The sequence below is a fragment of the Leptodactylus fuscus genome, chromosome 7 (assembly GCF_031893055.1).
Source record: "Leptodactylus fuscus isolate aLepFus1 chromosome 7, aLepFus1.hap2, whole genome shotgun sequence".
Taxonomy (NCBI): Eukaryota; Metazoa; Chordata; class Amphibia; order Anura; family Leptodactylidae; genus Leptodactylus; species Leptodactylus fuscus.
In genome coordinates, this window is record NC_134271.1 from 65,834,245 (window position 1) to 65,944,505 (window position 110,261).

The 110,261-nt window shown below is 42.3% G+C and overlaps 2 protein-coding genes and 1 non-coding gene across 4 annotated transcripts; all 3 read right to left on the reverse strand.

Moving 5' to 3' along the window:
* Positions 1-20,072: 20,072 nt before the first annotated feature.
* TRNAT-AGU (transfer RNA threonine (anticodon AGU)) lies at positions 20,073-20,146 on the reverse strand. The gene has a single exon. It is a non-coding gene; the product is annotated as a tRNA-Thr (tRNA).
* Positions 20,147-23,007: 2,861 nt separating this feature from the next.
* WDR88 (WD repeat domain 88) lies at positions 23,008-37,754 on the reverse strand. Its single transcript, XM_075283404.1, has 12 exons — positions 37,673-37,754; positions 35,578-35,688; positions 33,761-33,849; positions 32,395-32,458; positions 32,153-32,291; positions 31,507-31,636; positions 31,244-31,428; positions 30,891-30,973; positions 29,794-29,862; positions 27,476-27,568; positions 27,141-27,275; positions 23,008-23,082 (listed from the first exon to the last, which is right to left on the reverse strand). The coding sequence occupies exons 1-12, from the start codon at positions 37,751-37,753 to the stop codon at positions 23,008-23,010; spliced, it is 1,254 nt and encodes a 417-aa protein (XP_075139505.1). The 5' UTR covers position 37,754.
* Positions 37,755-42,970: 5,216 nt separating this feature from the next.
* GPATCH1 (G-patch domain containing 1) lies at positions 42,971-87,006 on the reverse strand. Of its 2 annotated transcripts, none has more exons than XM_075282029.1 (20): positions 86,921-87,006; positions 85,767-85,901; positions 85,525-85,610; positions 82,825-82,985; positions 80,803-80,900; positions 78,587-78,645; positions 76,848-77,090; positions 76,331-76,475; positions 74,147-74,226; positions 73,137-73,350; positions 72,752-73,042; positions 68,925-69,103; positions 66,346-66,473; positions 64,702-64,841; positions 58,832-59,001; positions 54,835-55,039; positions 52,021-52,128; positions 49,851-49,972; positions 47,156-47,301; positions 42,971-43,145 (listed from the first exon to the last, which is right to left on the reverse strand). In XM_075282029.1, exons 1-20 carry the CDS (start codon positions 86,991-86,993, stop codon positions 43,112-43,114), a joined length of 2,817 nt encoding a protein of 938 aa, XP_075138130.1. In that variant the 5' UTR covers positions 86,994-87,006; the 3' UTR covers positions 42,971-43,111. The 2 variants fall into 2 exon arrangements, with proteins under 2 accessions (XP_075138130.1, XP_075138129.1); XM_075282028.1 differs by having other exon boundaries at positions 52,021-52,155.
* Positions 87,007-110,261: the final 23,255 nt, after the last annotated feature.

Here is a 110,261-nt window from a genome sequence, read left to right on the forward strand (position 1 = left end):
CTCACGCACAGAAATCTATAGAGGGGCCTCAGGGTGGCTCAGTGGTTAACACTGCAGCCTTGCAGTGCTGGAGTCCTGGTGTTCAAATCCCACCAAGGGCAAAAAAACATCTACAAGGAGTTTGTACGTTCTCCCCATGTTTGCATGGATTTCCATCCCATATTGCAAAAAAAGACATACTGATAGGGAAAAATGTACATTGTGAGCTCTATGTGGGGCTCACGATCTACATTAAAAAAAAAAAAAATCTATAGAGTGGGGAGGAGCTGTTAATGGAGTTATATTTTCAACCATAACATTTTCAGAAGACCTCACTAAGAGTACAGAACAGTATGTCTTTTCCAGCAGAGTCCTTCAGCATCCCCTCTCCATAGACTTCTATGTAAAAAGTAACTCAATCTGATAAATAGAGCTGGAAACCTATATCTTACCCTTGGTTCACATCTGTGTTTGTTAATCCATTTGTGGAGTCTGTCCCCATAGACTATAATGGGGTCCGTGTGCTTGCTACGAGATCTCCGCAGGGAACATGCGGACAGGAAAGTACTTCACAATCTGCTTTTATGTCCACATGACTCGTGCAGAGATGTCATGGCAAGCACATGGAACCGTTATAGTCTAGGGGGTCCGTGTGCTTTCACTGCACACCACTTGCAAATGCATTCGGTAGTCTGTTGGAGGGGGTCCCCATGCAGACTCCCCCCCCCCCCCCAAAGAGATTACCGACGTAGATGTGAACAAGGCCTTAAATAAGATAAACTAAAAAGTTTCCTATATTCATTTATGCTATTAATTTATGAAAATTTCTTTTAGAATTGGAAATATGCTTTACCGCAGTTCTCTGAATTTTAAAACTCATTATCAACAGGAAAGGATCAGTGTCGACGAATGAAATCATTTTCATAATTTTTCATTGTTAATGGAACCATCTATTAACTTTTAGCAGTTTTTTTTTTTCTTTCATTTTAACAATTATGTGAATTCATTTACCTTGCACATTATCTTTACTTTTTCAGTTCAGTAGGATTACTCATCTGGATTTTCCAGCAAATCACACCAGGATGAAAGTCACTTTATTCTGCCTTTTAAATTGATCTTATCTCTATTATTTATTATTTATAGACTATTTTTTTCATTCAGAGAATTTTGCATTAGCTTTAGAATTATTAATATCCATTCGGTGTTGGTTCTCCCCAGAGATTGCCCTCATTCTGTCATTATTTCCAGACTAGCAGTAATAGTATTTAGTGCTTTTACAATTTTCTAAAGTGTGTTGCCGTGAAATTGTAAACCCATAGAAACACACTGTCTGTGAGTAACTTGATGCATGTATACGTTTACTAGAGGTATATATCCCACACATTGATATACAGAAGTGCTTCTATAGAATCCAATATGTCATTTTCAGGGAGCCTTCACACAGAGTTTACGCACCGCCGATTCTGAACGTAAACTTGTTCAGAGTGAGCGGTGTAAAAAAGAGATCCCATTGACTTCAATGGGTGCCAGCATACGCGCGTATCACATTGAAAACAATAGGTAAAAAAAAAAAAAAAAAAGAAAAAAGCCTCCCATTGATTTCAATGGGGAGCGCGAGTATGCCGGCACCAACTGAAGTCAATGGAATCTGTTTTTTACGCCGCTCACTTTGAACGAGTTTACATTCGGAATGAGCGGAGCGTAAACTCCGTGTGAAGGCTCCCTTATGTTTCAAAAAACTTGCAAATATACTGATACATAATATTCATAAGTTTCCTTAAGCACCTGTGAGAACCTGCCACTTACAGTATTCCTCTACCTCCTATAAGCCAGTGTCTCAGAAGAAATCAAATGAGACACGACCCTGCAGTCTGACTGAAAATAAAGATGGAATTACATTGCAGTCATGTTTTCTAGTCATAGTTTTGCATGATGACAGGAGTGTGGGGCTAGGGTAAGACTGGTTCACCACAGGAACAAAACAATGGGTTATTAATACAACAGATCCTAAAGGTGTTATGTAGAGATAAAGGAATGACCCTCAAAACCATGCCACTTGGATGCCTAGGTCCTGGCCATTCACAAATGGGAAACCTTGACTTGTTAAAAAAAAAAATCACCTCAAACCCCAGTCTGATGCTGGGTAGGGCTTGTTTAATTCTGGACCATATATTATTATAAATGGAACTTCCTTGATATGATTTATTAATTATTGTTTGATGTTATTATTAGGGCCTGGCCATATGGCCTATACTCAAAATCTAAATTTATTTTTTCAAAGTTAAATAGGACCTTTCACCATCTCTACCAACTCTAGCTATTTGCATGCTTCAATAGGTGCTGCTCCACTACAGTTGCAATTTTTTCTCTTCACCTCACTGTTCCCAAGCCATTAGTGCAGTTAGTTCTGGTGCCTGATGTGCCAGTTAGGCTCTCTTCTGTCAGTTGGGCAGTCTCAGGCCAAAGCAGACAAGATACCAGAGACCCATAAGTCACATCCCCTTGTCTGCTTTGCCTCAAGAGCACTCACTTGAGAGTAGAAAATATTATTATCATATTGGGCACTGAAACTATGCCAATTTCTCAATAATGGTGGGGGCTAAAGAAAAAAAAATCCAACTGAGATGGAATCAGTAGTACAGCACCTATCTTTAATAGGCCCACACATGGAGTTAAACTTTGTGGACACAGATGGAGTTGTTGGAGGTGATGAAAGGTCCTCTTTAAGGCCCCACGTTGTGGAAATGCAGCTTTATTTGTTGCAGATTTTGCTGCATTTTTTTTTAGCAAAAAACCCAGGAGTGGCTACAAAAGGAATGGAGAATATATAGGAAGCTCTTAGGGAGCCTTCACACAGAGTTACGCTGCGCTCATTCTGAACGTAAAAACACGTTCAGAATAAGCGCGTAAAAAGCAGCTCCCATTGACCTGAATGGGAGCTGGCATACGTGCGCTCAAGGGGCTCATAGGAATAAATGGACGCATGCCGGCCGCTTCCTTTCATTCCTATGGGTGCGTGCTATTTGAAACGGGAGTTTCGAATAGTACTCGCTCATCTCTAGTTACGACCACTAATGCAGAGACTTTCTATGGTCTGGGCCTTGTCAGGAAGCCAGCTATGATTTTCTTATTATAGCTGGGTTATCAGACAGGGACACTACATGTATCAGAAGATATCCCGGCCACAATAAAGAAATCATTACTGATTTTCTTACCTTAGAAAGTTCCTGCATTCATGGTTGTATCCACTGGCAACTGACAGACTGTGACCACAAGATATTTAGAGAAAATCTTTAAAACTCTGCAAAATGTTTAATTACTTATATTTGCAAAAATGTTTAACTTTTAATTATCTACAAATTAAAAAATAATTATGTACATGGGAATACCCCTTTAAGCATCCCTATACTCAGAAATTCAAAAAAGTTACAGGCGTCAGAATATGGTAAGAATTTTATTTATTTTTTTAGCAAGGTTTTGGATTTTTTAGGGGTTAAAAAACCTACATGTATTTGATATTGCACCAACCAATAGAATGCAGGTGATATGTCATTTTGGCTGCACTGTGAATGCTCGCTGGTGAAACTTGCCACTCTCCTCCCCGTGGGGCCGCACTGTGGTCAGTCAGTCCTTTAGTGCTTTTCTGGGGCCCCTGGCCATTGTGCAGGCCGTTCACTTTAGTTACTGTAGGACCTGGAGCTCCCGATGGTCCGCTGGGCCTACCTCTGGTGTTAGGTTCTGACCCTCTGTTCCACTTTTTGTTGTTATTCCTTTTTTTCCCTCTTGTAGCTTCTCTGCTTGGGGGATGGGTAGGGACTAGTTATCGTTCTACTTCTCCCCCGTTAGAGGTTTTTGGCAGCTCTCTGGGTGTGTGCTGCGGCGTACCCCTGAGACCTGCTTTAGTGGGATTTTTCCCACTGATTGGTGTCACCTGCTCTGGGACTAGCTTAGATCGGGGTTACTTGTATTGTCTATTTTTACCCTCACCCCCCCCCCTTTTTTTTCCCTTCCCTCAGGGCCCCGGGTCCCACTCATGGACTCCATCGCATTTGCCTCCATTAGTGCCAACGATCTCAATACTTCAGGGGAACGAGCCTCCCTGCTCTGAGGTAGGAGAATCCAGGAGACGCATTTTTGGGAGGGTGCGGCCCCCGCCTTTTCGTTCCTTAAGTACCCGGTTGCACATCTTAGTTTTTATTCTGAGTCCGAGCCTAGGGGTTTGGCCCTTCGATTTCCACTTGCTCCTGGTCTCCCCTCCTCCGGATCATCGCCCCTTCTTCTTGATCTAGTGGGAGTCGGTCTTGGGCCTATCTTTCACTGTCTCGCAATGTATCAGGACCCTCTAATTTGCTCATAAACTGTATAGCCAGGAGGTGGGTTACCAGATCTTTATGCTGTGATATCGTGTGCCAGTGTCATAGCGTAGAATTTTCTCGTCATCCTCTCCTCTTTGCTGGTGCTGTGATCCGGAGCTGGGAATTCTTTTGCAGATTTTCTGTGTTCTGTGTGATTTTTTGTGTTAGGCTTCGTGACTTCGGGGAGAGTGTTCATGGGGTGGTTAGCCAAGCTTTCCAGATTTTTCTTCCATACTCACTGACTCTCTTCCTGCTCCGCCTTATGGACCTCCCTCTCCGCACCTACCGTGGGTCGTCTCTTGGACTCCGTGGCTTCTCTTTCAGGGTATCCAAACGTACGGAGATCTGTTTGGCTGTTGCATCTTTGCTGTCGGCGGGTCAGTGGATGGAGCTTGGAGTAAACACCCCCCCCCCCCCCCACACACACACACACACTTTTTTTTTTTCTTCTTTCTTTTTTCTCTTCTCTTTTATTTATTTTTTCCTTTTTCCTCCCGTCCCTTTTTACTCTAGGTGTGTTGTTTTAGATGTTTGCCTTTTATGGTCTTGTTTTGTTTTGTCCGTGTCTATGTGTATGATTTTGTTTTGTAGGTCCGGTTTCTCTGTTATGTTACGGTCTTGCTTTTTGTTTTGCATTATTGTAAATTGTTTATAAATAAAGAATTTATAAAAAAAAAAAAAATTGAACAAACACAGTTTTCTTCCAATCCCACCCCATTCTGAATTGTTTTCCATCTTCCCAGTACATTGCACAGAATATTAAATAATACAATTATGAAGTACAATTTGTCCTGCAAAAATTAAGCCTTCACATGGCTCTTTGAACGGAAACAAATGTAAAAAGTTATGATCTTTGGGAGACGGCGAGTGAATAAAGAAAAACGAAATGCTTGCGGCAGTAAGAAGTTAGTTTCCCCACCACTTCCACATAGTGTTATTTACTTTGTATTATTGATACCAGTTGGTCTGAGCATCCAGGATAGCACCTAAGGACACTGTTGAATAAGGACTTCTGATGCCTGTGAGGTCCTCATTTATTTTAGAACGTCTTGATTGTCACAGACTCTATGCAGTGTTGTAGTGTCACCATGTCAATTCTTATGAATCTTCTTTATAGCATTTCTAATCTGACATCCCTCCTCACCTCACACTTAGCACAGTAGCTGCTCCTATCACCTCTTCTCTTCCTACGTATAATGTATTGTTTACATACAAAGTGAAGCCTTCAGCAGACTCATATTGGGACACCTTTCATCAGTGCTTTTATCCTGTTGCCTAGCAACACCTGTTCGTTAAAAAACCCACGGTGCCTGGGAGACGCAGACGAGAGTAATCACTTATTTTCATGCTGCCTTCGTTAGTGCATTTTAACAATTAATTAACCCACTCTCATATCACAGCAGATGGCTGTACAATTATTATGACAGTAAATGTCAGGACATTGGGTCATATCTGATATACTGTATTTTGCGATTCCTGTTGAGAATTGTATTGTTGGAAACAAATATATTCATTTATAATAAAACAGAGAGTATGTGATATATGGGGTATTAGGTATCAATGTTAAATTCATGTTTTTCATTTTTTTCCTTGCTAAATTCTCAGAGATGCAACCAATACTAGGCGTTATTGCACAAATTAGTCTTTAGTCAAATTAGTTTTTTCGCACCAAAGAGTGTGATCCTAAAACAGAACCATGTTCAACTTTTTCTATTATCTCTGTGTAGTCTCCACTGCTGTCCCTCATACACATGCCCAGTGTCAGATTGGAGTGCTGGGAGCCCACCAGTAGAATTTATTTTGAGAGCCCATTATATGGCTAAATGTAAATATTATCTGCCTTCCCTTAGCAAATTCATTAGCTTCCTGACTGCCTATGCACAGTTCCTATAGAGAACCTATGTATGATGTTGTGCAATGCTATGTATTGCAGTACATTCAGGGCCGGCATCAGCACCCGGCAAACCTGGGCAAGTACCTGGGCCCCAAGTTCCTGAGGGGGCCCACTGGGCAGTCGGGTGCTGAGTACAGAGGTGGCGGCTGCCTTAGCCCACCATTAATACATTTTTTACTTTTAACTAGATCATTGTCTGCAGACACCGATCTAGATAAAATGTTTCCTGCAACTTACTAGTCTTGTAAACCACAAGCCACATGAGGCCTGCAGTTTACAAGACAAGGAGAACACAGAATGACGTCTGCGTCTCAGCAAAGGTGGCGCCAATGCTATGATGTCATCACACGCCTGTGCTGAGAAGCAGACATTGACATCCTGCGCGTGGACAGGGAGGAAGAGGTGACAACATCTCCGTTCATCAGGATCACAGGTAGGTGAGAAGAACTTTTTTTTTTACATTAGTTGTGGGTAGTTTAATACTATAAGGGGTCATTAGAAGGGGTAATTATAACTATAAGGGAGGGGGTATTATGAACATAGAGGGGGGTCATTTATATAAGGGCTATTAGAGGGCATTATAACTATAAGGGGTGGGGGTCATTTATATAAGAGTTATTAGGGGGCATTATGAATACAAGGGGAAAGTTATTCATATAAGGGGCCATTATGCGGCATCATTTATATTAGGAGGCATTATGAACATAAAGGGGTGGTCATTGATATAAAGGGTCATTAGCGGTTCAGTATTTATGTCAGGGGAAATCAGGGGCATGATATAAGGGGACAATTAATTTAATTAAGGTGACACTTGGGCTTTATTAAGACTAAGGCCCCATGTAGCGAGCTGCAACTAAATAGTGCAGCAGGAAAAAAACGCTGCGGTGATGCATTGTGTTTTTTTCCCAGTGCTTTTGATGGAAGGTCCACAGAGGTTTCCTATGCAAACTGTCTGCTTTCATTATACCTGTAGGGAAACCGCCGGTGTTTTCGTAGTTATAATTGACATGCTGCATTTTTTTTCCCCTGGCGTTTTCACCATTTGGGGCCCCATCCCCACTTTGTGGTAAAATAAAATACACGCTGTGATTTCCAAAACAGTGGCGGTCTTGGAAATCGCAGCATACCTACAGAAATGCCGGCGATTGAGATAAAATTGAAGCAGAAGTTATGCAGAGGAAGCCTCTGCAAACTTTCTGTGCAAAGGGCTGTATGAAGAAACGCGATGTGTCACCGCCGCAGGTTTTCCCACAGCGCTTTTTTGCTGCAGGACGCCACATGGGGCTTTAGGTTTACATCATACATTGTTTATCTATAGTGACCTTGTGATGTAATTACAGCCTTGTCACATACATGTATATAGGACGAGGCTGTAGTTACATTACATGGCTGCTATGAGATGAATGACACTGTGTAAGCAGAGTAGAGGTCATGGCGCTTACACAGGTACCACAGTTCATTTCAACAGCTGATTCTGGGGGTCCCGTGATTGGAACCCCGCTAATTTTTTTTTTTTTTTACCTTTTGTTTACCTTTTAATTTGGAAACACTTGGGACATTATTAATAAGGGGCACAAATTACACGGTGTATACAGGAAAGTTATTAATTTAAAGATGCACTTAGGGGTATTATTCATTATGGGGGTTATATCATATATTTTATAATTGGGGTAGCAACAGGATGGGTGGGCAAGTGAGGCCAATGTGGGTAAAGTGCCTGGAAATGTGAGTTGCCAAAGATGTCTGTGCTGGAAACTTTAGAGACTGGAAGAAATGGCCATGGAGGTACAGATGGAAGAGATGGGGAATGTGAACGATTAGTCAGAAACGTCACCTGTAAGTCACAAAATGTAACTGTAAAGTATTCACCTAAATCGTCTGCAGAGCCCTGTGCAGAGCCGATATATACCACTATATGGTCACCATATAATGATAATAATTGGTATACCTAAGTTGGGGGCCCACTTGGACATGTTCGCCCCCACTGTGCTGAACCACTAGCTACACCTCTGGCCAAGCAGTTTGGTTCAGGCCCCTATGAGACTTTATGCCTTGTGCATGGGCCACTATGGGACATTATATCTTGTGAAGGGGCTGCTGTGGGACATTATGTCGTGTGCAGGGGGCCACTATGGGACATTATACTGTTTGAAGGGGCCACTGTGGGACATTACAGTGTGTTTAAATGGGGCGTTAAACTGCTTGGTGGCCAGGAAAGGGGGTGTTATGCCATGGGGGGACCCAAGTCAAAAGTATGCTATGGGGCCAAGTCTTTGCTAGTTAAGTCCCTGTATATATTTAGTATAGCATGTCTGTGTATATATTTATCTGTGGGAGCCCACTCAGTCTCTGCATTGAACACTTCCATTCATACAGATAAAAGCCTTCATTGCACTGTTAACAGAATCAGGCTCTGTTCACACTGTAGAATCTGGCCATAAAAAGTGATCAAAAAGTCAAACATACCAAACATTGGTATCAATAAAAAGTACAACTAGTCCCACAAATAAAGAGCCCTGACATATCTCCATCAACAAATCAGTAATAAATTGTAATGACCCGTGGACAAAGCTGCCATGTAATTTTTAATGCAGGCCCCCAATGATCACACAATTACACAGGTAAACATAAATTTGGAATTCAGCCATACAGATATCTGACCAATTATTGTTCAGTCACAGCAACATTCAGATGAACTGGTGTGTGTAAATGGCCAATTGAGGTATCCGATATACTCTATGGACAAAAGTATTGGGACACACCTTAGTCAACATTTTTAGATGTTTCATTTCATTCCATGCCAGAGGTGTATAAAATCCTGCACCTAGTCATCTGTGCAGTCATTTGTGAAATAACAGGTCATTCTAAAAGAGCTCACTGAATTTTAGCGTGGAAATGTAATGGAACAAGTCAGTTCATGTAATTTCCCTCCTCCGAGATATAGATCTTCTGTGAGTGATATTATTAAAAGTGGAAGCATTTAGGGATCACAGCAACTCAGCCTCAGCCTCATGGCCAAGCAGCTGCATGCAAACCTTATATCACCAAACACAATGCCAGGCATTGAAATAGTGGTGTAAAGCGGTGTTTCTCAACCTTTTCAAGTGATAAAACCCTATTGAGAAAACGTCCCTACCGAGTACCGACAAAGTAGCGATCATGCTAATAAAATAAGGCTTTGTTTAGAGCCCTCAGTGCCCCCACATGTAGTATAATGGCCCCCTCAGTGTTCCCACATTCAGTCGAATTTTCTCGTCAGTGCCTCCACATGTATGATATAAGTATGACATGTATAATATAATGGCACTGCCAACATAGAACAAAGTGGCCCCCACATCGCCCCTCTCCACTTAAAGGGGTTGTCCAGGATAATTTGAAATCCCTACACAAGTCTAAACACCCTAGCCCCTCCTACCGTCTAAATGATATTCGTAATAAAAATGTGTAGTTACACATATCCCTGGGGCAGTCATGTGACCACTCTAGGGACATTTTATCCGGTGACGAATTGTCACTACTACCCCCCATCCACTCCATTATACTTAGCCTCTAGACTTCTTCTAGCAAGACGGATCCTCCTTCTGTACTGATTCTGCAGGCTGCACGATGTTCTCGTCTTCTCCAACCTCTACTGCGCATCCACAATAGAGGTGGATCGTTGCCAGAGGAGAAGAGCTCAGACACAGTACAGGAGGAGGAAGGGCCATTTCATAGGAAGATGCGTGGAGGGTAAGTATATACTATGGGTCAGGGGTTGAGTTGAGTAGGTAGGGAAGAGCGGGATAGCTAAAGAGACAGGGAAGGGGTGTATGGGAGGGGTGGCAAGTGAGGAAGGGGAGTAAGGTGAGAGGGGTTAGTAAGGAAGTTACATAGCAGGAAGAAGATAGTAAACAAAAGAAGGAGACAGCAGGAGCTCCCAGAGACACCCAGAAATCACTCAAAACACGCTAAAAGCCCCCCCCCCCAATTTATGTCAAAGATCCCTATGACAGAATAATATCCCATAGACACCCCCATGCACTATAATGTCCCATAGTGGCCCTCCACCCAATGTAATGTCCCATAGTGTCCCAAATAGTATAATGACCTATAGTGGCCCCCATCCAGTTTAATGTCAAAAATTTGGGGATTCCCCAACCATGAACTACTATTATAATCTGGGGTCTCTTCGGATCCTCAGAGTAGTGAATGCTCAGTGGAGGAAAGTAAACATAACAAACAGTGTTACTCACCTCCCCTGGGCCCCAACGTATGCCTCTGTTTTCTTCGGGCCTTCTGAGTGACGTCAGGGATGCTGTGGCCTGTGATTGGGCCTCAGCAGTCATATCAAACACATCAAAACCTTCAAGACCTCCAGCCACCTCCAACTAAAGAAAATCCATTGAATCCACTCCATCCTCACCCCTGAAACTACAAAAGTGGTAGTCCATGCCTTTATAATCTCCTGCTTAGGCTACTTTAACACCCTTCTCCACGGCATCCCAGCGAATTCTCTCGGTCACCTCCAGTCCACCTTAAACTGTGCCCCTCGCTTAATACACCTCCTTGCCTATTTTCCATTGGACGTGGATCCAGTAGGTGGAGGTGCCTCAACTCTGTGTGTGTTATCTGTGCGCTCAGCATTTGCAGAATGGTTCAAGTCATAGTCAGTATATATGTTTATCTTAAATGCAGCCCTAACCTAAATCCACCAGCTTGGACAATGACACACGGGGTGGTTACTAATACTAATAGTCACAGGAGGTTGCAATAACCCTGGTGGTGCCTAAATCTCTTAAGATCCCATACATTCTTACATGCATTCTCAGTACGTTCATGTAGCGGTCACAGAAAAATAGCCGTTCAAGAAATTCATGGTACGCATGTCTTGTCGGCCATTTTTCTGTGGCCTCTCAACACAGTCTCGCCAGAAGAAGACGACAGGAGGACGTGGCGGAGTGGCTTAGCTGTAGAAGAAGAAGTTGCTGGATAGTCTTCAGGCATCACAGGGGACGCCCCCAGATCTGTTTAAGCACATGGGGATGGCCCCCTTTGCTGCCTGGAGACTAATTTGCATATGGAGAAAACTGGGAATATCACCGGTACGGCAAAGGAGAGAAGAATGCTAAAGATAGGGGAAGAATAGCCTTTCTTAAGGTTTTTCCGACGTGGTAATACTTAAAAAAAGGGATGCTAATGATAGAATTTCTTCAAAAATTTTGGTAAGAAAATATATGCTTTTCTAATTCTGTACAACCTCTTTAATGAAGTGTGGCTCCCTGTTTGCCACATACAAGGGTGGCCATAAAATAACCTCAGGTGCTTGGAGTTGTGTACAGGCTGACCAAATGGACAGAATTGCCTGAAAATTTGTATGTGTGCTAATCAAGGCATGGGGAAACGGACGGAATGAAAAAAAAAATTTAATACCAAAACTCCCCACAGGGGATAATGTGGCGCTGTACAGTAAACGTCCCTTATTCTCTACTCAGTCTCACTCAGTCGTCACGATGCCTGTCTCTTTGCCAGATCATGCGCGTCTAGTGAGGTTGTTTTATGAGAATGCTGGGAACGCCACAGCTGTCCTGAGAGCTTTTCGTCGTTTGAAAGACCTGCATACAGGTGCCGGCCTAATGTCTGTAACGTTGCTGAGACAAATGATGAAACGTTTTGAGGCAACTGGGTTACTGAGTGTGCAACCAGGCCGCGGCCGATGACTTGTACGAACTGAGGTCATGGAAGATATTGCTGCAGCTGTTGAGGAACAGAGCACCAGTAGTCATAGCGGTAACTGCAGTGCACGCAATGTTTCCAGGCTATTGGGCCTCCCATACAGTACCGTGTGGAAAGTTCTGCGAAAAGTCTTGTGGGCATACCCATACAAAATTAGCCTTCATCACCAACTGCTTCCTCGTGACAATGACACCCGCATGACATTTGCATTAATGTTTCTGGCCAGAGTGGATGTGGATACCAATTGGCCATGGAATATCCTGTGGAGCGACGAAGCGCATTTTTACCTGAATGGAACGGTCAACACACAGAACTGTCGCATATGGGCCACTGAAAACCCACGTGCGCTCGAGGGGGTTCCGTTGCATTCACCCAAGGTGACCGTTTGGTGTGGGTTCACCTCATTGTTCATGATCAGACCGTTCTTTTTCGAAGATTTGGGCCCAAGTGGGGTTGCCACCTGTTCCGTCATAGCAGCGAGGTACCGGACAATGCTGGAAACAGTGGTCATTCCCCAACTCCAACAGCGGCAGTGTCTGCAGACGATCACCTTCATGCAGGATGCAGCCCCTCCTCACATTGCAAATCCTGTGAAGAACGCTCTCCGTGCACATTTTCCCGATGACAGGATTTTGAGCCGCTCATTCCCTACAACGTGGTTACTGCGCTCTCCGGATCTCACTCCTTGTGATTTCTGGTTGTGGGGACACTTGAAGGAGCAGGTTTATCGGGGGAATGTCGAAACCCTGCCTGACCTCACAGACATCATCACATTGGAAGTGCGCAGCATCTCATCAGAGATGTTACACGCAAGCGTTGAGCACGTTCTGCATAGGATGACCATGCTCACCATGCATGATGGCGGCCACATTGAACAGTCATGCTAGTTGGTCCAAATGGGACATCCCCAAGTATCGACAGACGGGTTTTGCGCCGCGCGCTCACTGTACAGCGCCACATTATCCCCTGGTGGGGAGTTTTGGTATTAAATTTTTTTTCATGCCGTCCGTTTCCCCACGCCTTGATTAGCACACATACAAATTTTCAGGCAATTCCGTCCATTGGGTCAGCCTGCACACAACTCCAAACACCTGAGGTTATTTTATGGCCACCCTGTATATGATATTTCTTGCAAAATATTACATGATTTTTGAATGTTCTCCTTTTGCGTATTCTTGTTTGGTAGTATGGCAGTTCACAGATGAAGCCTTGCTTGGTTTCTAACCAGAAACATGCTGAATAGAGAAAATCTGAACTATAAACCAGCTTTTATGTCTGCCCAAAGCAGCTGCAAGCAGTGCCTCTATAGTATGTTTGTCCTTATATTATATTGAAGACGAGATAACAATTTCCATATTCTTTAAAGGCTTAACATAATACAGTAAAAAGCAACTATTTTTAATCTGCTGTGCTTAAAACCATGGGAACCTTTTTCTGCAAACACCATGGGAACTGCTGCTGGAATTTTAAGGGAAATGTGGAATGTTTATGTTCTTAGGCCAAATGACACAGAATTCTAGGAAAAATAATCAGTTGCATTCTGGAGGACAGTTAAGAGTCCTCATATGCTTGAATTCTGAATGACTTAAGTAGGTTGTCACACAATATTAATATACTCTGATAGATCAGTTTTAAAATAAGGCTCTCTATATCTAAATATTACTTGTTACGGTTCCCCCTAGTGTTCTATTTATTCTATCTCATACCATCCATCTAATGTGCAGAATGATAGTGAGAAAAAAAAAAAAGAAAAGTGTGCTAGTGTGCACATTATTTTGCTGATCCGGACAGGAGTCACTCTAACATCCATGTGCTGTGCTACTGAGCATGTCTGACCACCAGCATTGGACATATCAAATGGACATCTGCAATAACAAGTATGTATCCTATATCTAAACATAGGAGTGTTTTTCTAATTATTCCAATTAAAAAATATGTTTTGTATGATCTAGCAATAATCAATAGTTATTTGTTGCATAGTTATTTGCTGTATAACACCTTTAAGCAGAATACTCATGAAAGTGCTCAAAATAAAGTGAGGTGTCAATAGTCTTCTCCAGTTAAGCACCATGACCAAGGACTTCCATGATTACCAGGATGAAGAGGACTTCATCAGAATTAATTTCACAATTTTGTCTTGCCCTATAACACTGGATTTTCGACTTTTAGTCTACAGGTCCCAATGGTGATATAGTTTTAGGCAGGTAAGACACCCAGCCACTAAGGGGAGATACTCTTTGCCTTACCTGTGCCTACTTCCAGACCCTTCTGTGTTAAAACAGCAGCTGGTCAACCATAGTTTATTTGAGCTTAAACTATGTGTGCCTGGATTAGCAAACTAGTATTTATGCTTCCAAATATTGAGTTTTATAAATCCAGTTAATGACTAAAAACACATAATTACTGTGGAAACAAATAACTGGTTGTGTAAATGGGAAACAAGCTCAAGTTGCAAAGTTCACGACAATTTGTTCCAAAGAGAGTACAGAGGAAATGTTTGGATTAGAAATGGTTTATGGAACACGTTCTAATATAACACTTGTATTAAATGCCTTCCTTTTGTTCCTTTTATCTAAGAACAGCTAATGTAAGAGTCTACAATATTCAGTATCAGGTCACTTGGGCATTGTATCTACCGTATGTATTATCCATTCTAGTGAAGCTTCTATGGGGGGTCCTGGAGCACAGTCAGACCTAGAAAGAAAACTGTAAATAGAGCAAACAAAGATAATTATCAATAGGAATTGAATGAAAACAGATTGCCCATATATTTTATATACGCATACTGTATATATAAATCTGGTATCACATTCCAATTTTAATATGTTGTACTTTCACATTGGAGCAGATTCAGCAAAAATATGCACCACAATTTTATTGAAAAAAGTCACTAAACCTGCATTTTGTGACTTTTTTAAATACCATTTGTAGCTATAATAGTAGCAAGTGGCATTTTTATGATGCCTTTACTAGTTTTTGAAAAGTGGACAGGCCTATCACCTGCGATGAAATCAATGTAATTTACAAAAAATTTTGACAACAGAAATCTGTGGCCGTTTATAGCAATGAGGTGCACAGTCCATTGGAGAATGCGTCTTATTCGTGACAAGACCTCACTTAAAGGGGTTGTGCTGTTATGGGCACTTATCCCCTACCCCAGAAAACAAGGTGATTTCCAAAACCACAATGGTTTTGGAAATGGCAGCATGACCGCTGAATGTATTTTCACACAATGTGGGAATAAGATTTGCTAAAATCTCATCCACTTTGCAGGAACTGTAAAACACTGTGTTTTTATCTCCGGTGTTTCCATCACAGTGTTTACATCACATGGGACCATGGTCTTGAGAATGCACAAGTATACATGTCTGTGCATATGGTGTATGTTTATTTGTGTGTGTATGTATGTGTGTATATATATAATGTGTGTGTGTGTGTGTGTGTGTGTGTGTGTGTGTGTGTATATATACAGTCCTATGAAAAAGTTTGGGCACCCCTATTAATCTTAATCATTTTTAGTTCTAAATATTTTGGTGTTTGCAACAGCCATTTCAGTTTGATATATCTAATAACTGATGGACACAGTAATATTTCAGGATTGAAATGAGGTTTATTGTACTAACAGAAAATGTGCAATATGCATTACACCAAAATTTGACCAGTGCAAAAGTATGGGCACCTCAACAGAAAAGTGACATTAATATTTAGTAGATCCTCCTTTTGCAAAGATAACAGCCTCTAGTGGCTTCCTGCAGCTTTTAATCAGTTCCTAGATCCTGGATGAAGGGATTTTGGACCATTCCTCTTTACAAAACAATTCAAGTTCAGTTAAGTTTGATGGTCGCCGAGCATGGACAGCCCGCTTCAAATCATCCCACAGATGTTCAATGATATTCAGGTCTGGGGACTGGGATGGCCATTCCAGAACATTGTAATTGTTCCTCTGCATGAATACCTGAGTCGATTTGGAGCGGTGTTTTGGATCATTGTCTTGCTGAAATATCCATCCCCGGCGTAACTTCAACTTCGTCACTGATTCTTGAACATTATTCTCAAGAATCTGCTGATACTGAGTGGAATCCATGCGACCCTTAACTTTAACAAGATTCCCGGTGCCGGCATTGGCCACACAGCCCCAAAGCATGATGGAACCTCCACCAAATTTTACAGTGGGTAGCAAGTGTTTTTCTTGGAATGCTGTTTTTTTTGGACACCATGCATAATGCCTTTTTGTATGACCAAACAACTCAATCTTTGTTTCATCAGTCCAAAGGACATCAGTCCAAGATGAAGCTGGCTTGTCCAAATGTGCTTTTGCATACCTCAGGCGACTCTGTTTGTGGCGTGCTTGCAGAAACAGCTTCTTACTCATCACTCTCCCATACAGCTTCTCCTTTTGCAAAGTGTGCTGTATTGTTGACCGATGCACAGTGACACCATCTGCAGCAAGATGATGCTGCAGCTCTTTGGAGGTGGTCTGTGGATTGTCCTTGACTGTTCTCACCATTCTTCTTCTCTGCCTTTCTGATATTTTTCTTGGCCTGCCACTTCTGGGCTTAACAAGAACTGTCCCTGTGGTCTTCTATTTCCTTACTATGTTCCTCACAGTGGAAACTGACAGGTTAAATCTCTGAGACAACTTTTTGTATCCTTCCCCTGAACAACTATGTTGAACGATCTTTGTTTTCAGATTATTTGAGAGCGGGCTGTCCATGCATGGTGACCATCAAACTGAACTGAACTTGAATTGTTTTGTATAAAGGAATGGTCCAAAATCCCTTCATCCAGGATCCAGGAACTGATTAAAAGCTACAGGAAGCGACTAGAGGCTGTTATTTTTGCAAAAGGAGGATCTACTAAATATTAATGTCACTTTTCTGTTGAGGTGCCCATACTTTTGCACTGGTCAAATTTTGGTTTAATGCATATTGCACATTTTCTGTCAGTACAATAAACCTAATTTCAATCCTGAAATATTACTGTGTCCATCAGTTATTAGATATATCAAACTGAAATGGCTGCTGCAAACACCAAAATATTTAGAACTAAAAATGATTAAGATTAATAGGGGTGCCCAAACTTTTTCATAGGACTGTATATATATATATATATATATATATATATATATATATATATGTACACAAACCATATTTTTCGGATTATAAAGCGGACTTTTTTCCCCTCAAATTTGGGAGGAAAATGGGGGGTATGTCTTATAGTCCGAATGTGGGTGTTGGGGGAAAGGAGGTGTGAGGACGCAGCATTGCCAGGCTCCTGCTGTTGCCGGATTCCCACAGTGACAGGAGTGGGGCAATGCTCCGGGCCCTGGGCTTGTAGGAGAGGGTGTCCCAGCAGTGGGAACCCATCCCAACATCCACTGTTGCTATTATGGCAGATCCCCGGTCTATAAAGATGATGGAGGGTACTCTACTGCAGAGCAATTGCAATTGCTACCAGGTCTCATCTCTAATGTACCCACTGTCCCTACTGCAATGTACCCACCAGTCCCCACATCTTTCTTTATGCAGGCCGGCTCCCGCGTGGCCTGCAAGGATGCAAGGCTTATCATGACCAGCCGCAATAGTAATAACAAAAATTAATGGGTTTTTAAACTGAACACCAGCAAGCCACCCCCAAGCAGTTTTTCCTGGGATTTAGGCGGAATCACGGTGGACAGGTATAAGGCACAAGTGTTAACGCCGCATCATATACTGTAGGTCAGATTCACCTGGATGTAATGCTTTAATTTGTGCCTCTGTTGCCAAGATATTCATTTCCCAATAAGTAAATGTGAATCTGGAGTACTGAGGGCGACCCCATTGCGCCAAACTGCTCCTTCCCTCTATTTTGACTGATAGGGCAAGGAGCTATGGTGAAAGCTCGCTTGGCCTTATATTCATGCCAGTGTAGTAGAGCAGTGTGGGGTGTAGCAGTTTTGTACTCTAGGTTGATCAAAGAATTGAATAAGAAGTGATTAAGACATCGACTATTCCCCTATAGTGGAATAAATCAAAACTACATCTTTTGCCACATAAAAAGACGCCTTAAATAGAACCATACACAGAAACATAAAACGGTTACAGGTGTCAGAAAAATAAAATTATTTTGGACATTTTTCAAAGATTTAGACTTTTGCAAAGGTATTAAAACAAGACAAAAATTGCCACGACCATCCCTAACCAAAGAATATAACACACAACACTACCAAGAATATACACAACACTACCTCACAATCCTACCACACACAACACTACCTCACAAATACTACCACACACAACACTACCTCACAATACTACCACACAAAACACTGCCTCACAAATACTACCACACACAACACTACCTCACAAATACTACCACACACAACACTACCTCACAATACTACCACACACAACACTACCTCACAAATACTACCACACACAACACTACCTCACAAATACTACCACACACAACACTACCTCACAAATACTACCACACACACTACCTCACAATACTATCACACACAACACTACCTCACAATACTACCACACACAACACTACCTCACAATACTACCACACACAACACTACCTCACAAATACTACCACACAACACTACCTCACAATACTACCACACACACTACCTCACAAATACTACCACACACAACACTACCTCACAAATACTACCACACACAACACTACCTCACAATACTACCACACACAACACTACCTCACAAATACTACCACACGCAACACTACCTCACAAATACTACCACACACACTACCTCACAATACTATCACACACAACACTACCTCACAATACTACCACACACAACACTACCTCACAATACCACACACAACACTACCTCACAAATACTACCACACACACTACCTCACAATACTACCACACACAACACTACCTCACAAATACTACCACACACAACACTACCTCACAAATAAAACCACACACACTACCTCACAATACTATCACACACAACACTACCTCACAATACTACCACACACAACACTACCTCACAATACTACCACACACAACACTACCTCACAAATACTACCACACACAACACTACCTCACAATACTACCACACACAACACTACCTCACAAATACTACCACACACAACACTACCTCACAATACTACCACACACAACACTACCTCACAAATACTACCACACGCAACACTACCTCACAAATACTACCACACACACTACCTCACAATACTATCACACACAACACTACCTCACAATACTACCACACACAACACTACCTCACAATACCACACACAACACTACCTCACAAATACTACCACACACACTACCTCACAATACTACCACACACAACACTACCTCACAAATACTACCACACACAACACTACCTCACAAATAAAACCACACACACTACCTCACAATACTATCACACACAACACTACCTCACAATACTACCACACACAACACTACCTCACAATACTACCACACACAACACTACCTCACAAATACTACCACACACAACACTACCTCACAACTCCCCTCCTCAGGGTCACTGCTCCCACCTCTTGTATTCAACACAGAGCAGTAATCCAGTACACCCCGCCCCTTCACGTGACGTCATACATACGCTAAAAAACTACAGGCTGTAACTTTTTACCTCAGAAACCCGGACCAGTGAAACGTCTCGGTCACTTTCAGAACGTCAGTCATATGACGAGTCCCAGAAATGAAATAAAAGTCTTCTGCACATCAGCCAAGAAAAGAGCATTGAATACGGAAGTGACTTTTCACGGCGTTAAAGACACACTCGGCAACAGATGACACACGAACCTCTGTTCTGACACTAGATGGCGCCTTCAGCCTGACACTGTCTCTTATGGCTCCTCTGCCATAATACGAGACCTCTGTATTATTTTAATAACGATAATAATTTAGAAGCAGCAAAGACTCGGCGTTATAAGATACATTGCAGAGAGATGGTAATCTCCAGCAAAGTACATTATACATGTGTGTCTACGGAGTTTTATGGGAAAACCTCGGATGTAGGTGAGAAAATACCTAACACTATCGGATCAATTTAAGTAATACAGATGATACATATAAGATAGTAAGAGCAGAATGCGGGATCGCGAGGGAGGATATAAAAAAATTTAAAAGGCACCGCTGGGATTCGAACCCAGGATCTCCTGTTTACTAGACAGGCGCTTTAACCAACTAAGCCACGGCGCCGCACAGTGGTTCTGCCTCAAAATAGGAGCCCTCAGTTACATATTTCCTGCAATGTACAGCAGAAAACAAAAATAGATATGCTATTATTTATTTTATGTTTGTCTTATTACCATTGCACTCTATTTTAGTAGGTTTTTATTATTATTTATTTCTGTTTATATTTTTATTAGTTATCAATTTCTGTTTATTATTATTGGTTTTACTATTTTATTATGATTAACAAATAATTTTATACTTTGACAAAAAGTACAGACATTTCCCTAAGGGTCAGCGCACACGGAATTTTTTGTCGCTGATTTTGAGTCGCTGAATCCACTTAATAATCAGCCTCCAAAAAAAGCCTCCTAATAGAACTTTGGAGGCTGATTTTGAGGCAGATTCAATGTCAAAATCAGCGACAAAAAACTCTGTGTGCACTGACCCTTAAAGGAGTATTCCCACGTCGCATACTCACCAGTCTTCGTTGCTGTAAAATCTTCTGTCTTCCTGCTTTGTTGCGTCATTGGTGGGCGGGGTTACATATGCAAAGCCAGCGGCGAGATGCCGCTGGCCCTGCGTGCACACTCATAGATGGTGAGACCAGTCTAGCCTTCACAATGCGAATACAGACACGGCATCCGCCTCTCTCTATTACAGCGGATTCTGGGTCTGTATTGGCATTGTGAAGGCTAGACTGGTCTCACCATCTATGAGCGTGCACGCAGGGCCAGCGGCATCTCGCCGCTGGCTTTGCATATGTGAATACAGACCCGGCATCCGCTGTAATAGAGAGGCGGATGCCAGGGACGGTTAGACGCCGGCACAGATGCCTGCAACATCGCTGTTGCTGTTATTCCGCTCCCCCCCCCAGGCATCTGTGCTGGCGTCTAACCGTCCCCGGCATCCGCCTCTCTATTACAGCGGATGCCGGGTCTGTATTGGCGGCCCCTTCCCCCCAAAGGGTAAACTACCCCACCCCCTCCCGTGTACTTAGCCCCTCCTCCCTCCCCCCTGAGCGCAGGCTGATACATCACTTGACTTATGACCAGATAAGTCAAGGGATGTGTAAAAAAAAATTAATAAAGTAAGATAGTGGAAAAACAAAGCAGTTTTGCTGAAGCAATGTATTTAGGAAAAGTCTTACATTCACATTAACAAGCAGTATAGCTAGGATCCTTGTGATGGGACAACGCCTTTAAAGGCGCGTTCACACGGAAGAAAATGGTGAGGAATTTGGTGTGGAATTTCAGAGCTGAAAAAAAGCCTCCTTTTTCCCTTTTCTGCATTGAAGTCAATGGGAGGCGCTTTTTTGCCCTTAGGGCCACACGTAGTTTTGTGGCGCTGTTTTTGCCACAAAACTTATGTAAAGAAGCAGCGCTGTAAAACTGAATCCCATTCAGTTCAATGGGTTCTGTCTTACGCACGCTACACATTGAACTCAATGAGATTCTGTTTTACAGCGCTGCTTCTTTACACAAGGTTTGTGGCAAAAACAGCGCCACAAATCTCAGTGTGATTGTTCCCTTAAGAGGGCATTCACACAGAGTAAAGTGGCGCTGATTCTGCCACGATAACTTGCGGCAGAATTAGCACTGATAAAAAGACTCCCATTGATTTTGATGTGTTCTGCGCGGAAGACAGAACCCATTGAACTCAATTGGAATCTTTTTATCAGCGCTGATTCTGCTGCAAGTTATCGTGGCAGAATCAGCGCCACTTTATTCCTTGTGAATGCCCCCTAAAAGGCTAGAGCTACACAACGACTTTGGCCATGACTTATGTTATCGCAGACACACCACCCTCAGGCGTCATGGTCAGAGTCACCGAGTGGAAACATATAGATGCAAAATTAAGACTTTCTGTTGTGATTTGTTATAAGTTACTTCAATTTAAAAAGAAAAAAAAAAACTTTTTGGTTTGGTCAGGCTTTTGTCTGATTAGAAGTAAAGGAGACGGATACATTATTTTTCCCACAAAAGCCAAAGAAACTAGACCAGCAGTTCTCAACCTGTGGGTCGCGACCCCAGCAGGGGTCGAACGACCAAAACACAGGGGTCGCCTAAAGCAGGGGTCCTCAAACTACGGCCTGCGGGCCACATGCAGCCCGCCGAGGACATTTATCCAGCCCTAGACAAAAGTTTGCACAGGACCACAAGACTTTAATTACGCCACTGCACACAAACATTGGAAAATGCAATTGATTCTGCAAAAACAAGCCTTAAAACACCTATGGTGCCGAATAAAGCTAAAACTTTTAGAATCTAGCAATAAAATAAAAAAGTAGCACATCTGAGGCCTTAATTGCTTTTGTACAGAAGTCAGTTAAAATCAGATGCCTGAAATAACACTGATTATCTTGTGATAGTTTTCTTGGAGAGGGATATATGAAGGAACAATATATTGAGGTGGGATATATTAAGAAATAAATGAGCAGAGCAGCTCAAAAAAAAAGCAGGCCCTGTAGTGTGTTCCTGGTATGTTGCGGTTAGTACTTACCAAATGTGGGTGAAGGAAAGATAACCACTGACATCACAACAGGGTCATGGCACATAAAAATAATTTATATGTGTGTGGAGTGAAAGCTAGCTGTCTGGTCAAATCCTACAGAAGAGCTACTTGGGTTAAAAGTTACCACTGACTGTGGATAGAAAGGTAGGAGTAAAGCTGATCCATGGCGCAGAGATACTCAGATGTAAGTGAACAATTTATTAATCACGTAAAAAACTGAAAAAGCACATAGACTTCATCCAGCATTATTTTACATATAGCTTATCCGCATTCAGATACATAAAAAACAACATTTAGGTCCATCCTGGACATTCTCAAGCCAAATCTGCTGTGGGCGGCTCATTGAATTGACAGAAAGATGTCAGACAGGGTGCTCAGCTTGCTTGGAGCTGTGTAGATCTAGACTGGTTGGCATATCCATGCTGACCTTTGTCAACCTCCAAAAGCACCTGAAATGGGCAAAGCAGCATCAAATTCAAGGGGCAATTGAATAAAGGGGCTTGGTCTGATGAATTTTCTTTTATGTCATGCAGATGACCAGATGCATGTAAGTTGCTGAAGAGGTAAAATACAGTGTTTAATGCAAGTATCACTGTTTTTAATGTTACATGGACATGGGGTTGAGTTAAAAGTCTCAGTCAAAACTGTGTCCTGCCTTCAGACAATTTGGGAACCACCACTCTAGTCAATATTGTGCTGAGAAACCATGGGCTTCACCACTCATATGGATGTTACTTTGAGATGTACCATCATCCAAAATCTTGTGGTACACAAGGGGAGCACAACCTTTTCACATTGTTAGATGGTACCATAAAAAAATTTAATGGGGTACTCCCATCAGACATATTGACAGTACATCCAATAAATATCTGAAAATACTTCTAGAGCTTACACTGATCCAGAGAATGGAGGTTGCCTGCTCCCCTATGTAGCACTCCAGAGAAAAGCATTTGAGGTGACAGTCATGGAAGCAGCTCAGCTTTTCACATCCCCACATTCCGTTTCTCTGAAAATAAGACCTCCCCTCAAAATAAGACCTAGTGCATATTTTTTTTTTTTTTTTCAAGTTTAGAAATATAAGGCCTCCACTGAAAATAAGACCTGGCAGCAGTCATTGCTACAGCTCCCCCCAAGCCATACATAAGCATTAGTAAATCATTTTAGGTAAGTCTTAACTTGTGTAGGAGGCATATGCTGGTGTCTTCGAGGTCAGCGCCGCATCCAATGTCCCTGCTTGTACAGGTTTGCTGGGAGAGGCCCGCCACCGCTGTCCCTGATGTACCGGTATGCACATACCTTCCATTAAGATAGCTCCTCTCCACTTGGTAAGGGACTGGAATCCATATCCAAGTTTTGAGTGTGTTTATAGACCTGGGCTCAAAGCTCTAGTCTGGGGTTTGGTGAGAGCCAAAGTTGGAGTCTTAGGACTCGTTCACATCTGCGTTCGGTATTCCGTTAGGGAAGTCCGCATGGGGACCCTCCGAACGGAATACTGAGCACAACTGCAAGCGCTGTGCAGTAAAAGCAAAGACCTCATAGACTATAATGGGGTTCGTGTGCTTGCTGTTCACAGCCTGCACAAATCATGCGGACAGGAAAGTAGATTGTGAACTACTTTCCTGGCCGCATGATCCCTGCAGAGATTTGGCGGCAAGTACATGGACCCCATTATAGTCTATGGGGTCTGTGTGCTTTCACTGGCACATTGCTTGCAGTTGTGTTTGGTATTCCGTTGGGGGGGTCCTTATACGGACTCCCCTGGACAGAATACGAACGCAGATGTGAATGAGGCCTTAACACTGTCCAGATAGGAGGGTGTATCTCACTCTCTTTCCTGCTTCTGATGGTGGAATCTGAGCTACAAACACTCTTGACTTTGTGGAAGCTAAAAGTGGAGACAAACTGCTAACCTGGTGAGCCTGTGGGACTGTTTTTGTCACAAAGATTGTTATGTTTCTGGACTCTTCTGCCACTTGGCTGAAGTAAGTCGTGTTGTTTTGAGTTGCCTTATGCTGCTGAAAGCTATTTGTGTTTGGACTTTGTGAACCCCTTCCAATAAAGCACCAACATGAACTTGCAGAAAGTCCTCCAAATTTATAGTTTATTTATTAATAATTATGTGATATAGGGAAAGGGGGGTGATATAAACTTTTAGGTTTTTTTAACCACTTTAGTACCGGGCCAATTTTTGGTCCAGGACCAGACACATTTTCGTTATTTTTTGTATCTGCGGTTTTGAGGGCTGTAACATTTTGCCCGTATGTCTTAGTCAACTAATTTTTGCGTCTTTTTTCGGGGACACATAGGGCTTTACTTTTATGTTGTTTTTATTTTCGAATGTGTTTTAATTTTTTTTATATCCGGGAAAATATAAACATAATAGGAGGGAAATTGTGTCTGGTTTTCAATTTGTTATTTTTTTTTAAATTTAATAACACAAAGCGTCACTGAAAAACTTTATAAAATAGTTTGTCCTGTCTGTTACGGTAATTTTTATTTTGTATGGTGTCGTCGGGGTGGGGCTATAACTTTTAATAACGTTGTTTTATTAGCGTTTTTTTTTGTTTTTTTTTTACTTGTTTTTTTTAAAATTTTTTATTATATTTTTATTTTATTTTTTTTCAGATTATGTACCCATAAGGTCATAAGAGACCTTTGGGGACATCTGATCACTTTTTTTTTTGTTACAGAGGCTGATTTCCCCTGCAACTGAGGCTGGTACATTTAGCCTCAGTTGCAGGAGGAATACAGCCTATTCGCAGTATACAGAGCTGATCTGGGTCCTGTAGGACCCAGCAGCTCTTGCAAGACGCTGCTACCGGCGGATCACGTGACCGCCGGGTCAGAGGGCAGCCGCATCGTGGCGGCGCCCATAGCTGTGTATACAGCGCTCATTGAGCACAGTATACACAGTGATCGAGATGGCAGGGAAGGGAATAAACCTTCCCTGTCATCTCTCTGGGAGCTCCGGCTAAAGTTACAGCCGGCTCCCAGCTTCAGTAGCTGCACGATCTCCGTGCAGCTACTGTGTTCTGACTGGACATACCGGATGTATAAAATCTATGGGTGGTCCGGAAGTCGTTAATAATTTTTAAAAACTTTAAAATTTTTTTTTTTTGCCTTCCCTCATAGGGGGCTTTAACATGTGATCTTTAGGGCAGTTTTCTCTATGTAACTGTTGAAGGCTTCGGTAGTTACTCTACTATGGAAGCAGTAAGAGCCTTCAGAAGGCTCCTGGCTGCCATGGTAACAGGAAGCCTTCTACGATCGTGCCACAGGGGGCCGTCCTATTACCGAAAAGCAAATAGAAAAAGAAAGTAACAATTCAGATCGCATTTGAATACAGCATCTGATCACAGGCAATGCTGCCGGTCCCTGCTGTATGAAACTGCACAGACACAACAGTTAGTACAGCCGTTCTGTTTCACAGCTACCATATTTAGTCACGTGCACCAGAACATATCTCTATGTCTTGGTGTATCTAAGGGTTAAAAGGAACCTGTTAGGGCAATTTGGGACCCTAAACCACCCACAGTTCCTTATGAACCAGGCCAAATTTCCCTGATGTAAAGCAATCCATTCCTGCACTAAAAACCTTTATACTCAGTTCACGGATGAACCCTCTGTGCCAGCACAGGCCTTCACTGTAGCAGAGGAGCACACCTTGGCTTCAGTGTGGAAACATCAGGCCTGAAGAGACTCCAGAGTATAGTAATAGCAGTTCCGTTTCCTTTTTGTTTGTTCCATGCAAAAAAGTTGGGCAAACCTCACTAGACGAATTTCACGAGGTTCGCCCAACAAATATTTTCAGTGTCCCCCATCAGGGACTCTGCAATCTGCTACCTCATGGCAGATGCAGCTCTAGGACTGTCCACTGTCTGAAGGGGTCACCCACATATATACCATTTGCCCTATGGATAAAGGGGTTGTCCAGGCTAAACTTTTAAAGTTTAAATCTGCTGGGGAGTGAAAAAAAATACATGCGTGTCCTAGCTGCTTCCTTGTTATCCCTCGCCTTCTGGTTCGCAACAACATGGACAGATGAGTTGGTTTTTTTGTTGTTGTTTTTTTTTTACTGCCTCCAGCTTATTTAAACTTTAAATGGGTTGTCCATTTTAGCCTGGACAACCTTTTTAAAGAACCCTGCTTTCAGTTTTTAGGAACAAATACAAAATGAAAGCTGAGCTGTGATTTCTAATAAATCTGCTTCAAAGAATCTTCTGTTAACATCTTCATCTTATATACCAAGATCATCTTCAGAGGTTTGATGGGGTCTATGCTTTGATGTGTCAAAATTGTTTTGGTAGCAAATAAGGCTAATTCTTCTTTTTAATGTTATGGTTGATCATTGTAAACTGATACACTGTCGCACACGTGCATCAACAGATACACATATATACACACTCACAAACATACCTACTCTGATACTCATACAGACAAACATTATTTCATATAACACTAGGACGGAAGTGTATATTACAAAACATCTTATAATATATTATATCACATGGCTGCTTTGGGGCACAGCAGGTATAGAAGGCATACTATTAGACGGGGTAGGGAGACGACAGAAGAAGCATTTCGTGATTAAGTTTGTATTATCCCAGTACATGACAGGAAATGACTTCCCACATTCTTCACACTGTAAAAAAAACCAAAATGTAGCTGTTAGTAGAGATATAAAACGTAACACAGCACCCCCCCTAAAAAAAAATAAAAATAAATCTGATTGCTGGTTCACCCCATGCTGAGATACACCTATACCTCTGTCACACTATCTTTAAAGGCCTGGATTCCTCTTAGTCACTCTTCTTTTGGTCAGTGACAATGTTAACTCTTTACCTGTGACAGCTGAGATCCAAATGCTTTCTTATTTTCAATGACAGCAGGTATTTCTTCATAATTTTCTATGTTCCACAATCGTAATGAAGAGTCCTATGTGGATGCAAAACTGAATGAATAAGCTACAGTCAAAGGAGCATTGCTTTTATCTTCAAAGCTCCTGAGAAATCTGTTCTCAATTCATGCATCAGGATGAAGAAATGGCCATGCATAGTACCAACATGTATTTTACAACCCAATTCTAAAAAAAATAATTAATAAATATTCACAGTAGAACATAGAACACATATCAGAAGTTGAAAGTTGGGAATACCGTATTTCCATTTTATTTAAAAAAAAAAATAAGAAATTTGGCAGCAGTAACAGATCTCACAACAGTTGGACAGAGACATGTCTACCATTATGGAGCATTTCCTCTTTTTAAAAAAAAAAAAATCTGAAAACATCTGGGAAATGAGGAGAAAGTCCTGGATCTTGACAGACTTTTCACTCTATTATGTGGCAAGTGTTTTATACTGGTGAAGGCAGACAGGCCAGTTCATCAAACGGACTCTTCTGAAAAGCCATGCCATTGTGATGGATATAGTATTTGTTTTTTTTTATATTGTCTTGCTGAGATATGCAAGGTTTTCTATGAGAGATACTTTGTATTACCTATATACTGCTCAGCATTGATCGTGTCCTTCCAGATGTGTAAGCTGCCCATGTCATAGGCACTATGCCCAGGCACTACCATAGCCCCTACCATTGGCTTTTGAACTGTGCATTTATAATAAGCTGAATGGTCCTTCTCTTGTTTCATTTGACCACATACCAGATTTCCATTTTGTCTCAGTCCATTTTATATGCGTTTTGGCACAGAGAAGATGCCAGTGTTTCTGGGCTATGTTGATATACAGTTTCTTCTTTGTATGATACAGCTTTAACTTGTATTTGTGGACTGCTTGAACTGTGTTTGCAGTCAACTATTCATGGAATCTGCAAATATTTCTGAGCTCACACAGTGAATCATGTCTGTGTTTAATGAAGTAACCTCTGAAAGCCTGTAGATCACCAACATTCAGTATTGAATGTCACCCTTGTCCCTTGTGCACATGGAGTCTCTGAATTATTTGATGATATTATGCACTCAAGATGGTGGGATATTAAAAGTCTTGCAATTTTACGGCAAAGCTTATTTTTCTAATTGTTCCACAATTTTTAGATGCACTTAGATGCACTTTTTGAGCTAGTTCACATGGGGGCAATGAGGCAGATTTTGAGGGCAGATTTTGCCTCAAAATCTGCCTCCATACAATGGTGGTCTATGGAGACTGCTGGCTTTTTTTTTCTGCTAACAGTTTTTTGCTGCTAGCAGTAAAAACAAGCAACATCACCTTTCTTCAAGTGGTTTCCGCCTGAGTAAAGCAATAGAAATGAATGGGAGGCGAAAAACGCGACCGAAAACGCCTAGTGTTTTTTTTTTTTTTTACAGTCCATTCACTTTAGGGGAGGGGAAAACACCTGGTGTTTTCTGAAGCAGTTCTTACGAAAAACTACTCCAGAAAACACTCCAAAAAATGCCTCAAGGTCAAAAAACGCTTCCTAATTAGGAAGCGTTTTTTTTCAGGACCAAAATAAGCCAGGCAGTTTTTACGTGTGAACTAGCCCTTTAAGTGCACCTCTAACCATTTTGCTTCTTAAAGTCCATTCACACAGAGGAAAATGGTGCTTTATTTGGTGCTGAATTTTCAGCACTAAAAAAAGCCTCCCATTGACTTCAATGGGTGCCACTAACTTTTTTTTTCCACTAGCGGACTTTTCTGCTAGCGGAAAATTCCGCTAGTGGAAAAAAAAAGCTAGCAGAACCCACTGAAATCAATGGGAGGCTTTTTTTTTTTTTCCAGCGCTGAAATTCCACAACAAATTCAGTGCCATTTTCCTCCATGTGAATGCACCCTATAATATTCTCTGCCTCTCTAACAGTCATGTGACTTGAAAATGAACCCTTCAGCGGTTTTCCATTAGTATCACTTACTTTTCTGGCCTTTTGTTAACCGTGACTCAACTCTTATGATATGTGGCTGTCGCCAAATTCTAAATTATTTAATTTTTTCATATGAAATGGAAAAATGTTGACCTTTCAACTTCTGATATGTATATGTTCTATTCTAAATAAAATACAGTTTTATGAGATGTCTAAATCATTGCATTCTTTTATTCTTCACATTTTACACAGCTTTCCAATGTTTTTGGAATTGGGGCCATAATATTAATGTACTTTAAAACTAATATTAGTATCTTATTCACTGTGATAAAGAAGAAACATATGTTTTTACCTTTGATGAAGAAAGAATCCACTTCTTATTTGTGCTCAGTGCAACATCCAGAACCCAATCATTATGACCCTATTGACATAATAATAATTAATTCCAGTATAATCAATTGATAATATCCATTACATTCAGTACAGAGAGCTACGGACAGTACTGTCAGGAGGGGCGTTCCTCACCGCCAGTTAGGCTTTCAGAAACACCCTCCTGACAGTGAAGAACTATCGGTAACTGCACTGATCGCTCTTGTCCCGGGGCACATAACTGAAAAGCCGACAGTGTGCTTTCTAGCAATATATAAAACCGCATGTGCCCGAGGACATGAAAGGTCCTCTTTAAGGTTGTTGTGTCCTACACACAACCTAACAAGGTAAGAATCCATCGATACCTCCCTAACCATTATCTGCGCATATCATAACAGAATTACACTATGCACTGCTCAGCGCTTCTCCATTTTTTTCATTTAAGCTACATCACAAACAGGTCAGAATAATGGTACCCTATAAGCTAATCCCGGCAGTGGTAAATTTTAAATAACAGGTGGGTGTGATACGGTTTGGCACACATGAACATTGGTGGTGGCTGGTGGTGGTCTCCTCAGTGGCCTGTACCTGAAGGAGTCATTTTGAATACAGTGTAAAGTTAACGGAATCCGCCTCAAAATCCGCTGCCAAAAACGGCTCCCATTGACTTCAATAGGAGCCACTTGCTTTGCGACGTGCCCCTTCTTCCCGTGGATGACTCAGCTATGGTGTCAGCGGCACGAGGCTCCCTCCTGATTAGGCCCATTCATTCGGGCCTAATCCGGAGCGGAATGCCGCGACAGGATGCCGATGCACTGCATCAGCATTCCGTCGCGGCTAGCTGTGCTCTATGTTCACACGCGGAATCCATTTTCCGCCCTGTGAACATACCCTAAAATTCCTTCACAGTTTTTTCGCATTATATTAAAGTGCTACCTACGTTTTTGCTGTTTATCAAGTGGGATGGAGCCAATTCCCAGAAGTGAGCATCCTGGTACAAATACTTGTGTGGGCTTGAATTTACTTTTTTCTTTTTTTTTTGATAGATAGATAAAATTACCAGTAATTAGTATAACATACCTTTAACACAAGTTTCTTGCACTTAGTGCGCACATCCCAGAGGATAATTGTTTTATCATATCCTCCAGATAGAAGGACAGAAGCTAAAAGGACAGAACAACATTAGATTAAGTGACTCACATGGAAATTGCTTATAATTTGCATTGATGTATTTCTGTTCATGCTACTTAGTACTACAAATACAGTAAACTTCTGTTTACACTGTCATCATGAACCTAAATATAAGACAGAACCATAAAACACAGTTATCCTTCATAATTTTTCCTAGTGATCTAAAATGTGTCAGATTGTCAAAAAGCAGCATAAACCTGAGGACAATACCTAAAATACTTCCAGTTTTCAATATAACTCACCGTCCTGAGAGAATACACAGGAGCTTACTGATCCAGTGTGGGCATTGAGAAGATTATATGGTCCATGTTGGCGGAATTCTCCAGTGTTAATATCCCATATTTTTAAACCTTTGTCCCAAGATGCTGTGCACAATGATCGACCATTGAAACTAAAGTTACAGTCTGAAATAACATTGTTGTGAGCTCTGCAATAAGAATAACAAAATAATAAGGTTGTCCTTTATGTTGCGCTGCACCAAAAAAGGCCTTGAACTATTCCTTACCGTTTTATTTGGATTGTTGTACGTTTTGCAGTTATATCCCACAATTGCAGAGATTTGTCAGAAGACACAGAACAAATTCTCTGATTTTCTGGATCAAAACAGCATCTTGTTATGGTGGACTTGTGATGGTCTAAAAGAATGAAGGAAACTGCGTTTTACATATGAAACATTGGACCTGATTTATAAAACCAAGAGTTGTTACCTATAGCAAATAATCAGATTTCTGCTGACAATTTCCTTTGCAAAGCAGAGACTTGATTGTTTGCAATGGCCATAGTCCCTGCTACATCAATAAGTTATGGGGTTAGATTGCAATGTAATGTCTGTTAAGAATTGGGAGAATTCTCTCCAGATTAGTACACCTAATGGGGAAGGTGTTCAAACCTCCCAAATTTGCATAACTTTGCAAAAACGTTGGTTTGATGTTTGTTTTTGGGTTTTTTAGTGCGTATTTTAAGATGTGTCTTCTCATTTGTTACCCACTCCCATCCACCACTAAATTCTGCTGGATTTACGTTAAGAGTGCCCAATTCATCATAACAGCTCAGATTTGATCTCAAGAGTCAAGAGATAAAGCTAAACTACTCTCTGTCTCTGACAGCAACCAGCAGAATTTTGAAAGTAGACCCTTTAATAAAAGGCTTACCTTTTATATACATTATTTTGGAAGCCGTTGCACAATCAATGATACAGATACCATTGTTCACATCCACAGCACATACTATCTGTTTTCCATCTCCTGAAATATTGCATGATGTAACAAGGCCATCCAGGCTCAATGACCACTGAAAACAGAAAATGAGATCTTGGAGTCTGTTATTTGGTATGTAAAATATACGCACAGATATAAAATTTCAAAGCATGTGTGTAATAGAAGTCAGTAAATACCAATATTTTTCCAGTCTGCATATCCCAGAGCTTCACAGTTTTGTCATAAGATGATGTCACAAATCTAGAAAACAAGAAGTTTGAAAAAATAATTCTCAGACTAGAGGCAGAAATATTACATAGGTATTTCCATCTGAAATACTTATACTAATAGATGCAGATCCCATCTCTGGGCCCTGCATCCATCTCATTAATGGTATTTCTCTGACCCCGTGGCATGGCAGATCAGAATGTAGAGATGGTTTTACATGCACAGGTTTCACCCTTCATGCCTAAAGCCCTATTCACATCTGCGTTTGAGTCATTCCATTTGCCATATGCGGAGAGAAAATGGCTGCTTGCAGGAACTTTCCGCATGTTTTGTGCGGAAACCCGAGCAGAAACCTCACGGACCCCATTATAGTCTAGGGGTCCGTGGGTTTCTTTAGGTAATCGCTATTTTATACAAATAGGTTTCCGTTTGGGGGGGTCTCCAAGCAGACTCCTCGAACACAGATGTGAATATGGCATAAGAGAGTCCCAAAACAAGCAGAATTTGCTTATTCATCTATTTTTGACTGCTCACTCTATAGACATGAATGGAGAGACCTGCACATACTTAGTCATCTCTCCATTTAGAAAGACCAGAGGTCGTGGGACAAGGAACCTGATGATATTTCATAAATGTGTCAGATGGGAATACCCTTTTAACCGCAATAAGCATAAAGATCATTGAATCCCATAGTGCAAAATACAATTAGTCTGTTATTTGAGATTAGGTCATAGACATAACAATTTTGGTGGTAACACTGATCAGTGAAACTTATGGGAAAAGGTACCAGTGAAAAGTACCCAAATTTCCAGTAGTCAAATTTGTTACTTTTAAACATAAAGAATACAGCATACTACTAATTCCATGTAACTGCTGGCATATTATACCAGTTGAAGAACTGCAGGTTTCCTAGCTCTGATCTAGACCCCTTATATGACATACACAACGTCTAACAAGAATGATGAAAATATTTGATGACCTCTACAATATACAATATATAGCATCTCCTTCTCTGTTGTGCACCATGAAGTCTATATCATGAGCCACATAAATGCTAAATTGCTTTGTATAGACATATGGCAAATGGACATTATATGGATGTCACACACTGGGAAAGAATACATGCATTACATTTGAATGGCCATTGTATCATGCTACATTACCTTTTACGTTTGCTTAGACTCAACTTATCAAGTTGTTAACAACTAATAGAGGAGGGGTGAGATAAATCAAAAAGAGTATTGATCGACAGAGTGACCATCATACTTGCTTTGTTTAAAAAAGTTTGATCTTTGAGTCAAAACCTTTACAAACTGTTTTGGAAAAAAGTGTTACCTTTTATTATCACCTGTTGGACTGCATTCAGAGATAGGACCAGTGTGTTCATCTTTAAACTCACAGATTGGGGAGCAGGTAAAGAAATCCTAAAAAAAAAACATAAGTTCATTAATTCAGTCAAAAGGAATCAGCTTTTTTTATGTTGGTCTTTCATATATGTTTATAAGACTAATGCTCAATATAGCGTGCCACAGCAAAAAAGCACTGCGGTAAAAAATATGTTGGCGATGCATTGAAGTTTGACCAGAACGCTTTTCATATAAAGTCTACGGAGTTCTTCTGCAAACTTTCTGATTCAATTATACCTATAGGGAAACCGCCAGTGTTTCCATAAGTATAATTGACATACTGAGATTTCCAAAAACGTGACAGTTTTGGAAATTGCAGCATTTCCACTGCACATATTTTTTAGTGATGTATGGATGGGATTCAACAGAATCTCATCCACTTTGCAGGGACTATAAAAAGCTGAGGTTTTTATGCCATGTGGGGCCTTGTCATCAGGTACTTGATAATCAGGGGTAAAAGTGGGAAGTGCCATTGAAATTTTGTATAAAATTTTATAATTGTTTTTTATTATTATTGTTTATTTATATAGCACCATTAATTCCATGATGCTTTACATTTGGAGGTTTACATACAGTACACAAAATATACAGATATAATACTAACAATGACCGACTGGCACAGTGAGATAGGGGGCCCTGCCCACGAGGGCTTACAATCTATGAGGGAAGACAGATAGAGACAGAATTTTAACATTGTCATCAACCATTCAACTGCTACTTATCACTAAGGATACCAGAGCATTATTGGCATCAGGATCACAGTGCACTTGAAGGGTTACATCCATCAATGTACCAATGCAACTTATCCCCTCTCCATAGATTGGTGAAGGTCTGACCGCTGACGGCCACTGATCACAAGAACATGTGTGTCTTGCATCCCTGTCTAAATGGAGCAGTGGTATTTCAGCATGTTGGTCGCTGATCTCTGTGTGCTCTCAATTTCGATACCTTCAAACTCTTCCCCACATCCTTTCTGAATAGGTATCATTACTAGGTGAACCACTGTTTCCTTTGGAAGAAATTAAATGTTACATGGTATGGTGACAACTAATATTCATAACCCTCCACTGATTTTGCTGGACAAGCAGGGCTGGGGAGTTGTAGTCACAGAGTCCAGGCCAGTTTTGATTGGAGTCAGAAAGTTACCAACTCTTATAATTAATTTAAATTATATTATGCAATATAGCATAACGAATTAGATGCATAGTTTGTGGCATAATAACTTTAATAGTAATTCAGTTACTGGCTTTTTGCAAATTAGAGTAGCTTTACTGCATCTGTCTGACAATGGCTGCCATTTTCGAAGGAGTCAGGCTGTGGAATATAGAATAGATGCTGGCTTGGCCTACTGACTCCACAGCTCTATGGATAACAGCTGTGCTACAGCACGAGAACTACTCTGTTCTGGCTAATAGAGAAGGCCTCAACTGGAGAATCCTTATAATAAACCTGTTAAGCGCTCATGTGCAGTGTTCTGAATGGCTTCCAAGGGAGAAGTAGCAGTAGCAAACACTAGAGAGCATAGCCCCATAGCAAGCTATGAGCATTGTATTACATACAACACCGATCTGTGTCATCCAACAGTCATAGACATGAGGTCATCACTGTTGTAATTTTTTTTTCTTCTTGATGCCCAAGCACCAACAGTCCAGTTTACTGGATTCTAGACTAAATACATGTTAGTATATTAGACCAATACATTTCAAATGAGGGTGTTATGCTCTCAACTAAAGTGTAGGAACTTACCCACAGTTTTGCAGTTCCATCATGGGAACTTGTTAAAATTCTTGTATCCTCGAAACAGAAATGGCAAGAACTTACAGCTCCCTTGTGTGCATTTAACAATCTAAAGGGAACCTGCAAAAAAAGAGAAAATAATTAATGACTAATTCAAAATAAGTAATAAAACATCCTAAATGTTACAATTTCTATGTGACTCATATAGGGCACTTATTTTAAAAGTTATGAAAATAATAAGCAACCATGGAATTTATAAAGTGGCGATAATATGGTATGCGCATGAATAGGAGTGTCACAACTGATAGTATTCATATTGCTGTGGTGTCATACACAGAGAGTCAATTGTAAAAAGAAACATAGTGGCGCTAACCTTATCACTGACACATCCTCTAACCTCACACACTTAGCTGTCATTTGCTACTTTTTGTGTGTACAAGTATGGTCTGTATATTTGTACATATATTGAGCATGTATGGATATGCTTTATACCTTTTTTTTATGGTATCCTGATTTATATTACAAAAAATCAAAGTTGAGGTACTGTGTGTACCATGCAATAATTTTAAAGTTGTTGACCGCTAACATAAAGTCATATAACACAAACAATAACACAGATGCTTCCGGATGCAAGTATTTATTGCCATTTGCTGGTATGCACCTGTACTTTCTCATTTGAAGCAATGAAAGAACATGTGCAGTCTGCAATATTGGTAAATACATGGATGCAGGAACACTCTGTGGCGGCATCATTAGCCACCACCGTAATCACTTTGGTGTAAGTGAAACACAAATTCCTTTCAGCTGCAGTTACTTACTGTTAAAACCAAGTGCGTAAGAGGAGGTATGACTTACCCCAAAAGTAAAACCACAGGTGACCAGGGACTGAATGCAGCTATAGCTGAATCCAGGTACCTTGTGTGTCACCACTCTAAAAGGAGCACTCACAATTTACTAACTCCATGCACCACATATTAGCAATATACCCCATCATGTACCTCAAATTAACCCTTGGTCTCACCAATATGTGAGAAACATGAAGGTCCTTTATTAGTACCGCCATATGCCTCACATATGAGTAAACTTTATGTGATGCACACAGGGCTTAATGTGAGGGAGCCTTCACACATGACATGACATTTTACAGGCGTATTTTTACATGTGTAAAAAATATAATTGAAGTCAATGGGAGTCTTATTTTTACATGTGTATTTTTACACGTGTATTTTGCAAAAAATACACACGCGTTTACTCCGTGTGAATGGGCCCTTAAGGTACATAATTAAGTTGGTTACTATTGATATGAGGCTCATTCCCCCCCCCCCCCCCCACTACCTTATTAATGACTGTGTACAGGGGTCTTGGGGATAAGGAGCTCTCCTTCAGACACAGTTTGCAGACATCATCCACAGGGTGGGAACACATCACTGTTGCAGACGCACATTCATACTCAGCCTCTTTTTCCCTTCTCATTTGTAGCCAAAAAATAATAATCATTTTAGAATTGTGGATCCCTGCTGACAGTGTGTGGGCTGCCGTAATAGGGAAACATGACTCACATACCAACCCCGGCTGTACAATTATGTATTGTATGACAGGAGTATGGCACAGTATTATGGTAGAGATTGGTCGCTGACCGGTGATATTATTTTGCCATGGTGACTATATATTATGCCAGTTGGTTGAGATTGTACCCACTTCACTTTAACCACGTTCTCTTTTGTTCTGCCATGTCAGGCTTACCACTATGGTGCCTCACCTGGCAAGGATTTAAGCAAAGCGTCATGAAAACATCTTCAACCAATCTTTTCACACCTGTGCTACACAATTGCAGAGGATGACCATGAGCCACATTGCTGTAAGCATCACTACGTCATTTCTGTGAGGTCACGGTAAATATGCCTAGACAGTTACACATACATATAAAGTTTAGCAAACAAAAAAAAAATCCCTCAAAATAAACCAGTCAGCTCCAGTATTTCCAAATCCCCAATGAAGTATGAAAGCTGCAATCGGATTGGTTGTTTAGGTCAGCAACTCTCCATAAGGTTCTAATAAGCCAAGCTCTATACAATGGCTGACCAGTGCTCTCACAGATGATGACCTTGGACAGTCTCTCACTCTGATACTCGTCCTCCCTTGGTATCGGATTATGAACGCCCCCCTTTCCGTGCAGCGCCATCATCCTACACAATTCAATCACACGTTCATCGCTTCCGGAGTTCTCGTCTCCATAGCAACCAGCTACAGCGGCCGCCCTAGTCCAAACTACTGTACGAATGCGCCATCTATAGGACACATAGTGATTGCACCTAAAGTACCTAAGCCTTGCCTTCTACTGAGCGTAAACTGAGCTGAAGGAGAGTGGTGGGCGGCAATACCTCAGAATGGGCTAGCCTAGACCTTGTATAAGAATAGGCCATAGAGTTATTATGGGGGGCTACACCAGTACCCCTACCACAGTCAACTTCCTTGGGATCACAAATGACAGGATTCTAACCCCCCCCCCCCCCTTCCCTCAACCTTGAGGCGAATCACAGTGAAAAAAAAACACTTTAGAAATAAATACAGTGAAGATATGCTGCGTTTTTCTCATCTTTTTTCCTCTCCTACACAATATATAGGGAAAAAACTGGCAATTCTGCAGTTAAAATTAAAGGGGTTTTCCAGGCAATTTTTTTAAATGTCTGTTAATGCTATTAAAGAGGACCTTTCACCACTTTTGCCCACAGGCAGTTCTATATACTGCCAGAAAGCTGACAGTGCGCTGAATTCAGCGCACTGTCGGCTTTCTCGATCTGTGCCCGGTGTGAAGAGCTTACGGCCCGGTACCGTAGCTCTTCTATGGTCAGAAGGGAGTTTCTGACCATTAGCCAGAGACGTCCTTCTGCCTCGCGGCGCCTATCGCGCTGTACTGTGGAGCGGGGAGGAACGCCCCCTCCCTCTGCTCACACAGCTTGTCCGTAGACGAGCATTATCAGGAGAGGGAGGGGGAGTTCCTCCCGGCTCCACAGCACAGCGCGATTGGCGCCGCGAGGCAGAAGGACGTCTCTGGCTAATGGTCAGAAACGCCCTTCTGACCATAGAAGAGCTACGGTACCGGGACCGATAGCGCTTTACACCGGGCACGGATCGGGAAAGCCGACAGTGCGCTGAATTCAGCTCACTGTCAGCTTTCTGGCAGTATATAACACTGCCTGTGCCCAGATATGGTGAAAGGTCCTCTTTAATGAGTTAAAAGTGTACCGCTATACTTTTAGCAGTGTTTTGAGCGATTTTAAGGTGTCTGTGGTATCTTCTGCATTCGTTTACTAGACTTTTCCTGCCTTGCAAAGAAAAAGCGGCAGATTCACTTATTCTAACTATTACATACCTCCCAACTTCCAAAGGACAGAAAGAGGGACAAAATAAGAGTCGCGCATATCGTGCTGTGGAAAATTTAGCTCCACTCACTTCTAAATTAACCCTGCCCAGTCGACCCATTTCTCGTTATGCTTCCCACACAAGAACCCCAATATTATATGCCCATTATTATAATGTTCTCCTCAAATTGACCCAACAGTATAAAGTCTCTCTCTTGGTGCACACAGAGATTAATGTTCCCCACCAACTGCCCCAGTTTAAACTGGGGGCAACTAGAGGAGGACATTAACCCCTTAAGGACAGAGCTCAAAAGTGCGTTAAGGACCAGGCCTCTTTTTAACACATTATACTTCATGTTAGTGGTAAACACTCATTAATATTTTTGTATTTACTTATTAAAAAAAAATAGGAAATTTGATGGAAATTCGGAAAAAAAAAATGCAATTTTCAAAATGTGAAATTCTCTGCTTTTCAGGCAGATAGTCATACCACCCAAATACATGAATAAATATTATCTAACATATCTCTGCTTTATATTGGCATCATCTAGGGTCAGTTCACACATGAACTGCCCGCGTGGGTTTTGACACCGAGCCGCGTCTCTCTCTTGTCAAAACCCGCCTGCCGCGACCATCGCAGTCGCGGCTTTCCCCTCCGCTGTCGGCTCAAATGAATGTGCTGACATAGCAGGGAGCTGCCGGGGGCAGAAGCCGCGCGGCTTCCGCCTGAAGATAGGGCAGGTCGTTTCTTTTTTCCGCTAGCGGCAGCCCGCCGCTAGTGGAAAAAAAAAGCCCGGCGGTCTACATAGACCACCATTGTAAAGGGGCGGATTTTGAAGCGAGATCCGCTGTCAAAATCCGCCCCTTTGCCCACGTGTGAACTAGCCCTTAGATTGTGTTTTAATTTATTTTGGACGTTACAAGGCTTACAAGTGTAACAACGATTTTCCAGATTTACAAGAAAATTCCCCAAACTAATTTTTTTAGGGACCACTTCAGTTCTGAAAGGAATTATAAAGGCCTACATAATAGAAACACCCCCAAATCACCCCATTTTCAAAACTACACCCCTCAAATTATTCAAAACAGCATTTGGGATGTATGTTATCCCTTTAAGCTTTTCATAAGAATAAAAATAATATGGAGGTGAAATTTAGACATTTCATTGTTTTTCACTAATACATTCATTTAGACCAGAGGTCGCAAACTCAATATACCTGGGGGCCGCTGGAGGTAGAGTCTAGGTGAGGGTGGGCCACATCAGTTTTTCCCAAATTTTTTTTTTCTTCTAAAAGTCGCCATATTCTGATACCCGCAAGTTTATTTTATACTTACGGAGATGTATAGGGCGTCTTTTTTTGCGGGGACGGGTGTACTTTTTAGTTATACCATTTTGGGGAATTGTTATTGCTTTGATAATTTTTTATTCAAATTTTTATCAGAAGCAAAACAGCGGTTTGGCACTTTTGACCTTTTTTCCCCACTACGGTGTTTACCGTACAGGAAAAATATTTTTATAGATTTGTGGAGCAGGTTTTTTTGGTCACAGGGATTCACAGTATTTAACTACTTTTATATGTGTTCTAAGGAATGGGGGGTAATTTGAATTTTTAATACTTTTTAATTTTTTTATATTTTTTTTTTCATTTATTAGACCCCCCTTGGGATCTTGAACCCCAGTGGGTCTGATCACTAATGCTAATGCATTGCAAAAAAATTGTCATTTCTTTTGCAGGCTGCATAGAGCACTGCAGATCGGCCAGGGAGCCTTTACAAGGCTCCCAGCTGTCATGCTAACGTGACGACGGCCCTGGAGCATGCTCCAGGCACCAGCGATCACCGGCAAAATGGCGGTGCTCAAGCGCCACCAGGAAAAATGACGCCTCGGTCAGCTTTGAGGCGTTGGAGGGGTTAATGCCCACGATCGGTGCTGGCGCCGACCGGAGGCATTAACACTGGGTGTCTGCTGTGTAAAACAGTAGACACCCGGGAGGTATGGCGGGCACCCGCCATAGCTAAACACCTGACGTCCGCAAACTATTGTCCCGAGGGCCGCAGGTGGCCCATGCGCCATGAGTTTGAGAACCCTGATTTAGACCTAAAATTAACACATTCACAAAAAGTTAAAGTAGAAAATGCATCTGGCAGTTTATCGTGCAATTTCTTCCAAGCACAGAAATATCCCACATGTGGGTGCAAACTGATTTTTGCGCAGACGGCTGCACATGCAAGGGAAGGAGCGACACTGGGCTTTTAAACAGTAGATTTTGCTGGAATCGCTTTAATGTGCCATGTCTCATTTGCAGAGCCCTTAGAGTACCAAAACAATGGAAACCCCATAAAATTTACCTCATTTTAGAAACTACACCCCTCACAGAATTCATCAAGGGGGATAGTGAGCATTTTGACCCGATGGCTGTTTCACAGAATTTACTAACATTGGGATGTGCAAATGAAAATTTACTAAAATGTCACTTTATCCCCAAAGTTTTCATTTTCACAAGGGGTTAAAGGAGTAAAAGCCCCCCACAGTTTGTTAAGCAATTTCTCCTGAAGATGGCAATAGCCCATATGCGGTCATAATCTGCTGTATGGGAACATGGCGGGGCTCAGAATGGACAGAGCGCTGTTTGGCTTTTAAAGGGCAGATTTTGCTGGAATAATTTTCAGGTGCCATGTCGCATTTGCAGAGCCCCTAGAGTACCAATACCATGGAAACCCCCTAAAAGTGACCCCATTTTGGAAACTACACCCCTAATAGAATTTATCTAGGAGTTTGGTGAGCATTTTGACCTCACAGCTATTTCACAGATTTTATTAACATTGGAACATAAAAATGAAAAACTACTTTTTTTTCCAATAAATTGTCCATTTAGCGCCATATTTTTAATTTTTGCAAGTAGTTAAAGAATTAAAAGCCCCCGACAGTTTGTTACACAATTGCTCATGAACACGGCAATACCCCATATGTGGTCATAATCTGCTGTATGGGTACATGGTGGGGCTCAGAATAGAAAGAGGGCTATTTGGATTTTGGAGGGCAGATGTGGCTGTGTCATGTCGCATTTGTTGAGCCCCTAAAGTATCAATACAATGGAAACTCCTCTAAGGTGACCCCATTTTAGAAACTACATCTGTCATGGAATGTATCAAGGGGTATTATCTTTTTGAGCCTAAAATGCTTCTCAAAAATTAATGTACAAAATGCATATTGAAATTTTTAAAGAAATATGCCATTTCAGCGCCCAATACGTTGCACCCACTTTGTGTTGTTAGAGACCTGCACTCCTAAAACTATTAAGTGGGCCATTACAAGGGGCAAAAAATTATATATGTGGGTATAAAATGCTGCTTGGGCACACAGCAGGGTTCAGAAGGGAAGGAGCCCTGCGCTTTTTAGCTTTTGGAGTACAGATTCAGATGTTTGGTATCTGGAAGCCATGTCATGTTTGTAGAGCCTGTAGGGTACCGGAAAAGTGGATTGCCCAAAGGAGCAACCTCATTTTGAAACTGCACCCCTCAAAGAATTTATCAGGGGGTGTAGTGAGTATTAGTATCCCAGACGTGACTGCACAGTGGATGGCGAAGAGGGAATATGTAAGCTGTGCAGAGGACATTGCAAAAAAACAAATTCCCTACTATGTCCCAGAAGCTCCTATGATTGGGGAAGTCACTCTGGGGTCACTGCCGGTATATTTTCCCTCATAAGCTGTAAATCTGGGGTGTCCCTTGATATTTGCTTGCACAGCTTATATATTCCCTACATGACGCAGCCAGTTGTGTTCTAATGATTTGGTGATTTTGGTTTTGTTTGGTGTTGTTTGCAAAATTGTTTAACTTTTTATTATACAAATAATGACATCTGTTTCTCAGTATTGGTCTGAAAGTGGCCAACCCCTTTAATGCACATGTGAAAACAACCCCATAAGTACCCTATTTATTTAAACTTTTTGGCCATGTCCAATTTTGTGGCAAATTGCAGATATAGACCAACCCAACATATAGAATACAAGCAGACAGGATAACCAAACAGAGTCTTTACTTTATTTAATAGAAATTAATTCCATAGACTATACAAATTTACATTATTGATCTTGTACACAGACATATTTACAGAAAGTTTTCTGTTGTAGCTGAGAAACGCGACGTGAAGACCCATTCACCGAATAAAATCCATGTTGTCACTTTGAATGAGGTATAGGTAGATTTTTTAACCTGAAAAATAAATATACTTATGTATTTTATACACATAATATAACGTATATAATATGAATGCAATAGCACAATTATTATTTAATATGCTGAGTCACAAAGATATGAGAAATTATATCATCATTATTTATATACCAAAACCTATTACATATAAATACATTTACTGTACTCAAATATTGAGATTCTTTTAGGTTAAGCGGGCACGGTGAAACTGACATTCTGTTTGTCCACTTGCCCTAGGAGAACCTAAATCTATTTTAATCACCTTAAAGGGGTTTTCCCATCACAAGGATCCTATCTATACTGCTTGTTAATGTGAATGTAAGACTTTTCCTAAATACATTGCTTCAGCAAAACTGCTTTGTTTGTCCACTATCTTACTTCATTTTTTTTTTTTTTTTACACATCCCTTGACTTATCTGGTCATAAGTCAAGTGATGTATCTGCTGCTCTGAGGGGGGAGGGAGGAGGGGCTAAGTGCACAGGAGCGAGTCTGGAGGGGGGTAGTTTACACTTTGGGGGGGGGGGGGGCGCACCAATACAGACCCGGCATCCACTGTAATAGAGAGGCAGATGCTGGGGAGTGTAGACGCCGGCACAGGTGAAGCCAGCAGCGGCAGGAGTGATGCTGATATTCCGGAGGGGAGGGAGGGGCGGAGGAGCGGAATAGCAGCATCGCTCCTGCCGCTGCTGGCTTCACCTGTGCCGGAGTCTACACTCCCCGGCATCCGCTTCTCTATTACAGCGGATGCCGGGTCTGTATTACATTGTGAAGGTTGTACGTCCGATGCCTAGTGCATCGACAGGGCACACGCAGGGCCAGCGGGATAGAAGCGACGACTTCTCGCCGCTGGCTTTGCATATGTAACCCCGCCCGCCAATGACATAACAAAGCCGGAAGACAGAAGAATTTACTGCAGCGAAGAGTGGTGAGTATGCGACGTGGGAATACCCCTTTAATGTACCTTTGATGAGTTTCCAGATGAAACTCATATTGGACTGAGACTATGGGATAAAGAGGGTTGGGTCTGCAGGACTTGGTTGCTCATTTTAAGGTAATAGCCAGAATCTACTTAGGGCAAGATGGGAATAGGGGAATGTAGCACAAGACCTTGCCAGTGCTTCTGATCTGCAGCACTATGGGTACAGTACACCTGGCCACTAGAACGCTGACATTAGGACCATCAAAAGAGGTCAGCTCTACCTCCAGGCTACCCTCTTAGTAAGTTTATTTAACAGCAGTAGCAGAGGCACAAATAAGAAAAAAAAAAAAAAAAAAAAAGAGCAAGGAACCAACATGTCCTTAACCCAGAAACTAAAAACAAATGTAGTATTCTTGCTTATTTCATTGGGGACACAACACCATGGTAAGTCCTAAAGCAATACCAAAGGGTGGGAATTACACAGCCATGCGAGCTTCCTAGCACACAGCAGCGGCAGAATCATGGCAGGATGGATCTGGTAGGACCTGGAGTAGGTGTGGATAGAGGCCCAGATTGCTGCTTTGCAGATTTGAGCAGCAAAAGCCTGATACTAAAATGCCCAGGAGTCGCCTAAAAATCTCGAGGAAGAGCCGTTACATAGAGAGGCGGCAGCCAATCCCTAATAGCAAACCAAAACCATCAGGAGATGGAAACCCTGGAGACAGGCAGACCCTTGAGAGGGACCTCAGAGAACATGACAAGGCGTTCGAACGACGGAAGGGGTCACGAGACAAATAGACCCAGTCTGCCCCCAAGAGATTGCTCAAGTTGTGCCTGGGGTCCTGGCAGAAAACCAGTAAAACAAAATTTTCGAGATGTGGAAGGAAGACACCACCTGAAGTAAAAGAAGGTGGCAGACAAAGGAGAACCCTGTCCTAGTGAAGAACCAGAAAGGGAGGCTTACAGGACAGGGAAGCCAGACCAGAGACCCTGTGGATGAAAGAGATGGCCAACAGGAAGCAAACCACCCAGGACTGAAAGCGAAGGAAAGTCTCACCAAAGATCAAAAGAGGAGTTGGAAGCAGCTCAAGGGCGATTAGGATCCCAAGGTTCCATAGCAGGGAGCCGTGTGTCACTCTCTGTAGCAAGGTCTTCACCTGAGGACGGAAGCCCAGGGACTTCTGAAAAGGAATGGAAAGTGCTGAAAAAATACCTTCCACTTAAGAGAATTAAAAATCAAAACCTTGGTCCAGACCAGACTGGGAAAAAGCCGGGATCCAGGCAGGAGAGAGTGATAGCGGATGGAAGTCATTATCCTCACCCCACTGTATATAGGCCTTCCACAAGTGATGAAATAGCGCAGTACGGGAGTTTCCGGCCATGAAAATGGGATGGACAACAGGCTTCAAAAAACTGCATTGCCTCAGGACCTAGTCTTAAACAGCCATGCCAGTAAATGCAGCTAGTGGTAAGGTGGAAAAATGGTCCTAAAGAAAGAGGGCGACTAGCAGAGGAAGAGACAAAGGAACGTCCTCCAGCAGGAACATGAGATTCGTGTACTAGGTCCAGCAGGACCAATCTGGCTGGAACCCCGTTGGTCTTGAGATTCTGAGAACTTGAGACGTAAGAGAAAGAGGTGGCAACCAGTACAAAATGTGGAAGTCCAACCAGGAAATCACGGAGGCAACAGTGCTATGTCCCGAAGGTTCTGGGACCTGGCCCTATATCGAGAGAGTTTGTTGTTCAGGCGGGAGGTGAAGAGGCGTATGCCGGGACTGCCTAACTGGGGGTACAACTGTAGGAGGATCTTCTTGAGCAGCAAGCACACACCCTAGATGAGCTCTCCTAGGCTTTGTTAGTCTGCCGCTTGGTCCATGCCTGAAATGAGGACCACCAACAGGGCTGGAACAAAGCGCTCCGCCCAGATAATAGAGCAGGAGGCTTGAGCAAGGCCACATGTCTCCTGGTTTTAATTCACTCCTGGTTTGTAAGTGGCCTAAGGGTCGGTTCACACTAGCATTCGGTTAAAATAGCAAGACTTTTTTTCTCAGACGATTTCAGGCAGAAACCCTTCGGACCCAAATATAGTCCATGAAGTCCTCTTGTAACTGCTTTTTAAACGGATAGGGTTTCCGTTTTTCTGGACCCCAAGCCGACATGAAGAACAGAAACCTGAATGCAAGACAACTAGCTGCAGAAGGAGCCTCCCTTCTCTTGTCTGTCAGTTAAAGGGGTTATTTGGGTAGAATTTTATATATATTTTTTTTTTTATAAAGGTCTGAAAGTGCTAGTAATGGGTTAAAGAAGCAAAGAAGTGCACCCATATACCCTTTCCAGGGTTTGTAGTGATTTCTGGGCGTCTATGGTTGCTTCTAGCATCTTCTGTTTGTTTACATGCTGTAGCTTCCTACTGTGCAGACTTCCTGTGAAGCTGCTGCACTAACTTCCTCTCACTCAGCCCCCCTCCTCCTCTCTCACTCCTACATTCCCCTCCCTGGCTCTCATTAGAATAGTGATCCTGACCATTACTAACTCCTCCCATATATCTCTTTAGAATAGCGATCCATCCTATTAATAGACCTGCTCACCCTCCTCTGTTTCCCACACTCCCTCCCCGTCTCCCTGGCTAAGATATTACGCCCTCTACTAGAAGACAGGGGGAGGACCCATTCCCCGGACACAGGACGGCTGGTAAGTATTGCAGGGGACAGGGGAGGGGGAAGAGTGTTGGTGACATTCCGTTACAGAAGCGGTGAAATGGAACATCACCGGGTTATCAGAAAGAGGGATATGGGTAATTATTAAAGATGAGCGAATACTATTCAACGAATAGTTTCGAATACCTCCACTCCCATAGGAATGCATGTAAGTGGCCGAACACCAAGAGGTTAAGCACCGGCCGGCGGCGCCAGCCGCTTACATGTATTCCTATGGTGCGAGGTATTCGAATCAACACTAGTAATTATACTTCTTTTTTTTTTAACTCAAGTAAATTAGAAGTTAGGTGGGAGAAGGGAGTTTAGTTTAGGGGTTAATTTTTAGTTTATCCTGGACAACACCTTTAAAGAAAAAGAAAATCTTGCCACTGACCTCTTTAGAAGCTCTCTGGGTGTTATATCCACTGTGGTCTCAGACTCGCTGACACTGTCGTTGCTGTCATCTGTGTCAGTACTTTTATCATCAGATCTCCTACTTTTTTGTTTACTTTTGTGCTTTTGCTTCTTGTGTTTTTTCTTCTATATTAAAAAAATCAAATCAATATACAATTAGCATTCATTATCTATTCCACAAAATTCTATCCCCAGAACAATAAAATTTTGATGACTAGAGCAGGGGTACTCAACTACTTTTAGTAAAGGTCCGTTGACTGGGTTCTGCTATCAAGTAAAGGTCAAAGATGAACATGTTCAGTATTTATGGTATTTTTCGGACAAAACGAGGTGTCTGACTATACGACGCACCCAAGGTTAAGACAAGACAAATCAGGAAAACTATTTCCTAACATGGCATTATACTGCGTGCGGGGGCACTAAGGAGCATTATACTGTGGGTGGGGGCACTAAGGAAAATTATACTGTGGGTGGGGGCACTAAGGAGCATTATACTGTGGGTGGGGGCACTAAGGAGCATTAACTTGTGAGTGGGGCATTAAGGAGCATTATACTGTGAGTGGTAGCATTACAGAGTATTTTTACTGTGGATGGGCACATTAAGGAGCAGTTGAGTATCCATGGCCTAGTGTGTTCTAATATTCTATTAAGCTCTTTCATAGTTTCTTTGTTTCCTACAAAGATACCATCTGTATTCTATGTTTTGGTACAATTCCGGGGACACCAAATTTATATGATTTGATTTACATTTTAACCCCTTAACAAAAATCCAAAACAGTATCACTGGGAAAATGGCGGCGTCCACATTGGTCAGTTTTTACCAAGGAGCAGTTAGGTTTAACTCTTTCCCGGCATCCGCCGTACTAGTACGGCAGATGTCGGGTGTTTAACTAGGTTTCATACAGCAAAAACCATGCGCTAATGCCCTGGTTGATGCCCGCATCGATCACAGGCATTCACCCTTCTGGTGCTTCGGTCAAAGCTGACCAAGGCGCTATTTTCCTGGCGGCGCATGGGCGCCGCCATTTTGCCAGTGTTCGCTGGCCCCTGGCGCTCCCCAGCCTGTCTGCAGTGACTTATAACTAATGACAGCCTGCAAAAGAAATGACGATTTATTGTAATGCATTGCATTAGTGATCAGACCCCTTGGGGGTTCAAGACCCCCAGGGGGTCTAATAAAAGTAAAAACCAAAAAAATAAATTAATTAAAAAGTATTAAAAATTCAAATCACCCCCCTTTCCTTAGAACACATATGAAAGTACTGAAACACTGTGAAACACATACACGTTAAGTATCCCTGTGTCCAAAAACGCCTGGTCTACAAATGTATAAAAATATTTTTCCTATATGGTAAACATCGAAGCGGGAAAGGAAGTCAAAAGTGCCAAACCGCTGTTTTTTCACTGTTTTGCCTCTGATAAAAGTTTGAATAAAAATTGATCAAAGCAATACCAATTCCCAAAATGATATAACTGAAAAGTACACCTGGCCCTGTAAAAAAAAAAAAAAAGATATCCTATACATCTCTGTACACAGAAGTACAAAAAGAAGTTACAGGTGTAAGAATATGGCGACTTTTAGGGAAAAAAAAAAAATTGCACAGTTTAGGATTTTTTTTTAAGGGGTTAAAATATTAATAAAACCATATAAATTTGGTTATTGCAGGAATTGTAACGAAACATAGAATACAGATGACATGTCATTTTGGCTGCACAATGAACGCTATAAAAACGAAACCCGTAAGAAAGTCGCACATTGCACTTTTTCTTCAACTCCACCCCATTCTGAATTTTTTTTCCAGCTTCCCAGTACATTGTACAGATCAATTAGCGGTAGTATCATGAAGAACAATTTGTCCTGCAAACATTAAGACCTCATATGGCTCTGAGAGCAGAGAAATAAAAAAAGTTATGTTGTTTGGAAGGAGGGGGTGTCAAAAACGAAAATTGAAAAATGTCATCAGCGGGAAGGGATTAATGTATAAAACAGCATTTATACCACCGGCATCAGCCATACTAGTACAGCAGATGTCGGGAAGGGGTTAATAGCAGAGAACAATATACATGAAAACATACACCTTTGACTGTAAACCAGGGGGTCACAGGATGATGGTTATCCCAACTGTCAGACATTTATAGTGGATTTGCCACAAAAGCCTTTGATTGGAATTTAACTTGAGGCTGGAGACACAATGGTTACAGGGTCACTGGGATAGCCACCACGTAGTCACCGGCAGCTAATCTCATGCAATATACAGTAGCAGCATGAGTGACCTGTGCTGTGACTTTCAATCCCACAGCAAGTAACATTATTACTGTACGTTTTGGCAATGCAAGGGCTGTGATAGGCCAGCAGAGATTTCTGAGAGATTCTGTGAGCTGTGAGTGTTTTGATGAACATCTACATGTCCAAGCTTTGTTAAGATTTTTGAGGCAGTTTTCAAAGCCAAAACAGGAGCAGATTTACAGATTTACCTTTATGCTACCATCTTTTACGATTCACAATTGATTTTGGCTTTAAAAAACCCTGAACCAAACCTCATCACAACCAATTGGTGGGAAAGCACCCTTACTACATTTCCATACAAAACATATCAGTTATGACTAACATTACATCTATTGTTATGGAGAAAGTGGATATTCTCACTGGATTTAGGAGATTAAACAAGTCTCACCTTTTCCTTCTTATGTTTATGTTCCTTTTTCGTCTTGTGTTTTTCTTTGTGTTTTTTGTGTTTCTGCTTCTTAGTGGGATCATTCAGACTCCCAGAGTAAGTGCTTAACATCGGAGTACCATCTGAAATTGAGCAGAAGAAAATATAACAATTGGAAGGGGAAGCAGTCACCAAGCGTCTCTACTAGACCAAACTAAGGGCTCGTTCTGCGCCCGGTCTCCGTTCATGCAGGTTTCTGTTTCCTGCACAAAACTGAGCAGGAGATGAAAACCTGCAGGACTCTTTCATAACCATTCATTTGAATGGGTTTGAAAGATGTCCAGCCGTGAGCGCCGGTGAGCGTTTTATGCTCTCTGCCACGAAACCGTTTTTTTAAAAAACAAGCAGTACTCTGTGTCCAGTTTAAAAAAAACCTGGTTTCACGGCGGAGAGCATAAACCGCTCACCAGCGCACACGGCTGGACCCGGTCTGCCAGCTTTCCGTCTTCTGCATGCAGAAGACGGATAGCTCAGAATGGACTCCGGGCGTTAGTGTGAACCTAGCGTCAGCCATGGTGGAACAATAACTGCCTAAAATCTGGGCACAGATATAAAACCATTACACAAATGAGGATTCCAAATCACTACTTCAAACAACCAACAAAACTCGCCCTTTGCAATTTTCTCCTCCTTGGACTGCATTAAAGCAACATGCAAATGCTAGAAAGAATATGCTCGAAAAACTGGACTTAATGGTCATATTCCTCTAAAATTACTGCCCCTGAGATATATTCGTATTCTTATACCGGATAGTGAAACAACTCACTGAGAAGACAATGGTTTAAAAAACATAAAATGGCTTTCTATTTTCTATAAAGAACTGTCCAAACCACCACATGATACAAAAACTAAGCACATATCAAATTGGGAGAAAGAATTCGGAAAACCCTACCCCTACGAAAAGTGGCTAAAGGCATTTAACTGGACTAGTACAATATCTAAAGGAATGCACCACCTTGAACTCTTGCAGAAAACTAATACTAAGATGGAATCTAACTCCCTAGAGAATTTCCTAAACAAATACCAATTACTCTGAAAGATGTTGAAGAGGACGTGGCCAAAAGGCCATATTTACAAATATGGTGGACATGCCATCTTACAAAAATCTTCTGGTCCAAAGTATTTATAGCATTAAACAAAACCTTATTACTAAATCTTTCCATATCTCCGGAACTTGCACTTTGCTTCTTACAGACTTATTCCTTAGTTGGAAGTTGTAAAACAGTAGGATCCCATATAATTCTAGCAGCAAGAAGTGTTGTGGCTACAAAATGGAAAAGTACAGAAGATCTGAGACTTTCAGAAGTAAAAGCTAAGGTCAAACAAGTCAAAGAAATGGAATTAAACTATACTGCATATTCTCCTACCTGGGGAAAAATATACAGAATAGATACCATGGAAACCAGAAATATTTAATTAAAATACTCTACTTAGTCCCACATTTTACTAGGTCTGAGAAACCTGTCGTCATTGTGGTATTTTATAATCTCTCAACAAGATTTCTCTTCATATACTTCCAACATCAATATTAAAACTATACATTACCCTGGAACTGTACCTCTCATCGCTTATATAAGAAACTGTTAATCTAATGATAATCCATAAAACAAGTTGATTTATTTTTTCCGATTAAGAGTATAAATATTGACTAATTCACAGTCATCTCCTTTACCTGATCACCTAACATCCTATTCCTCTTCCCACTTCTCCATCCCCTTTACATCCCTACCTAAAAGCCGACAGCTTTTCGTTTTCCTATTGTCAGCCTCCTAGTGGCCAGGTCTACACCCATGGTGCTGTGTCCCCATTGAAAAAAGCTAGAAATATACATTTTTGATAAATGATGTTATTTAGAAAGTAGGTGGGGGAAAGTGTTTAGATTAATGTAAGGATTTGTTTTTATCCCGGACACCCCCTTTAACTTACTTGTATACTGACACATGATGACCTGAGGCTACTGGTGGCAACCGGTCTTATTTTTTTTCAGATGCGCTGTTGTCATGGAGACTTGATATGTTTTAGACTACTAATTAGTATAACTCTAGAGGGGTTGCCAATAATAACCAGAAAGATTACATGGCCTCTATCGGCAACAGCTATGCATTTTCTTGGCACCACTTGAATGACTTACTAGATGGAGGCAACTTGGGACCAAATTCTTCCACATCCATTATTTTCAAAGCTTCTTTTGCGGCAGGAACAGATAGAGGAGCCAAAAGCTTTATTGTGGATTCAGGTTCTGTGAATAAAGATGGTTTACATAAAACTGTGAAGAAGACAGAGAAAAATATCGGTCCTATTATTGCTTCCCTATTCAATACAATAACTCAATATGCTTTCATTGCCAGTTGGGCGATCATCATTCTCCATTATATTGGTCTCAGAGACAACCATATATTCAAATGAATGGGCGTGTAATATTCGGACACGCAATGTCCTCCAATGAGATACACGTTGGCTGACAAAGGAGCGTTCCAAGTGAGGAAACAACCCCCACCCCCGACGTTCTTATTCCTAAACAAGACACACGAAGAAGAGCTGTCCTCATGAAACAACCCCTTTAATCGGGTCTGTGCAGACAGAAAATGTGCAATGATGGCGGCATTTATTGTTACTGGCAGGCTCAGAAGAGCAAAGTCTGTGGTAAAGAAGTATTTTTTAAGGGTTTTTTTTCCATTTGTTTATTACATTAAAATGGTTTTAGGCTGCACTGACACATTAAAACTCAATTGAATGTTCCATGTATATAAGAGGAGATCTGTAGCATGTTAAAATGGTTTGTTCCATTTCTGTAAATAATAAAGTTATCCTTTATATAACGATAATTTATATAATTTTCCATTAAACTTGCTGTTTCCGTTCCTCATGATTTTCTAGATCTCTGCTTGCTGTTCATGGTCATGTGATGGACACACAGGTGCACAGCTTGTTACAAGACAGATTTCGGACTACTGAGCTGTGACTGTAACGCACTGTGCACCTGTGTGTCCATCATATGACATGGACTGATTTTTATCCACTGGAAGTTATCAATGAATCACCACAAGATGATATCTAGAAAATAGAAAGGAACTGATACAGAAAGTATGTTGGAAAATTATACAACTTTTCGTTACACAAACAAAATTTATTCACTGAAACTGGACGTTCCCTTTAATGCCTTCTGACCCTCCACAGCAACTTTAAAGACGTAATTCATATTTAGAATCTGTGTGGGAGGAATTAGTTAAGTGACTAATCTTTTAACAAAGCATGACTAACCACTTTATCTTGCCATTCTGTAGTGAATACATCCCTCTTTATTTTGCAGAAGAGCACCAATGTTTTGTTTTTTTTCTCCATGGGACTGTTTGCAGTTTGCCCACCATTTGGAGTACATAATTGATGGCATTTAGTTTTTATTGTATGGCAGTATATTGTGGTTGGCCATATTAATATGCAAAGGTAGCTTTTAGAGAATACCACTGCTTGTTTCTAGGAACTGAAATCATGACTACAAGGAATTCCCGTTTATACAATGCCATGTTTAGTCTATCAACATAAAGTGGCGATGTATTAGTAATAGCAAGCACTTTCACATATTAATACATCAAGGTTGTTAAAGTGCTGGGGTTTCTATGGAAAAAAAAAAAAACTAAATGGGGCAGATTTAATAATATTGTCTAACAGACAGCGCAGTTACACATTGCAAACTTAGACTAGACAGTGCAGTCTATGGAGGATGTACATAGGTTACAAACAGACATTGGCATACTGAGTGTTTGGGCATCTAAATGGCAAGTGAGGTTCAATGTAGATAAATGTAAAAGTTATGCATCGGGGTAATAAGAATACACATGCAACATATGACCTAGGGGGAGTAAAGCTGGGGTAGTCACTGGTGAAGAAAAGACCTGAGTACTTGTAGATAATAGGTTAAATGACAGCATGCAATGTCAGGTAACTGCTTTTAGGGCTAGTAGGATATTGTCATATATTAAAATGGTTATGGACTCGCGAGACAGGCATGTATTTTTATCACTTTATAAATCATTGGTGTGGCCCCCATCTGGAATATGCAGTTCAATTCTGGGCAACAGTTCATAGAAAGGATGGCCACAAAGGGGCATGGAAGACCTCAGCAAGGCATAAAAGAAAGATAAAGATAAAAAAAACAAAAAAAAAAAAACGGGAATACCTCCTTTAAAATGTGCCAAAGAGTGAAATACGATTTGATAAATCTGGCATGTGTAGACTGTGTAGTCTAACGTTTCACCACTTATTGGTTAGTTTTGAATACAACAAAAAAGAAAAAAAAAAAAAAGCCCCAAAATGTTGACAAAGTGTTTCAACTAGTGTTGAGCGAATAGTAGATACAAATACCTCGCTCCCATAGGAATGCGTGTTAGCGGCCGGTAAATCTTCACAGCGCTTAACCCCTTGGTGTTCGGCCGCTTAAACTCATTCCTATGGGAGCAAGGTATTCGACAAATAGTTTCGCTCAACACTAGTTGCAACTAAGGCGCCAGCAGCTTAGGTCATGTCCTTCCCTCCAAAGCCACATACCTGCACAAGTCATATACGTGAGTAAAACAACACTACAAAAAGTTAGCACGTTACATTAGACAGTTTTGTGGCACAAAATTCTGGGACATGTGCCTCTAAATCTCCTCTAATATGTGTTATCCCCTAGAAAAACCCGCACTATATAGTACCTCTACAATGCTAAAAAACCTTAGTAGGGCATTTGCCCCTTTAAAAAATTTTAAATTAAAATGAGCTCACCAAATCCTTACTAAATTTAGCTATTCTGGCAATGTCAACAACAGGACATAATAGTGTCCAAAAACAATACAGCTTGTTGCAGCTGCTGTTTTGCCTATAAAGCACAATATATTGCTTGTATGTTTGTGAGGGCATTCATCACTTCCTCTATCATTTCCATCAATGAGGGAATGGTCAGTACCTTGCATACTGGACGATGCTGCAACCTCAGATTTGCTGGCGTCAATGTCTGCACTGGGAGCAGGAGACAATTCTTCATCACTTTCTTCATCAGAGGAGGAAGAGGATTTCTCATCGGATGACTCGGCAAATATTGCTTTAAACAAATCAATAGGCGGTCTCTTTTCTTCCTCTTCTGGATCCTGCTCTGCATTATTTGATGGACCCTAAAAATAATTCATTTTAAAGAAATGTGATAAGAGTAGTTGGAGAGACTTTGTCTGGTATATGCAGTAACAGATAAATAACCTGCTTTGGTGTGCAGGAAATATATTATTTGTTACACCCAAAGATACCCTAAGATGCGTCACTGTGTCACCTTAAACAGCTTAACAACTCAGAGTCCAAGCATCAGATGGCATAGCGAGACTGAAAGCTGGGTGGAAATGTAAGAAACTGTCTAAAAGCAAAAACAGCCTTTGTGAGCCACAGCAAACACTTTGCAGTTTTCATTTCTTTTAGTGCTTTTGAAAAAAACAAACCTACATTGCCATGAGCAGCAAAGACAGATCTCCTTATATACAGTTTTCTTAAATCTTCTCCATATCTCCTGCTATATGTCCTATAATGGCATATAGATGCCCACTCGAGAACCCTCTGTTTTGGGTTCTACGGGTTGTCCCGTTTTGGACACGTATTGAGAGATTAAGTTTATGGTTTGTATATGAAAAGTAATACAATTCTCCATAATACTTCCTCAGGGTATTCTAGATCTCGGCTTGCTGTCATTCATTCTGTTACTTCTAGGGGATGAAATTCTGACCATGGTCATGTGATATATAGTCCATGGTCATGTGATGGACACCCAGGTGCACAGCTCGTTATAGTCACAGCACAGTAATCAGACATCTGCCTGGTAACGAGCTGTGCACCTGTGTCCTCATCACATGACCATAGACTGTAAATCACATGACCATAGACTGTAAATCACATGACCAGGGACTGATTTTTATCCACTCGGAGTAAGATGAATGAATGACAGCACACAGAGATCTAGAAAACCATCAGGAATTGATACAGAAACTATATTGGGAAACGCCAACGTAATCAGGAACACAGCAGCAATCAAATAATAACATTTAACATTTCATACTAGGTGACAGGTTCCACCGTGCAGCCACCAATACTAGGTATCCAGTGTAACGAATAACTAAATAAAACACAGAATTTGTATGTAAAATGACGTACAAAATGAATTATACACTCGCATATCACTAAAGTATCAGTTATCACAGGTTAATAACTGGACTGGTTTCTCTTTCTACAGCCGTGAGAGATCTTTTGTCCATTCTACTGAAAAACATTGATGGTGAGGTGTGTGCGATTTCTCCCTCCCTCCCCTAATCTACCATGGGTGATCTAGGCTCTCCTTACAGAGATACACAGCCTATGTCAATCCCAGACTCATATACTCCCCTTGCTGCGCTGTTCCATCCTTAGTGTAGCTCATGACAAATGGATAAATTAATGCTCAGCAACTGATACGGTCATTGTAGTGACTGTACAGGCACTGGCAGTGAACCTGCCTGCTAATACCTGTGATCCTTGGCAGTTAACCCTTTACATGTGCTATGTACAAAAGTATTGCATATCGCATATTTAACTCCCCTAGTGGGACTAATGAATAAATGTTTAAAAAGTTTAGTAAAATGGTTTAAAAACATTTTTTAAATATGTAAAAAAAATAATAAAAAAAATAAAAAAAATAGAAATTAGAAAATAAAAAAAATGCTATTATTCCTCCTAACATATAGTTCTGCCAAAAATAAAATAAACCTATGCATAATTGGTGCAGTCATATCCAAAACAAGCAAAATTACAAAGTTAACATGTTAATCTGCACAAGGAGCATCATAAAAAATAAATACATTTCCAAAATAAATGCCTGCTTTTGTTAATCTCGCCTCTCAAAAAATGGAATCAAATATGAAAATTGAAAAATACTTGTGACGGGAAAGAGTTAACATTAGAGATGAGCAAGTAGTGAAATATTCGAAAAGTTGAAATTCGATTCGAGCAGAACCTCAATATTCGACTATTTGTTCGAATATCGAATCCCATTATAGTCTATGGGGAAAAAATGCTAGTTTCAGGGAAACCAAAATTAGACGAATTGTAGTCACCAAGTCCACTATGACACCTCAGGAAATTATTCCAACACCTCTGGAATGCAACTGGGATAGCAGGGGAAGCATGCCTGGGTGCACCTAACATGCTCAAGTTCCAGTATTATTATTATTGCTGCTGCTGATTTAGCCAGACAATCACTGTATACGGTTTTTTTCCAAAGCCTACATTGTCCTAGTTCCTGACCCACCTCCCCTGCATAGTTATTGGTGTAAAAAAAAGGGCCAGGGAGGGTGGGAGGGCCGAGTATGAGTATTTCGAATACCATAGAATTCGATCGAATACCTACTCAATCGAATACTACTCGCTCATCTCCAGTTAACATCCAAACAGCTGTCAGCAGAGGCTATAAGATGGATCTGCTAGAACTTGGTAAATGTGTGGACAGAAGCCCAGGTGGCAGCTTTGCAAGACCTGGGCAGTGGAAGCCAATGCTGGACTGCCCAGGACACTCCAACAGATTGCGCAGAGTGAGCCGTCACCCAAAAAAGTGAGGGTGACAAACTGGACATGACACAAACCTGCCGCAAAGTGGAACTGCTGATGGAATTTAGCAATGGAAATAGGGAGGTAAGTTGTTGCGAATGTTGTTGGAGGACAGGAATTTGCTGGGATCCAGAGATACCATCATCAATCGCAGGAAGCCCCATATGGAACCTGCGAACGTGGACAAATCGGTTTCGCCCCTTCAGATCCAAAATGGTGAGAAGGGAGCCTGAAGGAAGACAGCCGCTCAAGGAGGGAAAGAAGTGATGAGAGAAAAAATAAATAAATAAATTGAGAGGAAGGGAACGTAAGGCCAGGGGGACTCAGAGTGGACTGCCACACAGGACTGGCTTTGAAGGAGGGCTTTCTGGAGCTGGAATATTGGGAAGGCTGGAGCCATGAGAAAAGCAAATATGCTGAAATCAGTTGGAGGATTGTTGACTCTTAGAAAGGCGCTGGGGAGGAAAGAGCTTTATCAGAGATTTGCTTCTCAAGTTACCGCACTTGCTAAAAAGTCTGAGCTGTTTGTACTAGGAGAATGAAAGAGCAACAATGGCCTTTTTGGAGGTGGATTTCACAACCAAATCCAACAGGTATGGTGAATGGCCAGTGCGTGAAACTTGGCTTCCAGAGAGGCAAGGCAGAGGTACTTCAAGGCATGCAGAATCTGAGAAACAAGCAACTGTTTATCTTGAGAAGGGGGGGCTGCGAGGGAAAGGCCCTTCTGGAGTTGATTGGTCAGACAATGTAGGTATTGCTAATCCAAGAGGCCATAAAGGGAGGGCAAAAACATAGAAACAGCTGCCACAAAGGTTGCCTTCAAGAAGAAGTCCACCTTCATTTCCCAAACAAGGCAGACAGGAATGGTAGTAGCCTCAGACAGCAAAACTATGTGGGCTCGGACCACCTTGAGACTGTGTCCCACCAAGGCTGGCTGAGGCTGTTGTTGGAGAAGCTTCTATTTGCCCTGAGACTGCAGGAGCATTGGCAGCATGAAAAGTGATGCTCCCTGAGAAAATGACAAGTGGAGAGGGGGAGAGACCTCCCACCAAGCTCCCTGGGTAACCAGCGAGTCGTTCAATAGAACTCAGCTACAAAGCAGAAGATCTGCAATCAAGTCAAGCAAGCATTCCTTCGACGGACGCTAAGCTAAAGCCAAAAAAGGTGGTGTACTTAAGGGGTTAATTTTGCATTTAGTAAGCAAATAAAAAATAAAGCCATGTGCTATTCCACCACTGTTTCCAACACCAATTTGGAATTATGTGTTCTATGTTTTATGAAACTGTAAGCATACGTAGTAAAGCACTACTATGAACTCATGCACACATACAAAGTTGCAGACGTACCTGAACTGGCTTGACAGCAGCTCCTGTAGACTCAGAATCTTTCACTTTTGTATTAGTTTCTTGTTTTATTACGTCACTCTTAGTACGCACTTGACTTAAAAACTCACTGATTGAGTCTTTCTTCTTTTCGTCGGCATTTGGAATATCCCACCTGGATGATTTCTTTGACTCTGTAACATATAAATCATCAGGGAACATATAATAATAATAGTAATAATAGTAGTAGTAATAATAATAATAATAATAATAATAAACAGATACAGTTAGGATGTGTTCACCCAACAGATACTAAACCCCTGTAGACTCCCAAGCCCCAATACAGTTGATTACTAAGTCAGATCATAATGAAGGAAAATAGGCAACTACTTGCTGTTGTGCCCTCAGCTACAACCCAATTCGCTCTTACTATTATCCACCCCTGGGGTGTGGCCTAAATTAATCAACTTTATTTGTTGTCGAGGTAAAATGGCCAAATACTTACAATTTTGACTTAGGTCATAATCACCAACCCTTTGTTGTGTATAAAGTCCTCATGCAAGCTCAGACAAAATTATTTTGTAGTCTGTTACAATGGAGACACACAGGAACGTTTAGCGTTAAACGCATGTTCCTAGAATATAAGTGTCAGGAGATCCTGGAAAGAATATTGAAGGACTGTAGTAACGACCCGAATCAGCCAACTACACACTGATGTTTACAACAGGTTAGAGAATACATTCCACATGAAATATATATTACACATTGCCTATAGTATAGACTCTAACCATCCCGTGACAACCCCTCCCCCTCTCAAAACATGTGCATGACACAATTGGCCTACACAGGTAAATTGGGGAATGCACATCAGTCTCTATAGCTCATATGTCCTCCTGCCGGGATAACCCATCCGCGTTCTGGTGTTGGTTCCCTCGGCGGTACTGAATGGTAAAGTTGTAGGGTTGAAGGGCTGGCATCTGTCAGAAAATCCGGTGGATCCATGTTGGCTTCTCCCTGAGCTTGGCTTCGGGTCACTGCTCCCACAAAGTGGCACTGTAGATTTCCAACATCGTTGCCTAACAGAACATCGGCCGGCAGCCCGCTCATCACACCAATTGTGCATCGTTTTGGTCCATAACCATAGTCGAGTTCCACGGTAGCTTTAGGAATACGTCTTTGAGTACCCCCTGCCAACTTGATAGAAATGCCAGGACCCTCCTCTAGGGCCTCGGGTCGCACAACTCGGGGGTCCGCTACCGTTAGGAAAGCTCCCGAGTCCCGGAATCCAACAACTGTTCGGCCATCCAGTAGGACCTCCTGCAAGTGCTTCCTCTGAAGGTTTGCGGGATGTGTGGCGGAAGGCTGAATCCCATAGACCCCTGGAGGTGGAACAGATGTGTCATTCATGGAGTCATCTGGAAATGGGGCCAAACTTTCTGTCCTAGGAGTGGTTCCCAGGTAGTGAATAGGCCGGGATGCCACGGTGGCCCGTGCCCCCATGTTAACAGGACAACTAGCTTGCAAATGTCCAGGCCGCCCGCACCCAAAACATCTGCGCTCTAGCATTCTTCCAGTAGGTCGTTGTCTAGGGACAGGGTTGTTCATAGCTGGAGGCCGATGGGCTGGGGCAGGGGTAGAGGGGGAATTGTAATCCTGAGGCCGGGCACGAAAGGTGGTTGGCTGGCTGAAGGGTGTCTGGCGGACTGTGGTAGTTTTCCGCTCCTCTGCAAACAACCTCTTCCACTGCGGCTTGATGGTCAGGCCCTCATCTGCAAGAGAAGCAGCTTGCTCAACTGTGGCTGGGTTCCGTTCCAGCACCCACTCACGGATCTCAGCGGGGCACTGGGAAAAGAACTGTTCCTTAAGTATGACTTGGAGGATCTTATCGACTGTGACAGCCTCCTCTCCTTCTAGCCAGCGCTTGCATGCTTGCTTCAACTTGTGGGCGAACATGTGGAAGGAGCTTCCCCCATTGTAAGACAAAGAGCGGAACTGAACTCGGTAGGTCTCTGGAGTGACTGCATAATACTTCTGCACCGCTCTTTTAATGGCCTCATAGTCCCGCTGATCACTAGGGTCCATGGCTCTGAGAGCTTCCGCAGCCCCATCTCGTAGGTGCCCCACCAGATACCGGACCCAATCCTTCTCTGGGACTTCCATCAGGTGGCACTGGTGTTCGAAGTCCTGAAAATATCCATCAACATCCCCAGCCGCTTCCTCAAAGGTCTTGAAGTGTTTATGGGAGACATATGGTGGTTCTCTCACTGTTGGGCTGGGGGTCGACGTTTGATTATAATTCCTCATAGTTATCTCAGCCATTCGCATTTCATGCGCCATTCTTTCCTTTTCATGCGCCATTCTCTGTTCCTCCTTCTCCGTTTCCTGAGCCCTCTGTAATGCTCTACTCCTTTGCTCTGCAGTTGCTCCTAGCCCCAGCACTGCCAATTCCTCCTCATACAAAACAACCCATCTGCTCTTTTGGGTCTGTACCTGCCACTCCTGTATCTCTACTGTCTCCTGGGGGCAGCCCTCCTCATGGTCGCTTTGCAGGGTCATCTCCTCCAGTGCCTCGATCAGTTGCTCTTTCGTTCTTCCCTGGTAACTCAGGTTTAGTTCCCGGGCCCTTACTTGTAGACTTGCCATAGTCCAGTTCCTGTATTCTGAGGTTGTGGCTCCATTAATCGCTGGGCTGCTGTAGTCCATCTCGCTATCCGCTGTTGATCCCACCGCTGCCAACCAGTTGTCACGGAGCAAAGGTATACGTCTTCCTCCGGATGGTCTTTTGAATCAACAGGGACGCAAGAGGTCGGGAGACAACAGCAATTTATTGTAATCCACAAAGTTAGTAGCCGGCGGCGGTCACATCAACCGTAATAACAATAAGTCCACAGAAGTCACAATCCAATGATAGCTTTGGTTCCTTGGTCCTGTAACTAAATTCTGGCTCTCTGCAGAGCTGTGCACAGGCCGGCTAACACATACTAACTCCAGCTACAACTATATACTAAACTGTTACACCTATACCTGGGGGTGGGAAGGGCTGAGCCACAGATCCTTCCCCCCTCACCTATGCCAAGGAGAGCAGACTCCCTGTCTACTATGGACAATGCACCATCCAACATCTTCTTGGAGACACTGATCAGATTATCTCCACCCATTGTCCTCACTAGTTAGAGGTATTTGCATACAATGTGCTAACACACTAGACCCGAATCAGCCAACTACACACTGATGTTTACAACAGGTTAGAGAATACATTCCACATGAAATATATATTACACATTGCCTATAGTATAGACTCTAACCATCCCGTGACACCATACTTATACATCTTTGTTGAAAGGGGAATAGTTGATGACTTTGCTGGTATTTACTATTTGTAATTATTGTTGTGCATTGGACAAAATATTAGTGATGTCATTCCAGTTTTTTTTTCATCTCAAAATCTTGTAACTGCTGGATTAAAGTATATTTTTCAGGACAATTTGGGACACTAAACCATTCTTTTGGCCAGGATTTTAGTGTCCAGAATCCCCCTGTAATAAAGCCTTCCTAGGGGGCAACACGGTGGCTCAGTGGTCAGCACTGCAGCCTTGCAGTGCTGTGGTCCTGGGTTTGAATCCCACCAGGAACAACATCTGCAAGGAGTTTATATGTTCTCTCTGTGTTTGCCTGGATTTCCTCCCTTTCTACAAAGACCTACTGATAGGGGGGAAAAAAAAAAGTACATTGTGATCCCTATATAGTGCGCACAATCTACATAAAAAAAAATAAAAAATTATATATATATATATATATATATATATATATATATATATATATATATATATATATATATATATATACAGTCCTATGAAAAAGTTTGGACACCCCTATTAATCTTAATCTTTTTTAGTTCTAAATATTTTGGTGTTTGCAACAGCCATTTCAGTTTGATATATCTAATAACTGATGGACACAGTAATATTTCAGGATTGAAATGAGGTTTATTGTACTAACAGAAAATGCGCAATATGCATTAAACCAAAATTTGACCGGTGCAAAAATATGGGCACCTCAACAGAAAAGTGACATTAATATTTAGTACATCCTCCTTTTGCAAAGATAACAGCCTCTAGTCGCTTCCTGTAGCTTTTAATCAGTTCCTGGATCCTGGATGAAGGTATTTTGGACCATTTCTTTCTACAAAACAATTCAAGTTCAGTTAAGTTTGATGGTCGCCGAACATGGACAGCCCGCTCTCAAATGATCTGAAAACAAAGATTGTTCAACATAGTTGTTCAGGGGAAGGATACAAAACGTTGTCTCAGAGATTTAACCTGTCAGTTTCCACTGTGAGGAACATAGTAAGGAAATGGAAGACCACAGGGATAGTTCTTGTTAAGCCCAGAAGTGGCAGGCCAAGAAAAATATCAGAAAGGCAGAGAAGAAGAATGGTGAGAACAGTCAAGGACAATCCACAGACCACCTCCAAAGAGCTGCAGCATCATCTTGCTGCAGATGGTGTCACTGTGCATCGGTCAACTATACAGCGCACTTTGCACAAATAGAAGCTGTATGGGAGAGTGATGAGAAAGAAGCCGTTTCTGCACGTACGCCACAAATAGAGTCGCCTGAGGTATGAAAAAGCACATTTGGACAAGGCAGCTTCATTTTGGAAACAAAAATTGAGTTGTTTGGTTATAAAAAAAGGCGATATGCATGGCGTCCAAAAAGAAACAGCATTCCAAGAAAAACACATGCTACCCACTGTAAAATTTGGTGGAGGTTCCATCATGCTTTGGGGCTGTGTGGCCAATGCCGGCACCGGGAATCTTGTTAAAGTTGAGGGTCGCATGGATTCCACTCAGTATCAGCAGATTCTTGAGAATAATGTTCAAGAATCAGTGACGAAGTTGAAGTTACGCCGGGGATGGATATTTCAGCAAGACAATGATCCAAAACACCGCTCCAAATCCTCAGGCATTCATGCAGAGGAACAATTACAATGTTCTGGAATGGCCATCCCAGTTCCCAGACCTGAATATCATTGAACATCTGTGGGATGATTTGAAGCGGGCTGTCCATGCTCGGCGACCATCTAACTTAACTGAACTTGAATTGTTTGTCCAAAATACCTTTATCCAGGATCCAGGAACTGATTACAAGCTACAGGAAGCGACTAGAGGCTGTTATCTTTGCAAAAGGAGGATCTACTAAATATTAATGTCACTTTTCTGTTGAGGTGCCCATACTTTTGCACCGGTCAAATTTTGGTTTAATGCATATTGCGCATTTTCTGTTAGTACAATAAACCTCATTTCAATCCTGAAATATTACTGTGTCCATCAGTTATTAGATATATCAAACTGAAATGGCTGTTGCAAATACCAAAATATTTAGAACTAAAAATGATTAAGATTAATAGGGGTGCCCAAACTTTTTCATAGGACTGTATATATATATATATATATATAATAAAGCCTTCCTGCAATATAAACAAGAAAAAAACTTTATACTCACCCTGCTGGTCCCTGTGCTGGTGCCGTTCTTCTCTGAAGCCAGAGGAATACAGCTCAGCTTCAGTGCACATGCCCCATACCTCTGTCATTTGCGCAGTGAAGCCGGGGTGCACATCCTCGGTTTCACTGAAGAACTACTCAGCGTCATCGCTGGGCAGAAAGGAACGCCCCCCTCTCACAGTACAGCGCAATAGACGCTGCTGTGAGGAAGGGCATTCCTGACTAGCTCTTAACCGGGGGCACAGAAAGGGAAAGACGAATGCGCTGAATTCAGCAGTGTCGTACATGACATTTTTTGCAATGTAGTTGTACGTGTCAGGAGATCACAATTCCCTAAAATGATAGATTTAAAAAAAAAAAAAAAAAAAAAAAAAAAAAAAAGGGACAACTTACTGTTTTCAGATGCCAGCTGTAGTTTTTCAGGTCTGGCAGATGTAATAGCATTAGTTGATGGCTGTGTTTCAGGAATAGTTAAAAAATTGAAGACCGAGTATTTGTCCCTTTTCACTTTTGGAAGCCCAATGATGGTTGACCTGGAAAGCAAACAAACATTCCTTATCAATTATCTCCAAGAGATACATCCATACATCCTGCTCTTTATCCATCTCATATCTATCCAGTTCTCTATCCTGTGTATTAAATCATCTAGCAATCTCAGCTTTCCCGCGTACAGATTACATAGGCCCCGTTCACACGGGGCAAGAGAGGGTGGATTATGGCGCTGAATCCACGTCATAATCCGCCCCCTCACAATGGAGGTCTATGTAGACCGCCAGGCTAATTTTTTCCATGAGCGGCAACATGAAAAAAGAAAAAGGAGCTGTCCTTTCTTGAGGTGGACTCCGCAGCTGATTCAGCCCCGGCGTCTGCCTCGCGGCAGCACCCTCCAGACTAGGCCTATTCATTTGAGCCTACTCCGGAGGGGGAAGCCGCGACTGTCGCGTCACTCTCTGGGTCAAAATCTGCCAATCCGCTCCCCGTGTGAAAGGGGCCAAACTGCGGTTCTGCGCCATTTTGTGTCAGCAAAACAGGGACTGCAAGAAAGCTTTATATATGAATACAACATTACAAATGGCCATTTATAAGAGAATTAATCCACTAACCATTCAAACTACCACCAAAACACCTTTAGGTGCTAGAAGGTACGTCAAAATAAGATTAGCCTATCTTTTATCCTTTTCTGCATGCACTGAAGGCCAATGTAGTGGTCGGTATCATGTTATACATCTATTACTCACAGTCTAAGGTGTTTATGCATGTGTTCATTACTAAAACTTACTCATGGGCTATATTGTAATATACAATTGCTTTTCTGGCTGTTCTATCTTTATAGTAGCTTTACTTGCTTCCAATGATCTGGGACATATAGGATTTAGCTGTCCGCATGAAAAAAATCGGACATCTTTGTAAACAGACACTTAAGGACACACGCAGACACTAAAGGACACTACAGGATGTCCCATTTAAAATAATGCAAATTGTCACGGACACAGTTAGTGTCCGATGCCAAGATCTTCCGTGGACATTACCATCGGACACCGACGGTAATGTGAACGCCCCCTTAGAGGTTCCCTTAAAGGAATTCTGCAGCCTCTTCAATAGTTACCAAGCACAGCACTATGCATTTGTACAGAGTCTATGCTTAGTATCACAGCTAAACCAAATGACTTGAATGGCACTGAGCTGCATGACTGTGATGTCATGTTCATTGGTGAGAAGTGATGCTTGGGGAGCAGCTGATCCGTGTGATTCCTGGGTGTCAAACTCTCACTGATCTTCAGCTAATGAGGATAAGAGAGCAGATCATAAACAGTTACCTTATACTTTACATTCACACCATTTTATGATGGGTGGAGCTAAACTTTGAATAAAGTGACATATACAACGCTCACTACAGAAGAGAAAAAAGAAGCAACTAAATCCGGATCTCTCCTTGAAGGAGTAGATTATTTACTTCATGCTTCTCTTTAGAACAAGTGAACAAGCAAGCTGAGGCGTGCAAAGAACAGTATGAATTAGCATTCTCCTGCAGCTTACCCTGGATAAGGATCGGGGATATTAAAACGTTTACACAGCAGTCTGTCAGGGTGCCACTCAAATTTATCCCTTGTCAATTTTCCAAACATTTTCATTTTAACTGCTGCAGCCTTGTCATTCTTGTCACCCTGCAGGAGAGATGAGAAGCAAGAGATAAATAACATAAAGCTCAAAGCAATGCTGAACAAGAGGCAGTTTACTTTCAGTGACATAATACACTGAAATCCACCTTCTGCCCCTTATTTAATCCTTCCCATGTTTCTTTATTGTCAGCAAAAATCCACTCATTGCTTCTCACTGGCGTACAGGTAGGCCAGGCTATTGTAGAATACAGAGAAGCTGAGGCTGGAGGGATGTCACATTAAATAGTTATATCTCAGGTATTATAAAAGGTGTGTCATATGAAAGATGAGATTCTCAGCTTTCATTTGCAACTAAGATCGCAGTGCGATACTATGGAAGTTATATAAACATCTTGGCAGTATGTGAAAGCTGAGAACATTATCTTTCATATGACAACAGAACTGTTTTTTTTTTTAGGTTTTATAATGCCTGATGATTAATAACAGGCAGGGAGAAAAGGATTTTTGGCAAAAGAGAAACAATGGAAAGAATACAGAAGGGACAGAAAGTGGATTTCATTGCAAGATTTAATGGAAAAGATAAACGGAGTCTGTCAGCAGGAACATCAGTATGAAACTAATGACAGCTTCCTGTAGGGCAGTCTACTTTTGAAAGAGGACTTTCTTATTCTGAATGGCAATGCACGTAACAAAATTATATTCTTCCACAAATGTGTTGCAATAAAACCTTACAAAAATTTTGGACATGAATGCCATTTATTACTGCTGAAAAAAAGTCTTTTTGTGAAGAAGCCCTAAGAGAGGGCAATGACAGATAACTGTATACCTTTAGAAAGACCTTGTTTTGCTTGTAGGGGTAAGATTGTAAACAATAAAACGGTTGCCAGTGCTCCATGTATAAAATCTTTCCTACAATGTAATTGGTGGGGTCAGAGCTCCATATTGTTCGGTTTAGACCATTTAGCAGCCCCACATGTTTTCAGTAAGGGAGAGTTCACACTACCGTCATTGTCCGACAGGTAGTGTCCACTCAAAATCTTGCACAGACATTAGCAGCGGACACTAGTTGTTTCCATGACATTTTTTATTCATTTAAATGGAGATCGGGTGTGTTCTTTTGCACTCCATGCCTATTTTTAAGTGTCAGTTCGTAAAGATGTTCGACTTTTCAAGCAGACAGCAAAACCCGACATGTAGGTTTTTTTCTGTCCACTTGAAAAGTTGGACATCTTTACCAACGGACACTTAAGGACAGGCACGGAGTGCAAAAGAATGCACCCGATCTCCATTTAAATGAATGAGAAATGTCATGGACACAACTAGTGTCCGCTGCTAATGTCCGTGCAAGATTTTGAGCGGACACTAGCAGCAGACACTACCTGTCGGACAATGACGGTAGTGTGAACGCTCCCTAAATGACAGTAGAGCAGTTGAGAGAGAGGATGCGCCGCTTCACAATCATCTGTTGATACTGCAGCCACAGTCAATGCTTCAGAATAGAAATAAACAATATTATCCCCCTCCCCAAAGTAATGCTCTGCTGTGGTCATATGTCCAATATGCCAATTAAATGGGTTTTCCATCCCAAATGAATTTTTGATACTGATACCCTAGAAATGGCATGTTACCTGTATTTTGTGTCTTAGTACAATCACGGCGATACAAAATATATATAGTATTTGTAATATTTTGATACCTTTTAAAAATGAAACTTTGCAAAACAGAAAAAAACACATTTATGTTCTCACACATAACTTTTTCATATTTACAAGAATGGAGCTGGGTATGGTGTTGTTTTATGCAGGACAAGATGATGTTTTTGTTGATACCATTTGGGGGAAGGTCTGATGGTTTGTGCACTTTTTATACCATTTTTTGTATTCCCCCTCTTAACTGTTCACCGTATGGGTTAAATACTTTAATATTTTAATAGCCTGAGTATTTTTGAACACAGGGATACTTAAAGCATTTAGGCTTACTTTTGGATATTTATTTTTATATGTGACCTAGGAAAAAAAAGGGGGGGGGAGATTTGAACTTGGTTTTTTTTTTTTTTTAATACTTTTAAAAACTTTTTTTTTTTAGTTTAATTTTTGTTCAGACCCTGTGGGGACCTTGAACCCTAGGGATTCTGATCGTTCATACTATTCAATGCAATACTAATGTACTGCATTGAATGGTAAAACCCCTTGACTTCTATTACACGCTGCCAAAATTATGTACTGACTAGCCTGGGAGTCTTAAATAGGCTATCAGCAACTGATTGTCACCCTCCAATGACGATCCAGGGGGCAGCGATCCATCAAAGATGACAGCGCTTATGCGTTTAACTGCAGAATCTAAAGTGTTAGCAGCTGCGATCGGTGTTGGGCCTTAGTCGTTAAGGGGTTAAAACATCAATATTATTTTCAAACTACCATCAAACATTAGTAAAAGCACAGTTGTAGAATAAATTAAATAGGAAAGTGACATGGAAAACAGTTTTATCTCCTTTACCTCTTGATCCCTTGGTACTTCAACGTTGTCTGAATCATCCTCAAATTTTCCCCGAGTAAAACGAGAGGAGAGATGGGAGTTAGTGGGTTTATACAGCATGGCAGACCGCATAAACTCCTCTCGTTCACGGGAACGTTCCCATTCTGTCATGTTGGCATCTAAGCAATTTTCCAGAGCATCTGCAAAAAAATAAAAAATTCAACTCACTTGTAGATTGAACATAAAAGCTCATTGGAATAGGTATAATCATTTTTTATTGCGATTGAACACAAACAAGACAGTTACTCCCCATCAGCATTCAAAAATATCCATATGGGTCAAAGCTCAGTTAAAGGGATTCTATCATTCAGAAAACCCTTTTCAGCTAAACATATGTCTGAAGAGCCTTTAAAGAGAGCCTTTCATTACTTGGGGCACACACGGTTTTATACACCACTAGAAAGCTGACAGTACGCTGAATTCAGCGCACCGTCTGCTTTCACGATCTGTGCCAGTACCGTAGCTCTTCACCATCAGAAGGGCGTTTCTGACAGTCCGTCAGGAACGCCCTTCCTCACAGCAGCGCTGTACTGTGAGAGCTTTTCACAGGACCTCCGAGCAACCCTCCTGTGACATACCTCAGAAACCATTGCTTGTACTCCATATACCCTCCTCCTCCAGACATCCTGTACTGCCCATCTCTTCTCTACTCTTGCTCTGGCCATTGAAATCTCGGGCATGCGCAGTACTGCTCCATTCTGAGCAGTACTGCGCATGTCCGAGTGCCATTTTGTTGTAGAGAACTGCACAGTATGGTTGTGCAGTTCTTTACAAGAAAATTACACTTGGACATGTGCAGTACCGCTCAGTACAGACCACCCGTGTTCTCAAAATCTGTATGCTCTTAATAGTCAGACCCAACTCCATGCATAATAAATTCTACCATCTATTTTGCAGTAATGTACAGAACAATGTACATGCAGCTCCAAATGGATTCTCAAGGGAAGATAACTCCTTTTAATATTTCCTATTAGGATATATGGATATCATAGGGAGATCAGCCAGAGCACAGTCATTTACAATCAGTCCCTTAATGTACTACATGGATTACATTTAATTCGATGGACAAATTCGATGAACAAAATATTAACTAACCACTTGGGATAAACGGCTGTTTCTGTACAGGAAGAAAAAGTTAGATAATATGTGATCCTGCAGAAATATTTAGTACTGTTCTCAATAAGAGAAACAAAGTAGAAGTCTTGTAGTTATGATACCTTTTAATGGCTAAGACAATGTTCACATTTGTGTTGGGTTTCCATCATAATTTCCATCTGAAATCAGGTGACAAAAAAGTCCTGTCTGCCGCTTTCAGTTTAATAACAACAACACCAGATGGACTCCATTATAGTCAATGGGTTCTGTCGGGCCTCGTATGGAACTGCTATTTTAGTGGTCTGCCTGTCTCTTGTTCAGGTGCTCCAACAGACCAGTAAAACAGCACCCAAACAATTAGAACCCCCTTCATGAGGAAGTACACACAAACTCGAAATCATTGAACTAGTTTCCCATCTGATACCTCATATTCTGTAACACACCTGGGAAGTCAGAGTTGCATTACAAATCAAAATAAATTCCTGTCTAGTTCATAGTAGAAAATTCTAATGGGGACCGCATCCACCAAAAAAGTTACGTCAGGGAATAAATTCAGTTTGGGTTAGGGAATTGGCCCACAGTCAGTGCACAACACTATCATTTTTTTTCTTCTCTTTTTTTTTTTGTTGCTTGGGACAAGTAATGTACAACAGGCTATATCTCAAGTCATAGGGTATTCTGATACCATAAACTAAGGTTAAGGACCTCTCTCCAGAAAGCCCCCATAAAAGTACACTCCCATATTAAGTTAAACAGATGTGCCCTGTCTATTCCACATCTAAAACACATGGAGTCAAGTCGCACTCAAATCTTACGAGGATCTTCTATGTATTAAGAACATTTGCGACAACCATTATGCCTCACTAACTGGCAGTGCCAGAATTGGCTCCAGGGCATTTTCACCAGTGGTGGAATAACTCCTTAAGCAGGAGGAAACCAAATGACTACATCTAACTAAAATTAGACGTTTTCGGCTGCTCTGTTGAGAAACTGTCTCCAACACTGTATACCTCGATATAAAAGATTAACTGGGACTGTCTTGTGAATAACACATAACCTGTAAGCACTGATAAAGCATTTTATGCTGTAGGACATACCCTGCAATTGTTCAACAAAATCCTTATTTTCTTCCAAAATTCACACAACATTGATACAGTCGGGACTGCATCAGGAATTCAACTACTAGTGACAAACTAAAAATTTATCTTCCAAATTAATTCTCTGAATAGGTTCTGGACCCTAAAAAGTGGCAATTGGGTATCCAAATAGGGAATTATGTAGTATGTCCAATAGTTGTGGTGTCGAGACTATTTGTCAGGTTTGAAGGCCAGTCACCAACAGTTAGCCAATGTAATAGATATAAAGGGTTTTTCCAGCTAAAAATATTGATGTTCTATAATACAGAAAGCTTATGTAATCAATACCAGAACGCAGGACCACCACCAACCAGCAGATTCTTGGCAACTGATATAAAGAGAATACAGCAGGAAGCATAAAGCACCGTGAATGGGGGCAGATCTGTAGTACCTGGCTGGTCTGACCACTAAGGGTCCATTCATAAGTAGTTTTTTGGTGAGGATTTTGGCACTAAAAATCCATGTGGAAAAAAAAGAACCCATTGAAGTCAATGGGAGGCTTTTTTCCTATGTGGATTTTCAGTGCCAAAATCCTCACCAAAAAATTCTGTGTGAATGAAGCCTAATAGAGAACAGAACTGTCCGTTTCCTGCGCCGTTCTGTAAACGGTATCATCTGATGATCAATGCGAGTTTTTGCATTCTGGTAGAACCTTAACTTGAGTGTTCTTTCCCGAAACCCTAAATAGATAATTGGCATAAAGCACAAAATACTCCTCTATACTGCTGCATTTCAAGCCAGCAAACTCTGAGGAAACAGTGAGATTACAAGCCAACGGCTCTATGGTAAGGACAAAAACAAGCAGGGCCAGGAGGTATTCCTGTCGGGTCTCGTTCTCAAAGCCAAAAAATCTCATTGTCAGAGTTCCATTAATCCTGACAGCTTAACTGCTGTCTAAAACCCATGGTCATCAACACTACCCAACTCAGCTGCACATTTAGAAACAACCGTCCCAACATAAAGCTGGTTTGATCATGATGTACCAGCGTAGTAATGACCGATAACAAGCACTTCGCCAGCACCTTACCAAATATTCTAATTTCAGTCAACAGGAGCATAATGGTCTATACGATTTTGGGCAGCAACACTAGCACTACCACTTTCATATTTTTAACAATTTCTATCTTTAATTCTCAGTTGGCCTTCAGTTAAAAAGCAAAGATTAGCTGCTATGTTGTTTCCCATACACAGCTCATGGCGAAAACAGGAGATTCTATTCCCCGTGTTTCTCTCACTCAGAAGTAGCACCATATAGGACTTTATAGACGATTTGGCTACATCAGCCTATGCCTCTCCCCACTCTCACGGGGCTCTTGTTCCCTTCTTCACCTCCAAAAACTTCTATGAAAAGCTATAATTTCATGTTTCAGTGAGCTTTCAAATCCATCTTGATTTCACCAGATTTCAGAATTAATGTCAGTGTAGGAGAAAAGTAAAGGACACAGGAGAAAAAGAGGCTGATACGTGGAGAAAGAAATATATTAGAAATGTTCTTATTTGTCTGCGATATTGATTCCTGTGAATTTAGTGGCCATTTAAATGATTACTCTATAATACCTTTTTCTCCCTTGTGAAGGTTCCTAATGTAGATTTCATATCTCTTTTGCTTTTCAGGATTCTTCTCAAATGGCCGAAACTCTTCGGCATGCTCTGGTACCAATCGCCTGTCAAGCAAACTTTGCTGGATCCTGTTTTCCTCCTCTTTCGCAGCAGCTGATTGGAAACGGCTTTTCAAAGCTTCTTGTGCAAGTTTCTGAGCCTTGGACCTCTGCTCTTCCAGATTCTGCTTTACATCTCGAATTCGCTCCTTGTCTTTGTCTGAAAGTAGCTCCATCACAGAGGTGGGTCCTAAATTAAGAGACATACAAAACATTCAAGAATGTAAAAATATAACACCTATATTAATAACAATAACAACACGATTGATGTTCATCCTACTCACCCTGAAGTGGAGCTTCTCCCAATAGATCTCTTCGCTGGGAAGAATTAAGTTGGTGTCTGCTGGCTAGCTGCTCTTTGCCTGTTGCCACACTGGGCTTTATGGAGTTCCCGATCATGGTCTGAAGAACTGCAGAATTTTGACTGTTTTCAGCTAGTACGGGTCTAAAATAGTGAACAGGTCTATAATCCCTTGGGAGATCAGGAGGTGGATAAATCTGAGGATATGAAAATACATTGGATATTAAAAGTAATGGGAATGAATTCGTCTCAGAGTACTGGTTTCAGCTGAGTATGTCATCGGCATAGCAGTGGCATTGAAAGCCATGAGATTCTATGAGTTGGCCTAGGCCGAAGGTGTAGATGGAGAACAGGAGGGGTCCTAGGACGGAGCCTTGGGGAACAGCTACAGAAAGAGGACGTGGCGAGGAGGTGGTATGCGAGTGGGAGACGCTGAATTAGCGGTCGGTTAGGTATGAGGAGATCCAGGAAAGGCCAGGTCTGAGATACCAAGGGATGAGAGCGTTTCTAGGAAAAAGGAGTGGTCGACTGTGTCAAAGGCTGAGGAGAGGTCAAGGAAGAGGAGGACAGAGTAATGGCGCTTGGCTTTGGCGGTTAGAAGGTCATTAGTGACTTTGGTTAGGGCAGTTTCAGTGGGTCTGAAGCCTGATTGTAGTCTGTCAAAGAGCAGGTTAGATGAGAGATAGGATAGTTTGGAGTGGATGTGAATGCTCAAGCAGATTTGAGGCGTACGGGTGCAGTGAGAGGGGACGATAGTTGGCTGGGGAGGACGGGTCAAGGGACTTTTTTTGAGTATAGGAGTGATTTTGGCATGTTTGAAGGCGGAAAGGAAGGATCCATTGGCTAGGGATAGGTTGAAGAGATGGGTTAGGGCCGGAGTACAGCGAGTTTGGGGATGAGATGTGACTGGATCTATCATCTAACTTGAAATTTAGATAGTCAAGTCATCATAAACAAACTACTAATCTCCATTCACCATAAAGAACCACCAACCTTTTTAGATGGAGAAGACTGTGTTCCCAAGCAAAAGCCTTCCAATATTTTGCCAATATACTGAAGTTCTCTTGAAGAGCCTAAAAGCAATAGAAATGTTAACTTGGTAAAGTATACAAAACAAAAGAAAAGTTTCAAATAATGATTTTTAATCCTATAGAATTCTAATATGAATCTCCATATATCTGTATGTATTGATATCTATATATAAAACCTAGGAAAACATCATAGTTACTTTTTTGCTTCACTACTTACAAGTCATCCAACCATAGGTGGCATTTGACAAAGTTTTCTTTCTACAGAAGAGCAGAACTTCCCTAGGAAGCATTTCATTACCCTATTACCTCATTAGCAAATTTGAAATAACATATGCCAGTCCCCGCCACTAATATATTGTGGGCTTGGCTGCCTACGTAACCAGATGTCAAGTGCGACCCCTACTCGCTCACACAGAGGCAGCAAACCCATTACAACACCTCCCTTCAACGTAGGTAACGTGATAGAAAAAGCACGAGGCCCCTGCCACACTAAGAGAGAGCACCAGTAAGTCTAAGACCCACTGAGCCTGCATAATCAATTGTGAATGTAGGGTTAGTATTCCATTTTACAAGATTCATCCGGAGCAAATAAGCAAAGATTCAGACTCTCTCCGGAGACTGAAAAATAACAGCTACCATGAAAAAAAAGCCTTTTTTTCAAATAAAAATAATTTAAGACCCTGTCTTATTTTCAGAGAAACACAGTAGCAGAAGCCAGAGTACTACAAAGAGGTTCTCTTATACTACAGGACTCTGCACAGACAGCCATCTAAAGCAAAAAATGGATCTCTCTTTGTAAAATTTAGCAGAACATTGAACGCTTGATAGAAAATGTACACCATCAGAGAAAGTGTAAGGGAGCATTTACTTGGCGGATAATAAAGAGGAATTCCTCCTTCTTCTCCAGCCGTGGACTAACCGCAGCAGAATGTCGGCACTTTGTTACAGCTTTCCACTGCCCAGATAAATGGTTTCTCAAGCAGCAGACTCCACGGCTAAATCAGCCAAGGCAAGACTGAGCAGGACACATAATTTTAGGGGGCAAAATCTGTCCCCAAATCAACGTCAAATTGGTACGTGTGAACACCCCTTTAAATAATACTGAAAAAGCTAAATTTAAAAACAAGAAAAGGCAGGCCTCAGAAATGAAATTGTCTACTGGTAGCTCTAAACAGCTGTAGTATGGGCCAGCCAGCTGTACATTTATTGCTTCATTTCTGGTAAGGAGAGAGTTAATGTGGTTTTAGGAAAGCAAGGAGATCTAAACAGGAGTACACTACAAACACACTGCTGCCCACAGCTACGCAAATAAACACAGCAATGGGCACACCTCTGTTGATACAAGCACTTGGCAGACAGCATTCACCAGTCTTTGTGTGTATGAGAAAAAGAGACTGCTGACAGATTTCTGCCCTGCCATATTACACAGACACCACAGCAGTCTTCAAACAACTTCCGTGCTTTACAAATCACCAGCCACAGATGCTTGGGTGACGCATGGAAAGTCAACCTCTCCTTTACCAGGTGAATAGAAGACATCAGGATAAAGGGCCTTTTCCACAGGCCAACCAATGGTTAAACAAATACTCATAGGAACACTTGTTTCCGATCGTTTTCATATATAAACATGGCGCTTAATATAAGCAGATAATCTGCTTCTGTTTAAGAATCATCATTTACTTACATAGCAACTGTTTTTATTGTTCTAAAGCATCTAGAATACAGTATCTGATTAGAAACCAATTTTGTGTACATGACTATTATTAAGGCCTTTGTTTCTATATGACTAGACACTACATACCAAGATGTAGTCTATTCATACAGTCACCTTTGGAGATGCTTTACCAGCCTTGTGAACAGACGATGGGGACTGCTGAAACTTAATATGTCCCATTTCTTTGTGCCTCTCCCCCCCACCACCACTTCCCCAGCATATCCTGAATGAACATGGGCCAATCAATTTATACACATTAGATGGTTACATGGTTAAATACTGTAGCAGCACAAATTTGCTACAATACATTAACACAGATACAATGTATGTGTCTGAAGAATAATTCTTTACTACTAGAATTGCCTAGAACACCATGATACGTACTGGGACATAAAAAACTAGGTTACTCAGATCAACGCTGTAGGTTAATACCTTTATTCTTGTACTCTTTTGGTGCAGTCCAACCAAACAGACCATCTCCGGACTCTTCCTCTCGAAGGACTGTATCGTATTTTGACAAGGAGTCAACCCTGTAAATATCATCATCCTCATCTTCCAGTGCACCAACACCAAAAGCCTGTCAGAAACAGCAGCACAAGAAAAATAAAATTATAAGCAAGTGGTTTTGTCCCATAAACACACAAATGTAGTATGAAGAAAGAGAAAAGTAGGTATCTTCTACATCCGATTTTCCACATGAAGAAAGAGAAAAGTAGGTATCTTCTACATCCGATTTTCCACATGAAGAAAGAGAAAAGTAGGTATCTTCTACATCCGATTTTCCAATTCAATTCATTGAGCTTTGCAAAGTCCCAAAGCCAGGGTCTCACACTCCGAAGCATTCCAAAGCCGCATGGTGAGTTAACCATTTCAATACTATTTTTCTTGTATTTGGAACACAAATGTAGTACCAGTGGATATTAAATTCCACCAATAACCTGCATCTTACCTGGCCAGAGATTCCGACCTTCCTCCCTTTACTGTGCCGCATATCACCAAGTAAATTGCTTGTCTTTTCAGAGGCATCACTGAATAGATTAATGTGTGTGTCCAGGGAGCCAAACAAAGCTTGATGAGGATTCAGGCCACGGTAGCCAAGACCATGGACATTGTCTTTTACTGTGAAATCTATGGGAGTCACATCTTTAGGTGCAAATGTAACATTCTCAGGTACATAGTCATCCTCTTCATCCTTTGTATCAGTGAAGGTAAGAGAAAACACACAATTCTTCAGTTTATATATAAAGTAAAAGAATATTCCACTTAATGGATGTTTTTTTTCTAAATTACACCTGTGCACCACAACATTTACCACATGGCTAATTGGTAATGATATTAAAATATCTTAATACATGTAATATTTTAAATTAGATTCCACCTTTTTTTCTAATTTTCTGTCATTTCCCATTTAGTTTGAGACATCCAATTTCTATACAGAAGTAATTACAGAAAAAGTTAATTCCCTCAATTCATACAAATATATCAGATTGCTTTTATTTTACTGACCAAGTTACATACTCCGAAACTCACTACTGGAGTCAAAGGGGCAAATTTATTACCATGTCACAAAAAAAAAAAAAAAAAAAATCTCTTTGTTGCTTACAGTCCAATTTCACACAAATTACATTATTCATTCTGTACTGATCTAGAGATATAACATACTATACACTAGAGCTGCGGTCACTGTGTATACACATTACATTACTAGTTACAGCCGGTATACACTGGAGCTGAACTCATTATTCACCAGTCTTTAGAACTGAAATCCCTGGTTCACAAAGACAACAAGCAGAAATGTGATTGAAGATCTGGATTATAATACACCACTTGTCAGAACTGCTGCTTTGCTATTGAAAAGGAAGGAAGAGACGCAAGTATGATGGAGTGGTTGGGGGGGGGGTAGTAGGGATGTTCCATTTATTTATTTATTTATTTAAATGTAGATTGTGAGCCCCTCATAGAGCTCACAATGTACATTTTTTCCCTATCAGTATGTATTTTTTGGAATATGGGATGGAAATCCATGCAAACACGGGGAGAACATACAAACTCCTTGCAGATGTTTTTTTGCCCTTGGTGGGATTTGAACACCAGGACTCCAGCGCTGCAAGGCTGCAGTGCTAACCACTGAGCCACCGTGTGGCCCCCGGGATGTTCCATTTATGGAAACGGGGAAATGGATCCTCAACAGATAACCAGCAAATGTCCATGGGTAAATCTACATTTGCAATTGACGCTAGGTTCACACCTGCGTTCAGGGTCTCCGTTCTATGGTTTCCGTCTTCTGCATGCCAGAAGATGGAAACCATAGACCGGGTCCAGCCGTGAGCGGCGGTGAGCGTTTTAGGCTCTCCGCCGCGAAACCGGTTTTTTTAATCCGGACACAGAGTACTGCATGTCCGACTCTGTGTCCGGATTATAAAACCCGGTTTCGCGGCGGAGAGCATAAAACGCTCACCGCCGCTCACGGCCAGACAGCTTTCTCACCCATTCAAATGAATAGGTGAGAAAGCCTCCTGCAGGTTTCCGTATCCTGCTCTGTTTTATGCAGGAAATGGAAACCTGAAGTACGGAGTGCCGGCGCAGATGTGAACGAATAATTATGTTATTTAGAAAGTAGGAGGGGGAGGGTGTTTAGATTAGGGATCAGTTTTTATCCCAGAAAACCCCTTTCAGGTAGTAACTTACCTCAAACTCTTCTGAGCCTGTAGGAGGCAGAGCACAGCCGTACATCTTCACATTACCTTCTGAAACACAGAAATTGACAACTCTGTCTATTTTATGATAAATATACTTACCGTATATACTCGAGTATAAGCCGAATTTTTCAGCCCAGTTTTTGAGCTGAAAAAAGCCCCCCTCGGCTTATACTCGAGTCAGCAAAAAAAAAAATGTTCTAAATTGCTCCTTTCCTAGAATACATAGAAAAGTAAAAAATGACTGTGAAACACAAACGTATTAGGTATCCCTGTGTCTGAAAGTGCCCGGTCTACTGAATATAGGGGATCTGCAGTGCTCCTGTTCCATCAGGAAGGGGTTAATAGGAGCACTGCAGATACCCTATGTTCAGCCATGCTGAATTCCAAGTGGGGGAAAAAAAGGAAGGGAAGGGACAAACACAACCAAAACACCCCCTCCCCTTCCCCAGCACCTACTGCACCCAAAAACTCCGACCATTTTAATTTTTGAAATTTTCCAGTAGCTGCTGCATTTCCCCCCTCGGCTTATACTCGAGTCAATAAGTTTTCCCAGTTTTTTGTGGTAAAATTAGGGGGGTCGGCTTATATTCGGGTCGGCTTATACTCGAGTATATACGGTATATATAACCTTAATATAAAAATTATCTTAAAGGGGTTATCCAACTTCCAAAAATTATCTACAAATACATCCAATGCAGTGTTAAATGCTCACTGTTTCCTTGTGCACCTTTTGCTTGGCTTTATTTTATTTGCTGGACTTTGCATCACTGTTATTTACATGTAGCGAGGCTGTGAAGAAACTACAGTTCCCATGATTCATTTCCTGCTCACAGAGGGAAGGGGAGGGGAGGTAATGAGCTTCAACAAGACATCTCAGAACATGTGACCTCAGATGTTGGAGTGATTTATTACCTGTGATTTCAATGGAGGGGAGAGGGAGAACAGGCAAGAGAATCATGGGAAATGTAGTTTGTTCACTGATTGACTGCATATAAGTAACAGTGACACAAAAAGTCTGAAGTAAAATAAAACCAAGTAAAGTTCAGCATCATCACTCCCTCTGACAGTACAAGGCTATGTTAGAGTACAGTCAGGAGTGCGTTCATCACAGCCCAGTGATGATGGGGAAGACGAGAGATTTACTGCAACGATATTTGCTTTTTATGTGTTTATTTTTCTATTATGTAGCCTTGCAACTACAAGGGACAGATGAATATATGCAGGAATTTGCGTGCAACTATAAACATGAGCATTACAACCTCAACCAACTATTACCAATGGACACTCAGAAACTATAAGTTAGTGATAGCTTTTATAGTAATAGTTTCCCATATCGTCTTGTAAAAACCATGTATGAACATTATCCTGAATGGATTCTTTAGATATACTGCACAAAAAAACAAAACATAAACCACATGTAAAAGATTTAAGAGCTTACTACATTCCTTTTACCTTTAAATGGTTTGTTCAGTTTTATAAAACGTTCCACAGCTTACTCACACGTAAGATTCACATGTGTACAGATTCAGACGTTCAACACGCTTATCAGCGCCGCACCTCCCATGAGGCAACCTGAAGCGACCACGCGGTGCTATGCCGGGCCCCTGGGGGGGGGGGGGGGGGCGGCATTTTTGCTGACCTAAGCCAGTCCAGGACAAGCTGTCCTGGACTGGCTTAGTCACCGTCTCGGCAGCCCGGCACGGGAAGCGAGCGGTGGATTGGGGAGGCCCTGTGGACGCAGTGCTGCTCCACCGGCCTCCCATCACGCTCTGGCAGAGAGTAGGTCCTCTCCCTGCCTGCTCTCTGCCTGCTAACGCCGCCCCGTCCGCTCTGCCCCGCCCTCCTTCGCTCCGCCCCGCCCCCTCCTCCCAGGGAAGGGGGAGCCACTTTCTGTCGTCCGCCTCAGGCGGCATAAAAGCTAGGTTCACCCCTGACGCTTATCCCTTTGTACGTGATGCACTATAGGTCATATGATATAACCAAGATCCACATCTGTTATGGTACCAGTGTGGCACAGTTCTGTGTGTCCATATTCATAAAACATATCATGCTGCAACCAATGTTTGTTTTTTTCTAACTGATTCCCCACAAATCTGTCAGAATAATAATTTGCCTTCAATTTACAGCAGTTCAGCACAGGACCATGTTCCCTGGCCTATCGGATGCATACAAGTGTATGCATGTTCTCAGCATTATTCCACCTACCAGATTTTTGTTTCTGAGCTCTTCTCTTTATTCTGGGCCCCACTCCTTGCCCTTCTTTCCACCCCATCTGCCGCAAAAGTTGCACTCCCATTGTGATCCTGAAAATAATAATAACATTGTAAAACACAAACTTTCATCCGAAAAAATTATGCAAAAAAAGAAAAAAAAAAAGTGGAATCTTGTTTTTTACATACTATACTGGGTAAGAAGCAAGACCTCATTGGTGGAAAAGAGATACACTAGTGGCATCTTCCACAAGGTGGCACAGAAGCACATTCCTGTTTTCCACAAATCAGGTCTCACTTGCTTATTCCTTACCAAAATTCTTAGCAGGGCATGCATGGTTTAATAAGTCCCTGGACTCTCTCTTCCTTATGAGACATAACCTACCCGTTCTGACCTACATACCATAATCAAATATATGTTTTGCTTATCATTAAAGGGGTTTTGGCACAGACATTACCACATTTAAATCTGTAGATAATTAAAAGTTATACATTTTTGCAAATAGAAATAATTAAAATGTTTGTAGCAGTTCTCTCTATCCATCTTAGTGGTGACAATCCGTTGCCTTGATCAGTTGCTAATGGATACAACAATGAATGCAGGAGCTTTCTATGATCTGATACTTGTCAGAACTTGGCTATGATGTCCCAAGTTGTTAGACAGAGTGCTTGCAGGAACAGATAATCCAGCCTCAATAAGGGAATCATGGTTGGGTTTCTGACAAGTCCTAGAGTACAGAAGGTTCCTGTATTCATGGTCAAATCCATTGGAAACCGATCAAGACTCTCAAAACAGATTTGTGCTGCAGATTTCAAAGGTAATTTACCCTTGCATTGCAATGGCTGAAATGTGAAACTTAACATGCAGCAATAACAGATGTTGCATGTTCAAACCCTGCAGTGTAAGGCACTATGAGTTTTTTTCCCAGCAGTGTGTGAATGGGGTTTGTTTAAATCCCATACACTACATTTGTATACTAGTAACCGCTGGCAATTCCCTCATGGCTACAAATCTCGCTACAAACTCACAGCATGTAGCCTTAGCTTTAAATAATACTAGAATCTTCTGATGTGCCAAGACACCAGGGTCTGGGAGTGAATGTGACTGCTACCACTGCACTTCTTAATGCATTTGACACAGAATTCTAATCTCAATAGGAGAATTTCACATGGATTTCAGTGCACACCAACAGCCACACAAAAAATCCACTGTGTGAACAAAGCCTAATAGTACCCGAGAAACATTCAGCATTTGCATTTTCAAGGATTGAACAAGTCATTATGAGTGATGCTCTGTTAATTTTAGTACATTATGTTATTAGATAAGGCTAGAAATAGCCTTATCCACCACCTCTACTTTTGGTGCCCGATATGCTAATTATCCTCTCTTTTGTCAGGTGGGTGGTCTCACACCAAAGTAGTTAAAGCACGAGCAAGTCTGAGCTCTGACACTGTTCACCATTGATAGGACAATGTAAGAAGCCTAAATCACACCCCCTCTTACCTGCTTCTGTTTGAGATCACCCCCTTAACAGTATAGAGCAGGGGTCCTCAAACTTTTTAAACAGTGGGCCGGAGGCAGTGCAGGTCGCACAGACATCGGGAGCGGTGCCCTCCAAAAGGTAAAGTGAAGTACGCTCCATGGCCTGGCCCGAGCTCCCCAGGAGCTTCATTATAAATGCACGCCTGCCGGCGTTGTCAGTGGGGCCAGACAGAAGTGCTTGGCGGGCCACATGTGGCCCTCGGGCCGCAGTTTGAGGACCCCTGGTATAGAGCTTACTTAGCGTATAAGACACCAAAAGTAACTGCACTCATTGCTTGGGAACTGTGAAGGCTAAGAAAAAAAAAATTCCAACTGCACTGGAATGAGTATAGCAGCGCCTATTTAACAGATGCAAAGCGCTGGAGCACAATGTTACCGTTAACTGAAAGCTGCAGTACTTTACTAGAATTACATCTATGCTGACATGATCACTAAAATGCATTGCATGATGAAGTGATACAATAATGTAAGTACTTGGCTGGAGCTATTAGATCTTCCAGTATGGTCGCTCCTGGGATTGGTGCTGTGACTGACGCAAGTTCCCTGGCTTTTTCACGTATTTGGTCTTTGGTTTTTGAAGCAAAATTGTCTGTAGTCATTATCTCCTTTGGTGCTATCCCAAACTCGCCAAGATCCTGCAAACCAAATACAACAGTATTGTCATTCGGCTTCTACGGGAGATGCTTGAGGGCAATAATTGATAGAAGGAAATCATTACACTTGGGAAGTCAACTGCTCATCTTAAAGGAGGTATATCAGAAGGAACATTGATCGAAAACTAAATACACTGTACTGCAGAGAACTTTAAACTGTTTTCAATGAAATCTTTTTAATAGGCATTCGATGCTCCCACATTGAGAATTCCCAATTTTTAGAAATATACAAATTGGCTCTAATCTACTATTGGCTTTAATACTAGCCCACAGACCCTCAGACATTTGTAACTGCCCCTTTTATTCTAAGTGACATCTTCACTACCTCCAGCCCACTGACAAATCTTGTGCCTGCAGACTGCCTCTGAATTCCAGCAAGAATTTTTTATTTTTTTTTCCACTGCATTATTTTATTTTATTTTTCACTGGAGAATTTAGTTATACAAAACTGGATTTGTCAATGTAACATTATTAATGTCCATAAAAACGCACAATTGCAAACAGTGTGAATTGTCCTATAGGGCTGTGCGGTTAATGACATTTATTTGATTAAATTTACCATTTTAAAAATTAGTGAAATTAAAGTTAACCCTGTCCCGAAGTCTGACATATTCCATACAAGCTCTTGCCTCCAGCTTCACCAACAGTTTCTTTACAGGAGTCAGTAGTTGAATGGGGAAGTTTGAGCCAAATATATCTGATACCTCCCCCATCACTAAATGTTTTTGAATTTCTTTAAAGCAAAGACATCAAAATTGAGAAGTTGCCTGTAAATTAAGAATTTGAAAATTTACTTTTATGCAAAATTTGCCCACCCTCATTTCAAACTGAGGTTCATTCTGAGAGACCCATCTACAAACAAGATCTCTTAAGTTTGGACAATAGAGTGTAAGGAGCAACCATCTTCCTTTGCTTTACATGGGAAATTAGGATCTCTCACAGCAGAGGAAGCCAACTGTCATTCAGAAATCTGAAAAAGCTGGGTTTGAACCATCGTGATAGCTGTAATTTGTGGCCAAACTGAATATCACCTAGCTTTTCTAGATGCAGACATAAAATATTTTAAAGAATGTGTGCAACAAATGTGTGAAGTTAAATTCTGTTCACGATTCTGGAAAGTTTCAGGTTTCAACAGATCTGTTTTTTAACTGAAGTTTTTTTTAAATCACCAGTTTCTGACTGATGCCAACTCAAGCCTTCTGAGTGCATTTTTCATACCATTAAAATCAATTTGGGGGGGGGGCGACTAAAAGCCGCTTTCCATCAGGTTATCATTTCTTTCCAGGTTTCTTTCACACTACCCTTTCTTATTCCTTTATTATTCCTTTATTATTCTTATTCCTTTCTTATTCCTCTGTCAAAAGACCTGGCTGTAGAAAACTGATCACTTTTTATACCCATTGATTTCAGTGGGATTAAAAAGTAATCAGTTGTCAGAAGTTTGCATCATCTTGATCAGCCAACTGATTTTTTGAACAAAGGAAAAAGTCCTACATGCTGTGCTTTTATGTTCATCCAAAGAAACCGATTCCTGATAGGAAATATACTATAGATTTCATCAACAATCAAGTCTATGAAACACTGAAGTAAACTCAAACTCTGCAGTTAAAGCAATATGCATATGACAGTATACATGCTGCCGGGCCGTAACTAAACAACACACAAATGTCATACATGTGCTGCAGGAGTCTCTATAGCCCCAGTCATTGAGGTCAGTGAGCATGGGCCACAAAATGGACAAGATTAAGACCTTTTCCTGAGATTTGTTCACAGCTGACAGCCCCATACATTGGAACATTAAAATACACGTGTGTACGGGGCTTTAGAAATAAATGGAATAGTGTGCTACCTGTGAAAAACACGTACTGTGTGTGAGGTCATACAGCAGTTTTTCTACAGTTTTACATTACCTGTAAAGTGGATGGGATTCTGGCTAATCCCATCCACATATTGGAGAAAAAAATCTGCAGCATGTCAATTAAACCTATGGAAATGGTGTCGTTTTTTTGGATAGGTATATTAGAAGCAGAAAAAAATGTAATGCGTTTCCACGACGGTGTTTTCTGCAGTGTTTTTGGCTGAGGATCGCTTCATGAGGCCTTAGCCTAATACCTATACAGAAAATGCCAACATTTCTGTAGGTATAATTGACAAGCTGCGATTTGCAAAAATGCTTGTGTTTTTCAAATTGCAGAGTTTCCACTGAAGTTTTTTTTATGCAATGTGTGAATGGGATTAATCAGAATTCCATCCACTTTTCAGGAAATGTAAAATGCAGCGATTTTTCTGCTGAATTTTCACCATGGCCAAAGCATTTTCACAAAGTGGGGCCGTGGCCTTAGGAGATAAAATGTTAACTTTATTGTCATCCAGCCTTACCAAATTAAAGTTTAACTGATGAATGGCCACATAGCCTTGACAACAACCTGACAAAAAAACACATCAAGCACCATGTACCTGCCTTGGTTTTTAATATACCAAACTATGAATCAATAAGTTATTGCGTGTTCCTTTTTTATACCTCATCATCCATAAAATCCTCCGGTCTACTGACATGTCTTTCTGATTTTCCCTGACGAGAAGATACAAATGTTGACGGTGTCCAACCTAAAAACCGAGAAACAGCCAATTACCAGCACAGCACACTCCAATCGGATAAGCTGTACAAGCAGAGGTTTCTTACAGAAGAAAACATTACAAAAAGACACCATCCATTACAAGCAGAATATCAAACTCTGCTCAGTGTGAAATATGACAATTTACCTTCTTTTGAGCCAACTGTATTAAAATATCCAGCTGAAAATCCTCCCGTGAAAGCCCCATGAAAGCGTTTATATCGTCCTTTCTCATCTTTCACTGTTTGATCCTGGAGAGGTACTGGCTTCTTCGGCTGTTCACCTAAGAAAGAACACATTTCATAAAATATTGGGGAAGATTCCTAATCCTGTGTAATACTTAGACAACTTACAGGTCTATCGACTTGTCAACCATATAATTGGCCCCACTCTGATAGAAGATGTCAGGGAAGATACGAATTTTAACTGCCCGATACTTTGTAAAATAAATATGGTAGCAGTTTTACTACCTCTTCCAGTTCAGAACACATGCACGTATATTCCGGCGTGCATGTGTGTCATTATTATTATTGTTCATTTATATAGCACCATTAATTCCATGGTGCTTTACATTTGGGGGTTTACATACAATACACAAAATATACAGGTAGATATAATACTAACAGTGACCGACTGGCACAGTGGGATAGAGGGCCCTGCACGTGAGGGCTTACAATCTATGAGGGAAGAGAGATTAGAGACAGAAGGTGAGGGTCATGATGCAGGAAAGAAATGTTTGTTGAACAGTTATTAAAGGTGTATGGCCAGCAGCGACTTGTGTCGAGGGTTTTGCCGGCACAATTCTCAGTGTAAGATGGATCGGACAGTGGCAGTGGAAACCGAAGCACAGGGGACAGGTGAGTATGATACTTATTTGGTTTTATTTTGTTTGTATCACCTTGCCCGGCCCCCTGCACAACGTGCACCACAATTGACTGTGCATTAATAGAACAGTGAGGGCTAGAGACAAATCTCCAGCTGACATTAGTGGAGTAGCCGCTATTAACACGTTATGTGGAGGTGGTGAAAGGTCCTCCTTAATATGAGCTGAATGCCTTCCTGTAAGAGCAGAAAACTAGTATAACAGATGTAAGGTCGTCATACACAATGACATGGATATGTAACTACACCCAGATCTTCACTCTGTATAAAACGGCGTCCCTGACACACAATGCTTTCCCCACCACACAGCTATTATAGCCCAGCCAAGGATCGCTTTAACAAACCCAAAATCTTGCCACCCCGCAGCGCTCCTAGCAACCCCTTCCTTTCCCCCTGCAGCGTTCCTAACAGTCCCCTTACCCTCTTCGTACTGCTCCAAAGGTTTTCCATAAGTGACAAAATCTTCCTCCCCTTCACTATCGTGCGCCGCCATCTTTGTTGTTGAGCTACGGGCGCCGAGCAGTGACAAAACTGTACCACGTGATTCCGTCTGTCGGGGCTAAGGAGAGTTCACAGGGTCAGGCGAAGCTGTGGGAGTGATGTCTGTCGTCGCTTTCAGGCTGCAGAAGGGCAGCCGAGTAATGTCAGTAGTGTCTGACTGAAGCAATGCTTAATTTGGTCGCCACTGCAGTGCGATAAATCCGTATAATACACATACCACATTATATATATGCTAACTGCTCCAAATTATGAGGTATCCCCTTTTTGGGGTGGCCATACATAGTTTCCATAAGTCATAGTGCCCTCTTTCTCCGCCATAGGAAAAATCCATTACCTTCAGCCAGTCACAATGTGGAATACAAATCTATTCTGTAAGTGCCAGTTCACATGTTGTTTTGTGACAGTATTAAATGGATTCTATCATTAGAATCCCATTTTTTATACTAACACGTAGGACCTTTAATGGTTTGGGGCACAGGCAGTTCTATATAATGCTGGAAAGCTGACAGTGCACTGAATTCAGCGCACTGTCGGCTTTCCCGATCTATGCCCCGGGTAAAGAGCTATCGGTCCTGGTACGGTAGCTCTTTACAGTTAGAAGGGCGTTCCTAACAGTCAGTCAGGTATGTCCTTCTTCACAGCAGCACCTATCGCGCTGTACAGTGTGAGCAGGGAGGAACTACGGTACCCGGACCAATAGCGCTTTACCCGGGGCACAGATCGGGAAAGCCGACAGTGCACTGAATTCAGCACACTGTCAGCTTTCCAGCAGTATATGGAACTGCCTGTGCCCAAATCGGTGAAAGGTCCTCTTTAAGAAAGGCTATTCTTCTCCTACCTTTAGAAGTCTTCTCCGCACCGCCGTTCCAGTGAAATCCCCGTTTTTCTGCGGTATGCGAATGATTTTTTTTTTTTTTGCAGCACTTGGGGCGTTCGCCAGCGCTCAAACAGCACTGGGGTGTCCCCAATGCTGCTTGAAAAATCTCCAGCGACGCCTCTTTCTTCTTCTGGAACGCCTCTCGCCGTATCTTCTTCTTCCGCTGGTCTTCAAAATCCTAGGCATGCGTAGTCAGCTCGGGCTTTGGGCAGAGCTGACTGCGCATGTCTGTGGCCATGTTCTTGTGGCCACTTACACGAGTGTACTGTACCAATGTTTGGTATGTATGACTTTTTGATCACTTTTTATTGCTAATTTTTTGAGAAAGCAAAGTAATCAAAATATTTTATTTTGCATGTTGCAGTATTGATTCACTTTTACAGCGTTCACCGTCTAGGACAAATAACGCTATTTTTGACTAGTGGGACTTAACCACATATGGCAATACCTAATGTTTGTTTATTTTTTGTTTCGTTATGTGTTTTTAATTGTAAAGATTGTTTTTTGGAACTTTCTATTGCTTATTTTTTATATTTTATTTTAAACTTTTAGATTTTTTTTTTATTTATTTAAACTTTTTACTGTCCAAAAAAGATCCCTATGTGTAAAGTGCATAGGCAGTCAGGAGGCTGTTGCTTGGCCTCCTGACCGCCATGTCAACCTCTCTGACAAGATAAGATTGCAGGTTATCCAAAGGGTGGCGAAGGGCCATTTTGCCCTTGGATGCAGTGATCGCTAATAATCACGCTATTGTTCACCGGGTGGTACAACAAGAAACACTGCATCAAATAGGTCTGATTCCTTCTTTCTGATGCCAGCTCACTGAATTTGGTTAGCTGTTTTTTAATATATATATATATATATATATATATATATATATATATGTATATATACTGTATATATATATATATATTGTAGTTTCTTTTTTTGTGTGTCAAAATGGCTCATCTCTCAAATACTGTATGTATCCCATTGATTTGAAGTTGCTGATCTTTCTTTTGTTTCAGATGGGCTTTGTATGTATTTGCACAGACCTGTACAGGCAGGATTATTCCAATCTCTGTATTTTGTCAATAAAACACATGTTGCATGTTAAGAATCCAGCTAAGGGCTCGTTCACATCTGCGCCCGGTCTCCGTTCTGCAGGTTTCCATTTCCTACACAAAACAGAGGCAGGAGACGGAAACCTGCAGGACTCTTTCAAACCCATTCATTTGAATGGGTTTGAAAGATGTCCGGCTGTGAGCGCCAGTGAGCATTTTATGCTCTCCGCCGCGAAACCGTTTTTTTTAAATCGAACACAGAGTGGGACATGCAGTACTCTGTGTCCGATTTAAAAAAAAAAACGTTTCGCGGCAGAGAGCATAAAACGCTCACCGCCGCTCACGGCCGGACCCAGTCTGACTGCTTTCCGTCTTCTGCGTGCAGAAGACGGAAAGCTGAGAATGGACTCCGGGCGCTAGTGTGAACCTAGCGTAAGGCAATTTGTCTTGTAATCCATATATTTCTTATTTTCCTTTAAGTCAAAAAGTAGCAAGTGAATTGATGTATATAGAAACAAGCATCAGTTCTGGAAGGTGTAAAAGTGTAATGTCTGTAATAGCAACAAGAAAATTCTGTATGCCACAGGTGAAGAGTACCCTTATTTTCAGTAAATAAATTCTGTAGCTGTTTTTACTGACCAAGACCTGTTTATTCCAAAATAAAGAGAGAGGATTTCTGGAAATTCTATCATAGCTTTATCCAAATAAATCAAGTTTCAGAAATGTCACTTAAAGGGCATTTACTTCAGTATGAAAAAACTATAGGAGAATTTCTTACATGAGTCTTAGGTCCCATTCTTTGAGGCCAGCGAGCACGGTTCACAAAACAGTCAGGAATAGGACCTGTCCTGAGTTTTGTTCATCGCTCACAGCCCTATACACAGAACCGTGAAAACACATGGACGTGTGTAAAAAGGTGAAAGGCAAAGTGCTGGAATCCCACTATATCAGCCCCAGATTCCTGATTTATGTGTGGTCCATGGCAGGTCTGGAGTAGGCTTCAGCCCCAGGTATGGGTCATAGGCTCGTTACTGGGCCATAAAAGGCTGCTGAGACGTCACTTCAGGGCAGATCCTGAGAGGAGAAGAAGTAGCTGGGTCTGTCTTGACACTGAGAGCCTTGTGTACGTTACAGTGTTTTTTTGGTTGATTCATATGGATGGTAGTAAGCCACACGTACAGTTAGGCTGCTCTTACACGACCGTAGTGGTTTTGCGGTCCGCAAGTTGCTGATTAGCAACACTAAGTTTCACTTCAAATAGTCATTCCGCAAACATCCATGTCCAGCTGCACACGTCCATAGAGTTCTATGGGACAGTCCATGCAGTGCCGTGATGTCCGTGACTTTGCGGACCTGCAGTATTTAGTGCGGACCTCGGTCACGGCACACCACGGATAAAATATCTGGTGGTGTAAGAGACCACACTGAATACAATGTGTCCGCAAATGGTCTGCAATTGAGAACCCACAATTGCGGACCATTTGCGGACTAAACTTACTGTCGTGTAAGACCAGCCTAAGTATTTTCTGTTGTTAGTACTCAGACAAGCAGGATTTTGGCTTGACATTATCTTGCCTGAAGTTAATTAAGGCTGTATTTTATTTTGCTCATTTTTTGCCTGACGTAAAGGTTTATTTATTTTGCTGTTTTTCTTAAATAAACCGCTTTGCTGCAAGATTTGTGTCCCTTTCCCTTACTTGTTGGGTCCGCACCACTGTTTCTACAAGCTACCTTCTCCACAGGCCATAGAAATTAATGGGTCAGTATGTTAGCTGTGAAAAACATTGCTGTGCTGCTGCATTGATTGTAGATGTAGGGGCTATGAACATGGAGGCCCACTCTGACTACACCACAATATAAAAAGTACTCTACTTCATCCTACGGGACAGGACCGGTGGACATTTCTCATCAGTTGCTGGAAACAACCAGGATCAACATTAGCAGTTTAAGGGCTAGTTTACATTTGTTAAGGTGGTCGAGGAATTTGATCAGGAAAAAGATCCGCTTCAGGAATAAGGAAGCTTTTTTGGAGCATTTTTTTTTAGGCATTTTTTGGAGCTTTTTTTTTTTTTTTTTTTTTGAGGCATTTTTATTTCAGGTTTTTTTCCTCCAGCACAGTGAATGGACCTTGAAAAACCGCCTGTTTTTTTTAGGCATTTTTTTGCCAAAAACGTTAGCGTTTATTCCGCCTCCCATTGACTTGTATTGATTTCCTGAGGCAGAATCCGCCTGAAGAAAGGAAAAAAACGCTAGCGGTCTACATAGACCTGTATTGTGAGGGGGCGGAGTTTGAGGCAGATTGTGCCTCAAAATCCGCCCCCACTTGCCCCATGTGAATGAGCCCTATCATGACAGAAACAAAACCATTTGCTTAGCATTATAAGAACAACGGTCCCTTGATGCACACAGTGGTTGCCCAGTTCTCATGGTGTTGCGCTCAACACTCAGAGTAGCTGATTCTCAGACACACAACAGATTTGGTAGACTAGCCTTCAGAAATGTAATTAAACTTTCAGACAACTTTTGATTTTCAGGATGTGTAAAATGTAGAGAAAATGTGAGTAGGGGAGGGACACTTCAAACAGTTATATCTTGTATGCATTAAACATACAAACTTGCTTTTAGTGTCATATGAAAGTGGAGATTCTCTAAATTAGATATCACTGGTTGAAAACACAGTTGGGATTAGGATATTTACATGCAACTGTATAATATATGTGATATAAAAATCCTAAGGGTGAATTCACACTACGTAAACGGCAGCTTATTCTGAACGTAAAACACGTTCAGAATAAGCGGCGTATAAAGCAGTTCCATTCATTTCTGTGGGAGCCGGCATACGAGCGTTCCCCGTAGAAATGAATGGGCTGCTTTTTTCACTACGAGCAGTCCCATTGAAGTGAATGGGAAGTGCTCGCGTGTACGGCTAGCTCAGCTCATGCCAAGCCGTACACGCCAGCCGTACACACCAGGTCTACATAGGTACCAAAAAATATATTAGCTTTTATTAAATAAAATGCACATACATAGACAAATACAATAAGACTCAATTAGAATGGGGGAATAGATAAAACCCAATGAGCACGATGAGGGAGAGGCATAAAGGAACATGTAAGTACCAAAACGTAACCATAATGTTGTATATTATATGTGCATGAAATGTGGGAATAGGGGCAAAGTCACAGTGAATAATACATATACATGCGTGTGCTAAATACGTCAACTCACCACAGACCCCACAAATAACCTCTACACAGGTAAAACGCCATACATATAGCACATATACACTTCATATGGGCATAAATTATACCATCATACCGGACCGTACTCAGACCCGATGCGCGTTTCGCCCGACCAAGGCTTTGTCAAGAGACAAACATGGTTACCCGTACTTTGTGCTCCACCTCATTGCATCTGTTTTCTCAGGAACAAAGAACTTTGTGTGTTCGGTAGTGCCACTTTTTTTCTACTTTTTTCTAATTGTTTGGATGTTAGTCAAGGTTCTTTATCCACCATCCGCACAATCTTGCGTTGAAATCTCTCGTCAATTTTTCTTTTCCGTCCACATCTAGGGAGGTTAGCCACAGTGCCATGGGCTTTAAAATTCTTGATGACACTGCACACGGTAGACACAGGAACATTCAGGTCTTTGGAGATGGACTTGTAGCCTTGAGATTGCTCATTCTTCCTCACAATTTTGCTTCTCAAGTCCTCAAACAGTTCTTTAGTCTTCTTTCTTTTCTCCATGCTCAATGTGGTACACACAAGGACAGAGGTTGAGTCAACTTTAATCCATTTCAACTGACTGCAAGTGTGATTTAGTTATTGCCACCACCTGTTAGGTGCCTCAGGTAAGTAACAGGTGCTGTAAATTACACAAATTAGAGAAGCCTCACATGATTTTTCAAACAGTGCCAATACTTTTGTCCACCCCCTTTTTTATGTTTGCTATGGAATAATACCCAATTTGGCTTTTTGACAATTCTTTTTGTGGTTTTCTATTGAAGACAAATTAAATGAAGATAATAATACCAAAGAATTTGTGGCTGCAATCATTTTCTGGAAGAAAATGAGTATTATCTGACAGAATTGCAGGGGTGCCAATACTTTTGGCCAACACTGTAATCTATAAAAATTGTCAATTCCAACCACTTAAAACGGGAGGTCTGCAGAATGGCAGTAAAAGGTAAAAAGTGACACTACAGAGAGAAGGAGAAGTTGCAGAAAAACACTTTAAACAGCCCTATAGCCTATGTATTAGTAAATGCTACTTAGAGCCTCAGTAAATACATGTACAGTATACTGTATATGCCTCAAGCTCCAGATGAAACACAGTCTTGTTTAACTGTTCTCATGTATGTCCACGTAATAGATTTACTTGTAGCAGACAAAAGGGACAATTGAGCTCCATGCATATTTAATGCTGAAGGTCCTGTAAATAAAGACGAAATCTTTGTACTGGAACATCTGTTGGAAGAGAGACGGCTTTGTGTATCGAGTGCAAATGAATCACGTCTGCAGCACTGCCAACGGCAAAAAAAGCCAAGATCAATGTGGAATATCAATTTAAAAACATGTTGCTATATTTTTACCTGTTAACTTTTCATATGTGGATGTGGTGGGATAGGGTATCTCTCTTTACCCTTCTACCTATTTTAGCCAGCGTGAAATGTAATAAAGAGTGAAAAACGCAAACAGTAGGCCTGGTCTTTCTTCTGTGCGTTTTTATTGTCATGCTGGTATCAGCTGATTAATAAAAGCAAGTCATCCTCAGTATTAAAGGGGTTGTCTCAATATTGAGGTTAAATATGTAAAGACTAAACTTAATTTCCTAATTAGACCAGTGGCGGTGAAAGAATAAAAAAAAATCTCCTTGGTGCTCCGGTGTCCTCCCTGGGTGGTCCAGTCCTTCAGCTAAGCTGCCTTCTTGCTGTGGAATTTGTCGCTGGATGAGACTTCCCGGTTCCCTTCCACTATAATATGCCTTTAATATTTCAAGGTTCCCTTCCACTGAGGCTGCTGACTGGCCTCAACAGTCATCTGCGACGGGTACTTCCACCGGAAGCCAGCAATGGAGCTGCAAGACTGGACCACACAGGGAAGCACTGGAACACTGGGGAAAGGTGAGTAGGTTTTTGTATTTTTTTTCCTCCCCTGGCTAATTAATAAAGTTTTAGCATGGACAAACACTTTAGAGGTTGCCCAGCCTAATTTATTTATTAATTTTTTTTAAAATTAGGCTGGGGAGGTGAGTATGTTTTTTTTTTTTTTGTTTTTTTTTAAATCTCCTCCAGTCTATTCTTTTATTATTATTTTTTACCCAGGACAACCATTTAATCTATTGGGCTAGAATATATCAGTGTCTGACTAAATAGATAGTATTTCATATGCCCACTGCCCAGGTGGTTCATACCAAGATCAGTCATAGAGATGGCTCCCCACAGGGTTTACCTGCAGTCTACCTGGAAACAGTGGTCAATCTGTGGAAGAGTACTATTTGGTTGAGTTATAAGCTGGCCACACATGATAGCAATAGATGTTAGTTGACTGAAACCACAAATTTCACTGGATTTGGCCTACTATGACGCTGAGCTGTGAGTACAAGGCTATGGATGAGTACTGTCAGGGGGGACATTCCTCAGAGCCCAGCTAGTCTGTCAACGTCCTTCTGATAGTGGGCAGGGATTGGTGCCGAAACTTAACCTAACTAAACAAACCTATATCTCCAGCCCACCAATATAAAACCACATGCGCAGGAGGAAATGAAAGGTCCTCTTTAATAAAGTCCTATTAATTTAGTAGCCCAAGTTACATAAGAGGCTTCCTCTGTGGACTTTCTGCTTCAATTATACCTATAGTGAAACCCAGTGGCGTAGCTAGGAATGGCGGGGCCCCGTGGCGAACTTTTGACATGCCCCCCCCCCCCGACCGACGCCGAAGACCTTGACCGACCCCCTCCTATGCATCCCTGCGTGTTCTATTATGCCCCATAGTGGCCCCTTCACACAGTATTATCCCCCATAGTTGCTCCTGCACACAGTATTATCCCCATAGTGGCCCCTGCACACAGTATTATGTCCCTTACTGGCCCCTGCACACAATATTATCCCCTATAGTGTCACCTGCACACAGTATTATCCCCCATAGTATCCCCTGCACGCAGTATTACCCCCCCATAGTGGCCCCTGCACACAGTATTATCCCCCATAGTGGCCCCTGCACACAGTATTATCCCCCATAGTGTCCCCTGTACACAGTATTATCCCCCATAGTGGCCCCTGCAGACAGTATTATCCCCCATAGTGTCCCCTGCACACAGTATTATCCCCCTTAGTGGCCCCTGCACATAGTATTATGTCCCTTACTGGCCCCTGCACCAGCGCCGCACCTCCCATGAGGCGACCTGAAGCGAGCACTTCACGCGACGCTATGCGAGGGCCTCAGGGAGGGCGGCATTTTTGGTTACCTAAGCCAGTCCAGGACAAGCTGTCCTGGACTGGCTTAGCACCGAGCAGTGGTTTGGGGAGGCCACTGGAGCAGCGCTGCTCCAGCAGCCTCCTCTCACACTCAGGCAGAGAGCAGGTCGTCTCCGTGCCTGCTCTCTGCAGCCGAACGGCGCTAAGTCCCGCCCCCTGTACTTTGCCACGCCCCCTCCGCTCCGCCACGCCCCCTCCAGCCCCCCCCCCCACCCACCCACCCACCCACCTAGCGGGGGGGGGGCGGCTTTCTGTAGTTCGCCTCGGGCGGCGAAAGGGGCAGGTCGCCCCTGCCCTGCACACAGTATTATCCCCTATAGTGTCACCTGCACACAGTATTATCCCCCATAGTGGCCCCTGCACACAGTATTATCCCCCATAGTGTCCCCTGCACAGGGCCGCCATCAGGAATTTTGGGGCCCCATACAGCCTAAGTGCCTCGCCATTTTAAAACTGCCTTATTTTGCGACATACCAATTCTGTATTACATTTCCCTTTATTTAGCAGCATTACAAGGCTTAATCAAATTCTATTTGCAGGTAAAATCTGCTCTGTGTGACAGCGCCTATAGGGAGCCAACACCATCTATAAGAGCCCTCTTAATAAATCCTCAGGGCTTTTTCACATTGCGTTTTTGGCCTCCCTTGTCGGGATACGTTGGTAACCAGTAGGAATCAGATGTCAACTTATCCCTGCACGAAGAACTAGCCATTAAAAAAAAAAGGGGGGCCTGCAGTTCTCCGTGCAGGGATAAGTGGGGAGCTGATTGTGACTGGTTACCAACGTATCCTGGCAAGGGAGGGCAAAAACGCAATGTGAGCACTCCTTTAAAGTGAAAGTCCCACCCCCAAACAGGCTGCTATGCTAGTAACATAGCAGCCTACATCATTATTAATACAAAGCACACGTACCTTTGGAGGTATTGTGTGCTTTGTAGTTCTCCAGCTAAAAACTTATATATTATATATTATTGCCCCAGTTCCCTCTCCGCAGTGCCGCACACCCGATGCCCCAACAATCCCCCCCCCCTTCTAACATCTTTCCATTGTACCCATTGTACCCATACCTCCCAACTGTTGAAGAACCAAAAGAGGGAGAAATTGTGCGGCGCGCTTTGCGTGCCGCGGCAAATTGAGCCCCACCCACTTTTATGTTTACTCCGCCCATTCTCATTAATTTTTCATATGCCCGCACACAGTATAGTCCTCCTACAGTCACCCGTACATTATATGTACTCCCTCTATCTCTCCCCCAGCTTCATATACACCCTTCATATGGCCTCAGTTTCATGTCTCCCCCTCCATCTCTGCCCCCAGATTCATGTCCGCCCATCCATTTCTGCCCCCAGTTTCATGTCCCCACCTCCATCTCTGTCCCCAGATTCATGCCCCCTCCATCTCTGCCCCCAGATTCATGTCCCCTCCATCTCTGCCCCCAGATTCATGTCCCCTCCATCTCTGCCCCAGATTCATGTCCCCTCCATCTCTGCCCCCAGATTCATGTCCCCTCCATCTCTGCCCCCATATTCATGTCCCCTCCATCTCTGCCCCATATTCATGTCCCCTCCATCTCTGCCCCCATATTCATGTCCCCTCCATCTCTGCCCCCATATTCATGTCCCCTCCATCTCTGCCCCCATATTCATGTCCCCTCCATCTCTGCCCCCAGTTTCATGTCCCCTCCATCTCTGCCCCCAGTGTCATGTCCCTCCATCTCTGCCCCCAGATTCATGTCCCCTCCATCTCTGCCCCCAGTGTCATGCCGTCCTCTCCATCTCTGCCCCCAGATTCATGTCTCCACATCTCTGCCCCCAGATTCATGTCCCCCCATCTCTGCCCCCAGTTTCATGCCGTCCTCTCCTTCATCTGCCCCCAGTTTCACGTTCCACCTCAGCGTACACAACATTACACTTACCTTCTCCTTCGTTCCCTCGCAGCTCTCTGCGCGCCTCTCTCTCACTGGCGCACAGTTGTAGACGCGATGTGACGTCATCACATCACGTCTACAAGCCAGTAGCAGCGGCGGCAGCGGCGAAGCGAGAAGCTGACACAGGTCAGCTCCTCGCTTCAGCCGCATATGTGTTAGCGAGAGAGGCGGCAGCGGCGAAACGAGGAGCTGACCTGTGTCAGCTCCTTGCTTCAGCCTCGTATGTCTTCAACTCAGATCTGCGTCCTCAGGATGCAGATCTGAGTTGAAATAGGACATACAATGACTGCTACGGGTGCCAGGGGGCCGGCACACGGTGGCGGGCCAAAACCGGGCCCCCCCCATTTTTCAATTTGGCCGGGCCTCTGACGCCAGTAACGGTAGTACTGGCCTATCGGCGGCCCTGCCCCTGCACACAGTATTATCCCCCATAGTGGCCCCTGCAGACAATATTATACCCCATAGTGGACACCCTTAAACAATTATTATACTTTGGGGTCTTTTCAGACCCCAGAGTATAATAATCGGAGACCGGGGGAATAAAAACATAAAAAATTACTGTTTCTTACCTGTTTTCGGCTCCTACACTTCTTCTCTGCTGGCGTCCTTATGAAATTATGTCAGACATCACATGACCCAGGACGCAGGCCGGGTTCATGTGACGTCAGAGACGTCAGAAAGGAGGCCTGGCAGGATCGTGGAGAGGTAAGTAACACTGTTTGTTACGTTCCCTTACCTCTCCTGATCTGCCGATCATTATACTCAGGGGTCTGCAAAGACCCCCCGAATATAATGATAGTATTTGTGGGGTCCGCGGTGTCACTTGCCGATCCCGGCCCAGCCAGGATCAGCAAGTGAATAGGGGCCCTAACGGCCTATTTAAAAAAAACAACAAAAAAAACGCAGCGGTAGCGGCTGTCACCGGGCCCCCTAATGGCCCGGGCCCTGTGGCAGCCGCCTCCGCTGCCTCTATGGTAGTTACACCCCTGAGTTTACCAGTACATTATACGGAATAATAAATGGTGTCATTGAGAAATTTGCGAAAATGAAGCCTTCAGCAAAAATATAAATGTTATTGGCTTTGAAAGATGGGGTGTAAAATATGAAAACTGGCTTGGTCTTAAATGGGTTAATACAGTTGTATCAACTTAGTAGCCTAAGTTACATAAGCAAGTAGTCTGCTTGTTGTAGTCTTATCACATACCTAAGATACAGCCCTGCATGGAAACGCCCTGAAATCTCACAAGGCAATAGCCATTTCATGACAAAGAGAAAAGGACGTCAGCAGTAGGCAATAAAAGCTCAGCTTTTCCAGTGAGATTCACAGAGCTGCTAAAAGCAACAGCCTATTACTGCAGAATGTGTATTTATAGCCTGAACATGGCACAGGCAACCAGGGCTTAATAACAGTCATCTTGACCTGGGTCCCTGATGAATGCTCCATCTCCTTACAGTATCCTTGTATTCTCATGAGGGTGGGGGCTGTAAGGTGCCATTGTCTGTCCGCTCAGCAGTTACTGGCAGCTATCAGAGAACACAAGCCTAATACTAATCACTATGTTTTCATCACAGGCAGAAGTGTCAATATCCATAGGGATGGGTCACAACGCTCAGGATATGCTGGGAAGCAAAACTGTCAGTCTCCTAGGAGCATGATAAATTCGACCCAAAGTATATACCATAGTGCACCAGCCATAGTGAAGAAACAGTTTCCAAAAGCCCAACCTACCATGTACCACTAATAATACCAGTGTCTTCCTATGTGGCAGAAGGGGCAACTACTTCTTCTGCATCCCTCATAGCACAGTACACAATTCACATACACCATTCACACTGCTGTTGGGTGTCCATCAGTGGCGGATCCAGGGTTTGCAGGGCCCTGGGCAATTGACTTTGGCGGGGCCCTACTTACTGGGGGTCTCGAACTTGTAACCTGTATTTCCCAACTGTTGAAGACTAGAAAGAAGGAACAAAACGTGTGGCGCGCACAGCGCACCGCAGCAAAAAAGGCCCCGCCCACTTTTATGTTGACTCCACCCATTCTCATTCAATTTTCATGTGATTCCACACAGTATAATCCTCCTACAGTCACCCGTAAATTATATCTCCCCCCCATTTTCATATACACCCTTCATCTACCCCTAGTTTCATGTCCCCCCCCCTCTCTCTGTCCCCAGTTTCATGCCGTTCTCCCCCCTTCATCTGCCCCAGTGTCATGCCGTTCTCCCCCCTTCATCTGCCCCAATGTCATGCCATTCCCCCCCTTCATCTGCCCCAGTATCATGCCATCCCCCCTTCATCTGCTTCAGTGTCATGCCATTCTCGCCCCTTCATTTGCCCCAGTGTCATGCTGTTCTCCCCCCTTCATCTGCCCCAGTGTCATGCCATTCTCCCCCCTTCATCTGCCCCAGTGTCATGCCATTCTCCCCCTCCATCTGCCCCAGTGTCATGCAGTTCTCCCCCCCTTCATCTGCCCCAGTGTCATGCCATTCTCCCCCCTTCATCTGCCCCAGTGTCATGCTGTTCTCCCCCCCTCCATCTGCCCCAGTGTCATGCCGTTCTCCCCCCTCCATCTGCCCCAGTGTCATGCCGTTCTCCCCCTTGCATCTGCCCCAGTGTCATGCTGTTCTCTCCCCCTCTATCTGCCCCAGTGTCATGCCATTCTCCCCCCTCTATCCGCCCCAGTGTCATGCCGTTCTCCCCCCTCCATCTGCCCCAGTGTCATGCCGTTCTCCCCCCTCCATCTGCCCCAGTGTCATGCCGTTCTCCCCCCTCCATCTGCCCCAGTGTCATGCCGTTCTCCCCCTCCATCTGCCCCAGTGTCATGCAGTTCTCCCCCCCTTCATCTGCCCCAGTGTCATGCCATTCTCCCCCCTTCATCTGCCCCAGTGTCATGCTGTTCTCCCCCCCTCCATCTGCCCCAGTGTCATGCCGTTCTCCCCCCTGCATCTGCCCCAGTGTCATGCTGTTCTCTCCCCCTCTATCTTCCCCAGTGTCATGCCGTTCTCCCCCCTCTATCCGCCCCAGTGTCATGCCGTTCTCCCCCCTCTATCCGCCCCAGTGTCATGCTGTTCTCCCCCCTCCATCTGCCCCAGTGTCATGCCGTTCTCCCCCCTCCATCTGCCCCAGTGTCATGCTGTTCTCCCCCCTCCATCTGCCCCAGTGTCATGCCGTTCTCCCCCCTCCATCTGCCCCAGTGTCATGCCGTTCTCCCCCCTCCATCTGCCCTAGTGTCATGCTGTTCTCCCCCCTCCTTCTGCCCCAGTGTCATGCCATTCTCCCCCCTTCATCTGCCCCAGTGTCATGCCGTTCTCCCCCCTCTATCTGCCCCAGTGTCATGCCATTCTCCCCCCCCTCCATCTGCCCCAGTGCCATGCCATTCTCCCCCCTCCATCTGCCCCAGTGCCATGCCGTTCTCCCCCCTCCATCTGCCCCAGTGCCATGCCGTTCTCCCCCCTCCATCTGCCCCAGTGTCATGCCATTCTCACGTTCTCACGTTCACACACACACACACACACACTCACCTTCCCTCGTTCCCCCGCAGCTCTCTCCCTCATACACATATTGTAGCCGCGATGTGATGACGTCATCACATCGCGGCTACAAATGCCGGAGCTCAGCGTTAAAGCAGGAGCTGAGCTGTGACAGCTCCTGCTTTAAACGCCTATGTATTTAGCGCATCGGCGTCCTACCGCCGATGAGCTGAATACATAAGCGTTTAAAGCAGGAGCTGTCAGCTCCTGCTTTAACGTTGAGCTCAGTTGGAATCGGGACATGCCGACCGGGACCATTTTGTTAGGTCCCGGCCGCGCCGTGGGGCCCCGATAAGCGCGGGGCCCCGGGCGGTTGCCCGGCTCTGGATCCGCCCCTGGTGTCCATTGTTCTAATCCATCAGAGGATCATACAACTGGACATTGAAGTGTAACTGTCATTTCATTGTTAATCTACTTTTATATAAGGAGGAGTTTGCTGAATTTTTTTAATGTACTTTATTAACCTGCAGTGCTTTCTTTTACCAGTAAACAAGATCTACCTAAGTACTTCCTAGCAACAATTTGTCCTGTATTCACCCACTAATGCCAGTATATACAGATATAGCAAATATATGTGTGTGTGTGGGGGGGGGGGGGGGTGTTACGATAAATAGCTGTATGTCCAGTTTTATATCACCTAGAAAAGTACTTATTGTTTTGTTTGAAATCTGAGTCTTAACTTTCATATGCTTCTTGCAATAGGGGATGTATACTGCACTGATCTCTGAAACCATGCTAGAGTGCTGCTAGGGAAAACTTTGGAGCTTTTTTGCTAAAAGAAAGTACAAAACGTTAATAAAGTATATTACAAAATGCTCAAGAATCCCCTCCTATACTGGAATTTACTAAGTTCCCACACACACTATATATCTCTCTATATTATAAAAATGAATTCTTGTCTGTCCGTCTGTCTGTTCTCTAATGCAAACCAAACAACTAGTCCGATCTTCATCAAATTTGGTACAGAGATACTTCAGGTATCCGGGAAGGTTTAAGAGGAGACACCAAATCGCTCGGACGTACTGTTGCTGAGATACAGCATTCCAAACACAATGCCTCCCCCCTTAGCCAATACAAACATGCAAGTCTTTCACTCATATTCCAACTGCAATACACACGGTCACTCCACATGCACAATACAACACTGATATCCAAACTGAGATACACGCATCAGAGGATTAGATACACAAATCAGCACACAGTATCACACGCCAGAGGATTAGATACACGCGTCTGCACACAGTCCCACACACCAGAGGATTAAATACGCGCTTCTGCACACAGTTCCACACACTGAAGGATTAGATATGTGCGTCTGCACAGGGTTCCACATGCCAAAGGATTAGATACACGTGTCTGCACACAGTACCACACGCCGGGGGATTGGATTCATGCGTCTGCACACAATACCACATGCCAAAGGATTGGATACACGCATCTGCACACAGTTTCACACACCAGAGCATAAGATATGCACGTCTGCACACAGTACCACATGCTGTAGGATTAGATACGCGAGTTTGCACACTGTACCACATGCCGTAGGATTAGATACGCGCGTCTACACACAGTTCAACACACTGTAAGATTAGATATGCGCCTCTCCACACAATACCATACAGGGGAAGATTAGATACGTGCATATGCACACAGTACCACACGACCGAGGGTTAGATACGCACTTCTTCACACAATACCACACAGGGGAGATTAGATACGCACATCTGCACACAGTTCAACATACTGGAGGATTAGATATGCATGTCTTCACATAGTACCACCGCCAGAGGATTAGATACGCACCTCTTCACACAATACCACACAGGGGAGGATTAGATATGCACATCTGCACACAGTTCAACACGCTGGAGGATTATATACACATGTCTTCACATAGTACCACCGCCAGAGGATTAGATACGCGCATCTACACACAATACCACACAGGGGAGGATTAGATACGCGCATCTACACACAGTACCACACGCCAAGAAGATTGGATATGCATATTTGCACACAGTTCCATACGCCAGAGGATTAGAAACGCACGTCTGCACACAGTACCATACGCCGGGGGATTGGATACCCGCGTCTGCACACAATACCACATGCCAGAGGATTAGATACATGCATCTGCACACAGTTCCACACACCAGAGGATTAGATAAGCACGTTTGCACACAGTACCACATGCCGTAGGATTAGATACGCGTGTCTGCTTACAGTTCCACATGCCAGAGGATTAGATTTGCGCGTCTTCACAAGTTGTACACGCCATAGGTTTAGATACACACGTCTACATACAGTACCACATGCTGTAGGATTAGATACGTGCCTCTTCACACAATACCACACAGGGGAGGATTAGATACATGCGTCTGAACAAAGTACCACACTTTGGAGGATTAGATACATGCCTCTGCACACAGTACCACACGCCGGAGGATTAGATACGCGTCTCAGCACACAGTACCACACGGGGAGGATTAGATACATGCCTCTGCACACAGCACCACACGCCAGAGGATTAGATACGCACGTCTGCACAGAGTACCACATGCCGTAAGATTAGATATGCACGTCTGCACACAGTTTCACTTACCGGAGGATTAGATACATGCCTCTTCACTCAATGCCACATGGGAGAGGATTAGATATGTGCATCTGCACACAGTACCAGACCAACAAGGATTACATACTTGCGTCTAAACACAGTACTACACGGGGAAGGATTAGATACAGCTTTACTCCAGGTATCCATAACAACTGATCACAGATTTTTCACTGATATCCAAAATGAGATACACATAATCACATGACGCTTATGGACATACACACAAACTACATACAAAATACACCAGTGCAAAATTGGACAATTCTTATGGGGCCACTACGCAAACATAAAATGTAATATACCCGTGCGAAGCCAGGTCCTCCCTCTAGTGTGTGTATATATATATATATATATATATATATATATATATATATATATATAATGCTATACATTGTAGTAGAATCAAGTGAAATATTTGAAGAGTCAGGAATATAAACTACAATAGATCACAATTTAGAAATGGTTTATTTTTAGTCATTTTATGATGTTTCCTTTCAGAAAAACTATTACATTGTGTTCATTCCTGAAGAACTTTCACCTACGACATGGCATATGATGTCATATATTATTACTTTACTGATTTATTGCTCCTTTGAAGCAAATAGCTGCATCATAACACATACATTTCCGCTATTGCCTCTAATGGCCCTGAACATGGCATTAGAACACACGGCGAATGAAATTATTAACTCAGACAAATGTTATACAACATCATGTGCTGGAATATTCCTGACTCTCTCATTTTCTGTTATTATTAGGAGGATGTCCTTATTGGGAGGCAACTATCCAATTCTATTAATATTATAAAGGTGAAAGTTTGTGAGTTTGGATGTTTGTGGGTTTGTGTGTTTGGATGTTTGGATGTTTGTTCCTCAATCACGCAAAACCCGCTCCACCGATTTGGCTGAAATTTTCCACAAACATAGTCACTACACTCGATTGCGCAATAGGCTACTTTTCATCACAATAGCGCACATACGTTTTTCCCAGGACCCCCACAAAACCCAAACTCACATCACTATTTCTGCAATCTCACACACTTTCGACCATACGATTTGGCTGAAATTTTCCACAAACATAGTCACTACACTCAATTGCGCAATAGGCTACTTTTCGTCACAATAGCGCACATACGTTTTTCCCAGGACCCCCACAAAACCCAAACTCACATCACTATTTCTGCAATCTCACACACTTTGGACCATAGCAAGCCACAAAATTCATATTACCCTCTACAGCAGAGGTCAGCATGCCAAGAGTGGCACTCCTGCCATATTTCACTGGCACACCAGCAGCCCAGGACTTGCAAGAGTTAAATGAAGTCCGAGTCTCTTCAGTGGGCTGCTAGAGCTCAAGCATAAGGACACTCCCCTTTGAGAGGGGTGCAGGAAACCCAGGGGGTGGAGCTTAATCGCTCAGGTCTGTGCCTGCTATAGTGGTCTGCATCCTGCTAACATTCCCCGAGGAGAAGAGGAAGCTGCTAGCAAAGTGACACTGAAAAACACACAGGTACATAGGATTACTGTTCTCATTAATGTCCGGCATTTGGGGTTATTAGTTTAGTCTTAGTAACTCCATGTGCCTCACATTAATAGGAATAACCCCCATCATGTCCCTCATATTAACCCCTGTGTGCCTCACATTAATAGGAATAAACCCCATCATGTCCCTCATATTAACCCCTGTGTGCCTCACATTATTAGGAATAAACCCCATCATGTCCCTCATATTAACTGGTGCACTCCAGTTTTTCCCCAATAAATCTATTGACCTGTGAGCGCGGTCCTTTTGGTTTTTACATTTCTTTCACACCTGGTCCTTTCCAATTGGTGTTCCTGTGACGTGCTGCTCCCTCCACCTAGTCATCAATCTTCTAAACGTAACTGTGAATGGGATCACAGTCACATTAGGTGAGAGGCCAATCAGGTCTATCTGTCACTTGTGGGTTTTTCAAATTGCCACAGAATATTTATGATTATCTGCACTATGAGTGTGCTCGGTGTCTACTTTTTGTTCATATTAACCCCTGTGTGCCTCACATTATTAGGAATAAACCCCATCATGTCCCTCATATTAACCCCTGTGGGCCTCATATAAGGGTTACTAATAAACCTCAATAATGAAGATACTTAACTATTTCCTCCAAGTCTCTCACATATCAGTAACTCTTACACAAGGGTTAATGTGAGGGACATGATGGGGTTAATTGCTATTACTAAGAGGCGCATGGAGTTACTAAACTGTCATGCACAGGGCCAGACTTTATGTGGCTGCTCGAGAGTATCCTGTGCCCAAAACTGACATGTACTGGCGGAAAATAACAAATCATACAATGTCGTATATCGAAGTATATTAACCTGAAATACCTCTGTCCCAAAGACACTATGTACAGTTTATACCAACACCGTATAGCAGCTGAAATACAAATTACATTCATCACAAAAGTCTCATGTGCTCTCAGAATTACAGCAAAAACAAGATACACAGTTAAATTTCATATCCCATACCTTATACACAGTACAAAAAGCTTACCCGCGCCTGTATATACCCAATTCTACAATCACCGCAGACGAAGTCGCGGGTACCAGCTAGTATGGCATATACTATACGATAAGGTGGCCCTACTATCAGAGCACCCACGATATAGTCCCCTCAATGTTGATTTTATTACAGGTTGTTGTCAAACATTCTCAGGCTCTTGAGTGGCAAATTCATGTAGTAATACAATAACAAAACAAACCTCTTTGGTAGCTATATTGGTTGTCACCCAGCTTTTCCAGGCACATATATAACAAAGAAACTGCTAAACAGAATATTTGGCAGAATAATGCCTTTACTGAGATTCTAGCATCACTGATCAGAGCCTATATATAACTAGGAGATCACTATGTTATGAGCTCTGTTTGGGTTGTTACTCAGGCATGATGATAGGTGATGGCGCAGTCCACAGGCTACACCCTGTGCCAGCAATGATCACCACACCTACTGGACAAGCAAATGCTGGCAGTGAGACAAGCAGATGAAACCTTTGTGTAATGTTTTTCTATGAAATCTGATAGGCTGCGGATCTGATCAGGTTGCTCCTAATTCAGATCATTACTCAATATAGACTGAAACCAAAAATTATACATTGTCATCGTTAATCCAATCTGACATATACAATACTATGTATCATAAACAAGACAATGATAAAAAAAAGTCCCACCAATAATCTATCACATATTAGTTTAAGAAACAATGACAAATACTAGAACAATGGCATGTTTGTGTCTTATGACAAAGACAAAGGTAACAATAGGGGGTTCTAGACAATGGTGAACTTATACTAGAAGTCTCAGAATTCTGATATAGTAAAAACACTTAAAGAGAATCTGTCTCCAGGAAATGACCTATTGTTTAACCACTTAAAGGGGTTGTCCCATCACAAGGATCCTATCTATACTGCTTGTTAATGTGGATGTAAGACTTTTCCTAAATACATTGCTTCAGTAAAACTGCTTTGTTTGTCCACTATCTTACTTTATTCATTTCATTGTTGACACACCCCTTGAGTTATCTTCTCAAAAGTCAAGTGATGTATCTGCTGCTCTCAGGGGGGGGGGGGGAGGAGGGGCTAAGTGCAGGGGAGCGAGCCTGTGTTTCTAGCTATTCCTGTGTGTACACCACACATCTGACCTAGCTTCCTGCTATCAGATAGAGGAGAGGAGCTGCATTCATTTCTGAACGTCTTCTGTTCTCCCAGTTATCAGGCTAGCTAATTCAATTGTGTTCATTATGGCAGAGACAGGCAGTCTCTGTATGTAACACAGAATGGAGTTGCTGCTGTCTGTACTTCATAGTCCAATATGGGTGGGCGGAGCTACATGCTAATTTGGAGGCGGAGCTAAACGGCAGGTTGCCTGTAAAACCCCGCCCACCAAATGATGCAAGAAACCAGGAAGAAAGAAGATTTTACAGGAGTGAAGACTGGTGAGTATGCGACGTGGGAATACCCCTTTAAGTAACAGGCTATTTTATCTGGTTCAGGATCAGTCACATTTTTGCTTTTCTTTTTCTACACATGTGGTTTTGAGGGCTATAACACTCTTTTTTTTCCATTTGGATTATTTAAGTAATTTTTGAGTGGTAGACAGGGGTTTATTTTTATGTTGTTTTTAAATTATCATGTTTTTCTTTATTTTAATATTCAAGAATATGAACAAAAAAAGTGGGGAAACACATGCTTATCTTTATTGTTGTGTTACTGTAGTCGGGGCTAGAACCTGTGACATGAGAGTGGTAGTGGCATTTTGATTTCCACTTAATTTTTGTCGTTGTATTGTTTTTATTTATATATTTATTTTTACACATTGTGTTTCCCCATAAGGTCAAAACAGAGGGGGGGGGGGCATTTTAACTTCTTTTTTTAAAAATTTGCTGATTTCTACTTAAACTGGGACTGATGCTTTATCTCCAGTTACACAAGGAATACAGCCGTCTGTGCTGTAGTCTAGAGCTGATCTGGATCCTCCAGTATCCAGAGGATATCTGACTGCTCCACAACATTATGCAAGGATGGTAATAAAGTATATCCTGGGAATATGAGGACAAACTACATTTCCCATGATTCCTGTGCCTGCTCTCCCTCTCTGTACACCCCTCCCTTCTCCACTGCAACAAAATCACAGGTAACAAATCATTCCCACATCTGAGGTCACGTGCTGCTGTGTTGTTTCATTTCCTGACTTGAATTGCTCACAGGGAGGGGTAGTGATCTTGTAAACAAAACATCACTCATGGACCTGAAAATAAATCAGATAAACAGTGCTGAATATATTAGGAAGTGTTTTGTATTGATGTACCCTGCTATTTCACTCATATTTGTTAAATCCGGATAACCCCTTTCATCACCTCTCACAAGCCCAGCTCTTTATATCAATTAATAGTCACTGCTCCACTTATTCTAGCACAGTTGGGTTTTTTTTTCTCAACCCCCCACTGTTCCAGAGCAATGCTGTTAGTTTTGGTTCTTAATATTCTAGTTAGGCTCTGGACTGTCAGAAAGATAGGGGGGGGGGGTGATTTTGACTGCCTATGATTGGAGCTCAGAATCAAACCCCCTGCCTGACACTGCACTTCTGACATTATAGAGGTTAAATAGCACATCAGGCACCAAAACTACCTGTGCTTGTTGCTTGGAAATGGCGGGGGCTAGAGAGAAAATTCCAACTGTCGTAGAATCAGTGGAGCTGTGTGTTGGGGGAACACCCCTGGGAGCACATGCTGTCAGTTCCAAATTAAAACAAAATGGTTGCTGAGCTTGGGAACACACAGAATCAGACAAGCTTAGTTTCTGAAAATCATAGGTGTTCTAATCTTTATTAAAAATTGATAGCTTATATAGATGAATTATGGCTATTTGTCAATTTGATACATCACAGAAAAATATGAATTATCATTGGTTAGGGAATATAATGGGCATTTACAACTGATAAATACGTGCATAAGCAATTCATGAGTTAACATATGGTTGTCTGTGCCATCCATTTTAGTTTTACAAAAGTATTAGCACAAAACATCAAAATGGATGCTCTCGTCCTTCTTTAGAATTTGTTTAGACTGATCTAATATCTAATGGACATTCTGTATTTGTTTTGAGAACCTAAGTAACAGTTATGAGAAACTGAGGAACATTCCAACCTTTTCCTAAATATGATAAGAAAGCGCAATTGCAAGTCTAAATAAGACAAAAGAGCAGAACTGCAAATCTCAATGTTTAAAGAGGACCTTTCATTAGATTGGGCACATGCAGTTTTATATACTGCTGGAAAGCTGACAGTGCGCTGAATTCAGCGCACTATCAGCTTTCCCGATCTGTGCCCGGTGTAAAGCGCTATTGGTCCCGGGACCGTAGTGCTTTACAGTCAGAAGGGCGTTTCTGACACTTAGCCAGGGACACCCTTCTACCCAGCAGGGCCTATCGCCCTGTACTGTGTGAGCGGGGAGTAACTCCCCCCTCCTGATAACACTCGTCTATGGACGAGCTGTGTGAGCAGAGGGAGGGGGCGTTCCTCCCCGCTCACATTGTACAGCGTGATAGGCGCTGCTGGGCAGAAGGGCGTCCCTGGCTAACTGTCAGAAACGCCCTTCTGACACTAAAGCGCTACGGTAACGGGACCGATAGCGCTTTACACCGGGCACAGATCGGGAAAGCCAATAGTGCGCTGAATTCAGCGCACTGTCAGCTTTCCAGCAGTATATGGAACTGCCTGCGCCCGATCTGTTGAAAGGTCCTCTTTAAGCAAACTAAAAGACAGGCAGAATGGAGATTTTCAGATCAAGATGGCGGAATGAATGCTAATCTCTCTCTTTACACAGATATTTTCCCCTCATACTGTGCCTATTAACAGATGCTAAGAACTAGAATTGCTGGAGGTGGTGAAGGTACTACATGTTTCCAAAGACAAGGTGTCAGTATCTGATCTCTGGTGGTCCGGCACCTGGACCCTGCACAGATCAGCTCTTCCAGTAGACTTCAGTTGCCGAAGCTACTGTAGTGGACAGTTAGTGGAACCATTATTTGTCCATTAGGGCTATAGTGTGACTTTGTCTGTGACTCCCATGGTGTGTCGCCCTGCGGCTGCTTCGCTAATGTAAGGTATGGAGTTGCAGAGTGCCCTAGCGGATGTCACAACCACCATTTCTAAGTCACATATTGGCAAATGGGGGTCACAAATTCTATGCCTGCTCTGACTAGTTCATCCTTAAATGTTCCAGTAGTTTCCCCAGGAAATGCCTGCACATGCAGTATG

What these genes read in the sequence shown, in the direction of transcription:
- WDR88 (XM_075283404.1), bottom strand. Translation starts at nt 37,753, where the DNA reads ATGATGGCGCTGCACGGAAAGGGGGGCGTTCATAATCCGATACCAAGG. An exon ending in ACAACAATCCAAATAAAACG is followed by an intron (nt 31,429 to 31,506) that starts GTAAGGAATAGT and finishes TTCTTATTGCAG; the next exon opens with AGCTCACAACAATGTTATTT. An exon ending in GCAAGAAACTTGTGTTAAAG is followed by an intron (nt 29,863 to 30,890) that starts GTATGTTATACT and finishes TTATGTCAATAG; the next exon opens with GGTCATAATGATTGGGTTCT.
- GPATCH1 (XM_075282028.1), bottom strand. Translation starts at nt 86,993, where the DNA reads ATGGCGGCGCACGATAGTGAAGGGGAGGAAGATTTTGTCACTTATGGA. An exon ending in CTGCTGTCAAGCCAGTTCAG is followed by an intron (nt 55,040 to 58,831) that starts GTACGTCTGCAA and finishes AATTATTTTTAG; the next exon opens with GGTCCATCAAATAATGCAGA. An exon ending in TCCCAAGTTGCCTCCATCTA is followed by an intron (nt 49,973 to 52,020) that starts GTAAGTCATTCA and finishes GCTCAATTTCAG; the next exon opens with ATGGTACTCCGATGTTAAGC.